Below are 144,179 nucleotides of genomic sequence, written 5' to 3'. Positions count from 1 at the left end.
CCAGAATTCTTCACTTGACAGGAATATTCAGTTTATTTTAGAATCCTTAATAACTACAGAAAATTTCCCCCACTCCCCAAAAAAGCCTTTACTACCACTCTTGTCCCCAAGTCCTGTTGCCACATCTACCATAATTACCAATCCCCAGAGGCAGATTTTGAAGCCATCTATCTGGAACAGGCACAGCTGAAAGGAGTGGGAGGAGAGCAGTGACTCAGCACTACAGACTATAGTGCAATTTGCTTTCTTCTTATTTCCACTTCAACGTTAAAAATCTAGCCAGAAAGGTTAAAATGAGGCACATGGCAAGAGTCAGGGCAAAAGTCAGAACTGTAAAGAAAATGAATGATTTTTTTGTTTACTTATTTTGCTAGGGTTTTTCTTTTGCAAAACATTGGGAAAGGATAGGACTATAAAAGCCTACCTTTTAGGTGAACCTATTAATAAGGGCCAGGTAGTTGCTAGGAATAAATTAGGGAAATCCTGTGATAGCTTTTATCAACATGTTGAAGAGTTATATTTTAATTACTTCTTTGTTTTTAGTACAAAAAAGCTGGTGTTAGGCATCAAATTTGGAAGAGGAAAGAAATAGTACACTAATGTAATTCATGGTCAGATGATACAAAGCCAAAAGAAGTTGCAAATCTGAGTGAAGATAGAAAAATTACAATAGGCTATAGAGAGGCTAGAAGCATCGGCAAAAACAGCATAAAGGGATTCAGTGTGGGGAAAACAGTAGCTCAAATAGAACAATAGAGGCAAGTGATCCAGAACATTGAAATTCAATGGAAAGCAAAAATATGGAAAGCAATTGCTCTGTAAAAAAGGAAATGTTGTTACTGGGCAGTAATTAGATATGGGTTTGAATTGCAAATAAATCAGCCAAACCAAAAAAAAAAAAAGGACAAGTGCAACATCAGGGTGTGTATGTCAAAGTGCAACATGAGCACAGACAGTGGTTCTTAAGAAACTGTGTTTGGGTTGACTCTTCCTTTCTGAATGTCACACTAGCAAAGGAAAAAAAAATTCTAACAAGTCATTAACTTCTCTGAGTCTTTTGTGAGGAACTTCAGATTTGTTTTATCTTTTATCCTCTGAAGCCTTACAATCAGTGAGGGACTATTCCACTCGGATTTGAAAAATGGTCTTGCCCAAATTGAGTCCAATAGAGGCAAATTTGTTGGACCACCCCAAGGCCTGACTCTCCCCATCCACGTGCAAGCACCAAGCGTTCTTCCAGGTACCTCTGTTATTAAATAGCCTCTCTGCTGACATCCCCATACAAACCATTACTGCGTTTTTTTCTGTCTTGAAGAAATACACTAGTCTCAAACCAGTCATCTGCATGTTAAGCTGTATTTAGAACAAATCATTTTAAAGCAAAACAACAACAAAAACAACAAAAGAGCCATGCTGATTTTTTTCTAGATTTTTAACAAAATGTTTGATGTTGTAGAGATTTCCAAACAATTAATGTGAAATTGGGGATTGTTGTTCCCATGATTTATTTACCATCTATAGAGAACTCAGCTGTGGTGCTGCTGCTATTGCTACTTTTCCCTCTGCATTTAGAGTTGAAAACTAGTAAGCTCTTTGTTGGGGTATGATTTCATTGAATTAAAGTGTGCTGGAACTGCAAGGTTCAAGCTATAGCAGCATGAAACAGCATGTGCAGAAGAGGCTGGCTTGGGGTCTTTTTTGCTTCTTTCTCTCCCTAATACATTGCGTAACCTTGGGAAGGCCTGAAAAGTTATGTTTTTAAACACGACTTGCTTTTCTGGTAAGGAAGGTAGTGCTGTTCCCACATCAAGCAGAGGTGAATCACCTGTATCCAAGGGCTGTTGCTTAGGGCCTCTGTTCTCCCTGCCTGTTGAATACTCCCCACTTGCAGTTAAATAACTCATCCTCCAAAGACATTTCCTCTTGTAGGCTTCATGCCCCCCTCTAGTAAAACCTCAGTAGTGAACTGGTGACATGCTCCATTTGTGTCTAAAAAGTGTAAACCAAAGAAAGGAAGTAAAGTACCCAATTTTCTTTGGAGCACTGTGGGCTTGCTCTCAAAAAGGTGAATTTTTGCAGAGGAAGAAAATGTCCAGGTTGCAGCAGATGCAAGGAATAACTTGCAGGATGCCCTGAATTTTTGTTCTGAATACCTTAATAGAAAAAGAGTTGTGCCATCAACAATGCATTTAAAATGAGCTTTGGTAGTGGGGAACATTTTCATGTTTCAATCTTAGCTGAATTGATGTAATTTTGCTCCAGTAAACCCATCTCAGTGGTGGAGGGAGGGAGGGAGGGAAGGTGTTTTTAGGTGTGTTGCAGACCATGCTGACCCTCCACCCTCACCTCCAGCAGATCCCCCTGGGCCACTTCAGGCAAGAAATCTTTGTCCCGGCTTAAGAGACTTCTTCGGTTACTAGTTTCCTTACAACATGATTCATCTGGAGCTGCAAATGTTGATCTGTTTTCACTGGGCTTTCTTTTTGAAAAGGCAAATCTCAGAGGGCAGGGGTAGCCGCCGGGCCCCAGCTGCTTTCTGCTTGCTCCAGCCGGAGTTAGGCCTTCCCTGTCCACATGCTTGATAAACACCTAAATTACCAGATTTAGTTCCTGCTACACTTTGCCGGTCCCTCGAGGGGAATCAGTTGACTGACTGGTTTCTCTCTATATATAGGATAGAGGGAAGTGATGCAGAGATTTGTGGCAGAACTCAGGGGGAAGAAGGATATTTTGTTTGTCTGTGCTTTCCAGAGCTAGAAAAACTTTTTTTTTTTTTTTTTTTTTTTTTTACCACTGTTACTAAGAATCCTATTTCCCCTGTCTCTTGTTTTAATACTGTAGGGCTGCTTTTAATGGCGGCAATGTAGCCAGAATTAGATCTAATAACAGCCATCGTATAGAGAATCCTAGATGCCGTGCCACATAAATAAACCAGACTGGGTATTCTACAAAATTGTAAAAATGAAATAAGGAAGGTGTGAAGTTAGGAGGTTGATTTATATGTGGAAAAATAGTGCCAAGAATATTGTTATGGGCCTGGCTCCTAGAGGCAAGATTTGTTAGCAGAAACTGTCTCTAAATATTTATGCTCAGCTAAATAATTGCTAAATAATTCCAGTTCTCAGCTGGAAATTCAGGATCAGGCCTAGCCTGAATGGGTGGCTAAGGAGGATGGTATATTGGTATTTTATACAGCAGTCCACTTACTCAATGACACTTGTAACTTTCAGAATATAATTAATCTCCTTTTATAAAGTGCTCTTCATGGTCTGTCATTGGAACACTTCTTTTAGAAGTATTTCTTTAAAATAAATGAAGCACTTAAAAGCAATATATTCGGTGTTATTTATTTGGGAATTAGTGAAGAAAGTTGTGCTTTTCTGCTCTGGTTGTGTACTCTGCTTTGCATGAACTCTATTTTTGTCAGTTAACAACTTTGTGTGTGAGAGTGAGATTATGCTATTACTGTCATTATTTAGGCTTCCGCAGCTTAGGGACAAGATTTTTTTTAATGTTCTTTTACCATGTTGGCTAATACTTACTGTGCTCAAGATTAATGGTGGGCTCCCTGTAAGGAGTTTTTTATGGAGAGACTCTAGAAGAAATTACCTCTTATGAACATACAGGGAAGAGAGAGCCTCATCACTCAATGCAGCTGGGAGACAGACATCTACAGTACAATATTCTTGTATTTTCCTCATCTCAGAGCAGTGTTACAGTGATGTGGCAAAGGGGACTATTTTGAGTTTATGATCATGAAACAAAGAAACATTTTAAAGGGACCTTGTCAAGATTGGGAATTCTGTTATTAGTACAGGCCCTTCAATGGACTGGCTTTTGGTTACCTTTGTCTGCTCCCCTAGACCATCCCCTCCTCCCCACAAGACCCCTTCTGTAAATCTGTTGAAATAAACCACTGTTGGGATTTATAAAAAAAGTGATTGCAGCAAAAGGGAGAAGAATTGTTTCTGGGCAGTTAGCATAGGACTGGCAGGGCCTGGGAATGAGCAGCAGGCATCGTGGACTATTCTACACATGTGCTGTGAGATCTGAGGGCTAAGGATACCAAACGGTGTGCTCTTGACATCAATGAGTCAACAGCTTAGCATTTTCAAAAGCTCAGTCCTTATCCTCAGAGGTGAAATGGTGTTGATCTCTCTTGAAAATCAGATGCTAGGAAGAAGATATATATTTCCAAATAGAGGCTGGGGGATTTGTCCAGATTTTCGCATGCTTTGATCTGTAACTTGCTGACAGCACCAGACTTATGGACAAAACTGCCATAGGTTGCCACAGCAGGACCTTCCTCGTCTTCCTTTTTCTCAGATCCTTTTTCTAAAGCACCAGTCTGCCAGAAGCACTTTCTCTCCAAAGGAAGGAGAGAGAATTCTGCAATGCTAACAAATGACTGGTTGAAAAATGCACCCTAAAAACTTAAGACTCTTAATCTTCTGGACTCTGAGACTTTATTGGATTTATGGAAGATAAGGTATCTTTTATCACTTACATGTACAAAGCAGCACCTATCTTCTGAACCAGATATATTTTGAATATTTATGCAGAAATAACTCCTTTATGCATTTTCAAATGTTCCCGATCTAGTTTAATCAATTAAAACAACATTAAATGCATTTGAATATCTCAGCTCTTTCTCTTATCAATATAATTCTCAAATGTTTTCTTTTCAAGCCCAAGGTGATGAAAAATAGATTCATTTACTCTATTACTTCTTATAATTGTGGCTCCAAGAATTTTTTTCCCTAATTTTGAAGCCACAAGAAGACTTTATGTGGCTCTAAAACTGCTGTTGGTTTTCATACCACAATACTCAAGGGCATATCTCTCCTTCAGGCTGCTATTGTTTGCAATCTGGAGATAAAGGCACACTTGATAAAACTCTTTTAATGATGTTAATATTAATACTTTGGTGGAATACTTTATCCTCTAGTAATAGCTTTAAAGAGTTTGTTGAGATTTTGTCATCTCATACATTTTAATAGAAAATTAGGTTTGTGATTAACAAGAAAAATATATCTACCTGTTACTTTATTTTACTTACAGTGTCATATAACGGCTGCCAGTGGAATAATGTATACCTTGCACCATATGTAGCTCAGCACTCATGATGAATACTTGATGCTTCAGACAGAAAGCGAGGTGCAAACTAGTTATGAGCATTAGCATAGGCCATGCTGTTCAGTGTCAGCCCCTTGGGAAGCTCTGCACAGAGTTAACCTGCTCTGAGGGCAGGGTGTGAAGCACTTTTGTCTGAAGGAGGGAAAGCTCCCAATCTCATAGGTGACACAGCTGCTCTGATACTCCCTTTGCAGGAAGAAGATCATTTTCTTATCTGTAAGCCAGCAGCTCTGTGTAAGCTCTGGAGCTAAGCCAGAAACTCACAGTTTGTCCCTCTCTGCTCCTTTGGAAAGTTTTTATGCTCGAGGAAGAAGGGACAGTGGCTTGAGAGCACTTAACTGCAGAGCCATGTTGAGGAGGGCAGAGGAGTCCCCAGCTGTGGAGGAGTTTGTTGGCTGGAAACACTCTGATAACTGTGTGAGTTTGCAGTTGCTGAGGCTGTGGAGTGCCCCCATGGGAGGAATCTCAGGTTAGTCCCAGGGCAGGGAGATCCAATGCTGGCTTCAGATCCTGAGGAGCTTCAGCTGCAGAGCATGCAGCACAGCATGACACCTGGGTCACTGCAGTGGCATCCGCTCTCATAAAAGCCAGGATAAAGAAACAGTTTGGGGCTGCTCAGTGCTTAGGGACATGCCTTTGATGCTGCATGTCTAACAGCCATGGTGCACACTCTGCTGACTCCTTTGGCTCCCATTTCTAACCCACTTTTGCTATATTTGTCATGGCTCTCCTGAGTCTCAGCCAGATCAGCTGTCCTCTGGGCTTTAGGTTCAGGTAGTCACAGTCACATTTCACTACATTGCCTGCTTTAGAGATAGAAGTACTGATGACGTTAGCTATTGAATCTGCATCCAGTTCTCCAGCAAGTATACAAGCAGGCTAAAGTGAAGACTTCACTAAAAGGCCTTAAACCCTTGCATAAGAAGTCCTCCTATGGGCTGTAGCACCTCTCACTAACAGGGTTTCTTAAGAAATGTGGAAGCAGAGCTGTTTAAGGGAAGTCTTATCTGGATATAGTCAATGGTATCCAGTGTTATTGCTACCTAACAGAAGGGAGACAGCATTTGCCAAATAGGCTAGATTTACTTGCATGAGGGAGAGTAGGGGACCAACCTTCAGTCCCCTTGGCGGAGGGCAGTGCTGCTCTGCCCGGCATGGGGCTACATCACAGCGATGTGAGCGATATCACTATCCTTGCACGGGTCAGTTGCTTCAGATGCTATTGCATTCCCAGCTGCATAATTTATTGTGGCTGCCACGTGAGGGCTAGTGAAGACAGCCAGAATGAAGTGCTGTGCCAGTAACAGCCTTGGTAAATTAAGTAGTGATGGGCCTGAGCAGTAAGATTTTGATATGGATCTGAATTTTGAACAGCTCGAGTTCAAGGGAGCTGGGATCCTGGTTTTGGGCTCTGTCCCATTTAGAATTACAGCAAATGAACCCATCACCATTTTGAACCCAATGTTTCACACTGTGATAGTGGCTGTGGGAACACTTGATCAGCTGCTGTCAGTCAGAGCAATAAATTGGCCAGCTTTGTGTCAGCTGATGAAAATGCTGCAGGAAAAAGTGGAGGCTTTAAATGTCCTTTGGTCTTTTTACTCTCAGGCCAAAAAACAAAAGATCTTCATCGCAATATAAATAAGAATTAATTCCCTAGTTTCCCCTCTCTTTCAAGCTGGTAAAACAATCCTCTTCTTGCAATGCTCATCAGAGCTCAATTCTTTGTGTTGCAGCCAAGTATAGCAAAACCACTGCAAATCGGGGAAAATAAACATTCTCTTCTTGCTTGTCATCTGAGGTTATCTTAACCTGATTCTAGCTGAATGCCACTTTGCAGGGCCTCATTACACAGCCCAACTATTCCTTCACTTGAAGGAACTTGCCACCTCCTGAAAAACTACTCAGAAAGGAAGACATTTTCATCCCTCACATATGGAAGGATTTTAATCTTGATACTAGAGAGTGTACAGCATGAGCTTCCACCATGAATGGTGGAACCTGTTACGAGTGGTGTAATGTGTCAATGAAAGATAATCCTGCCTGGAGTTCCCTAAAAAGACGTAATGACTGTTAGGCAAACCAGTAGGTTTGACTGTGCTGGTATTCATCAAGCTCAGTCTGTACAAGTCTTTGCTTGGGCTTTGTTTGGGCTTAAGTGGTATGTTTAACCTGAGAACAAAGCTTCATTGCAAAATTCAATGTATGTTGGTTACCTTGCAGAAGCTGCAGAAACTCTGCCAGGGAGTATAGCATGAAAGGAAGTCTTCAACTTGCATTAAGAAAATATGATGTAGACTACACGGTAGCCTCCTTTTATTTAATGAGGACCTTGACTATTATTTCCCCTAAGCTTTACAATCTCAAGTATTAGCAGTGTCCTTGACCCACATTAGATGTCCTATAGTTATGTGCATGACTACTAGAAATATAAAGCTAACAAAAATGAGTGACTTTTTTGCCAAATGCCCAGTATTCATGACACTAACTTCTTCCTTTCTCTTTCTGCTGCCCTAGGATTAATTAATACTATTTTCTAGACCTCTATGGCCAGGGAAACTATTTATCAGTTCATTTATTGTTTGATTTTGTTATTCTAGACGTAATTCTTATTCCTGGGATTTTTTCTTTCTTTTCAGTTTTTCTTCCAGCATCATTTCCAGATAGTTCACATTGCCAGTGTAACCTTGCTATCAAAGATAATGGACTTTCTGAAAGACTCTTTAAGTCCCTTCTTCTATGAATAATCCTAATTGCCTAAACAGCCCATATGGCTTCCATGAGATTACTTGTTTAACTAATGGTTTCTCTCTCTTGCCTTACTGTCTCTTTCAATCCATCTGGTAATCCAAGGTTATAATTGGTCACAAATACTTTGTTAATTTGCTTTTGCAATTCAAAAAGAAAAAAAAAATAATCACTGAATAAATGGTTCTTCTTTGCTGATCTTGTAAGGCTATCACTCTTTGACAATTCAAAATTCTAATGAAAAGCTCTAGCAAAGTTTTGAAATATTTTCATCTTAGATCTTCTGATTATTATTTTTAAACTCCATTTTATCTATTATAAATCTACTGGATTTACCTAATACGTATGCATGACAGTAAGTCTGAAAATATCAGGCTACAACTATGATTTAGTAAACATGATTATGCTGAGGAGGGGGGGTATTTATGTCTTGACAGTACCATCGTGTATTGTGGTCCTTCACTGTCCTACAATGCCTTTTAAGCAGTTGCCTTTTTCCAGTCTCTGAAGAATTTTTCAAGTGTGACGAGGTGATAATCTATAATAGGATTTCTGCCTACAGAGTACTCACAGGGTTTTGAAGCTAATAACTTTAACTAAAGATATTAAGCATTCTTGAAGGAAGCATGCCCAAAGAAAGAGTAATCTCAATTCCAATGTAGAACAATAGATCACCAACTTAAAGGCTAACCGATGAGTGCAGATGTTCAGGGATCATGGCTAATTACATCAAAAGCTGGCAACCACTGGATTCTAAGTACCATATGCTGCTTCTCAAAAATAAGTGATGCTGCTCCTATCCAAGAGGCTGCCACCACTGTCAAGAAGCTAATAAAAGAGTTTGGGGTCTCAGTGGATCTGCACTGGAGCCAATGATGTAACTTTGAAGCTGTCACTTTACAGATACAGCCTAAAGTTTGTGTGCCCGAGACCTAGACAGTGGTGTTCCAGTCACAGGTGTGAGAGTTGCTGTCTGTTCCTCTTGAGAACAAAATTGCTTGCTAGTATTTGATGGGAAATTTAGTAGGGAGATAGGGTGCCTACAGTAATGGTAAAATGTTACATCATTACAAGCATTCTGCAAGTACTTCAACAGTCCACTGTTTGTTCTGTGAATCATATCATCAATAAAACCTTGGAAGAGTTTTATTTGTTTATTCCATTATGCATAAATATTTGGGATATAAATCTTCCTCCCACAGCAGCAGTGTTGAGCTCTGTACTCTTAACTGTGCCTGTCTGCAGGCAGGAGTTGCTCCTCTGTGTAGTTTGAAACAGTTGTACCTGTCCCACTGCATGGTCATGGCTGATGTTTCAGTTCAGCCCAATCTTCTCTCCTCTCCAGGGGCAAGGTTTCCCCAGGTACAAGGGTTGCTTGTCTCAGCCAAGGAGTTAGGCAGCCTGGGAGGGGGAGAATCTGAGCTGGCACATCAAGATGACAGGACAGCGTAGATATGTCCATGTTGGCTGAGTTCCCTTTTCTTTCAGTGAATCTTGGAATGCAACCCTGGAGACCTATGTAAACAGAGTCTTGTGGGTATTAGCTGTGAATCAAGGAAAATATTCTGTAGTAGTTTTATATTACATTTTTCAAGTAGCCCAGTTGCAATGATCTGTATTCTGAGAGAACATTTGTGCAAGAAAAATTGCATATTTGATATAAATCAGTAACCACTTTTATTGGTGGTTAGATGTTCTGTTTATCCATACTCACCGTTTTTGCCTCATATCAAAAACTGATCACAGAAATTAAACACCTAGCAACTGTAGTGAAAAAAATAAGGGAAAAAAGAATGAGTGCAGAGGGCTCTGAAGTTTCAGTTCCTAAACGCAAGACCTCATCTGTTTCTTTACAGTAAATGGCAACATGACCAGCAATTTGGGGAATACAGCCATTATGAAATGCAATGTCAAAGATACATTTTTTAAAAGCCCATTCTGTGCAGTTTTTATGATACATTATTTACTCTGAATTTCAAATGTGTCAGCTGTCTTATGAAGGAAACACTTTCTTTGAAATAGATCTAAATGGAGAATAAAAACCCGGGGTTTTAGCCAAGACCAGTCATTGTAGAAGTAACTATACTTCAAGTAGGAAGAGCTCTGAAAGGGCAACACAGAAAGTTACCATAATAAATACAGTCACAAAGTTTCAATGAAACATGGATTTTAGTACTTAAAGAGGCAAACCCTTTACCTGCTATAAATGATAACAACATTTTCTAGCTCATAACACCTTACACCGTGACTGCTATCAAGAAAATCTTCATTTGGAGTGAGAGATGCCTCATCAGGTGTGCTGGAGCACTTGCTACACTTGCACCTTCCTGAAATTGCTTATAACCATGACACTTACTATCCTGCTGTTTACTCACATTTAAGATTAAGAAATTATTCATTGTTTAATACAGCATGTAATGCCTCCACTAGAAAACACCTCCTCTGTGCAAACATACCATGTATTTATTATGAATGAAACTCATTAATAAGTAGTGCAATCAATATTTGAGCTCTCACAAATATCAAATGCTAGAGGTTGCCGTTTGGCTGCTATTCGTCTTAATGTCAGGATTTGGAGAACAGGTTGTACTTCAGCAGAGGTATCAATTTCCATAAGTCAGAATCAGAAGTCGTGTCACCTGTTTTGTCATCTATCTACTAAATCTTTCATCTGTCTCTTACACACATGCACACATGCTGCAGTCACTAGTTATGGCTGCAGTACTTACTGGCTTCACTTTTACAGAATTTTCCTCACCACTGTGCTTATGCCCGAGTCAGGAAGATCTTTTTCAAATTACTCCCCATTCAATTGCTTTCTACTCAAATTGGTTTCCTCATTCTTAACCAGACTCTCATTGCTGTTCACACTTCATCGTGTGCAAGGCTCTTCAATGTAGTCCAACTCCCAAAAACTTAGAAAAATTTGAAAATGTAAGTAGGACTGATCAAATTTTTCAGCATAAACCGCTTGTGTATTCTTCTGTTGACTGTTTTTCTTGCTGTTTTTCTGTTATGAACTCAGTGCATGGAGACTGCCTTGTACATCCAGACAAATCCAGATCTGATGAACAAGCAGGACTGTAATGTGAGAGGTAAATGAAGTGAGTATGCGTAAATGACTGCAAGAACTGAGAAATGATCCCACTGACTGAACTATGGGTAAAGCATGAGATTTAGCATAACTAGAGGATGAATGCCTTTAAACGAGCTCAAGCCCTCTCTGAATGTGGCTGGAGGTCTCATAGAGAAGCAGCTCTGGTGGGTCCTCAGACCGTACCCAGTCTTTGCAGGTCACTGCACAGATTTTGACCCTGGACGCACACCCTGCACCGCAGGGCGAGCAGCTCCTGTGCTGAGCAGTCCCTTACCTTCCCTGTCCTTGGTCCCTGCCTCATCCCGGCAGGGACGCTCACTGCCCTGCTCTGCCACTGCCCCCTGCAAGAGCCCAACCTCCAATGGGCTCACCACAAAGACCAAATACCTCCTCCAAAGACTTCTGATGCGCTGTTTTTTCTGGTGTAACCTTTCATGGTGAAATACTTGCCTAAATAAATAAGTTGTGCACTTTGCAGAATGCTTCCCAAGTACAGTTCTCTTTACTATGGTCAGAACGAGAAATACTGAATTCAATGCAAAATTAATTCAGCTGTTTTTCAGTGTTTCTTACATTTCTCCTGACAGGTCTTTGGACTTTGAGTCACGTCCTTTTGGGACCCTAAAAAATTCCTTTTTGTCACTTCTTAACCTTTATAAGCTCAAATTTATTTTCTTGAACAGGAAATTACACATATTCTGTTCCTTTTTTGCTCTTTATCTTTACATAAATTCTTTTTAAATGACTGTTCTACATCTCTTGTCTTTGCCTTTTTTTCTGAGAGAAGAAAACCCACACTGCACCAAACTTTATTCTACATAAAGCTGGGCTGGAGACATCCTACTATTTGTTACGCTGATCTGTTCAGATCATTTATTTTATTCAGTTTATGAGCAATGTAATACCTGAGCCATACACAGACAGACATCCAGGCATCAGGCTTCTTAGGCTCACTACAAGTAAATATATAATACAGTAAAAACTAAGCAGAGTTCATGATGCCCAACTGAACTCATTAGTTGTATGAAGACAGATACCCCAAACCATCACAGGAATATATATGCATGCAATTTAATTCTGTTACACAAATATTTTAAAATGTCACTGTGGTACTTTCTAAATTGAAATTTCAGTCTTTTATTTTGGAGCTGTTAAGCAGTAAAATACTTATGTGTTCCTCTAGGAACATAGGTACAGATTTCCTGGCTCATTTTCTGCTGTAGATCTAGGAACCTTCCCTCCTCCTTATTTTTTCACATTTTTTTTCTTTAGGTATGTAAGAAGAACATTTGCACAGCAGACCAATACAGCCTGTGTAAATCAGTGTCACTCCATCCAAACAAGCAGAGCTATACTGGTTTACACCAGCTGAGGCACCAGCTGAAGACAGTCATAAATTTTGTGGTGGCTTTTGACTTCAAAATTCCTCCTTTTTCAAGAATATGTGTGATGAGATCTCTCATGTAGACCATGGACAAGTGCACTATGCCACTTTTGAGAAGCTGTGTGGGTTTGTGTTACATCTAACTCCTAAAGGTGTTTTTAACTGTCCTTGATTGTTCTTCTACTAAGTCGGCAGTTAAGCATAGCTCTGAAGAGACAGTTTTCTTACTCTGACTCTAGTTTTCCATGCTTCTTTTTTTTGAATATTGACATCCTTAATGCATGACATGTTAATCGAATAAATACTACTTCAAGCAATGCATAACTGAACTTAATTTTTAAGGAAGAACATTCTCCTCTCTTAAGCGTCACTGAAAGCTTATACACAAAAAAAAAAGAACAGTTATCTGCTGAACTGTATCAGCGTCCTCTGATATAGCCATCTTTAAAGCACTCCTTTGGGTAATAGCACTAATTAAATCCTGCAATGCTTATTCAGTCTTCTGTCCATAAAAACTCCCACTGATGGGATCTGAGAGTCCTCTGAAAAGCGGGGCTAACTTTACTTACGTGTATAGACATGGATTCAAATGTCTAACATTACAGTCTGTTGGAAAATGTTGGCCTCCATGATCAAGGACCACAGAATAAGAAACTTCAGAGATAGATTGACAATCAAATAGGGTCTTTCTCAGCCTCCTACCAGTATAAAGATGAACAGTAAACTACAGCATATACTGCTGGGTAGGATTTATTTCTTCCAAGGAGAAAAAAAAGAAGCATTGAAATGATGGAAGAGGAAATCAATAGTGACCGATTCCACAGTATAGAAGAAAATTGTGGAACAGGAGTTCAAGGTAATGTACAATTACAAGAATAAACTATTTCAACTATTCATACATAATGCTCTGTTCCAAAACATTTGTAACTGCTCTGGAGAAAAGCTCCACGCAAAGCCATCGATACTAGAAAAAGTGGTTTGCTGAAACACTGTTTTGATAAAAAAGCGTAGAAAAATTAACTATACAGTAATGTGAGCCGGTCCTATTGTATATGGATAAGCCCTTAAAATTTTGTCACAGTTGGGTGAATGGCACATGTCAAAGTGTGATTCTTCTATTAGCTGTGGTTTGATATCTAAGGCCCTGTCCTGTCCAGATTTCTGTGACCTGAGCAGAGGGGGCTTTTTCCTTACTGAGTTAGATCTTTTTAGGAAGGGTTTTGTGATCTGCCTGGGTCTTACCAGGTTTTGGGGGGGGTGTCCTATATTCTCCATTGCTGTTTACATGCCAGGTCATTGTGAATGTGACCTTCAAAGTGTCTTGGCAACTCCACTTGACTTTGCCAGACCCTAGCACCACTGTTTTTAAAAGTCTAATGGAAACTCAGTGGGACTGTGACTCCTAAAACACAGATTTTCAAAACTGCCTGTTTATATTTTGATGATTTGGATTTCTAAGTCCTGAATGTTAAGCATCTAAATCCCTTTGGCCTTGCAAAGCTAAGAGGACTGAACAGAAATGGGGATGGTTTCTGTATAGCACTTGGAAGAATATCAGGTAGTTTATTTTTGCCTGTTCATCCAGCTGCTCAGCCATTTACCATCCTAATAAGTCTAAGTAGGCAACCTTCTGTTTCCCTAAGGAGTCTAGATTGCCTGTGGCTACGTGGATTGGTCTCTAATAGGCAAAATATCCTATACACAGAGGAGATCGTGCTGGTGCATTGACATTTGCTTGGGGAGGGGAATTTGCCATCGCTGTCCATCTCCTCAGCAGTTTTGCAGGCCATTTCTGTGCCTTCTGCAAAGGCTGTGGGTCCTGCATGTTAGACCCCGTCCACCCACAGAGAAAAGCCTCTCCCCTCTGCAGGTGTCTGGGCACTGTCCTGCCCTGAGATGGGGGAACTCTGCACCCTGACATGGGATTGGGGCTGATGCAGTGCAGGCATCGCCCTGGAAAGCTGCTTGGCATGCAGTGCGCCTGCTGTGCTTGGCAGACCAGTGTTTCATGGCTAATCAGCATGTGCTGGAGCACAGACAGTGCAGTTTAGAGTGGAACTGACCCCCAAATGTCCCTTTTTGGAAAAAAGCAAAGGTCAGATTAAAGTAAATCTCACAACTGAGGTGGCTAGGCTAGAAGCTCTCTTCAGTCTTGCTCCTGGCTCCAGGTGGCCCCTAGCATGGCAAAGGCCAGCTGGGAGACTGCCCAGAGAGAAGGGCAACACCAGCTTTGGAACCCCCTGGCAGCCGGTGCCCATGGCCATGCCACCCCTGTCCACAGCCCCTCTGGGCTAGCTAGCATAGGATAAACCACGCTCAGTCCTCAGCTGGCCACAGCTTTGTCTCTGGGGACAGCAGGCATTTATCTGATATCAGCTGTATCAGTTTGACATTAATATCTCCAGCAATTAGTGCTTTTACAAATCAGTCATGAACCACAGTTTTAAACTGATTTTAGCAAACAGAGCACACTGCCACTAGGAAATGAAAACAAGTTTTCAACAACAATATTTTAATGAATAGGAAAGAGAAACAGACTGTACCTGCTGTACCTGCTGCTGAGTACTTTCTGTAGTGTTTTACAGAAAACAAGAGTTTTGTTGCATTTTATCTTTTTTTTTTTTCTTAGTAGTAGAAGATCAATTTCCCTGGCTGGACAAACACAGGAGAGAAATTCTCAGGCTTGTAATTCCCTAGAACAGGCAGTGAGCTTGCAAAGCAATTATGGGCTTCTGTGGATTAGGATAAATAACCTCAGTGAACTACGGTGTTGCTACATACAAAACCAAAGTATATCCTACAGCAATCTCTGCTGTACTTTGGTCTAGCTTGATCCTGCCAAAGACTAACCTGATATATGACTTTCTCATACGCTTAGCAATAAGTAGACATATTTACAAAATTTCCAAACAACTAAAGAAATGCTTGCTCTTCCTCACTCTTAAGGCACAAGGAAGCTCTGTGGTGCTGCTTTTTCCTGCAAGGGTGTCCAAGGACACACTGTTTTAGCATATAGTTATGTTCTTCTGAGCACCCAGAAGCAGCTGGACCAGGGTCTGGGGGTGGCAGGAGACTGGCAAGAGCAAAGCAAGAGGACATGAAGAATTCCTTTTCCCAATTAAATGTTGGAGGAATTTTAGGAAAACAAAAAACAGTCTCAATATTTCCATGAAGATGCCAGGGTATGTGATTGACTGAAGGTCCGCTTGGATCTTAGTTGATGGGTACCCAGATGTCATATCCTTAATTGCTCTTTACCCACACATCTATTATGACATTGCTTTCATTCCCTGGCACAGGAAGAGATGAGTCAGTGTCCTCTTTCAGGCTTTTGAGGGATCTCAGTGGTAAGGGTATGATGAAGGAGTAGGTCCCATGTTTCAGTCGTCTTCAGGGGCTCCTGGCCTCCAGACAGTGGAAAAAGGAAGCAGGAGAGTTAAAGAAGGTAGCGGATAGGGAGCACCAGAGTGCTTCTTAATGTGCAGCTTTTCTCCCAGGGTCAGGCTCCAGCCTGTGGCTGGGGCTGCTGAGGGTGTGTGGGAATCCCGCTGCTGGACCAGGGTGCTTCATCTGAACCCTTGTCCACTTACCATCATTAAAGAAACCACAATCTTTTAAATGAGACATGACTTAGTCATTACTTTCTGGTTATGTTCCAAACGAGTAATCATATTTTACACAGGTTGCACACTCTTCAGGGAGAGTTTTTGATCTATACTTAGGATACTCACTATTAATAACGGACACCTTTGCAGAGGTAGGTCATAGCTCATTAACATTCTTCCCAGGACCTTCTATGTTTAGATGTTGTGTAGATAATGCTGTCTTCTGGTACAAGTGCTCAGGAATAAAACTCTAATATAATCGGCAAATTAGCTGCAGAATAATAAGCTTCATTACAGCTAGCCAGCTACTCCAGCCTTCTGCTTTTATCAATGAATTAAAAGCTCTTCATCTGCAGTTATTACTGTAACATGACACGGCAGCAATGCTGAACAGTTGAGAAGGCGATTTTGCTGCGATAAGCATGGTCCCCCACAGACTCTGTGGTTCTGTAGCATGCATCCCTAGCCATGGGATTGTTCTCCATAATCAAAGATTTCATTTAAAAATAAAACTGCATTACATCCAGTGTGCCTGTAAAGGCAGCTTTTAAAATAGGCCTCCAGTGTAGGACAGCATCAGGACATCAGTCTGAGTCTACAGGCAGACAGGAAATTATCAAGCCTAATTCAGTTGCTGCAATTCTCCATGTATTTTGTGCAGGGGACAATGAGAAAGTGCTCAGGTCCCTGCACAAAGAGTAACTGTAGTAGTTAAAGTTTAGAAAAACCCTAACTCCTCTTTGGACTTCTGGATTTCCCAGTGCCTCTTTGTGGAGTGTGGGGTCTGCACTGTTGTCAATGTCCTTTTCTGAGGTATTTGTCCTAGGTAAAGATTATAACTTTCAATCCTCCTTTCTGAGATTTAGAGGTCTTTATGCTGACACTGTCTTTCCATGATATATTTCCCATGATATTTGCTAGAATCCTATCTGGCCTTTTAGGGCTGGTATGACTAAACAACTGTATGATGAAAAACAGCTTGAAAAATATTTTGAAAAATAATTTAAAAGTAGTTGTCAGCTCAAAATCTGATTGGAAATCCCTAATAATTTCAGCAGAATTTACCCTGGGGTTATGTCTCCCAGGTACCTAACTACAACATTCCTAATTTTGAAAGGGATCTTGTCACTCCCTGGCTTTGACAATAGCCAAACCCTGTCTTTTCCAGGTGGAAAGTCCTTTGAATGGTGGTCACAAGACACAAGGGCACAAGGGCTTTGTGGGAGTGCTGGAAGAATAGATGTCTTGGGTGCTTGATGCCCAGGCACAAGAAACTCTATTTGAAGCAAGAAGTCTGCAGAAACTTCTACTACATTTCTCCTATAGAAAGTCCTCCTGTATTTCTCCTGCTCTGGGAAATGGTAGCAGAAATACGGCATTGTGCTGGCTCTTCTTAAGGTTGGGAACTGCTGTGAGAAATGGGAGAAGATGGTAAATCCAGAAGAAGACAAGAGGTGTTATGTTGAGGCCAGACTGCAGTCACTCTCTCCCCACTGAAACTTTTCTCAGGTGTAAAAAAAACGTAATCTCTAAGTAGTGTAGTAGCACGCTAAGCAAGCAGGCATACAAAAATCTTTTTTTGAGGAGGAATTTATCTTAAAAACCTCATTCTCCCACACTATCTCTTGTAAATCTAGTAAAAATATTTTTGTTAATCTTGTCCACCTTCTTTCTTAAACTATTCTGAAAGTGTTCCTGCATGGTACATTAGCTGAGGCACTGGAAGCAGCCTTTGTTAGCTAAGTACAACTTAATACTCCCTCCTGGCACCAATGAAGGGTTGACATGAAGGTGCGAATATCCAGCTGATGCTCTTTAGGCTGCATTACAGTTCAGAAAAAAATTGTATGTACTCATCTGTTATGAATTTTAAACTGTGAAAAAGTGGTCTCTTCAACATCTAGAAATCTTTCTTCCTTTCTGGATGTTCCTAGCCTTTAAGCTTCTTTTTTTCAAGGATAAGCATATGCACTGAGTACACCCTATGCAGCCAAGAACTTGGAAGATTTTTACAAAGACCCTAGATCTTTTTAAAATGAAAAACCTGAAAGCAATCTCAGCCTGAGTCTTGGTGGCTTTTGAATGCTTTAGACATGACTACACAGTTCAGTATCTGGAAAAGAATAGCTGCTTTTTTTTTTTTTTTTTTCCTACTGAAAATTGTATTTCTGAAATAAATGCTTTTGCTGAATTTGATTTTGTGCGTGTGAGAAAAGCATCATTTTCCAATGAAAAAGTTCAGCTCCTGTGCAAGAATGCTCAAAGAAAATGATTTTTTTTTTTTTTTTTAGTTTGTATGACTTTTTGTGCATGTATTTTGAAATACCAGTTCAAAATGAAATGCAATTTTGAATTTCTTCCAGACTTGCCATGGGAAAACAATATTTTTCTAATAAAACAATTATTTTTCCACTGATTTTTTTTTTTCATAAGAAAATGTATGGGGGTTTTGTTGTGTTTGTTTTGATCAGCTTTAATAATGATTAATATCAGACATCACTTTATACCGAGTCTTTATTGGCACATGCCACAGATAGCACATATATTAGATGTTGGCTCCAAAAATAACCGATTCAATCCAGGTAACATTAGCCTTTGCAGGTGCTGATGGAAGGTAGGACAGGAAACTCTGCTTCTCGGACAACTCAGCTGCTGATTGCCAAGGAGCTGGTGCAGGGGGAGCCTGGCATCGCCAACTAGCCAAACTTCTCCTGAGCTGAATCAGTAACACTGCTGATGTGCCAGCATTTGTGGGCTTCCAGGCTTTTGGTGGCCTTCCTGGTCACTGATACCCTGTGCTGGACAAAGGCCAGGTATTTTCATCTTGGTCAGGGCAATAGTTTTCCAAGGGACAGTCCACCCAAGAGCCAGTTAATACCTATTTTATTAACTCCTTCAAGGAATTTTTATTCAGCTCCATTGGGGCTGAGTGTTGGTTTGATTTCTGTTGCACATTCGTCTCTGTGTAAAGATGAGGCAGGACTATTTCTGCGCCAAGGAGAGGCCCATCATTGCAGGAGACAAGAGAACACACATTCTCACAGTATAATCAATCTTATAGAGCAGATGGATACAGTAATTAGAGCAAAAACAATTTTGCCAAGAATATTAACATTTCAACAGTTTATCAGAAAGGGGGTGTTGACACCGGTCAATAATTTTCTGATTATTGCAAAAACATCTTAAGTTGTTGACTATTTTGTGCAAAATAGGACAGACTAATTTTGGCCTCCTGACCTTGTTTACAGCAATGGGAGGTAGCATTGCCACCAAAATCTTTTTTAAAAAAACAAACAAACAAACATGTGTTTTTCCATGATTTGAAGGTATCGTAGACCATAAAGATGTATGGGGTTTCCAAAGAGCATATTTATTTATATTTAACTCAGTCTCATGATACTTGGGTGCATGTTGCAAAAAATTAAACAACTGTTGCCAACAGCTAGCACAAGTCAAGCCTACCCATTCCTCCCCCTCCTCCCATGTGTGGATGAGATAAACATCATGTCTACAAGCCCTAAAGAAAGAATAATAATAAAAAAGAATTTAGAAGAATCCAAGTCCATCAAAGTTTAAAACACTCCCTTCACTGGGGAGGAAATAGCTTCTATTTGGTTTCTACTAGCTGAGTGAAAAACTGGCAAATCTTTGTGAGATATGGGAGGAAATATTGGAATAAAATGAGTATAGATGAGGGGTGGGACATTTTACTGCCATTAGTGTATATTTCAGTCATCTATTTGGTTTTTATGCCCTTTTTTCCCTCCTTTCTTTATTGTTTCTTCCATTTTTTCAGTATCAAGGCAATCCTCCCTGTTCATGTGTTTTCTCCCCTGTGCTGCTCCTCACTTGTTGCTGATGCTGTTCTCCTAGTGCACTTTCAGTGGTGGGCCATTAACACATGGTTACACAGCCCCAGTGGACTGGATCATTACGCTGTGCTGAAGGACCCTCTCATCTGCCGGCTGGAAGGGATCCCTCCGTGGGGCAGCAAAGTGCCTTGATATAACTGCTGATTACACAGCTGCATGTGAATGTTTGAGAGAAGTCAGCACAAATCCCCTGAAACAATTTCCTGTCCCTACAGGCTGCCCTATAGCTCATATCTGGGTATTGTGAAAGGACTGGGATATGGATATGAATCCATTTTGTGCCTTGCTTTCCCTTCATGAATCACACAAGCTGGGCTCTGGCAGAGCCCAGGAAGAAGAAATCAGCAGAAGGAGGGAATTTCTTTGATGTCGGGAATGCCCTCCAGCTTACCTGCCAGACTCCAGTGCTGAAGAAGTGGATAAAAGACCACATGGCCAAGCAGAAAACTGCAGTTACAGCTGCTCATCGTGTGTTGCATACAACATACTAGGAGTGGTAACATTTTCAGCTATAACTTCATAGCCCTAAACTATGGTGGTACAGATGGTTTTATACTGATGAGCTGTGCTTGCAGCTAAACCAAAGAGGTGTGAGGTAGTATGGCCTTAAATCAAATATTTTAGCCCCAGTCTCAGTGCTGAGTGAATATAAGGCCAATTTCTACCTTAAGTCAGAGCAACACAAAGACTGTTTCAAGTTTTGTTTGGTGGCCCATGACCTCTGTGGGGTCACAGAAGAACCAAGGGCTCAAGTGGCTGAGCTAATGTGTTGGCCACACACTGGTTTTTTTCCCAAACACAATCTTATCCTTGGGAAGTGAGGTGAAGAGGTACAGTCCAGTGGCCATGAGTACATATTGGAAAGGGTGAAGGTCAGTATCAAATTGCTTGATCCTCCTCAGTAGAATAACTATTTATGACATGTGGCATGTTTGCTCCTTTGTTTTGATTCTTGACGTTATTCCAATGCGTTTGGTGAAGCCATGCCCCAAGGCAGCCAGTGAAGTTCAGTCATAGACCCTTGATCAGCACATAAGTTGGAAGCCAGGAGCTGCAGGATCCTGAGTCTGAGACTGCTCCAGGTGTCTTTAGGTTGTAGAAATATCTGCCCCAATGCCTCTTTAACAATAAGCTGAGGTGTGAAAATTGAGAGGCAGAAAGAGCTTTCCTGTAGTGCCTTCTGCCTCTTACTCATTTGCTGGCTAGGTGCAAGGTAGAGCTGCCCCAGGCTAATCTATATCACGACCACACTGGGTGGGAGATGGCTGTGGCGTTTCACCTCCTTTCTTGCAGCAACAGTGAATTAAGCTTTTATACCATGATGTCTAGAAAAGAAAGTAGTTTTTCCCTTTGCCCTAGCAAAGTGGCCAGAGACCATCAGGAGAGTGGCTCAGCAGCTGCAGTAGAAAAGGGGCAGCTGCTACTCAGAACTCTTGCAGCTGCTCCATGCTGGACCCGGTGGGTTAAAAGTCTGGACTTAAATGTCCTTGTGAGAATAACTGTCCCATCTACTCGCTGTCTGGCAGCGGTTGTGATCAACAGCTGACATATTGATTAAACAGGGGAGACAATGGGTAAGCAGATAGACTTCTAATTGCAAAAATAAGAACAAGCAAAATTGAAGCTAAATCACTGGAAATCTGCCCCTTTGAATCTTTAAAGGTCATGAGTGTGGATCAAAGATCAAGTAGTGCCGAAAGGGGCAGGGGAATAAATGCCCTGAAGGGCCAGAAACAGCCTGAGCTTTGGCCTTCAAAGTTTGTGCAAAGCATCTCCCAAAAGGAGGTGGGAAGGAGGAGGGCAATCTGAAGCCAAGCCCTAGGGCAGACAGTGGCAGATGCTGCACGCTGGAGCAGTGCTCCATGGGACACGATGCCAGCCCGAGGGTCTGCCTGCACAGGAATGATACATTGGATTAGGCTATTCACCCTGGCTTCAGGAATGAGCTGTATCAAACGTGAAATGCAATCACATTGCTTTGATCTGCTTTCCCACGGTGCTTTTTTTGTCCAACAGCGTGCTTGCAAGCAGTGTCGAGCTCATGTGCTATGCGGTGCCCTGGGGAGGTACCCCCGGCTGCAGTGACCCTCCCTCTGTTTGTGGCTCCAGAGGGTGTGTTGCAGAAAGCCCAGTGACAACTGGAGGAGACCTGGGATCAAACCAGTACATTCCTGTGATTCTTCTCCCAGCCATCCCATAATGCACTCTAAAAAGCTTGGGAGTGATGTTCCATGAGGGATGATGCAAATATTTTTTCTTCTCTCTTTTTTCTTATCATCCTGGAAGCCCTCACTTATCTTTCTCTAGTGTGAACCTTTCCAGTGGGCTTTTGAAGAAGAGAAAGGAACAGGTCAGCTAAACCTGAATGAAAGTGGGATGTGCACAAGGGAGGTTGAAAGAAAGGTGGTACCACATGATAAAAAATGGCCCAGTTTTGTAGAAGAAGAGAGTCAAAGGAGCCTTACTTTACTCTTGCTGCAGTTAGAGCATAACTGTGAATAGTGACTGCACTGGTACCATGGCAATGACCAAAATGATTTGGGTATAAATTTTTATGCTGGCATGTGTGGGAGGGAATGTTTAGTAAATATAAGGTGACCTACTCCTCAATGGAATTATTCAGATCTGTTGTTTTCAAATCTGGTTATGAACAAGATAGGGAATGAAGTACATAAACTGCATTTAGCAGACCTGACCAAGAGCACAGTGCAAATTTCAGTCCACTCAAATTCATCTCACTTATAACTATGGAGAACTGAAAGCAACCATGTCCCTGTCTGGATGCTGGACAATGTCCACATGGATACCATCACTGGGTCACAGAAAAAACCAGTACAGTGCAATCTTCACATATTGTCCGGCACTACAGAGTGAAAAGCAGTCCTTGGCCTCTTTAAAAGAAGGTCAGATTAACCCTTTGCTTTCACAAAGTCTTTGCACTTTTTCTTAAGCCATTTGTACTTTTGGTATGAAGGGGTGTGTATAGTAGTGAGTTCAGCAGTTAAATGTGCAAAAAACTTCTCCCTTTTGCTGTTTTTTTAATCCTGCTAGTTGATAATTTCAAATATTGTCTCTAGTTGTGTTACAAGAAATTTTGAATTTTCTTTCTGTATTCACCTTCCATGCACCACTTAAGATTTTGCAGGTATTTGCTAAAGGTTTTGCAGGTATTTGCTAAAGAAGCAAGCTGCCACTACCTTTTTGAAGCCTTCTCTATTTAATCTTTCCTCTGAAACAACTCCATTACTGTGTTCACTCTTTCTGCTTTTTTGCAGGACATTCAGTATGTGAACCACAAAGTGCTCCTCACTTAGTTTTTCCTGGTGGCTAACTCAGATCTCCTTCAATAGTCTTGCAATTCTCTAGTCATCTCTAGGCATGACTGCCCCCAATAAGTTTTTATCTAGATATTTCTTCTCACCTTTCCTCCTTTTCTGTCTCCTTCAGTCTCTCAGCTGATATTAAATCCTTATTAGGCTGGGGATACAGCATTTTGCCTACTAAGGCAAGCCAACAACAACACCTGTACTTATTTCACAGTCCAAGCTGTCACACTGATAATGATAAAGAATCATTTTTCCTGCACTTGTGAAAGGACATCCTCGTTTACCTTTCCCTGCAGTGGTTTGCTCTAAGGTAAGTTGCTTTCTAAATTGCTTTCCCCAGGTGAAAACATTGACTGCAGATGAAAGGCTGTGTTTAGGTTGATGATGGAAGAGTAAAGAAGAGTTAAGCCACTTTGGGGGATGCTACATGCAGGGGAGTCCCCTCAAGATGGGGTAAGAAGGGATACACAGCTGAAGGCTAGTTATCAGGATGGTGTCCTGCTTTAATGTGAATGTGGAAGGGCAACAACATCTGTAAGGTTGGTCCTGCAACGACTGTTCTATTGTGTAATGCAAATAACAAAACAGAGTGCTCTCTGCTTTAAATTCCATTCTGGGAGAAAGTCCCCTGTAAAGTTAATAGGACTCTGCATGAATTTTTCTGGCCCCAACAATTTCAAATTATGGCAACTGATGCTTTAAGATGACTATAGCAGTACAAAATCTCTCTCTGAAGCCTCTTGGGGCAATTTACTTGCTCCAGAACTTCAGAACTGTGTGTGCTTATATAATTCTGTGCACCCACAGAGGTCATGTTTTTTCTATTCTCTTGCACTGTGATAAACATTTGGACCATACAACGCATCTGACTTTTTTTTAACTCCTGTGGAACATCTGGTCTGAGGAGGAGCAGTGCTGTAGCAGGCAGCTCAGAAAAGTAGGTTTGAGGCTGCAAACATACTGGTTGTGGTTGGATGTGAGCCTGGAGGAAAATGAGAGGGTTTATAGCCTGGACTTTCTTTAGCACATTGTGTAGGTAAGCAAGTAATCTGGAAAGAGAATCCTAACAGCATCTGCCATGGTAGCTGTCAGTCTGCAGCTGACCAAAAGAATCCTGCGTGTCCTACACACAGGGATAGTACCAGAGGACAAACTGTTAGGGGACCGCTTTGGCCATGGACAGCTGAGGAGGCTTTTGTTTTGCCCTAGATATTGCCTGCCAAGGCAAATCCCATGATTGGAGACCATTGTACATTTCAGGTCAGGAACATTTTCCATGGAGTCTTGGCAGTACCTCGAAGTATTTCCAGGTATCGCTGTAGCACAGCTTGCAAAAATAGCCCATTCCTCCATACAAGGGTACCTATTGTGTCTTTACTGATGCTCCCATCTTTCTCTGGCACCTTCCTCTTTCCTCTTCCTACTCCCCTCTGGGATGCATGTCCCCTTGCCCCCTCTACTCCATCAGCTCAGAAACTACTTGCCTGCTGGTGGGTTTGCTCCAGTTGTCACTCTCTTTCCAATGCAAGTGGCCTCTTCTAGCAGCTCTGCAGGGTTCACAGTGTGATTGGTAACGATAAAGGGTAGGTGACATCAGGTACATACACCCCTTACTGCCTAATAGTAAACTGTGGCACACATACCTGAGTGCTGGCAAGTAACCAGGAGAGGTGACATCTGGGCAAGATGACCCAGAGCAGGAAGGGCGTCCAGGCCAGGCCAACGCAAAACAATGCAGCGTGGTGTAGTGGGAGGGCTGCCAGCAGCAGAGTTGGTGGGAAGGCTCCCGTATGAACCTGAGAGCAAACAAACTCGCTGCCAAGTAGTGCTACTCCTGCTCCAAGGAGGATCACTTATTGCAGTTTGAAATATTAGCTCATTTGTTGTAGTAAGAGACTGTGTGGACGCAAGGCACTGTGAGGAGACCAAACTAAAATTACATCTGTGGGCAAAAAAAGGCCAGGGAGTATATTTATATTCCTACTTTGCTATGGGACTGTTACTCAAACCACAATATAAATCATTATGTAAAATCAAAATACCTTTGGTCTCTGCAATGTACCTGACATCAAAGCACAAGTTCAATAAGTTAAGCAGAATTGCTAATACTTGATGCTCAAGTAGATTTTCTGCAGTATCTAATTTATACTGCTCTTAACATATTGGGTATTTGCTTTGGCAAATGAACTTAGCGATGATGGTGCTTTCCCAGCACACAACTGAAGTACTGACTTGGTAAATCACTGAATCAAAGTCACTGGTTTGGTGGAACCTTCCCTTCTTTCTCCATTTGCTGCACCTTCCCAACCTAAAGAAAAAATTAAGCAGAATAATTTACTTTAAAACCTGGACATTTTTTTCTGCTTCATCTGACCAATTTAAAGGAGCTATACAAAACACAAATCTAAAATCCTGCATTGTAGGGTAGGGAGTCTTTTAATGATAAGCAACCTTATATGTATGGCTGGGGCTTGAGACTGTCCCTAAGCCATGGAATTCTTGGAATCTGGGGCCTGTTTGGTTTTCTTTCACGCTTGAAAAGCACACACTGGGGACTCTAGCATATACACATAAATCTTGTCAGTTAAATATAGATCAACGGGAATCAGCTGGGAGTAAAAATACTCCACTTTTTATGGTAAACACCATAAAACATAGTAAATACTTAACTTCAGTTTTATAGCAAAAACTAAGTCCTGTTATCCCCACCCAGTATTCAGTTCCCTCCTTTTTAGGCATTTGGCTTTCTTTGCAGCTTAAATTTTATTCCTATTTCCCTAAGTATATATGAAATACTCATTTCATACACTCTCAGTAAAGTCTTACTCAGTGAGTTTTACTAACAACTTCCCAACTAATAGTGTTCTGTAATAGTGTTTTGATGTCTCAATTTGTGTTCTTCATTACAGAAGTCCAGTCTGATTTCTTAATCTTTGCAGAAATAGAAAGGGGTTTTTTTTGTAGGATTATGCCAGGTGGTGACAGGTGGTGAGAAAAAGGAACAGGAAAGGACATAAAGTAATTTTCTAGGTAGTCTAACCAGTCCATGAGTCAAGGTGGCATATGCTTGTAGTACCTTAACTCCTAACAGGATAAATTTCTCACATCCACATAAAGCTGGGCTCCTTAATACCTGTATCACCTTTGAAAACGCTGCTAAGGATTTAACAAAAATGCTTTAGGTCACTTAGGCCAAGTTAAAAGACTGTACTCGCAGCCCACCCTCTGGGACACAAAAATGCACTGATTCAAAACTGTGTGCAGGTAATATGCGACTATAGAGGTTGAGCTACTTGGAAGATAACCTCAGCTATGCTGGGCGAAAGAAAAACGGAGATAATGGAAAAGAAACAGCTATAATAACCATCTGCGAGCTCACATGGCCTCTACTTCAGCACCCATAAAACTTAAAAGGATAAAAGAAAAGGAAATTGCTTTCAAAATAGCAAAGACAATTTTATAAACATTTCTTCTTATCCTTTTATAGGGTGTTGGACTTGTTGCCCTGTTTCTGGTATTAGGTGTGCTGCATGTATTAGCTTTCAGCGTGAAGAGAGGTATAATCCAGGGAAGTCTTTCCTTCACTTTCCCTTCTACACTGCACATGCACGCATATTAGGTTAAAAGTGCATTTTTAATTTTTTTTTTTTTTCATAAGCAGCCCTATTGTAATGGTCGCTTTGCACTTCAGCCAGCCCAAGGGTGCCAGTGGTATTGTCCTGCACATCAAGCCAGCTTGCATTGCCTGGGCTACATTTCATCCTGTCCCATGGCTGTGAACAGGGATCTGTCCTAGCTCCCAGCAGCTGTGTGGCTGTACAAAGCAATGAACCCATTTGAAATAAGTGAAGAAATCCAATGGTGACCACAGGGACTTCCCTGGACTAGGCTTATGTTTTGCCATTTTGCGAGCAGCATAGCTTTGGGCTATCAATAGCTTTATAGCTACTACCAGAGCCTTAAGTGAGGGCATAGATTGACTGTCCTTCTCTTGGAATGCAATGCCAAATTACACATCCGTGTCCTTCCTAAGGCTTGTTTCCCTCCCAGAGCGGTACTAAGGCTCTTTTCTTTTAATTGGACTGGCTCCCAAACCCAAATCATGGTGCAGCCCCAACACAGTCCTGGAAGCAGCCAAGAGGTGCCACAGCTGGGACCTGCTCAAGGAACCCCCAAGGGTGCTGTGGCACCTCCGGCACTTTTAAAGATGTGGAGTGAAAACAATGCTTTGCTGCCTAGTATGTATCTTCTTAAAGAACTTAATGGAGCTATAAGGAGAAATTTGCTGCAACCTAAGAGCCATTTGTGCTTTTGAAACTTGTCTAGAGTTTTGCAAACTTTTGGTCATTTTAGAAGAGCTCTATTCAAGCCCTAATTGCACAGGGTGTAAATTGTTTCTCTCCTAGGAAAAGAGAACAACGGTGTGTACTTCACACCTTTCAGCTGTGGACTTCTCTCTAGCCTAGACATGAGCCTTGCACAAATTCAGAGCTCACGAATTGTTATGGCTTTATCAAGGACCTTATTAGTGATCATTAAAAATAATCTTGCTTAGAAGGGGACTTCTATGTGCAAAGCCCATCTTTCCTATTTACTTTGTGACTATTAATGTTTTTTTTAATGTTTACACATTAGTGCAAGGAATAGTGTTAGCATAATTCTAGTGTAAAATAAAATCAGCTGTATCCATTATAAGTGCATTACTGCCAGGAACTGTAAGTATGTTTATGCCTGATAGCCTTTTGACTCAATAATATCCTGCTATCTCTGTTGGGCAGGCAAGTTTTTAAACCAAGAAAAGACAGGTTATGATTTTCATAACCAAACTGTGCTTCTCTTTGAAGTATGTTATCTAAATTCAAATTTTAAGAAGGTCATTAAAAAATTCTGCCTGTGATTTTAAAGGAGAACAATTGAAATGTCATCTTCAAAGTGGTGGCAAGAAGGTACAATGTGCACTAAGAACAAGTTCTTCCTCCCAGATATACACATACGCAGACAAACCCTGCCATATCATACCATACAAACAATTTTAATTGTGTAGTTACAGTCAATAACCACTCCTAGTCAGAACATTTCTGCATAAAGAAAATTGTGATACACTTATAAAAACAGCCAGCTGTAACAAAATAACTGGTGTTTTCATAGCAATAAACTCATAAAAAAGAAATACACCTTTATACAGAAAATTTATACAGCTGTAGCTTTAAAATTGATTGTAAACCAAAGGAAGACACATTGCAAACATCAATTATTTTCACATTAATTGCATAAGTTTCTAAGGTGATCTATTAGTTTTATTTACCTAAGCTTATTTGCATGATAGTAAAAATTGCATACAACAATAAGAGTGAAGCTTATAGTATGAATTGCTTGGATAACATAGAGCACTTTTTATAGGCAACTGTGTAAAGCACATTTTCTCTATTTAAAACTTTTAAGACACTTTGTTTTACTGCCCATCAAAATACATTTATAAATAGAAAAAAAAAATCAGTATGGTAACAAGAGAAGCAATATTACATTTAACGGAAACTTCCAAAAAAATTAATTACAACATGATGCTGCAGGATCTACAAATAAATAATGAGGACTAAATTGTGTTTCACATTTTCTTTTTCATTTTCTTTAAAACCATGTAACAATGAGAATGGAAAAAAAAAATACAGTGACCTTTATTTCCAAAAGAAAACAAATCTGAATTACGGCAGTGCCATATAATACAAGGCATTTGTTGGCATATGTTATCTTTAAACTGCATTCCACAGTCTATAGTTCTTTTGTAACATACAATAGAACAAGAGTAACAAACTCTTTTTATTTTATTTTTTTAAATAAATGTGAGTTTCCAAAGATCAAGTGTGGAGTGCTACAGTAATAATTAAAAACCAAGAACAAAACAAAAACGAAAAACAGTAAATCACAAAAGTTGTAATGCTTGTCTGAAGGCTCCAGAATCAAAATCACTGGTATCATGCTTATTGGGTACACTCACAGTGTATCCAGTGAACACAAATTAATATCAAACAATCCTCAACGCTTCATCTGTTGCTGCGAAGCAGTTTGTAAAACAGAGTAAAACATCTAGTGCAGTCTGCATTATCCTTTTTTTCAACTTTTGTGCAAGTTTTGGAAGATTCATTGGCCAAACAATGAATAATAAAGGTTTTTGACAGAACGCAAGATGGAATTTTCATTTCATTAGTAAATACCAGCGGCACTGTTGAAAGAAAATAATACTTTTAGATCAGTCTTTCAATTCAGCATTAATCTCTGTGTTCCCTTCTACCGATAACTCTTCTTCTAGTTTAACTGAAAAAAGCGTGTTTGCATTTTTGTCTTGGATGCTGTCTTCTAAATCCTTGAGCAACTCTTCCTCCTTGTACTCTGCAACATCCACCTCCAAACCAGAATTGTCCTTCAGCTTCCCATGGTGCTTGAGATAATATCGCTGGTTCTGAAAGAACTTGATAATGGTGTACTTGGGCAGGTCAAGCTGAGCGGAGAGAGTCTGGATTGCTTCTTCATCTGGATACAGGCCTACATCTTGTATGAAACTCTGTAGGATCCCTAGGGCTTCAACAGAAATCTTTGTTCGTGGTCGGGGTTTCTGACGATTTTCATCCTCAGATTCAGCTGGTGATGCTACTGTCGGTTGCCTTGGGGGTAGTCTGGGACCTGGTTGCTGTTGCTGTTGCTGCTGTTGTTGTTGCTGTTGCTGCTGCTGCTGCTGCTGCTGCAAGACAAAGCACAGCATTTTTTTTGTACACGTATTCTTGCTCACTTTTTGTGTTACCAAAAAATCCGGGGAGGGGGGTGGAAATTGCAATGCTATAAACAAAGGCTTAGTAAGTTTAAAGAACAAAAAGGAAAAAAAAAAAAAAAAAGCAAAAAAAGCCCATTACTGCTGAACCAGAATTAAAATACGAGTTAGTAAGTCTCTGCATACCTTGCACATGTCTGTTGTGTGTGAGCAGAGATGCGGGATAAAGGGACGGTGGGATATGGACAGACAGGTGGAGGGAACACTCTGGCTTTGTCTGACTGAAAGCGCCAATGACGTGACATCGGTGCGGTTCAGCTGACAAATTTTAATGAACATGCTCCACGAGTCAAGTGCAGACGAGACAAAATGCTAAGTAGGTGACATAGTATAGGATTAACTTGACCAGCTTAGCCAGAACTGTAGCAAGGGCAAAGTGAGAAAAGTGCCAGATGAGGGCAAACACACAGGAGCTCTGCCAGCAGCAGCAGCTGCTGCCCAAAACCAAGGGCTGCAAATCTCTAGCAACAGCTAGACTAAGGGACTGGGGGGATCAGAGAGGAGGAGAGCATTTTAGCTAAGTGAGGAAATATCCCAGTGCTGATCTGACCTTAGCATGCACTAAAGTATCGTCACACTTGCAAATGTTACGACAGAATATGTTAGCTGGAAGCGCCTAATGTCACACTGTCAAACCCAGCCTCAGCAAGGACAAAGAGATCTGGAGGTAGGAAATCTGTATTTCCCCTTCTGGCTCCGACATCTCTTGTCTGTGGTCTTGGAGAGGGTCTGTCTTGCCTGTGTTCAAGTATCCCAACGTATACACAGGGAACAAACATATTTACCTGCTTCTGTGTTTGTGCTGGGGATTATTTAGTTAATATTTATAACGCACTAAGATGCAAAGCTCCAAATAAGTTGCACTATTATTATTAGAAGGGAACATGCTGCATTCCAAAAACTCAGGCAATGAAAATGAGCCAGTATGCACATCAGAAGAATAAGATAAAGCAAATCATGATGTAAATAATTAACAAGAGCTTAAAATGAAGTTTTGCAAGCATGGATTCAGAAACATTCTTAAAAGGTGAGGCACTGAGCCCTTGGGACAGAAATGTTTTTCTCATCTACCACCGGAGTACAGTACACTGTAAGATAATGTTTAAAATCAAAAGTAAATTTATCAGCTACTGTTTTTGTTGACAATTCTTTCACTTCACAGCACAGGAAGCACTGGTTAGTAAGATATTTTGGATCAGCAAATTTCTTGTCATATGGTACAAACCACCAGTTATTATTAAAAAACAACAGCAGCAAAACAAGCAGTTGCTATCACTACATTTCATTTCCCTTTGCAAGACTCTCTTTGACAATTTTTTTGTGTGTTGGTAGTGGTTTCCAAGCTTCCAGTTGCAGCTCACTTGCAGACCCCAAGCAACACAAAATACTGTACGAATACTATAAACATTGGAGGAATTACAATTCTGTCCACTTTGCAGCGCCACTCGTGGTTGTGGAGACTTCGCATAGGTCTCAACACCTGGTTTAAAAGCCACTACTTTAAGTGATCTTCGTATTGTAAGATCTGACACAAATTCTCATGGAATTAGGGTTCTTGCCTCATCCTTGTTCACATGCTTTCATGTTTTATGGTCTGTGAGCAGTCCCATTCAAGGCTTCAATCCCAAAGAGATTCAAGACTACTCGCAGCACATTAAATTCTTACAAGACAGGAGGCTTTATATATACAGTTTGAAAACTTGTGTCTTGGATACATATTTATGCATCTACAGAAATTACCATGTAGAAGAGCAGAGACAAAACTCAGGCCTGATCTCCCAATCCTCACTCTTACAAGTCATATTAAGAGATTACAATGCAACTGCTTATGTGAATAATATTCGCAAAATCAATCACACAACTTTTATCAACAAGGCAAGAAAATCTAAGTAAGTGGAATAGTGGTTGAATGTTTATACTGTGCATAAGCTTCTCCTTTTATCCCCTTAAGAAGCAATTTTATTAAAAACAATGTACATTTTCAAACAAGTGCTGTTTTATTACTTAATATAGATCTTTCTCTCTCTTTTTGCTAAATCAAACAGCAAGTTTCCAGGCTTTCACAATTATTTTAGTAGTTGATATCCTAAGGGATTGTCTTATTCAGTTTGCTTTATCTTTAATATACACCCGTGTTGTTTCTGGCTGTGAGATATCTCTATCCTTCCTAGCGTTGTAAATATTTTTCTGTATAGGTAATACAAATGATACACCGGTATTTCAGCTGAGGTTGGGAAAGCACAGGGTAATATCTGCCCTTTAAGAGGGAGCAGTTAAAAGGCTGACCTCAGGTCTTTCGTGAGAAGGGATTAAAGAGTCCCCAGCTCCGAGAGACAGCAGTCCGCACTGCCGACCTGGGCTACAATATTTAGCGAAACAGCCAGCCACGTTCCCGGCTCGTGGTGCCCATGTGAGCAAAGGGTGGGCGCAGCCCCCAGAGGAGGGGGCACCGCCGGGGCTGCCCTAGCGTGGAGGCCGGCTGTCTCCAAGCCCCGTGGCGTGGGTCCTGCATCCCCTCCTCTCTCTCCCTGACACGGTGCCCTTGTGCCAGCTCACCTGCGGAGCAGCACCCAGCCAAGGTCCAGCGGTCAGCAGGCCTGGTAAGAAAGCGCCTCTATGCTCTCCTTTCCCAAGGGTGGTGGGAGAGGGGCTCTGAAGGAAAAACAAACAAACATTGACTCACCCCAGACTTGACTGGGGTTAAAGTGGGATGAGGAATCCCCTTCCCTTCGCTCCTACCCAGGGTGAGCCACCACTGTTGAGGGTTCGAGCTCAGCTTTTGAGCAGCAGCGCAACAATGTCCTCCCACTTTGCTGGTAAGGTGTTTGACAATCGATGCCAAACACCTCTGCCTTTGGGTCCTGACACCTGTCTAGCCAGGGACAGCCAGCACGGAGGCTCGCCCTGCCCAGCACGCAGGCGCCGCTGTGCCACCGCGTCCACACACGTTTGTGAAAAACCACCGAACCGAAACAAAAACCATGGGTGGTCGCATGCTCTCCTTTGAACTCTGGTGGCAGACAGCAGCGTGCTCTTATCTCGTACCAGGAGACCTGCATTTAGCCTGGCCGGGAGGAAAGAAACACTAATTTCCTTTGCTCCGTTTAAAGCTTTATTTACTTAGCGCTCTGCGGGATTGGCCAAGGTAAACTAACCTGAATCTGTTCTGCTGGCACATGGATAATGTGGGAAGGCCTGTCACCATGGTGATGAACTGCATTGCTTTCTTGTTCATAAATGGCATCGCGTTCAGGCTGAGGAAGACTGAGGAACCTTCGGATCATGGAGAGATTCTCCCAGAGGGTCCTGTTCTCTGGTGAGGGATCTTCTTTCCAACGTAACAGCTCACAGAGCCACCCCTTGAAGATAACACCAGCAAAACATTAGTTTTTTTCCTCACTTCACGAGGGTGAAATGTGTACTTTAGAGGTGCTGTATTCTCTCACACTCTCCCCTGGTAGGAAAGGGCTTTCACTTAAAGCAAACACCGATACACCAAGAGGCTGCCTCACTATTTCAGACACTCGCCAAGCTTCAGCGTTCTGGAAAGCACCTTCCCCTTGGTCCCATACCACAGTGCTATTGTTTGTTTGCTTAGAAACAAACCGCTTGATGAAGGCAGAATCCCTTACACGCTCCCCTCTGCAGGACAGGGGTTTCACCGATGCCAGTATATTCTTTCTGCTGCCTATTTTCTTTTATGCATGGCTACACCCATCCGAGAGCATCCACACCGTGTTTCAGGAGCTGGTAGATTGTCTGCTGAGCAATTTTTAAAATCCTGGTACTACCACTGAAAACAAGCAAGCACTTCAAATATCTGCCCTGAATATAGGGCTGCCTAATGTAAATCACAGCAGTTAGAGGAGCTCCCTAACGTCCTTTCAAAAGACAGGAATCCTTTGACTAGACACAGTCAAGTAATATCTTCTTCCTATCTGTTACAAGTAGAGGTGCCTCTGCAGGTGAACTTATTTCAAGTGACAGATGATTATCTGTTTCAGGTTTTTTCTCATAGACCCAGTTTTACGTACACTATTAGGACTTGAGGGGGAGCAAGATATACTCAAGCTTCTGATACACCCTTTAGACCATTTTCACATCACAGCACAGCAAGTTGCCTAAGAGCTTACCTGCTCTAAATCAGATGTGGTTTTGGGACACATACTACAAAGCTGGCTACAGAATCCCTGCAAGAACTGCAGCGGTTGCTAATTTGCTTCTAAAAGAGACATACAAGTTCATCTTGAAAATTTAACAATTGTTTCTTTATGTCTTCTTAATTGGGATTTTTTTCTTAATTGTGCATTGGTAGTTTTAAAAGAAAAGTGTAAATGCTCTAGCTAGGACAATGTGCATCACCAGAAATTTTCTGGTATATTAAAATTTAGAAACAAAATATTACATGTATAAAACATGCATGCTTCATTTCTTTTAGCTTCAAGAATCTGTTTTCAAAACTAGGTCCATGCAATTTTATTTCTTAATGCTGTAGGAAAGATAATGTGACGTTTTATCGAATCAACAAATAATATAAATGTACAAAAGCTTTTAGATCCTTTTTATATGTACTGGTAGTTGAAAAATGGTTTATCCAGACTAGTTTACTACTAGATACAATAGATACATAGATACAATATAGATATGTGTTTTCCTGAAGACATTCATATCTTTAGCAAACAGTTAATAAATGCAGTGTAAAAATATTGCCACGACAGGAAGAAGTGAAAGTAAACAAATAATCTTAATGCATTCATATTGTATACGAAAATATTTAGTGAGGTGTGTATAAAAATTTGAAGTATATTCTCTTGGATATAAGTGGAAAACCGAACAAATGACACAGGAGAAAAAGCCCCCGAGAAACAGATAATCAAAATGAAAAATGTTAGAGAGATGGTGGTAGCAGAGCTGAGAAAGCAAAAATTTAAATGGGGCCAAAATCTGCCAGGTACTCACTAGGTGTGCTAGGGAGAGAGGAGAGAGGGAGGAGAGCGGTGGCAGCAGAAGCAGCCCCCAGCACCCTGGGGATGGAGCGCACCCCATTCCCTGACCACTAAGGCTGGATGCTGGGTATTGCCCAAGGTTTAACAAGCTGACTGGGAAATGTGGCCAAATGCCTTCGTATAGAGCACATAACATACAGCCTGTCCCAGCTGGAATCGTATGGCATGTTTTTAAAACAGTAGGAAGGGTCTGTGGATTCTCCCTCCCCATCGTAAGGCACCCTGCAATGTGTTAGCACGTTAATGTATGAACTCTCCCTGCCCCTAACAAAATGAACATGTTGCTCGCAGTTCTCTGCCCACCTTGCTTCCACGGGGATACGTGCTGGATTATGCTCAACAGCAGTATTAGTTTTCAGCAGTGAGTTAAAAGAGGTGCAATCAAAAAGCGTAGGTAGTGTGTTGGGATGGAGGAGAGAAGAAGATGAAGTGAAACAAATCTAGATCTTCTAATTGAAATGCAGTTATAAAATTTTTAATTAAAGCAAAAAAATCCAGCCTGCCCCAAAGCATAAAAATTGTCCTTTGGTTGTCTGGAGTCTCCATTGCTTCACATTGAAACTGTTGGTCCTCTTTCTAACAGTGGTGAAACAGAGAGCAGAGCTGACTATCATCTGCAGTTTGGTGAAAGTAAAAAAAAGACAAGACAACCTGTCCCCTCCCATGACACCTCTCTAAGGTATACAGACAGACTGGAAAAGAAATTGCACCATGCATTTAGAAGTTGCACATATTTTGTCTGGTGACCATGTGAATCACAGATTTTTTTTTTTTTTTAAAAAAGGCAGTAGAAATTCTTTTTAAATGTCCAGTAGTAAAAATAATTCCTAAGCAATCACATTTTACACTCATATTTCACAACAGTTTTTGTTAACAAATTCCTTCTCCCCTTACTGTTATTTCTGTTTCTATATTTACTAGATCAGACCTTACTGTTATTAATTACTGATGGCTAAACATTGTATTTCCAGTATTTTTCTATCAACTTTTGCACTGAAATAATAATTCTAATTCCTTATCTAAAAATTATTTGATGAATTGTAACCTGAAGCATGTCTCTGCTAGGCTTTCAGGGAAGCAGCGATTTTGAGATACTGAAATCAGATGCTTCTGACACAGTACACACAATAGACTGCTATTCTACCATAATGTCTCTTTCCCACTGGATTCATCACATTTTTAAAGAAGTAGACATACTCTGATGAAATGTATGATGGGCAACATGGAAACAACCAACTGAATTCTTCTCAAATTATAAGGATAGAAACAATTTTTTGGTCTTCATGGTTTATTTCTGAAAACATTTATGGAAATTGATCCCACAAATATTCTCAGAAGATGTAGTAACTGGGCAGTAGGAGAGGCTGTAGGAGTTTACTTGCTTAAGAGACTAAAAACTTGATACCAATATGCTTTCTTTTGGTTCAAAACAAATAAACAAAACCGTAAGCATTTGTTTAGTTTCAAGTTCAGAATTCCGTACATGACATAACGCTCATTCATAAAAGTCAGCTAAATCAGAATGTATGAAATGCTTTTTGTGAATTTTAGGAAAAATAATCATACAGACTTTTCTAATGGTGAATTTAAATTTGTAAGTTTTTTTTCCACTTGATCTAAATAAGTATGAACTGCTGTAGTCAATGCAGTTGAATTACAAGTGAACGTAACGAGGCTGATTTTTTTCCCTTTCTACTCATATAACTCTACACCAATTTCTGTCTAGTTCAAACAATTTATTCTGAAGGAGGGCTTGGGCCATTAGGTCTTTTCTGTCTTTATAGTCTTACCGGAAGTAGAAAGGACCACAAAATAATAATGGCATATTTATAACTCAGATTAGATCACAACCAGTTTATACAGCATATATAGTACATCGTTTAAAAAACAGCCTTAAAATAATTAAGCTGATATATCTATGCAGCAAGGCAAACCCCCCAAAACTCTGCACTGACATTGGAAACAACCTTGATTTTAAAACAGAGTAAATTTGCCAGGCAACATTACACTGAATATAAAGAGAGTACAAAGCAAAATATAAACATTAGCCACATGTAAATATGTTTGGAGAACTTTCAGGATGTTACTACTTTTCAAACTGACAAAGTTTAATTTGACACCTTCTGTTCTAAAACCTTTGTTTCTATTCAAAATCACGCCTTTAGCTGCTATCAATCACTATGCTCTCCCTATTACTTAAAATACTGGCATGGGCCCTGGATAAGCTGAAAATGCCATGCAGATGAATTCTGAGATAATATGTTCAAACCTGTTATATACAACACAAATCCTGTAAAGTTATGTATTGTAAACCTACATTTATTGGGAACTAAAAGTCTTAAATCCATCTGCTACAAAGAAAATACTGTTATGCACTTTCAAGTAACCAAGTACCATCTGCAAAGGTCTTGCTACAGTAAGCAAGAAAATGGTGAAAAAAAAAAAGATGCTAAACCTAAGATATTTAAAATAAATAAGAGTCTTCTGTCTGGTTTTCTGATAGGGATTTAGTAAAGAAACATAAGACATTAGAGGAAAAAAACCTGTGAAAGCCGAACTGCCAAACTATTGCAGAAAAAGCGCAAAGAGGATAACTGCCAAACATTAGACTCTGCAAGACCCATGAGCATGCTTATTTTAAAGAAAGCATCTATGCATTTTATCTGTGTATCCAAATGCTATTTTATTCAGTCTGACCCGTGCTGTGTTTAAATAAAATCTTCTGCTCTCTCACATAGAGTGTCTAACAAAATATTCTTGCATTCTGATATCTTTCTTACTAAAAGAAAAACAAATTATAATTGAAATCAGCACTTAATACCAACCTTAACTAGATCAAAGAGGGTTGCATTATGATCATGAAAGATCTTTTCTGGGCAAAGCTTTCCAAATCAGCAACAAACACATCTAGTCTGGGAAGAAAGGGCTTCAAGGTGGAGCAACTGAACTCTTTTGTTTGGTGAATTTGTTATAGTGATAATAGTTTGCCAAACGCTGAGTATTTCTTACAGAATAACTAACAAAGACTCCAACATTTTTTAGAAGAGCTGTAATTTGAATCTAAGAAGGCAAAACATTTTAGAGTATCAGGGCTAAGATATGAACAGTTTTTCTTCGCTATAGTATATCTAAGATTATTTTGTATCATTCTCTGGGGCATATAGTATAATAAAAATATATGGTGTTAAAAGAAATCAGTCTAAATAGGGAGGTATTTGATACAAACATTTTAGCAGAAAGTGTGAATTGCATTTCAGCATCTACTGTGAACAAAGACTAAGTACATAATCCATTAAACAGTACTTCTAACTCAAAAAAAATGAGTATTGTAGACTAAAGTAGGCATTTTGAATGAGCACATTTTCAGCAACTAACTATAAAGCTAGCAATTTATCATTCAGCAAATAATTTTCTACTTTTAAAAGAATCTGTAAGTGTTACTTATGCTAATGAAGACTGTTTTTAATCTGCCCACAAACATGCTAATAGAGGGCAATTTTTTTTTATTTACAATGCTGAAGGCACTCCAATTTATAGAACACAGATATGAAATTACACTTGGTAAAATGGGCTCTTAATTGTCTAAGCAACCCAAATCCTTCACCTTTAACACAAAAGCTTACAGACAAAACAAAGGAAAAGAACTCATGGACTAAACTTTAAATATTGACTTTTTCCCCTTCAAGAGCCATCCAACTTGCTTTACAAATCTCATTTTTGTTCCAAATGGCTGCGTTCATCATAGACGTTTCCCCTTCTTTTCAAAACAGAATCCACGTATAGAAAATAAGAGAAAAGGCCGACATCACCACTACAGTATATGCATATAGTCTTAGTCTTTAGTATTAAACTTGTAAGCTGCTCATTGCACAGAAAGGTTGCTTTTGGAAAAGTCATAATACTTTGAATGAGATACATAATGGTAGCAAAGGAGTACTGAAAGCATTTTAAATTATTTACTAGGTTAAAAGGGTGAAATGGTACTTTAAATACATCAAATTTCATCATCTGGGCCATTTTTTGGTGGCAAAGTGGTATTGATCTTTCCAAATGCTTAAAATTAACTATTTCCAGAAGGTCATTATTTGATTAAAGGCATTAAAGTTGAGGGCAAGAAATGATGCACTTTGTCTTCTTTCCCATTCAAATAATCATGTAATTTAATCAGAACTATCCCTTCATGTCCTGTAATAAAAATGTTTGTCTTAAGATATTGTTCTTTACCTAACATATTAACCTTTAAATGTTATGAAGTTCTTAAGAATAATCTCTGCTTAGAGAAGATTCTTCCATAATGCAATGAAAGGATCTCCAGCATTTAAATTGATAAGGCCAAATTTCCCTTACACATTGATTGGAAAATGCATTAAACCCTTCAGCTGAGATTTCTCAGTGTTCAACAGGATCGAAAATTCAGAAAGTTCTGAATCAGTAAGCTCATGCATATGTCATTGAGAAGCAAAATAAACAAATGTTACTTCAGCACAAACAAATACGACAAATAAGTAACAATGGACACTGCTTTAAATTATCTGGGAAATGCTGTTTGCGTTACAATTGTATTATCCAGAAAAATATAGCAGGGAACACCCACTGCAGGGTAAGAACAGAGCATTTAATTCAAAATTCATTTTCAGGCTGAGATTACTTAAATCTGACTTCTTTTTGGGTGAAATACCTGTGGGTTCAGACATGGGAACAAACCTAGATGATGAGAGCCGTCCTTTTTAGCCTTAAATGTTCTTCTGGAATTTCCTGACTGCAGGAAAATTTATTCTGACTGCAGATTTATCTTTCCTAAAATACATAAATTGTCCTTATTACCTCCTATGCAAAGCTGAATAGACCAAAATGCTTCACAGAACTGAAGTCTGCTAAAAGAAAGGCCACTGGATATTTTTATAAAATTTTAGGAATAAATAATATAAATAAATAAAATAATAATAAATAATAATCTACCAGATTTAGTGGGTTTTGATACTGAGCAACACATTTGTTAGCGAAAATCTTTTCAGTTTAGCTTACATTTTCAAGTAATTTTAAGCTCTGACTTCTGTGAGGCACATACTTTCGAGAAATTTTAAAAACTGCTGTGAATGTTCACTACTTTGGGATTTCCCTATTTTTCTCAAAAAACTGTGTATCTTTAATTCAAGAAGCAAAAGCTGGTTTTCAGCCTGTTCCAGAAGATGAGGAAAGATACCAGAATACGAATGTCTCTTCTGGAGATGTGGCCTAAAGTGATAGTAAATGTTCCCAGAAAGATGGTTGCCTTAGTATTTTATTTACACTAATCAGCCTTAAGTTTCAGGCTTTGCCTTTGAGCATTCCCCTAAATCAGAGAAAGTTTGAAACCTAAAGCTGTCCTTTATCTCCAGATATTTCTGGTTTATCTATTTTACTGGCTTTCATTACTAGAACATTGAAAGGAGAAGCCAGATGTGAATTTTAAGTAAATCTGTATCTGCCATCATAATAGATGAGATTTAGCAAAACAAACAAACTGAAAACCCCACAACCTCATAGGGCTTTTCAGAAGAAAGGTAAACTTCACTAGCAGGAACAATTTTTTTTGAAGAATACTGGAACAGATTATGACATTTCCTTAAATTTCTTATCCAACCTATTATTCAGCTACACCACCTGTCCGGATGCTACTGCCACCTCTTCTCCAGGTTGTGAAAAACAAATGACCAGTTATTAGTGGTACTGATAGTATTTCACCACAGTTTTTTTGTGATATCTGAGGGGAAAAGGATTCCTAATGTCTGTTCTTCCCTCTGCCTTTTCTCCTCTCTGGCTGAAGCACTTAAGAATTAAATACATATTTCTATTCTTGTAAACATCCAAACAAAGAAATAGGAGAAAGAAACTTGCCAAAGCAACTTCTAAAATTCAATGACGAGCAGCAAACAAGAACAGAAACAAAATGACCTGGAGAGTTGTGGCCCTGTTCCCAGTCTCGTCTGTTGTATTAACCGCTCCTTCTACCTGGAGCCAGGGTGAGCAGCTAAGAGCCACTGCTACCAAAAAACTCATCGGATTAAGGTCTGAGGCTATATCAAAACCGGTGGGTAAGTTCCCTGTGTATGAGCACTTAAGAGGTACTACCAGCTCATGGAAAGAAACAACCTAACATGTAACTCTAAAACTGACTGAAAACATAAGTATGATCACTTTTTAGTTGAGTACAGAGGGAACTGAATAATACTAAGTGCAGGGCTTCTCCCAAGTCTGGCTTCCCTGCTCTCAGCCTTCTCCACCTTTCCTTTCCCTTGTTCAAATGTATCTTTTTCACAGTGCCTAGCAATGATAGATAGCCACAAACTCTAATCAAAAACATAATATGTATGCCTTTGAAAATCTTACATAAAATGCAACTACATTCATATGTAAAAAGAAGGGGAAAAAAAGTAATAGATGCAAACAGTGGGTGAAGCTTTATTCTGCCTTCCTCTACTCCAGATCCTTCCTCTTTCACACACACAATTCCATTGGCATTGTAACTGCAAGATACACATGACAAAAATGGACTTAACAATAAAAAAAAAAAATCTAAACAAGAAAAAACAACTGCTAATTATTAAATAAGTCAGTCTTAGTCTGGTACATTACTTTTTATAGTACTGGCATATAAAATGGGTCAGTGGGTTTCACAGAGGGTGACTGGTAATATATGGCCCTTTATCTTTTATTTAAGTAGAGAGAAGTACTGATTTCACTGCAATACCAATGCTTCCCTTGAAAGTAAATATAACCCTAAATTCAACCACGACCCTTAATAGCCCATATTTATTTATTCTTAAACATGCAATCAATTTTTGTATGGCAGCTATATCTGCAGTTTAGCTAGAGAAGAGTCTTTAGTAGAAAGAGCCGAGCAATTTTAAAAAATCTTTTTTACCAATTTACAAGTGAACAGCAAATGTTTATTATTACATTGCTTACAGAGATTTAACATTTGCTTTGGGGAAAAGACCTCCAGTAAAAAGGCCATAGGGCCAAAGTGTCACTTCCGTAATTACTTATACGTGTGTATATCATGTTGTTAGATTTATTTTTTTAAAAAAGATTATAATTTCCCAGAAGGAGTAATTTAAATCCATGGCTTCTTGTCATATGTTTTTTCTTTCCAGAATTCATTTTGGATCAGGGGAAGATCTACCACACACTGAGGAATCACAGGCTCATAGATATTTGGACTTCATTGTAAATTCAGTTCAGCTGACAAGATGTTCCAACAAGCGACATCATTCCAAAACACACATGGCTCAAACCCGTTCTCAGACATCCCTCCACATTTTTAAGGCCTAACTAAATGTTTTGATATAGATTTGAATTAGACATTTAAATATTCTGAGAAAATTTCTTTTAACTTGTCTCTTGCAGTTCATCTGGCTTCCGTGGCTTTCAGCTTCGTAGTGAAGAACACTTAATGCTCTGATAATGCCAAGGGTGAGGGGAGTCTTAAGGAAATTGAAAAGAAACATTTCCCTAACTGTCCTCCAGATTTTGTTAACCACAACACAGTCAGAAAATAATGCCCATTCCATCAATAGTTTAAAAAAATCTTTAAAATCCACACCTGTGAAAGACAGACACCTCCCAGCAAATGAGAAGGAAACAGACAGAAGCATCTATCTCACCCATGTTAAAATAAAGGCAGTGAAGCCCTTAGAAAGCTAAAATACCCCTACTTGTAGCATGGTTGCTTGGGGCATAGACTTAAAAGAATAGGAAAGCTGAATCAAAAGGGAAGCTGGAGAGATCGAGTTTCTCCCTCCTGGGTGGGAAGCAACACAGGAGTGTTTTCAGCTAGTTTGCCATCAGGATGAGGACAAGAACAGCCACAAGGGAAAAGCTCCTAGAGAGAGCAGTGCTTAGCGTTAGACTTTTCTTCAGAGGCCAAGAAAAGTGCCAACCAAGCTGAGCCTCAGCCCGAGCCGTATTTCCAGGCAGCAGCTTCAGCAGCAGCTTCTGCCCTTAAATCAGGTGCTGCATGGAGCAGGCACACTTTTTCCTGCCCTGATCACTCTATCCTGTCCCCCTTCCCCAGGTAAAAAGAATCAATACCTTTAGTTAGACTTTCTCCTCATATTAAATAAGAGTAGCAAATGATTTCTCGGAGGTGAAGCAAACTGGCTGCCCTAAAGCAAAAATAAAAAGAATCGCATTCAAGCCCTTCTTAGCTTTTTTTAAAAGTTAACTGGTTTTATATAAACAGTGGAAAGTTCCTATATCTGTAGAGCTTTCTCCTGCATGTTACATATACTAGAGATGCTAAGCACCAGGCTCAGCAAAATACCTGTCACCTAAATAAACCCACAGACATAACTGATACGTGTGCAAATCTTGCTCAGTTGGGGTCCAAAACTTCAGGGAATTCTGCTAAGTCCAAACCCAGTCCAAACATCTTTACTTTACAAAGATCCTGAAAACTATTTTCATATGCTTCTCAAATGTCATCCTGAAGTAAGGGAACATGACACTGCACAGGAATAAAAATGAGATGATCACAGAATAACAATGTGTTTTCAGACCAAATCTGGCAGAATTGGAATTAGATAAATATTTGCAAATTGGAATTTTTCCCCACTTAACTAGCTGCGTGCTTGCCCTAGCCTATTCATTATATGCCAACAGTCTGGGGTGATTCGTAACCAAAAATCTGAAGTTTGACTTAGAGGTTAAATGTGAAGAAAATTTAAAAATGGACACAATGAAACATTGTTAGGAACAGTGAAATTAAAAATTAACTAGAACAAAAAATTGTCTCCTTTCTCACCTTGCTCCTAGAAATCTTGTAACATTCTTTCAGGTGTTATGTGTTTTGAATTTAACAAATAGGGAGAAAACACACACCTATTAGTTCTCCTTCCTTTGACCAACAACCCTTCACCTGAATTGTAATCAGTCCCTCCTTTAACAAACTGCTGCTTGGACCGTTACTGTATATTTCTGTTTGCATAAGATGCCTTTATTCTTTGCAGTAACGTGTTTAGCAGCTTTCGGTTTTTCAGGAGGAATTTTACCCTGTCATTTCCTGTTTAGTGACGGGTTAAGCTCTCTTTTGTTTTCTGCGCTATTTGGTACCCTGCTTCCCCCACTGTCAGGAACCACGGGCTGCTTGCTAACTCCTCAGCCTCCTCCTCAGCTCTGGCACTACAGCTTTGTTTTCATTTCCATACGTCATTAACTCTCGTACAGCTCACTCAGACTTTTCTCCTTCTTTTTTTTAAATAGTGCTTTAGTTTCTTCATGTTAAAACACCAACATACTGAATCTTCAAAAGCCTCCCGAATCAGTGATCTGCCCACAGCAGGCATGAGCAACCTGGAAATCAAGAACATGGCTCTTTTCCCAGCTAAATCCGTGTCGCCACACAGAGAAAGGAACGATGTTTTACCCATGAAGTTGGCAGCACTGGCGACCAGACCTCGGATCCCCAGCACCCAGCGAAGCCCAAGGGCATGGGGTGCCCATGCTGTGCCCCACGCACAAGCCAGTGCTTGTGCAAAGCAACTGGGGGTGGGGGGATGCACTTGGGGTGGGATGTCCTCGGTGCAGCTCTGGCACACAGGGGACAGCAGTAGGACAGAAGAAAGGGACAGATGGAGCAAGGGTGGATGGTGATGGTATGTATGGAAGGGGAACAGGGTGGGAACAAGTCAGAGGAAGGCTAAGAGGAGAGCTGTAACGAGAGGAATTAGTGAAGGCAGCAAGAGGAAAACAAAACAGAAGGTGAGGATACAGAAAGCGGGAAGAGAGATTAAGAAAATCCATCCTGCCAGAAGCAGCACCTCTTGTCAGGCAGACAGCAGGTGCTGCCTGGGGAAGAGCTGATTCATGCATCTGGAGTGTAGGAACCGAAACACCTCTACCTAAGAAAGAAAAACTAAAAATAAAAGATTCAAAGGAGGTGGGAGAGGGTGCCATGCTTTTTTTTCTTTTGGTGATCCAGTGCTTCCTGACTGCATGACATTTTTTGAATAGTTTTGAGAAGAAACTAGAGCTGGATTTCTGGACCCTTGCAAGAATCCTGACAGTTCATTTCAGCATTATCTCTTCCAATGCGAGGCCTTCCTGCCCTCCTCACCTTACTCCTTTTTTGAGTTTCATTTTTGAGACATCTGCAGCCATAGCACCTCCAGGGCTTCGGCTGCACCTCCAAGACAAGATTTCCCCTTTGTTCGGGGTCAGCACGGACCCTGGGGGAGTCAGTAACAGAGGTGGCACTGCCATGCTGTGAGGGACACTGATAGCACATCCACCCTGACCTACTCGGCTCAGCTCTGGGGGACTAGTAACTGATGGCCAAGTAGTATGAGCATGGGTCTTTAACCCTCTCTTCAACAGTCTGGGGGCAATCTCTGCAGCCAAATTTTCTACTACAAACTGTGCCTTCAGTGGCTTTCAAAAACCATACTGCTCACCTTCTTCTGACTGACTCTTTGCACACTGACTCTTAGCTCCCTGTCTCCTGCACTTTCGATATTTCCACTGCATCACAGATCACTGGCAATGGATAAAACAATCTCTTACTAAAGCTACCTTTTTTTAAATGTCCCCTGGAAGGCTTATTACAGATTAGATTTGATGAATCTCTATCAGATGCACTGCACCACTCCTCTTGCCTGACAATACCTGCCACAGCTTTTTGGGAATCTGCTCAGTTGCATTCTGCACACTTACAGTTTTTTCCCTTGCTGTAAGAATTGTTTTAGAACCTTAGAATTACAACTGTCTATCAAAATTGCATTAATTTTTTTCTCTGTGTAGGAAAAGTAGCCAACAATGATCTACTAAAGAGTAGATGGTTTCAAAAAAACCGCCTTACTAAGTGTTGAAGGCTGTTTAATTAGGGAAAGGTGAACAATTTAACTGAAAAAATGGATTTCTAAAAAAAGCAAAGCAATTTACAGACAACATTTATTTTCCTAAAAACTAAACATAATCTGTTTTCTTAAGAAATACTAGAATGTTTTAATAAAATTTAAAAAAAAAATCCATTTCCTGTTTTCCAAAATTCTAGACACTTTGATGATTCTTTTTTAAAAAGAACCTTTTCCCCAAAGGAAGAGCTAGAGGGAAGAGTTAGCAAAGAGACAAAATTCATGGTGAAAAACTTTGGCAGAAAATTTTATTTCTGCTAAATTTAGGTAGCAGTGAAGACTACATTTTTGGTTAGAAGCTCTTCTTAAAGCGAGGTGTTTGCTGGCACGTTATTTTGAAAAACAGCACAGTAGGATGACTTCTTTAATAAGTGGGCATAAAACCCAGTGATTAGAAAGTCTGAGTGAGAGACAAAACACCCGTGCGATATCTGATTTCTTTGCCAAAGCAAGGAAGGTCACGGAGAAATAATCTCCAAAGACAGCAGTATCTCTTTCTCCCTATATGTTTACTCTTTTATTTCACTCCTTTACAGTGAAAGGCAGACCTTAACACGCGCACACACACATGCACACACAAAAGGAAACAACAACCAAAGAGGAGGGGAAAAAAAAAAAAGGAGCCTGAAATTTTAGTTACACCACATGTGGTTTTCATTTGTGAAAAATGAACAAGCTGTTTGTGGTTAAACTGTCTAATCTGCTGTTATCAATCTAGCGCTGCATTCAAGATTTACAGGATACATCAGCTTCTGTGCCACATTAGCTGTAAAAGGGAGAGGGGGTGGGAGGAAAAAGGAGGAGGAGAGAGTTTATCCTGAGGAATAATATTTCCAATGCAGCCACACTCACACTACATCTGGTTGTGCTGGTAGCGGCAGTTAAATTGAAATATTTCACAGCGTGTGTCAGAAACATGCAGAATGGTAATTATGACAGATCTGATTAAGCCTGAGTGCCACTAGCTCCCTGGCCAGCTCCGGTTGTGCAGGTGTGACCTTGTGCGTGCCTGCGTGTGTAAATAAAATTAATTACAAGCGAGAGGGCGAAGGCTTCAGTGACATCACAAAGCGGAGAAACTCCCAAGGGGGAGACCTAATGGAATATTTTCCCTCAGTCTAATAATACAGTTCATATTGACTTGAGGTAATTAGTGGGATCATTAAAGCAGTTTTCCCGGCGTATTTGGCTGCCTGATCAGATTAGTGAAAATGTTCTTCAGAACAAGCCCTGTGTGGTCTGCCAGAGAAGGAGGAAATAAAAAGCAACAAAGCATATTTTGGAATGATAAGCAGCACTGGACTTTTTGCACGGCATTTTGCAGGGCCGGTCTCGGGAGCCTGGGTGCCTGACTCTCCTGACTGATTCAATCTTTCATCCCAGGCGCATGTGCTCCTGCTGCGCATCATCTAAGACTTTTTAATTTTTGTTCTTTTATCCTTCAAAACTACACTGTCCCTATCCCTTGCAGCTTAAAAAAATCAGATAAAACCCTTGTGGAAGTGCTAGCCTTAGAAGAACTACATTAAGATAACTGGGGGAAGGAAGAAGAATAAATACGTGATCAGCTCCCCCACACCTCTCCCCAAAAAGCTAACAGAAGATTGAAGGCACCCATTTGAGAATTAGTAACATTTTCATTTCCTAACAGGCTTACCCCAGTAAAAAAAAAGAAAAAAAAAGAAAAAAGTTTAACTACGATATAAAGTCTTCCACGGTAACAGAACACAGAGCCCTAATCAAGAAATGGACCATTTGTTTAAAAACAGTCTATTGAGCATGCTCTACCTTGCAAATGGAATATGCCAAGCTCTGTCACAGATGGCAAGCTTTGACAGTTCCCATCCGTAGCGTCGATACTCGACAGTTCAGCACAAGATCAGTGACATTCTGTCTCATTAGAGCCACGCTAATTATCACAGCTAGTTTCAGGGGAAACCATGTGTTGCAATGGTCAATTTGAAGGAGTCTGTGCATCAACAAACTGGTAATAAGGATCAGACACCTTATTATATGACAGCATGCTGCCTATGATCTGATTTACTGAATCAGAGGTACTGAGGCAACACTGAAGCCTGATGGGTTATGGAATCGCGTGTACACAATGCGGATCTGAGATAGGCTTTAAAAATAAAAGGGAGCTATATAGAAACAATACAAATAAAAAATTTTAAATGGTGAAGTTATAATGAGGACTTTTTTCATTTGTCATTAAGACATGCAGAGATGTTCAAGATCTTGTCAGCCAGTTTTATCTTTAATCAAATCATATAAGATAAATAATTCAAAATGAAAACTGTAAAATTATGGATTATGCTAAATTATAATTCATTCCATACTCTGATTTTTCAGTTTCAATAACATGTACCAAACATTCCTTATGTTGTGCCGTCTTGCTGCTTTAACAGAATTTTATATTTTGTAAAGAGCTTTCTCTACTTGGCTCTCTTTTTTCATTTGTACATTTAATGACTTAAACTTGTACTTCTCCTAGCTGCTCCCACACATTCGTGCTCCTTCCACCAGACAAAAATCATCCAACCAAGAACCCCCCTTTGCTGTTTTTGGCCACCTGCAGGGCCGCATCCTGCCAGGCACTGAGTGGTTCCAGCCCCAGCACCTCCCAGGGACGCACTGCAGGCTGAGGCCATGAGAGCATTAAGCATCAACTCCCGACCAACGCAGGGGCAGGTGTGCACCGCATCCCTCCAGGGAAGCTCTCCTTAGGGCTCAAACATACAGCGTTTCCTGAAGCTGCTACCAGTTCTTTAAACGGCCTCTGTGCAGATTGTAAGCAGCATTTGAACAGCTCACACTGCCACCCGCCTGGCTGGGAGCCTCTAGCCGGAGCAGATTTGACCCCACGTGTAAAGCATGCTCAGGAAGCACACTTTTTCATCGGTGTGTCAACAAATCCAGCCTTTGCCTTACATGTTGAAAGGGCTGCCTGGCCCCAAGGAGTTGTTTGAAGAGGTCAATATAATCCTCTTACCGGTTAAGTATTTTCCATTCTGTACCTTCTCCTTTGGCTTGAACTATTACAGGTTTTAATGCAATTTTTTTCCCCTCTATGAAGATTTCTGTGGGCAATTGCATACTGACATGAACCACCTCAGAGATTTTAAGGCAGTTTCTTATCAGTGCATCTTTGTTGATTCAAGAAGTTGTTGCCTACTTTTTACTAGCAGGAACCCAAGACTCACTGAAGTCAACCTACTCCACCAAGGTCATACCAATAATGTGGGATACGGCCAGGATCAATGCCTGCCCTTCTCCAGGCCTACCCAGACTGAGTGATACACAAGTTAACTGAGCTCAATTTTTCTATCCCCTTTCTGAGAAAGAATTAAAAAAAAAATTCCTAAAGAAATTTCCTGAGGCTTTAACCTTTATTTCTGCAAAAAGATGTTGTAAAACAAATTAAGACATGGGGCAGAGGAAAGACCTGGAGTGCTTTAAGCATTCATTTTGTTCCCACAATAGAAACCCAGAAATCTCCTTCTCTCATGACTCTGCAACACGATATTTTGTGAAAGAAACAAATCAGCTTCTATCTGCCAAGTTTCACAGTTTCACTGAATGACATGCCACTTTATGGGGCAATTCTTGATCGTGCGCAGAAGCCCATCTTGCCTTCTCCGTTCACACTCTTCCTCTCCCATCCCCACTAACACCCGATCCTGCCTGACTCCTGCTGCTCATGGCACCTCTTCAACTGCCAGAGCAATCACCCCGGGTAGCAGCGGGCGGAGGAAAATACAGAAAGAAAATTAAATAAAAAGAAAAATAGAGGCTGTTGGGTGGTGTACTTCTGCAGCTAATATTTTCCAACTAGTGTATCTTGCCTCCCCATGAGGGCGAGGGGGTTTATTTTCAGGTGGACCTGTGAAACAATGGCAGACCTCAGAGCGCATTTTGTTTCCACCTCGCGTCTCCCTGTGCAGTATCCCTCCCTGCTCCACAGAGAATCCATTGTACGCAGAGGGAGTGAGAAAGAAGGTTTTTAAGCCAAGATTTAAACCCAGGAAGTGACTCAGCTGCTCCTCTGAGGGAGACAAAGGAGGGTGAGGACTTGACAGAGATGTGGGGTGACGGGCAGAGGACTGTGCCCCCTCCTGCTCCCCAGGCTGGACCCTACCAGGGCAGCCAGAGGTGCAGCACCCTGAGGAAACAGCTTTGGAAATAATTTCAGTATCCCCCTCTTAAAGCCACATTGTTACCAGAGGGTTACTCTTGGTGATAAAAAGGTTTCTTTTCCCCCCGCTGGAAAATAGTTGAATAGATTGTTCTATATCTGCGGTAATGGCATGTTACATCTTCGTGCCAGATCCACAATACCGTGCTTGTTCAGTGTGGGAAGCTGTTTAAAAATGACTTTCCTATTAGAGTATATAGCGTAGTCTCTAGATGGAAAAAGCCAGATCAAAGATACAGCATTTATAAAACTGCTGGTTAAAAAGATAAAAGTGAGATAACAGACATCAATTTTTCACTATAAATCTCTGGGTTTACTACAACATTAAAATTTCCAGTAAAAGCAGGGTTTTATATACCTGAACTCTAATGGCCTATTCTGAAAATATTTATGTCAGGAAAAGCATGGTATTTGCATGCCAAAAGCAATTTTAGTGCCAATGTTTAGCATTCCCTTCCCATTTAACTCCTTCCCATCTACTCAAGAGTGTCAGATGCTCTGCCTAATGCCTACCTGGTGTATCTCCCCACGCAACCTTTCAGAGGAGGATGCTCCAGGTGCATACTAAGCAAAAAAGTCAAACACTTCTAATAAAATACCACTGCACAAAATGATGGTTTAGGATGGAGTCTGTAGGATGGTCTGAAACAGTGATTTTACCTCCATGCTTTGCATGCGAAACTTCTCATTTCCAAGGGGCTAACTGCCTAACCAAAGTGAAAGACAGGGACAGAAGGACAGGAAATTGGGCAACACAATGCAACAGCTCAGAAGTAACGTGTCAAAACCCTCTGTAATTAGATGAGGTTTCTGGAGGTATGGGTAGTACTCCATTAGTTTTATTCTAAAATTAAAATCAGAGCATGATTCTGTGAGAGCCAAGTGTCTTGCCTTCAACATAGAGGCACTTTTATTTGGTGAGAAGGGAGGGCATTCAGCACCTACCTGGCCATCCACAGCAATCAGCTGGATTGATGCTGCAGAAAAGTACTGATCTTACCTATTTATTCTACTATAAACTCATTTAGGTATAATAATGCAGGCTAGCAGCCTTATATTGTAGTGCATGGGACTCAGAGGTATGGAAATTTATATTACTTCAGTTTTTGCAAACTGCAATTTCCTAAATTTAAGAAATGTTAGGAACGCAAGCTGATTTTCAGCAAAGTTTTGCTTTCTTCCCTGCTTCATACTAGCATGTGCAGCCCATAGCTTTTCAGGATAAGCCATTAACATAAATGTAACTTCTCAAAACACAGCAAACAGACAGAAACACTACAAGTCTCTACTTGCCTTATCTCTCGGGGCTCTGAGGTTTGGGGGGGTTTTGTTTGTTTGTTTGTCTGTTTTTATGGAATAAAATTAGATTTCAGCATCTGTCACCATCAAGAAAAAAACCTCATCCCTGGCTCCCACATGAAAACATTGTAACCAATGCACAGTTACTGAACCATGATGCCTTAATGATCATTACACAAATCAACTTTTTTTTGTTTGAAATAACGAAATTAAGAATGTGCTTTCATAATTACTTGAATCAGACTGTCAGGTTATAAATTTAATAAAACTCCAATATGATTAAATTGTAAAAGTAACGTGTACCACACAAATTTATATATGTGTGGATTCTTTTCATTTTGTCTTAATCAGGTGTGCTGATTAAATTTTAGTAAACAATTTTGTTAGTATTGCCGTTCTACCACTGAAAAACAACCTGGAAGCAGACACAAACCACTTGGTAAACCTTTCTGTCTCCCTTTGGCATGTATTTTTCTAAAGCTCTCTTTTCAACATAAACTAGAAAAAAAAATATGTAGGCCTATTAGGCAGACAACTTGCAATAAAAACTTAAGATTTTAAATACTGACATTAGGTGTTTTGCCAATTACAGTTCTAAAACTCCCCAAAGATGTGATGTATTCAAGCAATTTGAATTATAATAGCTTCCTTAGCTCCTCAGCATAACCATAGTAACTTTTAAAGCATATATTTTGAATTTAACAGAATTTGAACTTATTCTGCAGATAATATATCAATCCTTAAAAACACAGAAACTTAAAAAATATCCAGAATGCATACATTCCTGTGCAGGAAAAGAATTCAATATTTGAAGGAATCTTCTAGCTAGGTCCCCAAACTTGTTCAAACCCATGTGCCAGATAGTCCCTTTTCTTTGGAAAAGCCAACAAGCCACCAGCAAAGCACACCATGAAACTACAAGTACGCAAATCATCACTCACCTAAGGCAGAGCACAATCTCACTGATATCACTGCAATCTCTTCCTGCTCCCGTCACCCCTTCCTTGCCCTGCGCTATGACCTCTGCCGCACCAAGCCCCTGTTGCCACCTGGTGAGTTGAGCATCAGGCCCATACGCAGCCCTCCTTCAGTCAGGTAACTCTTGCCAAAGGCACTAACACAGTGCAAGGGAAGATGCTTGTTTTTTACCTCTGCACTACCTAAGTAGAAACTTCTGTAGCGCGTCATTTAATAGCTCTTCTGTACAAAGTGCTCTAGTCAGCAGAACGTTATCTGCAGTCTCCTTGCTCAGGCAAGCCCAGACACCTTGCAGATGCTGGCTGCTCAGACACCCAATCTAATGTTGACCCAAATAGCTTCCTTAAAAAACAAATAAAAATTAAAAAGGCCCTCCAGCAAACAACTATCTCTGTCCACTGGCAGAGCTGTTTCAGGTCACATACTGTTTTATACAATAACCCCAGACTACACTCAGGAGTTAATCAAGTTTTTACATCTAAAATAAGGTAAGAGCAGCAATGTTCAATTCTAGTGATTTTAAAAACAAAACTGTTAACCAACGCATTATTTTCTAATATGTGTCCTCCAGACTTTTCACTATAACTGGAAGTGATTATCCCAGGATTTCCAGTTCTGAGCAGGAAACCAATATCCCCAAATTAAAAAAAAAGAAAAAACAAAACAACAATGGACCTCTCTCAAGAGAGGTTCTCTTAAATAATATGTTTGATCAAGCCTCTTTTTGTGCAAGGGTGACTTCTTTGCCCCAATAAATATTTCTCTGTACCGTTGACAAGCAGAATTTTCTACAGATACCTCCTTTAATATACATGGCTTTGCTACATATCTAAATCTTATTGATTGGCTGACCAGTCAACTGGTTAGAGAAGACATCCAGTTTACCTAACAAGTTCCTTCTGTGAAGCAGCTTTCTAACACAAATGGCACTTTGGCTGACTACAGACCTGAAAGTTTGCTTAACATGTAAATTACCATTCCATTGCTTAAACTGGGGAAAAAAATAATCTCTGAGAATACAGGCATAATCTCCACTATAAAAGGGAAAAGAACTACGTTTTTGGTGTTGTTTGTTTTCTGTTGTTTTAGTAGCAAAAGTCTGTATAAGAATCTAAATTTTATACCAATATTCTAAAAAAACTGCACTGCATCCTCTGGAAACTTGTGCTTCATTTTGATTACCTGTCCCTTTTAAAGTCAGCATTGGAAGAGCTGCCCTGCCTAGAAATTTTAAGACTATGCACTTAAATAAATATACTATCACATAAATTAGATCAGATCAAAATTATGCGGACTGATAGATTGGCTTCATACCTTAGTTTTGTGGAGAACTGCAATGGAAAGGGGAAGGTGTAGAAAACGGACAGTTCTCTCACCCCAAGTCTTGACATGTATATAAAGACATCTGAGGAGCACACAGGTTGGAAGCTGCTGTAACATTCTATCATAATTAGAAACATTTCAAGAGCCTTGTAATTTCCAATCAAAATTACAGTAATTTCCGATATACAAGCCATGATTCATGACAGAATTTTTACATTCCATGGGAGATTATAGTGGCCTGATGTATGACACACTGAGTACAGCACTAACATAAACAATTCAGTTTAATGTTTAAACAGCACTTGGTGTTTAGAATCCCACAATAAAAGAAACATATTATTGTAGAAATTATCACTTTGACAGTGATTGAAGGGTAGGCAGGCATGTGGCCTATAAAGCTATAATTTTTACAGTCCACAGCTTGAGTTTAATCATTTTGATATAACATTTTCAAAATATCGCTTTAAATGCTCCTTACAGCATATAACTTAAGAGACAACATCCTTTCTACACAATGAAATGGAGTAAACTCCAAAACATGAACAATGCAGAAGTCAAAAGTTAAAGACTGTTAAAAAGAAAACCAGCACTAAAATGCTGACAGCCCAAGAAACATCGGTCTAACTGATCATCATCAGCTTTCCCTGGAAGCAATTTTAGAAAAGTAAAGGAATAGTGACTAAGTGGACTTAACATTTACTCTAACATGAAAATGCAACACTGCAAGCACTGGTGCCTTTACCATTTCTTTCAAGCATTGGTATAATGTAGTTGCAGTCTTTCCCATTTTTCTATATATTTTTCCTTTACTTACTTCTTGAGTACATTCTCACTTAAATCAATGCTTTTTGCATACTCCAGTCATCTTTCTCAGAAGACATGTCACTTATGATAATCACACCCAACAAGTGCTTGCTGATTTCCCTCTTTTGCCACTAAACTTGACAGAAGTTCTTCAGTAGAAGAAAACAGAAAAGGAAACTACAAAACAAAGGCTTAAAACTGAATATGCAATATATAAGTATGCACACACACATAGGTAACCAAGCAGTCATTGTATTCCACAAAGATCATACATGTTTTCTCAGATGTAACTTGTATAACTGCAATTTGTTGGTTGGGTTTTTTACCGTTGTTTTTGACATGGAGAGTGCTGCCCCATTTCCTTTGCACAGCCTCACCAGTGGGTCTGACTAAATATTTTAGCAAAAACCAGAACCTCATCATTCCTTATTACAGCACATGTCATTGCAAAATACCAAAGCCTCGAGATTAATTCAGCAGCAACACATAGAGCTCGCCCACAGCTTCTGCCACATCCACACCAGCTAAGAACTGATGAACCTGATGCTTTCTGAGCCATGCAAGACCCACGGGCGTGCAGCGAAGGCATTTCGCTGGCAGGGAAGAGGTGGGGGGATGCATCTCAGGAAGCCGCTTCTGGTCAGGGGTAACCAGAGGTTACCTTTGGACTCAGCAAGGAGCTCCATGTTGTGGTACTGGGCTGGTGTGCTAACCCAGCTGCTTATTTTAACTCACACAGAAACAGATCAAAATCGGGGCAGGAGGAAATAATCACACAGAACAGGGAGGCTGTTGCGCCCTGGGAGCTTTACCTGGCTTTTGGTTGCCGCAACCTTTGCAAACAGTGCTTGAGACACCTTAGCTCTCTTCATTTCCTGCTGAATCTCATCGTAAATGGAAGCATTAATGTTCATGGAATTATTTTCTGTTTTTCCATTCCTCTCTGTAGCAATAGTAGCAGTTTTGACCTAGAAAATATATTTTATGAGACATTTTTCATTATGAAAAAGTTATTTTCTTCTCTTTCCCTCCCCAAGTAGTTCCCCTTTCCATTTTATTCGTTTTATTCAATCTTGCTCTGATATTCTTTCAGCTTTTCAGAGACTTAACATTATAAGTTATCTGTGGTTCAGGCAACTGGGAAACAAGAAAATTCAGCATATTGTAACAAGTGAGAGCATGTGAAATAAGAGTTATTATTAACTGACCACTATGAATTTTAATGTCATAAAACAAATTAGGTGGAAACCTGTCAAACAGTCTTGTAGAGACTTGTGAATCCTTACATGATTTCTTTGCCCCACACAAATTAAGTGAAAATTGTAAGTGCAGCATAAAAAAAATCTCTAATGAAATAAAAACCTGACAGATATATCTTGATTCATGCCTTATGTGCAGTGCACTCAAATGCATGATAATGTAGAAAAGTTGTGGCTTTAGATTTAAGTTTTTAAAATATTATCTTATCAGTTTAATTCTTAATCTGTTTTTAAGAAAGTGATAGTTTAGAATAATGCATATTTTAAACACTCATTCATGAAGTCAAGATAGGGCTTTCTTAAAACTATTCATTCTAATTGTATTTCACTTACATACATCAAATATTTATTCTTCTTGCAGTCCAGGTTAAAAAAGAATAACATGAAAACAAGACAGAATGATTACACTACCACCGCTATGCTACATCTGCAGCATTAAGGAAAACAACAAAAAATACATCAGTAGTGACATGATGTGCAGAATACTATTCTTTCCTTCATCCTCCGGAAATGACAGAAGTGATGTTTCAACACCATGAATCATCCCACCAAGATTACAGTGCAGTTTCTGCAATATCAGTTGAGAGGTGCAAAAAATCAGCAGGTACTCAGCTTCTCCTACAATACTCTCAATAGTTAAGGATAATGTCTTTCTTTAGCAGCTACTCTTGCAATGCTTGCCCAAGATGAGTGGATCTAATGGACCACTTAATCCTAAAGTGGACCACAGGAAAGGAAAGACTGGATTTCTGCCAAGAACCCAGAAGGTGATGATGCAAAATCAAACCTTTAGACTTCGGTTCAAACCTACTGGTTCATACCGAGGTTGTTAAGAGCTGAATTAATTTAGCCATTCAGAAGTTACACATCTAGTCTAAGTTAGTCATTCAGGCTACCTCTAAATCTAATGGACAGAGCTTAGCACTTCCAGAGGGTGATTCAGCCTACTCTTAAGTACATGTCTAAACCCACACTTTCACTATCAGTTTAATCCAGTGCAAGTCAGCATCTTCCTGTGCTCTAAAGTCCCTTGAGGTTCAAAGGGAAATCATGACAACATGATAATTCATCTTCTAATCTCACTCTCTATGAGCTTTCATATGTCACTGGTCTCATGATATGAGAGTCAAAGGGTTTGGGTGAGAGATGTACTTAGGCAAATCATCAGCCCATTTTTTTCTAGAAATGTCACGCTCAATTTGTGTTAACTATCCTCCATAGTGCTTTTAAGATAAAATAATCTAGCCCAGAAACTGGGAGTGCATGCCACTTTTGCTGAGCCTTATTTGTCTATTGGGTGTTTCAGGAGCTGTGCTAACACATGCCCATTAGCTGCAAGGGGCAAAACCCCAGCAAGAACAAGGCATCTACACACACTTCCGCCTGCCTCCTTTTGGCAGGCATTAGCATTTTCTGGTGTCTGAAAACAGGAGTCCTAAATAAAAAGGGAAACGAAGAACATGGCATAAGGTTTATCCCATGATTTGCTTTCATCTGAAAGCAACCGGCAGCTTGAGGCGTTTCCTTTTCTGCAGTCTGACATTTTACAGGTGACACTGCAGTAGACAATGGCCAAGCCTGGGCCAACGGCTGCTTGGAAACATTTGAGGCACCTCGCAGTGGGCAGCATAGGGAGCAGCACCACAAACCTCCCTTCCACCCACCGCAGAGCACGAAATGCATGCCTCACACTGGGCAAATCAGCATGGGGCTGCAAGAGCAGGTGCATCTCCTGAACACCATACAGTGAAATTGTTTGAAAATTACAAAATCAGTGGCAATTTTATAACCTTTAGATGAAAAGGACTCGCTAAAAGATAACTGACAACCAATGGGGATGTTAAACATACCACTGGAGACAGCCTTCTCTGCTTGCATGTAAAAATCAGGCTAAGCTAAATTAGAAAATGAAAAAGAGATGGCTTTGTCAACACACCTTCTTGGACCTCTGGTTTAAAATTTGGCAAAGTTATTTTAGTCCTTCCCAAAGAAATAATTTCTAACTTGAAACTAATCTTTGAGGGTCCTGACAGGAAGATGAGGAAATGAAGGTATTCAGCTAGCATACACAAGTCCACGGTACCTTTTGGGAAGGAAACACTTTGCTCTTGTGGTCCTGATCGAAATATGTCTCTCTTCTGTAAGCACACTGCCTTTCTGATTGCTACTCAGCTTCAAAAGACAGCTTCACATTGAGGCAGTACTTCACAGACCACTTAACTGAGCTGTGGACACTCAGATCATCAAAAATCAAGACTCACACATCACGTTGGAGACATAATTTAAACTGCGCATCTTGGTACAAACTTTTCAATGCCCAATTTAATACAGATATGCATTTAACACAGGGGAATTACTGAAAATCCTCATTCTGGTTGGCAAATCACATCTATCTTTATACAGGTACAACAAACTTAACAGCATCTAATATGTCACTGAAGTTAAAATAAACCAACAAAACTCTATTGTCTTCTGTTGATATTGAATTAGGAAGTGAACAACAGAAAACACTACTATCTGCATCAAAAAGCCATATTAGCCCAAAGAGCTTCAGGAGAATAAAAGTCTTAAAGTTATAAAATTATAAGTTTGAGAATTATCGAGGGTTGTTGTTCACAGCCATACCCTCTCCCTCTACAATTTACATCATCGGCCAAGTACAAAAATTCTTCCCCACCTCTTAATAATTTCTCTTCAAAGATCAGGTATAGACTGTGGCTGGATTGGATGGACCATTGGTCTGCTCTGGTCTGATGAATTCCATGCAATAATGCTAATTAACCTCTTGGAGAATATCCATACATAAAACTGTTTCATAATTTATACATAGCAAGCATCTAGGCTGTTGTGTTGAATTTAGAATTGAGTTCAAGACAGAGGCTGTTTGAAGCTGGGTTGAAAAAACACCCTCCTCCTCAAAAAAACCCAACAGAAAACAAAAAAGCCCTCAACAGTGCAACTTCAGGACTTGGGAGAGGAGGTGGAAAAAGTATTCATTTTGGAGAGAAAAACAAAACAAAACATAATCTCTCATCTCATCCACACTTAAGCACAACCTCCCACCCCACCCACGCCTACAGCCACATTTTCTGGTTAGGAAAGAAACCATAGATCAGCTAAATTTTTTTTTGACACTAACCAAATTTTGCAAACACTAACTGAACAGGGGAGCATTATTTTACAAATGTAACACACTGTGAATCAGAAATTCATTTGGCCATTTTCTTATCACCAACCAATTAGTCTTTTAAAAATACTTGGAAAAAAAATAACACATCCATCCCCTCTTGGCCTGCCTAGATAGATCTTCTTATCAAATAAGATTGATTACAGTAACAAGAAGTTCTGGATTAATTCAATTTTCCTAAACAAAGGAGAGGTTGTTATAGAAGGAATAACCAATCTGAAGAGGTTTTCACAAACATGGAAGCTCATTTCTTCCCCATCAAAACTGAAACACAAAAATCTTTTATAACACATTCTCATAAGTACTGTTTTAGCTTGGGAACAAAAATCTTCTTTAATCCTGGTTTAGCTTTTAATATTACATCGTACATTAAAATTCATAAAGTAGTTCATTCCAGGCAAAACAAACTACTTTTCAGTTCTGCTCTGCAAATAGCACAGGAGGTACAATAAATGCTGTTGCTTTCAGAACAGCTTTTATCAGGACAAGGTTTACTACTCCATTATTACAGTGGCGCCTGGAAGTGCAGTTATAGTTAAGTGTCAGGGTTTCCATTAACTCTCCTCCATGGTGGTTTTTGCGGGGAGGGGGTGAGAGGGTTGCATTTATTATTTTGTTCATTTTTACTTTCATTAAAATGCAATTTGGCACAAAGACTATCAACCTAAATCTCAAATTTTGCAGACTTAAAAATAAAAATGGTGCTGGTGGTGACGTATGGCATGTGCATGTGTTTGAATGCCAGGGCTCCACCGGGAGCTGGTGTTATCCAGAGGTCCTGGCAATGGAGGTTCACTGGTCCTCAAACACCAGCAAAGTAGTGTCCTCCTCAAGACCAGTCTTTCAGGAGTGGCATCCTATCTCTGGGACCCAAGCTGAAATTGCTTAACATGAAGGAACTTTAATTTATCTGTAGTCAGAGGGAGGCCAGGATTATATTTATGAAAATGAAGGTTTTTGTCAATTGAGTACCCAGAACCATGACTCATGCAAGATTTGTGGATACTTCTTAAAACATTGCCTTGTTAAAATTCTATTCTGCTCTTGACGTTACAGGTACTCTGTTTTCACACAGGGTGATGATAGGCCCCAAGAGTTAGCAGAAATTTTCTTTGGAGAATATGAACGGTAAGAAAGATTTCTTCCTCAGCTCTGCTGAAATGGAGATTACTTGTCCTGAGAAGGAAGTGTTTATAACTGCAGGATGGCTAACAAGCTTTAACCAGAATATTTTTGAAAATAAAATCTGTGACTTGGTCACCTGTCTTCATCGTCCCCCCAGGTTGTACTAAGGAGGAGGGAGTCCTCTTCCCCCCAAACACCAAACTGCCCTGATGAGAGGAAGAAGCCATCCCTAGCAGCTGCCTGGGGAACTCCATCCACCCTGAACATAGCTCCACAGTCAACTCCCTCTGAAGTATCTCCACATCCTCTCATTCCCACAGAAAGTGTAACAGACCCATCCTCCGAACTTCACTTAGGGATACCCAGAAAGAATCTCTGTAGGGTAATCTGCAAGATGAAGGTGTTGAAGAGGGGAAAAAAAATAATAAAAGAAATAGACCAAAAAAAGGACCTTTTTTTCTTCCTTCTAGGTTGGAGAGGTTGAACTATGTCTCCATGCAGTACCTACCTGATGGAGATGCTAACCTCTATAAACTCCACTGCCCCAGGAAAGAGCCTGCCAGACAGGCATCTGCCCCAGGAGGTGGCAAGATGAACAATGTCCAAGTGAAAAATCCTTGTGTACGCCGTTTCCTCGCGCTTAGTCCGCCAGTGTGGAAGATAGTAGCAGACTTTTACAACTTGACCAGCTTAGAGGGCTACACACGTATCCCAAAAGCTCATGCATTAGAGGCTAATGATTTCAATTAAAAAAAGAAAAAGTAATATTTTGCTTTTTTAAGTCAGAGAGAAAGGGAGAAGTAAGGGGGACAAAGAGCTTCTTAAAGGATTTCAAAAAAGAATTGGAAACAATCCAGATACATTAGCTCAAGTAGCAACTAGTAAGAATGCTGTAAAAATGAGATAAATTCAACACAGTTCCTACTAACTCAGGCACCAGGGTTTATGCTTGGTGAGTTTCTACTATCCTATCAGACCTCCAAGGTCACGCTTTCTGTTTTTGCATGCAACAGTATGCAAAATTCACACAGAACAAGCTCAGCTGCTAAATGGTTAAGTCTGCTCTACTGTCTGGCCACCAGTTGGCAACACAAAAATGCAAAATAGATCCCTTTCAGGATGTTTATTTTCACATCCTTCCGAAACTGATAACTTGCAATTGCAAAATAAACCTTCATGTGTGGCATATTAGCTCCCATTTTTCATGGTTTCATAGTTTAATTGTTTCAAATGTTACACTGGTCTAAAGATTTAATATTAAATATGTTGGCTCTTGCGTAAATTCTGTTGTCAGGATAAACGGTCTGTTTTGCCTTTCAATGGTTATCCAAGAAGCTCACAGCTAAACTGGAAAAATATGCTGTATTCCTGTACAGTGAACTTTAAATAATTGCTTATAATAAATCTAGTAGTAAGGACACTAGTAGTTTTATTTCCTTAGTATCAAATATTCAATAAACTGTGGATGTTTGGGGGATATCAGAGTAGTAGTTTGCATTAATAATTTTGCAGTATCCTGACTATAATTTATTTCTGCTACGATTTGTAAAGTTATACTTGCCAGTTCAAGAACTAGAATAATTTCGTTATTATTTCTAGCATTAAGTATTGTACTTATGTGACCAACATGGATATTTCAATTTTCAGACTTAGGGCTCTGAACACTTAGTAGCAGGTAGACAGTGTTACACCTGTTTATAGGTGGGTAATTCTGGCAACACATAAAAAGGTCGCACAGAACCAACTCAGAGGTTTCTACATCCTTAGTCCATCCACTAGGTAAAGCGCATATGTTTTGCTGAATGACAGAGAACAACATAACCACTAGAAAAATAACTGTTTTGTTCTGCAGACCTCAAGTATTAGTCTATATGGTTTCCCTGTTAACCTGTTTTCCTTTTGAAAAGGATCAAAACAAAACCGTATGCTGTTTCCACTTTGAACTGTCGCAATTAGGTTAACTATACTCCTGACTCCCACTAAAAAAATGAAATGTAATTATGAACAAGAGCACAATAGAGACAGATAGATCCCCCCATTCCAACCCCTAAATTTGGACTTACAGTATGTTTTGTCAGTTAAGAAAACCCCTAAGTCTCACTTTCTTTCTGGCTGCAAGGGATTTATACAGTTTAAAGTGTGAATTAAAACCAATACAAGGACTACCTCTGGCTTGACATCCTTCTGGAAGGTCCTGTAATTAACTCTGTTCTTTAGCTGTGAAATTGCCCAAGACCACTTGAGACAGAGTGAGACATTACCTTGGCAGAAAGAGATAAGTTAAGAAGGAGGGTTAGCCTCTGCTCTGAATTACCTGGGCTGTGGGAGCAGGTACAGATATTAAAAGAAACTCAAATGTTATTTTAAACACAGTTATCTATATTTAACTATTTCCCACTAAAACATTACTATGTAAATAGATTCTCATCCTTTATCTTGAAGAGTATCTTTAGCGGATTTCGCAGACTGAACTCAGTTAATGATAACAAAAGTAGACTAATTTAGCACAGCCTGTTCTTTCTGCTAAAATTTTTTTCTCTTCTTGTGAAAAGTACTGCAGCAGGTCAAAGTGATCTTCTGTCCTCCCTCTTCCTACAATTTTGTTATTTGTTACTTTAGTGTGTCCTTAGTATCCATTAGCTGCAGGAAAAGAAGAAAAATAATCTTGAGGAATTTAAGCGTTCAGAATGGGTATGGAATATAGTCATAGGCACCAGTCTAAGCCTGGTTAGAAAAAAATCTGCTCTGTGTTTATATATCCAACCATCACAAAATTCCTACAATCCCAAAGCCTTGCTTTGTATAGCAAATCTGGACTGTGTATACAACATGATTCCCACATATCTGCAGATCGGTTTGTTTTGTCTTTGCATAGGTATGGACCCTGAGCCACAGCAATGCAGAGTATTTCAGAAAACATACAGGTTTTTTGAGTGTTTCATTCACAACTACGTTTCTTCTTTGTGGAAATCCTGTGCATTCCTATGGCTCACATCTGTAATTTTCATGTACTCTAAAACCAGCATCAGAGTTTCCTTGGTAGACACAAGGACTACATAATTGAATTTCTGGATCCCACTCTATCAGATAATTTTATAATTTGGGGAGAATTAAACCTATAGTCCCACTAGATTTTACACAAATCAATAGGAGTTTCATTTGAACAAATACTAAATGAAGCTTTAATGAACATATCCAAATCTTTCAGAGCAATGCATATAGCAAGTCTGTTGTGTTATCCAGTTGTCAGTAGCTTGACCTGGTGAAAGTGTGCCCAGCATTTTGGGATGGAGTCTTCTCTCCCTCATCCCTTTAGTTTTACCTGTTCGTTTTCTGGAAGATAATTTCTAAGGCAATACGATGTAGTCATACTTCTGCTTTCATTCCCAGTCAGTTCAGTGGTCCAAATCCTTCAAAATCCCTATTTGAACCTCTAACATTAAAAACAACACCTGAGAATTATAGGAAAAAAAAGACAGCTAAAAGCCAGCATCTTCCAGGCCCAGAAAAGCTCGTATCTCAATAAAACGAGCAGAAAACACTGTAGGGACCATAATGGATAGAATTCATCTTAAAACTAGAAAATAGATAGTAATAAACCGCTACTATCATCCATTATATTTCTTAAATTTAATTTGTGATATGCACTACAAACAACGATTCTACGAGTGTTTAAAAATGCAACAGTAAAAGCTTTCTTCTTTTTAAGCAAGGTATCACCCAGCAGGACGGTGAGAAAACACAATGAGCAAATCTCAAAGAGAGAGAGAGTGGTTTACTTGTGGAGGCCGGCTAGGCGGTGTGCTTATGAGAGGTGCGGGGCCCATTGCAGAGGCTGCATTCAAGCTCCTTTCCCTTTCATCCTGGTAAATTCGATCTCGTTCGGCTTCTGGCAGCTGCAAGAAGTTCTGCATAGCCCGAAGGTTTACCAGTAAGGACTGTGAGGCAGTCTTGGGATCCTCTTCCTTTCGGAGGATTTCTGAGAGCAAGCCCTGTAGGGAAGGAATAAAAAAATACACTGGAGAGTTAGCCTAGGTGAGTGCCTGTAAAACTGTGCTCTGCAACACCACTGCTTATCAGTCCTCTTTCTTCTTTCCACTGGGCTGAGAACGAGAGCATCAAATGCACTATTCACTCCACATAGGAATATATTAATGGCTTTTTAGGTAGCAGAGAAGAGAGCCTCAATTGTACCCTTAATTTTATTAAGCATCTGTTTTACATAGAACATAAACTGAATCTGCCTAATAGGTCTCCTTCCTTTTACTGGCTTAACTTGCCATGAAATCTTTCACAGTCGACAGACAATCACAAGACATTAAGAATAAGTGAAATACAGATACAGGCATGACACCGGGGTGTTCTCAGGCTTCCCAGACAAAACACATAGCCAACCTAAAAAAATAGGTCTCCACATTTCTAGCAACTTAAACAGCTCTTTGAAAGGAAGTGATATTTCACAACTAATCTGAGACAATAAACTTGCAACGTTCCTGAAGTACTGCTGAACTGACTCAGGTCCATAGTTTTTATAAGTCAGTATTTTCTTTTGAGAGTTGCATATTGGAGTTTAACAACAAGTGAGGAAACTCACTGTTGGATCCCAGTCCATCGCCTGGGTTATTTATTTAAGCACCTGCTGTGCAAGTCCCATTTCCTAAATCCATTTACCATTATTGTCCTCTGACTGCTTTCAGAGTCCAGCCACGACAGATAAAATGAGCACTGGGGAATCAGAGGAAAACCGCATACAGGGTGTCCGTAGCAGTGAGCCAGAGATGGGCAGGCTGCAGGCAATAGCATGCCGCCAGCGGCTTGTAGAGATCACACCAGGTTTCCTATGTAATCATTTCATCTCAGATCTCAGCAATGGAGCAGGTCTGGTGGTCTGGGACACCTCATTACTCTAAAAGATGAAATATTTATGAACCCGTGAGTGCAACAACTTTAATGTCAACAGGTTCTTGAAAACTCCCCCCTGCCAAATTCTCCTTTTAAGTATGTCAGGCATACAAAATGCTCTACTGTCTTGAAGTAACAAGGTGATGATAAGAAAACTAACTTTAGCAAAAGCAAATGTGAACTTCTTTTTAGAATAAATGCTGTTGCCATGCTGGGACAAGGAGAGGGTTCATATGAGAGGCTTTTATTGCTAGTATAACAAGGGAACACGGATGTGATTTTAAAGAAATAACACAACCCAATGTTTCTTTTCCTAAAGAACTGTTGTAGGTTATTTGGGATAATGAAAGGGTGAACGTAGGGTGGGAGGCAGGCAATAAAAAAACTAAAACTAAGAGAGGCAATCCTGACTGAAGACGTCCTTTCCTAGGGGAGTGCAACAGAAAGCTACAGCCCAAGCATCAGCCTCCTCTGTAGGGAAGTCTGATGCTCACAGCACCTATGGAAGTTGTCACCTCTCTCAGAGGCAAAAACTCCTTATGAGTGTGCTGCTGCAAAGCCACTGCACTCAAGCAGCTGTGCTTAGGTAAGGTCAGAGCCCACCCAGTGTGGCTCTGAGCTCTGCATTTGCCCCGTCACCCCTCCATCTCTCAGGGGCGATGAGGACAGAGGTGCTACCCACTACCCTGGGGCCAGTGCGGACCTCATGGCCCTGACTGTGCTTGCACATATAAGAGGGAAATGGGATGGAAAACACAAAAAGTGTTTTCCAAAGCACTAAACTTGAAAAATAATATGGAGGAGGATTAAAAAAATAAATAAATAATCCCGGGGGATACTTTCTTACCACTATTCTTCATCCCTCCTCTTTTCTGGTATCCAGGCAGAAACTACTCAGAAGGTAAATAAATGAGTTACAGACAAAAGTGGCATTTGGATGGAGTATAAGTTTTAAATTTTTTCTTAATGATTAGTCTAAGAATAAATTTATTTATTAATAAATATGGAAATTAAATTCTTGTCTACCATTTTTTTCTAATTCTGGGTACTCAAACCCACCGTTACTATTGCTTGTCAGCGGTAGGGTTACACAACCCATCCTCCACAGGAGGCAAAAAATTATTCTGTGCCGCTGAAGACAAGGCAAAGCTGTCTGCAGATGCATGATGGAGGTGTAAACACATGTGATTTCTGACTGTTACTGTGCTTAAAACAGCCACACCAGGATTAAAAAGAAGAAAGAAAAACTAAACTCAAGTGGACTGATCATCTGCAGGAGAGGAGACTCCTTACTAACAGCCAGCCTACTGTCAGCCACAGGAAATGTCCTTGAAAAATACTTTAGCCCATCACAGAAAATATTTGCTCATATGAGCCTTTGCCACAAAGTGCGCAGCTAAAAAAAGCAGAAAAGGCTGTTTTTCTTGTATAACTTTTCCCGCCTCAGTGAAATATGTAAACAAAGAAAATTGGGGTTTGTATTCTTCCTGTGTTCGTCAGTATAACCATTGCTGCAGGACACCTCTTGGTGATTAGAAATGCCATTAAGTATTCATTCCCCTCTCCTTCCCCCATCACTGCCATGACTCTTTACATGAGCTGGGAGCAGAGCAGAGGACACAGATGCAGAGAGAGGAGGGGAAATGAGAGATCGGGGAGAAGACAAGGAGAAGGTGTTTGCTTCTAGGAGCTTTGAACCTAAAGGTCAGAATATGTGAGGAAATAACATGAAAAATAAGGTGTAGTACCAGGTGCAGGCAAAGTGTTACAATACAGTTTGCCTGCTTCAAATATTACTTCACTGCTACTGCTTCAATTTTCTTAGCACAAAACTTCAGCTAAAGATTGTTAGACAAGATGTAAAATGGGAAAATCCTAGAAAGAAAACATCAGCTCTCATATCCTGCCCCAAGCTGATGGGCAGAGATTTACTGTTCTTTTTACCAGGCTTGAACTGGTTTGCCAAGATACAAGTCCTGGTGTAATCTCCTGATATTGTACCTCAGGTTGCATAAAAGTTAAATGCTGTTTTGCACACAGATTACAAACACAGGCTCAGAGTCTTCCTCACTGTTCCTCCCTTCTATTATTTTCACACTGGAAATGTATTTGCTTAAAATGTTACTAGGTCCCACTGAAAAAAGAAAGTTTACATGTCATCACAAGTATAATTATTAATTGCACAAAAATGTTCAATAAATATTATCAGGGCTTTCAATAGCTAATTATGAATTCTTTAAAAATGGATATAAATGAAAGTGTCTGCCAATATGAACAAAAACACTGCCTGTCTGGCCCCCAGTTTGTCTCCTCTTTGAACGTAATCACTGATTCAAACAGATTTTATCAGCCTGATAGAACTTCAAAGCTCCCAGAAGAAAAATGCAATTTGCCCAAACCTCCCCAAAACAAGCAGAACATCCCTGAGTGCTATCCCTTTCCATTGCAGGGTGCTCCCATCCCATGTCCAGGTGGAAGATTATTTGCAAGCTCCACCCACAAGCCTGGATCCCTGCCAAGTAAGTTACAACCAGACACATTTATCTATGTCGCTTAGTAGCAAGAGGAGAGCTGTCATGATAGTGTAATAGCACCTTTTTACCTTTTATTCAATAGTGATATGGATAGTGTGCTTTTTCTTAAATTACACTACGAAGAATTATATGAATACAGTGGCAATTTCTGTTATACTTAAGCAGGCAAATTTCTCTCTACCACATAATTTACAGAACTCAAATTCAATAAAACATTACATGATGGTCCATTACTGTTATCAATTTTGAATAATCCATCTTCATTTTTCATTTTACTGGAAAATAAAGTGTGCCAAAGACAAAGTGGAAGAAAGAAAAAGTGCCTCAGAAGGTGGTTTGTGTAAACTTAGATTTTGTTTTAAAATTACACAGAGCCGTTTACTGCATCCAAGTGTTCTCCCTCGAAATAGCAATTGCCCAGAATTAGCATGAGCACAGTCCTAAATACACAGAATTTTTCACGTATGAGAAAAGGCATTATATATGAACGAAAGGCAATGTATCCTGGCAGCTAATATTTTAAACAAGCATGGGGGTGAAGTAGAAAGGAGGGGGAGAGAAAAGGTATCTGACAGAAACACTGCGAAGTACTCAGGAACCTTGAGATGAAAAACTGTCACTGGTGGGAAGAAGAAAAATTACAATAGTCAGACATGGCAAAAGCGGCAAAAAGCACTCCCCCTCCTTTCGCGAAGATGGAGCTGAGAGGTCACCTCCGTACAGCAGCACCCAAGTTCATGCAGCAAATGTTATGGTTGAAAGCGTACACAAACAGAGACAGGCAGCCCCAAGTTACAGTTCCAACCACAACCATGACTAACACAATTCCTTGCTCGCGCAGTACGTCTGCGCCACTCCACCATGCACCAGGTTAAGCTACGTCTTCAAGTCAAATGTCAGACTTGCTTGTGGGAACCCAAGCTTTCCATTTCCTGACTCATGTTTACATTTACAAACTCACATCAGAAATGGTAGAGGAGTCTGTTTATTTGTTTAGGGCTCCAAAGGTGGTTCAGCCAAACAAATGCCGATGCTCCACTCCAGCTCTCTCAAGAAGAACAAAACAAAGTAGGGAACCTCCCAGTTTAAGCGCAAATTTGCAGGGGCAGGCTGAGCCTCTCTGCTGACGGGAGGCCGTGGCAGAGGCTGGCACAGGGCACTGCACTTTGTGGGGCTGCCCCGGTGTATCGGCGCCGTCACCCCATGGGCTGCTCGGTGCCACCCAGGCCAGCGAGCTGATGACAAATGCCATTTTCTGGCCAGCAAAGTGCAGGAAAATATTGAACACGCTCTTTCAAGAGAGCGGAGGTGTCTGCACAGTGCACTGTCATCAGCTGGAAAAAATACTATGTTTATTAATTCGGTTAAATGGCAACTGAAACATAAGCAGCTCAATTTACCAAAATTACCCTAGCAAACAGAGAGACCGGAAGAAACATTGGTAGCCATGCTTGAGGTGAAACTCAGAACTGCTAGCACAAATCCTGACTCAACAAACTTTTCCATGGTGCACTACAAAGAAGTGCTAAACGGGATTCAGTCTGTTTCTTTGCAGCCAGTGAGCTGGAATTGCAACTGCTAAAGGACAAATAAAACTTCAGACACCACTGCACTCTGAAGCCTTCCTAGAAGGACCACTGTGAAATTTCTCATGGGAAGAGGTGTTCCACCCCCTGAAACCACTTCTTCTCCCTACAGCAACTGTTTGATTGTGCCTGTATAGATGTTAATTTTCATTCAAGTTATAGCTATCTGGACTCCTCTTTGATTAAACCTTGCAAGGTACATTCCTGGGAACTACGCATTTTTGAAACTACCATTTTGAAGTTAAGAGTAGGGGAGGATTTATCCAAGAAGATATTAAGGACACCCTTTCAATTTTCTGAGGTTGCTGGCTGAGGGCTTTTTTCTGCCTTATAAATAGATGATAATTAAAAAAAAGACACCCACCCTAGTTTTCAGAAGTAATTTTACCAAATTGTTTCCTTTGAGCTGGGAGGAGGTAGAAATACTTCTAGTCAACTTTTTTGCTCCCAAATTAAAAGTTCTTGAAAATTAGGGCCAAGTGTGGAATTACCACACTAAGCTGGTAGAACCCACCTTCCCATCCCAAACCACCACCAAATTCTGTATTCATATTGCAGAGTACAAGTCTGTAAAACAAGAGGTGCCAACATCTTCAGCCAACTCCACCGAAGTCCATTTTTATTGCCAAAACATTAATCTAAAGTTTATAGTTCACTTCCTTCCTTAACTTTTATGCTGAAAGCAAATCTCTCCCCTCATCTGAAACCGTATCTCAACATGAGGGTTTTTTTGCACAGAACTCCTAACCGATTTCAGTGAGATCTTCTGCCTTTAGAAACTGATGGCATGATATGGTCCCTGGACAAGGCTCAAATACGCTTATGACAGTTTCAGAAATGTCAGTGGTAAGCCTGAGTTAGCTTTTTATCTCAGAAAACAGTAGAGGAATTTAAACAAGCATTTTCACTTGCTCTAGCCAAAAAAACAAACAAAAAAAAAGACAAAAGATATTACATCAATATTAGAAAATAACTTCTAAATAGCATCACTTATTAAAGTGCTGCCCTAATTTTAGTTGAACATGATGTATCCTTGAATAAGCTGTGATGAATTCCAAAGTACAGCGAATAGAACGAATTTAAATGTTTTCATATAATAATCACATATATCTTCACCTATGTTTATACTCGGACATTAGCTGCTACTTGGGGTAAAATGAACAATTTTCAGTTCTGCAAAGGTGAAATGTGCCTAACAACAAACTCCTCTGGATTTCAGTGGGGCTTCCCTTCATATGAAAAGTATGCTGAGATATTTCTTGGCAATGCTGAGGCTAATATCATCTAGGCTCCTAGTATTTTTCCCTTCTGTTACCTATGTATGCCACAATACATAACAAATACTACCAAACCTTACGCAGCTAACTGCAAATACTAATTTGATTAGCTAACAGAGCTTGTAGGATACAGGGATACTACTGTGTGTTCTTTCAAATAGTTTTGTTTGAAAATTGCCAGAATATATTACATATATATTTCGTATCTCTTCATGGGATTTGTTTTCAACGTTCATTTTGGGGTTTCCTCCCAGTTTTGGGTCACTGAACACACTTCACCAAGCTGGTTAACCACAATGTCTGTGGAAGAATTGAACTTTAAACAAATATTTAATAACAGTTGTAGTAAGAAAAATATACAGTAATCAGGAATCAGTATTTGCACTAGAAATCGGGTTCTACAGTTGCATTCATCACATCTCAAGAGCATCTTCTCATACCATGTCACATAAATTCAATGCTCAGTCAGAACCAATCATCACGGTATTTCAGGTAACAAATACCACTCTGGCACAAATGATAGATCAAAAGCTGTATGCAAAACCTGCTGACAAAAACTGAACAAATTTGGAGGAGGAAGAAAGTTGACAGAAAACAAGCCATTTCTAGGTAAGTCTGAGAAAGAAGTATATATATAATAAACTATTTATTTTCTGAATTATTTGCTTGGCTTTTTGTCCAGATAAGATGGCAACTGCAAGCCACTGTAACTTGAAGCTGCTATTATTATTTCAATACTTCATAGTATCAATAATTAAAATATTAAACACTGTATTAAACAAAACTCTATGTCAGTTACTTGTAAATATAACAACTGACACTGCCTGGACCTAACTTACATAGGTAATCCTTGCATGAGTTCATGTATCCCATGAAATTCTGTATGAAATACCCAGAACTTGAAAACCTCCACTGCTGTTAAGAGGAAAGAGACACACACATACAGAGCTCTACAGAGAATTCACACCATGACTGTACTTTCTTTTAGCTAAAGGAGGATGTAAAAATTTTTAAGACAATAATAATTCAGAACAATTACAAATGACATGCTGACTCAAACCTGGTACCAATGTATTTGAAACAAATTTTTATTCTCCAAGATATGCAGGGAGAAACATCAACATTTCAAGAGAAGCCCAAATTATGGTTTTTTTTACTACATTCTACAATGGACAAATGTTCCTTAAGTTGGAATGTAGAATCCAAAGCAAATTCACCTATGTCTTTTTAAAGTATTTCCTATTTTAAAAATTCTTATTTTATTTTCTGTTAAAACAGACTTCTACAATTTTGAGATCTTATTATTTGCATTGGATATACTGACATTTCTTCCATAATTTCTGCTTGATTAAATTCCATGCAACATGGCATTAAGTTAAATTCATAGAGCAGAATAAATTATAACAGGGTTAGCTTCTAAAACAGGTGTAAAAAATAACACATTTTAGTGTTACTTATCAGCTTTGCTAGGGCTAGCTTTTTCTGCATTGAAGAGCTAAGTATATGTTCTGATGTGGACACTGGCAATCTCAGCAACTACTGTTTTTGCAACAAACTACAAAAATATATGAAAAGAGTAGATGATCTAAAAATAAAGCTTTTATTTTTTTTAATCTTTTCAGAAGCCTGAAAAGATGTTATTAAGACTTTTGCTAGAAAATAATAAAAATAAATGCAAACAAGAATAAAAGACCATCTCCAGTACACCTGTGAAAGAAGACAAGCTGTTCAGTGCATGCATGTGGTCAGTACGGGTATACCTTTGCAACACAAAAGGCAATTTGTTGGGTGACTCTGTGAATGGTTCTGCATAGAGCTGTTCATTTCCTTTCTAGGAAAGATTCAGCTATGCATAAACCATCACAATGGGAGAGGAACCAAGGTGTCTGTAAGAATAGTGGGTATTTCCACAAACCCATCACTGAAGATTTCTGTACTGTATCAACACGGACACCGGTCCTACAAGGAAGTGTAGTTCCTTCACAGGAGCTAAGTGACAAGGCAGAAATGAGGAGAGAGACTTAAAAGGTGGTAAATACTAAATAACAGAGAGAGAAAGAAGAGACCCTTACAATTTTAAAAAAATTAGAAAAAAGACGACTGACCTGAGTTCGGTTAAAAGCCACACGTGCAAATACTGCCTGTGAGATTCCTGCTCGTTTCAGTTCATCACGGACCCACTGGTAGATTTCGGAAGACACCTCTGTGTTTGTTGAGACCTGCTGCTCCAACGGCTTGTTCATGGATCTACTGACAGGAGGAGGGTGGTTCAAGTACTGTTGGTTTAAGGACTGCTGGGCTAGAAGTCTGTTCACTGCATACTGCTGGTTCAGCAACTGGGCCATTACCAGCTGCTGATTTACCAGCTGAGGGCTAATGGGAGTAGATACAAGTCCAGGGTGCAGGTTTGGAAGCGGGGTCCGAACTGACGGTTGACTACCATGAGAAAGCTGAACAGGGGATGGAGGCTGTTCGGCTGTGTTCCCTGGGACCGGCTGCTGACCGAAGTTGACATGGTTGGCACCTTGCTGGGATAGTTCAGAAAGGCTATCCATCTCAACTATGGTGGAAAAGAAACATTGAAAAAGCCAACATAAGACTGAAAATCACAAACTTCATGCTCCTTGCAAGACATGCTAATAAAAATAAACAAATATAAAATGGTGCATTCAGGTTCAAGCTTACTGTACTCTTCAGCTTAGATCAGCAGGCCCATAGTATCACTGTTGTGGCTACTTGCCTTCAAAATTTACCTACAAATAATGCTGTAGTGAGTACTTTTTTAAAAAAAAATCCAGCAAACTGCCCATCATCATCACTGGGCCCTTGGAGGAACCAGCAGAACATCAGAGGCAAAACCACATGCTGGAAACCACGTATGGCAAAGTAGTAACTTCCTGAGAGTTTTGCAAAGGCGAGTGTGTGGCTGCAGAGCGCACCCTTGCAGTGATGGATGCAGGGGACTTCAGACAAGGCAGTAAGCAACTAGAGAGGGGGCAAAGACAACTGATGGGAAACCACTCTGCGCTGTAGAAGATGCAGGTGAAACGCTAAGTGCATCTGCGCCAAGGGTAAGGGGGGCTGTTATGAGAATGCACAACCCAACCAGAGAGAGAGAGAAGTCCCTGGTGACTGGTTTTGTTCCTCCCGTGGTGTCCCCACCATGACATCTGCAGTTCTCAGCCACTGGAAATCTGTAACAAGCAGGGTGGGGTGTGGACCTCCCCATGCTCTGCTAATTTCTAGATGCTGCATCAATTGTATGGGACTGCTAGGAACTAGTATAATTTATGTAAATTACACAGATGGGCTGCTTTATCTTGCAACCATGTATGCATGGTTTTTTCAGTGACTTGCAACATGGTTGAATTTTTTTCTTGTATTAACTCATCTGCCTTGACACACCCTCCTTTTTAATTAACAACACAGTTTTTTAAACTACAAGAGTTCTTCCAGCTCCCCTCTTGTGCATGATAAGGCAATATAAAATAACTCTAGGCTGATGTAAAGGAATCTCCTTTTTATCAATGTACGTCACTTTTTCATTTTAAACAATCTTAGTTCTAGAGCTTTAGCAATGCTGGTCTGGAAACAGCCTTAAGAAAATACGCTTTATTTAAAAACCATAACTCCAGTATCTTCACAAAAGCGTTGTAACAATTTTCTTCTTATACTAGTAAAGCATATTGTTTTAAAAAAGGCAGTATCTGAGCTTTTCATAGTAATTATCTTCACTAACAGTCATTCAGTACAAGACCACCCCTTCCTCCACAGGAATGAGGGCTGGAAGAAGAAATTGGCACCTGGATGCCAACCCGGAGCCCTGCCATCCTCCTCTGTCCTACCATGGGCAGAAATTTAAAAAATAAAAAGCAAGCCAGTTGTTCTGCAGAGAGGTCTGGTGTCCACAGCCTGGATCAGTCCCCCAGTAGAGCACCCACTGCTCCTCACCTGTGTGGCTCTGGAGGAAGTGCTGACTCTCCCCCCAGCATTAGGTTACACAGGAATAAACACACACACACGCATATGCACTGGCTTCACTGTCCCTGGATGAATAAACTGTGAACCTGTCTTGGCAGGTCATGCAAGGAAAATTTTGCAGGAACACTGCCACAATGGAGGTGGGAGAGGCTGCTGTAGAAAGGTCACCCTCCCATGCAGGTGCTCTGCTGCCTCACACATGGACCACCTGAAACCAAGCAAAGTCTTACCACCGACTTCGGTGGTCTCAGAAGATGGGTTCGGTGTTGCGTAGAAGATGCAGAATAGATAAAGGAAAGAAGCTGCCTTTTTTCACTAGCGGAAAGTAGAGATCAACCCAAGTGGGCCATTCACTTGGAATAGTAATTCAAGCAATTATCACAGAAGTGATGCATTGTCTTCATTACAGCCTTAAGCTATAAAAGGCAAGGAACCCGTTTTGGTAGATGAATGATTTTGCTTCAAATACTGAAAGCTAAATCAAGCTCAAAATTCAATCCAAATTGAGGTCCGGCTTCATTCTGTTGAAAACTATGTAGAAATTTTCTGACATAAAGTGTTCAAAATTACATTAACAGGTTTAAGAAATAGTTTTGAAAAGGGACAATACAGAAGGGTAAAAGCTATTACAGAATTAATATGTCCCACTGATAGATCTTCTTCTCCATTAATTTACTTGTGCTTACTACAACAAACAAACAATTGTCACAACTATTTCTTAACAGGAATTGAAATCAGGGTCCCAAAGTTAGAGAAAGATATGAATTTATAAAATTATAGCATTCTTATTGTAAGGCAGTAATAGTTATAGAAGCCTGTTTCTTTAAATATACATTAGCCGGAGCAAGAAAAAAATACATACATTAAAAAAATCAGTCCTTCACAGTTCCAGGAACAGGTTTTTTAAACAATTATTCTGGGCGGTAGAAGATCTCTAGATTTGCAGAATGACAGCTTTACATCTCTGGCAACCCAAGTCAGTTTGGCTGTTTCAATAGCAAATATTTATTTAAATGAATTCTTTCAGTATATACGTACTTTCTACATCTACTCATCAAAAGCTTCCTAAACTTATCGTGAAGGGACCTGGCTTCTTATATGACTGTGACAGACCTCAGCGTGACATATAATGGTATGTATCCACCATCACAGCAAATTTTTTTTTTTTTTTTTGCTTACCCATCATATCTTTTGCCTTCTTGAAATGTTTATACCACCTTCCAAATTCCTGACATTTTGCTGCTGAGACATTTGCATAGTAAGTGCTGTTCACAATGGAAGAAATCATACTCTGTGTGAAAAGGGGAGAAGAAAAAAAAACTGTAATACAGAGCAGTACAAATCAAAGCACAAATTATTTCAATTGTTGAAACCACTATATTTTTAGAGTTTGAGAACCATATCGCATTTTTAATCCTATTGTCCAAAGCCTTTTAAAAAAGTCATTAATTGAGCATAAGAGCAAACCAAGGTATATTGTAAATGGGAGCAAAAAAAGAAGATGTACTACAGGAAGAACAAAGTTATTGACCAAGAAACATCAGGCTATGGGATGGGCTCTGGACGAAGATGCTAATCTTGAAAGCGCATTTTGTTCGTACTGTTTCTGCTTTTAAATTTGATTGACCCTTTGTGTACCCACAGAAGTTTACAGGCATACAAATCCTACACTGAGTCTAAAAATGCAAGCAATGCCCCGTTACCCATGCCCATTCCCAGGGCAGACCCCAGAAAATTATAAGATGAAAGTTTACCTGAATGACCTATTAGTAGGATAAAATAAAGGGGTATATTGTAGAATAAAATATGTATGTAACAACCCAAAATGAACCCAGACTTGCTTTTCCTAAACAGGGTATTTTAAGTGATTCGCAGAACAGGCTTATGAAAAGCTCTTATTGTCATGTCTAATTCTGTAACTGAATATTAGCTGTAAAATAGACCAAAGGATGATAGAGATGATTTTTTTCTCAAAGGTTCTCGAGATATCAGATAGCTACAGTGAGAAATTTACCTTCTGCTCGGTTTTGACCAATTTTAAAATAGTGGAATTTACAATGCATAAAACTTTCAGTTCCAGTACATTCTTTTACAAAATCAATTAAGACTAAGCCTTGCAAAATGAGATAATGCTCCAACTTGAAAATTATGCTCAGTATATGATGTATGAACAACAAAATTAGCAAATGTAATTTCAATAGACTGAACTTTGCCACCCTTTAGATTTCTATGTGGAAAGTAGTTACTTTTAGTTTAACTACAGGAATTGTCCAGCATATTGAGAAAACAATTGACAGTCAAGAAGACAAAGCCCTGATTATTTTGTTTCTTTGCTATTCAGCATGTAGCACTTAGCTATATTTGTGCTTTCGTAAAATCGATGTACAGCATCAACCCTTTGTTACACAAACTGCAATAACCACTGGAAAAAAGAGTTTGAAGTAGAAATGCAATAAATATTACTATAAATCGTCTTTTATAAGGCTAGTTCAGCTTCTCAGTAAAAGTACCTTGATTACTGATCTTAGTGAAGTTCATTATAACCATTTTCTAACATATTACTCAGTAACAAGCTATTTGTGGAGGCTCAGAACTGCTAGAGTGAGGCAGTATTATTTTTGCCAAATGTGGATATCCTCTACTCACCAGGCAGCTATTTTAATGTTTATCTGAATCACCAAAATTCTTACCATTCCTTGATATTAATCTGGCATTTCTGAAATTAGCTAGAAGCCTTTTGTCAGTGGTAGAAAAGGAGAATGAAATCTTAATAGACTACTGCAACTCTAGCCTGAATGACCTGAACCAAGCTCAGCTGAACCCAATTTCAATTTCCAATATTGTAGCAGTATCATTAATGTCTAATACTTACAAAATTATTGTTTAAGCTCTTTTACAGATTAAACCATTTTAAACATGGGCACATGATACATAATGCATGATTTAAAAAGTCCTTCGGATCTGAACTGGTAAATTATATGAACAGACAGTTACTGTACATGCAAAACCTGCAGATCTGCATGTGCAAAATGGGGAACTGCACATGTAATGGGCCACCATCCCGTATCAGCTTGTGCATATTTTGTGGATGTCATTTAAATTTCAAGGTGGTTTTCTCTTACTTCACTTTGCCCCTTTCAGATATCTTCTCCTGCCCAAATAACTTTAGTAAGTATGAAAACATGTATATTAATAATAATTTTAGTAAACTACCTATTATTGATGAAGACGTTTGTCTAGGATTTCCTAGACCTCACTCCCATGTCATTTTACAAAGAAGATATGTCAATGACATGGCGGTTTGTGACATGCCCTGCTTCTTCAGGAATAAATTTAATGCAGTTACTTTATTTTATAACCAAATAGGGGACTGGTCTGTTTAAATAACACTGCTAGGAATTTTAGCTTCTTTGACACAATGTGAATTCCAGGCTGTGGTGGCTAATATTGGGATTTTACTCCAGCTCTTCAAAGTAAATAAAAAAACCCCACAGATATTATCAACACATTTTAAAATGAAAATTATCCTGCTTTTTCTTTGAGAACACTTCATGCAAACATTCAAGTGATATTACCTGCGCTAAGAATCCTCATCAGGAGGAATCAATGATTTATTTACTAATTCACTGAAGGCAAAATTTTACAAGCCAGATAAAATATTACTACCTTGTTAACTCAGAAAATAACTCGACAACATTGAATTTCATTGTTTCTATGCTTTATTTATTGTCATCAAACCTGCAGTCACATCAGTGCAGAGAGATGCACTTTGCTATAGAAATTTCTATATAATTCCTATTGCTGTAGAATTACTGTATGTTTCAATGGCAATCTACATATATGAATGCCCACCATGCTTAGGGCCTAAAACTGAAGATTAACCCTATGAGTTAGTGGTCTTTAGAGATCCATGATCTAGACTGGAAGCATATTGAAGTTTTTCTTATTTCCTGGGTCATTACACGTGAGGAGCTTCCCATGTCTCAGCTTATATTTAGCAATAATCAAAATGAAAATTATTGTATTTGAAACACATCATATTCAGGTACTACTGTACATAGGCATTCCTTATCTGTGAGGCACAGAGGCAGATGCTTTCCATGTACAAGGATGATAAATATAAATATATCATACAAATATTCAAATGCATCACATTCATCAATCATAACCTGATTTCTTTTTCACATGTTGCAAAGAAAACTGACAGAACGCAAAAACTAGTCACAGATCCACAGTCTTAACGTATCTCCCAGAAGTTTGTCCCTGAAAGTAAGTTGCGAGACCTCAAGATTGCAAATTTCCCTCCTTCCCCTCTCTTCATCACCCCCCCTCTCCCCACAACCACATCACTTGCAGTCCTGTTCTGAGAATCAGGAGATCTCATCTGAAATGGTGCCACCTTCACAGAAATCCCACTATTCTGGAATGATACCATCTGCTGCAGCCCAAGTGCTCTTTTTTTAGCCAAATAAGTTAATTATAATTAGGCATCCAACAACTGTGTGGAGGTAGGGGTAGAATTTGTTCTGAAGTTCAGCTGAGGTTCACCCAGTGTTGTTTGAACCAAAGCCCATTCCCTCGGGAAGATTAAATAACAGAGATTTGAAAACCAGACACTGTCATTTCTCAAAGAAGTTGGGGAACTCCCTGGGGAAATATCTAAAAATCTCAACGAGAACTCTTTTCATATGCCCATCAAATAGAACCCGGTAAAGCAGTAGCATCAGACACCTTTTGTACTGTGCCAGAATCTAATGCAAGGTGCATCCTGTCCTGCAAGACATGGGAAGGACCCAAGCCTTTCGTGCCGGCTGGTTGCTGCAGCCACCGCTGCAGGTGCTACAAGGGAGGCATTTCTGAGTCATTGCCTCTAACACGGCTCTCCAACCAGGTGAAGTATTGTTCGAGCATCGCTAAAAGTATACTGTTGTCCTTTTTGCAAAACAACAAAAACAATGTTAATCAGGTTAATTCAATCATCTAAACCAAAACTGTTCATGCTTTTCTGCCAAATCAACCAACCACAGCAAAATCTGTTATCAGTGATTGCTCAGCTTCCAGTCAAAAAAGCTTTTAACCCCCACAGTCCCAAAACTTCCCCTAAATAACCTTAAAATTATTTTTATATGGGCAGAATGAGATTGTTTTCATGCCTCATGAAGGGGTAGTTGGGCTGCAGTATTTACACAGAACAAATACATGCTAACAGACTTAGGAGAGAGCAACAGACACAGCAGCTTCCTAAAACAACTCAGCTGAATTAGATATCGGGGATTCCTTTGCAAATGAAACATATTTCTCTCAAAAGGAGCATTGTAACCAAAACTTATTTAGGCCTTCCAGGTTGTTTAACCAGGAAAAAAAAATCCGAGCTTTTTTGCAACTCATTCATCGGTGTTTAAAGCTTCAAGCCTGCTCAGTGGAAGGGGCAAGGGCTGCAACAACTTATTTACACAATTATCTAAATACGATTAAACAGCTGATGGACAAATATTAAACTGGAAAATGTATAGTCATTTCAGCTTAATGTAATCCTCTTTCTGTAAACACCCAAGATGATTTTTTTTCAACCAGAACAGTCCTGACATCTCATAAGCCTAAGGGTGAATAGCAAGAGATTGTTTTTGATAGTTATAAATATTCAAAAGACATGCAGACCATCTGCTTTCATAATACAGGTAAAGCAAGACTGAAATGGTGACTGCTGTATAAAAATGGTTCTTTTAACAAAGTCTTCCTCTCCTCGAAAACTATAAAGACAGATGTCAAAAACTGTTTACACAGGGTAATCAGGAGCGTGCAAAATGTAATATTCCTTTTACACACAGTGCTTGCTAAAGAGATTTTTTTTTTCTTTTTCTTCCCATCTGTGTGTTGCAACACATTTCTACAAGTTAAAAACATTTTTTCAAACAGAGATCTCATGAATACCCAAAAACATGCTATCTGGTTTCTGAATGCTAATTAATTTCAACTAAGGAATCTGATTTTTTTTCTGTAGGAAGGAATGCATGCTTTTGAAATTGAGTACTTCAACAATAACAGGCACTGAAAACAGAACACCCCACAAGTTTAATTTTGCACTAGTTTGACACTGGCTATTTTCACAACTGTTTTACATTCAAACCCGCATCTGCTAAATCTGGCTATAAGACAGACAGCAACTATTCTCCCGCTTCTCAAATGAGATTTTATTTATGTTTCACTATTTATCAAGTTTTTCAGTATAAAGCCTTGTAACAACATAATGGTTTTGTCAAGTGGTAAGTAGAAGATACCTCATCTTCCAAGCAGAATATGAACAGTGCTGCCCATAAACCCTACAGTCAATTTTCAGAGCTGAAACACTAATCTTGACAGTAACCTTTTAATGTATTATATTAATGGCACAGAGGCGTTAAGCACCTTTTTTATAATTCTCAATAAAATGAACATTTACTGAACAATCTGTCAAACTACTGGCTCCATTTTTTAAAGCCAAACTTTTAAGGCTCTATTCTATTTTCTCTTTCATAAATCCTCCACTTCACATCCCTAGACACCAGCAGGGTAGCATGTTCCAATGCTGCAACCCTAACATGCCTTTTTGAAAAAAAAAAAAAAAAAAAAAAGAGAGAGAAAAAGAGAAAAGCTACGAGCCTTTGTCCCTAGATCTAGTTTGAATAGTGATAAAGTTGCAGAACAAGACAGAACTTAAAGATTTGGGGGGGGAGGATCTTTGCATAAAGGACAGAGGAACTTTGTTTCCCCGATCCTAGCCACTATCAGTGGCTTTTGTTCATGTGGAAATCACAAGCATCAGTTTTAATACAAGCCAAACTCTTAGGAGCGCTTATTTCTCAGGAGGCTCTACGTTAACATTTTTCAAATGAGAAGGGAACATTCAAGCCCCAACCGGATAACACAAGATTATCCCCAAATCAAAAGATTTAGCCTGCCTGAGCCTACGCTAGCCCATATACTGCAAAAATCCAACCAGGGCAAAATGTTGTTCCTCATGTTCTGGTATGGCAGAGAATTATCATCTGCCACTCCAAATAAAAGCAGACCAAATATATCCAGCCACTAGCTGGTTTTTGGACAAGGAATCATGAAATGGACAGTTTAATTGTGTATGAAGAATTATGTTAAATTCCTTGGTCCATTACCTTGAACTATAGCAAGTAATGCAATGGAATTTGTTGCCATATGCCCTATAAACACATAGGGTAAGGGAAAAACCCACAGATGGACAGAGAAGAAAAAAACTTTTGTTTGTGCCTTTGGCATTGCACTTGGATGGCTATCTGACCTCCATACTGTTGCCAGGGTCAGAAGAAGTAAGGATCTGCATGGCAAATATTGGTCATATAAGTTAAAACTGCCTAAAGGCAGATTTAAAACGATGGCACAAGCTTTTCTTCCAATACGTGAGCATGTCATTCCTCCTTTCCCCTATGCTTGTAAAGCCTAAATTATCTCCTCCTCCTTTTCTGCCTTATGTTGTCTTTAAGTATTATAAATGTACATACTAACATAAATATAAAACTACATTGAATGTAGAGGGAAGATCTAAACCAAAAAGAATCCCAATCATATATACATATATTTATATATGTATAGAGATATACCCCCACACGAGAAGATTTTGAAAATCAGAAATGAGGATTCAGCATCTGAAGGAACTAATCCTTGCACTATTTTTACCATTTTGTAATGTAAATGCCCAGTTGCTGCATGACAGAGCAGCATTCTCCCATGTTTTCTGAGCATCTCCCACTGATGGATATAAATAAAGCTCAAATAAAAAGCTGCTTCCCAAGACACTAGTCTTATATCTACAAAGGTTAAAAGCTTAAAAGAGAGAAAGATAGGTAGGTGGGAAATGTTAATTCAGATTTGAAGAACTTCATAACTGCTTTACAAGCTTTATGGCATAGTGCCTTAGACTTAAAAAAAAAGAAAGAAAAATAAGCCACAACCTCAACCTATAAAAGATAAGGAGGCATAGCACATTTTTGTCTTCATTGTCAGATGTCCAACGTGAATCTTTTTAAGAATCCTGATTTTTATGGCACACCATTCATAAATGGCAGGTACTTAGTAGTAAAAGTCCTGGCTAAATCTTTCCTAAAATCAACCTGGATAAAATATAAAATGCAAAATAATCAGTATTTAATAAGTTAATTCTTGATTTACTTCATGGAATGTAAATGGTCCCATATTTTGAGGGATGAATTATTACACTCTAAGATTTTGACTCTGCAAGTGCCTTTGCCAGAAGAGCTCTGAAACCTGAGAGCTCCATGGGTAAGGAAAGCACTATCCATTTTAGCCAGGAACCTGCTTGAAAAAGCTGTTATAAAGTAACTGGATTGCTTTAAACTGCTCTTTTAGCTTGAATGAGGAATGCATGCTTTCAAGGGCTCTTCCCATTGCTCCTACTTTGGTGACCACAAAGAGACCTCAAGGCACACAGGCAGAATTTCTGCTGGATGATGCCAAACCCAGAAGCTGTGATCCAACTGGGGCTGGACTTCAAAGTCCACAGGACCAGAGCTAAGCTACTCCAGGGTAAGTTCCACCCCTCCTTCCCAATCCTGTAACGTGGAGACAGGGTCCTTAGTCCCTCTCCAGGCTGCTGCTGTTCCTACTCTAGGCAATGCGCTACGTGAAGCCTGCACACCTACACTCACCTCTTCTCCTCAGGAGACTAGGAACAAGACTAGAGGAAGCTGGAGCCCAGGAGGACAATCCAGATCACACGCAATGGATGTGGACGGGGCAAACCAGCATTTCTTGTACAGGAATAAGGTTGGGGTAGGTGGGGCCTTGGAGATCTCACAGACTGATCTGGTGAAAATCCAGAGTAAGAAACACCTTCAGCCTTCCTCTCAGGTGGATTGCTTTTATTTCCAACCGTGTTCCAGCCAGGTCAGAGTGCTTCTGCCTTGTTTCCTATCTGGAAATGCTAATCCTAATGCACGTGCTTCCAAATGCTAACTTAATGCAAATACTTTCTGTGACAGGGGACATTTTAGATCTATTAATGCATTAAATTCAGCTTTGGGCACACAAAACTTTTCCACAAAAATGAAGTATATACATTGTCCTGATAGAGATGTTGATAATTGTTCTATCTTCAACCAGCTGCAATGGTTGTTTTCACTACAGTTTTTTTAAAAGGCTCTTCAAAATTGCTTAGCATTATCCACTACGTTAAGGAAGATTTCCTTGCTGGGAAATAGGACACGATTTTCACCAAGTCTTTTCTCGGATTCCACTGTTCTGCTAGGCAAAGCATCAGATGTCTGGCATGAAGTTGAGCCCTAAGGCACAATGTCCAGACAAGAAGTCATCAGACTCAGTAGCACTAACAGTTGTCTTGCTGAATTTCTCTTGGTGTTTAGGATAAGCCTTTTCTTTGATCTCTTTCCCTTTCCCTACACGAATTTTTGCTGCTTTTTAAAGCCAAAAGGGACCATTTTGAGCATCTATACGGACTCTACATAAAAAGAGACCCTAGAAGTTCATCTAGCAATTTCTGAATTCAGCCAAGTTACCTGTGGCTGAGCTAGAACAAACATCTGATATTGATCTGAAGACTTCTTGTGCTGGATCTTTCACCACATCCCATGGTAATCTCTTTCACTAGATATGTACCTTTTTTTTTTAAAATGTATGACTAGCTTTTAGTTTGAACTTCATTGATTTCCGCTCCTAGGCAGTACATTGCTCAAGCCTCTGATTGCTTGCTTAAATACCCCTCTAGTGCCAAATGTAACATCCCTTGCCTATCCTTTGTTTAAATGGTTAAGTGTCAGATTTATTGTTTCAGTCCATGTGCCTCTTTACGAGCTGCCTGTACATCTGATTATTCTTAATCATACAGACCCAAACTCTATGAGGGTATTTATGCTGCTAAAAGCACATGAACAAACTACTTTCTGTCCTGAGAAAAATATAAAAATTTGTCAGGAGAAAAATGAGTTATAGTATGAAATTTGCTATGGAGTCTTAACTTCTGCTAAGTAAAATCATATGAAGGTGACATTTTAAGCAGCTATGTTAGCCAAGATACTAGTTTCGCCTGTGTTGCTGCCTTTCACTGACAAGAGTTTGTGAAAAGTATAGATGCTCTGAAGAATTCATAAAAAGATGCAAGATTCAATGAAGGTATCTCAAAAGAGAAATGTTCCAGCTAGCTTTCCGTATGGAATATGCACATGCACTTTGAGGGTCTATTTATTCAAAAATTTTTCTTAGTTACCCCTTATATTAAAATACATAAATTAAAAAAAAAAAAAAGTAGCTAGATTAGGTTTTAGCACACAAAGCTCCTCCTTACAAAAAGTACAGAATAAGGAACGCAGCTTTAAGAGCCTGTGGATGTACTAGCTGGCAAGTATATTTTGGTGGGATTTTTTACGCTATATGTACACATATATGTGTTTATATACACACACACAACCACTCCTCAATTCTGAGAGAGTCTAGATATACTGATTCAAATACAAACACACTAGGTAAACTTAGGAAGCAGAAATCTCCATCTCTAGAAAGGCCATTAACACTAGTATCCTTTGCATGTGCCTCAGTTTTTCATCATCACAAAACCCATCCTCCTCCATGACAGTTTACTAAGAAGTATTAAATCCTTTGGAAAGGTGGCACAGCCAGGCACAGGTTATGCTTTAAGCACGCTTCCCACCTCTTCTGGCACAAGCTTACAAAAGAAATGCAACTCTCAGTGTAGGAAATCTTAGTACTTAAAAAATAAAATAAAAATAATTAAGAGACAGGTGTATAAGAGGAGAACCTTTCAACTGTTCCCACCCCTGGGGAATGGAACTTTTCCCTTTGGAGTAGTGTATTCCATGGCTTGGAGTGAGGCATGTCTGAGGTTGCTGCTGTCCTGAAAAACCTGTCCTCTCATCACTGCTGCAAGGCACCAGGGGAATCTGATATTATTTGTGCTGTTCTTAAAGAAGTGTCCAAGGAAAGAGAGACAAAGCTCATCCTCCCCTTAGGTTTTCCTACCATGTTTCTTGGAAATAAAAATGAAGATCCTAATTATTAATTAAAAAAGGAAAAAAAAGTGGGGGGGAGAGAGCAAGCTTTGAGAGTTTTGCTTAGGGTCTGGTTTGAGAAATGCTTGTCTTTTCTCCTAAGTTATGATTAGAGTGAAGACATGCAATGAGTCTGGTCTGACAAGGTGAGAGTTGCTCATCTCTTAGCATCGCCTCTCAGTAAGTGGGTCCTGCTTTGCTTTCATTCCTGTCAGGTAAAAAATTATTACCAATTCAAGTAATTTTCTCCTGACGCATCTTTATGCCTACACCCTTGCATGCCCTAACACAGACGTACCTCAGCTTTAAATCTGCTGACAGTGACGCTACAGCACCTACAGAATTTGCTCAGCTTTTGGGTAGCTTTTATAACCACACTGATCTCTGTGCCTCCCACCACTGCTAGTAATAACTGAACCAGTCAGGGAAGGTCTCTGCAAACCAGTCACAGCAGTTATTAAGATGTAGACATACATATCTCCTCGCCCTTTAAATAGAAGGCTTAATTGGTGATGTGGATAGCAGCTTCCTAATGGACAGAAATTAAACACCATTTAATTCTTGAGCAGACACTTCCAATGCACAAGGTTTACCACACATTTGGAGCGGGAAGGGAGGGGGGGAAGGAAGGAGCCGCACACACAACTCACTCTACCTCTGACAATCACTGAGGAAAAGCAACATGAGGACCAGAATGGCATAAGTGTGGCAGGTGTGAATTGACCTGCACTGGCAAAGCTGCGAGCTGGGAAACTTGCAAATCACATGATTGTGCAATACTTGGCTCCAGTCAGTGCTATCATGTTCTTTATTAAAATAAAAAAAAAAAAAAAAATCTTAAAGACATGTACATCAAGTTAAGGGATTAACTATCAAGTGACATTACTGAAACAGAGACAATATATTTCTTTATTGTTAATGAAATTCAGTTAAAAGTGAAGGAAGTGATAAAGAAAGTACTGTTTTGTAATGTATTTTACATAAGAACGTAATATAGAAAGGGAAGTGCAATTAAATCTTAATGTGGACTTTTTTATTTTTAGTTTATCATCTGGTTTACATTTTGAGCCCCTGTGCAGCAGTAAATTATGCTGGCATTTCTTAGGGAATAACTGCCATGTTAATTTAGTTTAATAAAATAACTGACAGGAAAAGGGGAAAAGAAGCAAGAAGAGACAGTACACCCACCCCTCCCCCCCACCCCCCCCTTGCACTCCTTATCTTTAGCTAAGTATTCAAATGCTTTCTATATGAATTGTCCGTGGTCCAACTCCAGCACCATGTAATAATACAATACATTACAACACAGTACAATACAATCTTGGGTTTCTGTAGCGCCCTTCATGCAAGCATCCCAGGGTGCTTTACAATCATTATGAGTTAAAATTAAAACTGAAGCACATACAATTCCTAATAGAATCATTTTAAAAATGCTAAACAGAACAAATAACTTTTAAGTCTAGATTTAAAAGTCCCAACTGCCAGAGCTTTCCTTACTTCAATTGGCAATGAGTTCCAAAGCTAGGGAGCAAAGCGACTAAAGGCTCTCTCATGTTATGTTAAAGGATCTCTCATGTTGTTTATACTTGTGCAGTACTCTACAGCCAACAATTTGCCAATAAGAAGAAAAAAAAAAAAGACTTATTTGCAATCTTGCTTAAGAGAACACTGGAGGAGTGGCTTGTTAACCCTCTAATAAAGTTATGGAAAAAAATAAATAAATCAGGGTTCGCACTTGGCCAGGACTGCGTTAAGAAGTATGCAAGAAACATGAATGAATACAGAATATTGTAGCAGTGCATTAACCCACTAAATGTAAAAGGAGAAAAAAAGCGCATGGTTTTGTATATATATAAAAAGAACAACATCACTGCAAGTATTTAAAATGCAAGTTATTCTATACACTATTCTCAGGACCACTGAGTGAAAACAGAAATCAAGTAGAGCTCAGTTCTACACACGTGCACATTGTAGAAGAAAAACATACCAGAAGAAAATGTGGTGTGTTCCTTTTTTATTGTGTCACTTCCCTAAAACTTGAAGTCCATATGATGTAGATAATCGTTCACATGACACAGTTCTCAAAATCGCTGAGATACAATACCAAGTGGTTAGCACACAAAGTGAGGAGCACGGTCCCAAAAGTGTTATTCCCTTAAAAAGCATGAATTTTGTACTCTGTTCACAGGAGAGCCTGGCGGAAGACATCTGCTTGTATCTCCATACAGCTGACTTTGGGGGTGTAAAAAAAAAAAAAAAATCAGCACTAGCACCATCTCTCTATTGGACTCCTCTTTTTCAGAAGCAGAAACACAAGATCTCTTGACAGCACAGATACTAGGTGACATGCTGACAGCTTACAGAGTCTGCTGAAGTCAAAAACTGCATTTATCTGAGAAACAAGGTAAATTCCTGTCCTCCCCACGGTAAGCCCGGGCCCCACAACTGTTTTGGAAAGGGACTTTTGACATCCTCACTATAGTTAATTCTAATGAAGAGGCAGAAAAAAAAGCTATATATTTTCTCCTTTAATAGGGCACTGCCCAGATAAAACAGTTGTAGACTGACATGGCTTTAACACTGAGAGCGTTTAGATGCATCTAAAGAAATTCAATCAGTGATCAAAAGATCAAGCAATTGGAAGGTTGAGTATCCTGCAAATGATCTCACACGGCTCTACCATCATGTGTATTTTATCTTCCCCATCCTGTCAGCAATAGGCTCTGTACTGCCTGTTCTATCTGAATGACTAAAAATCATGGGCACAAGTTTTAATAGTTAATTGAAAATGGTTTAAAAATCCAGATACTACGTCAGCTTGAAGAGACATCAGAGTGAATGATCTTGAGCAACTGAGGGGTGGGTTGAAAGGCCCTGCCTGCCAAAACCTGAGCCTAGGCCCTCAAGGATTTACTTCCCTGAAATAATTAATGACATCTTTAAAATCTAAAAGTACAGTAAATTCTAAAGTAGAAAAAGGAGCTGCATTCCTTACTCAGGTAATTATTGGGGGAGGGGAGGAGGAGGAAGAGGGGGAGAGAAGAAGAGAAGAGAATCACAAGCAACAAAGAAATCCAAGGACCTGATCTCAGGTCTAGGCAGGTAAAATTGAAAGGGGAGGGCAAAAAACACTTTTCAGTTTTGTAGAGCATGAATTAAAAATTGCTCATAAAAAGTGTGTATTTTGGCAACTCTTAATAGCTCATTCCTTCCTTATTTACTGGTCTGGAAATTTTAATTTTAGCAAATGCAACTCTTTTTGGTTGGGATTTTGGAGAGGTTGGGGTGTCAGAACAGCAGCAAGGAAATGTGAGAGGATTTCTATTATGCTGCTTATTTGCTATGACGGCCAGGTGCCTTCAGATCAGGTGAACTGAGAAACACTGATGTTCCAAGGAAGCTTTCTGTCTGGCATTTCTGCCAGATCATATAAAGTCTGCACGTTGTCTGCATAAAACAGCATGCACATTCACGGCAGGATATCTTAACAAAAAGGAAAGTATATGATCTATATTGTGCCCATGTCGGATGCAGACAATCATGCACTACACTACGGACGTTTGATCAAAATGCAGTCAGGATAGCTATATTTATCACAAGTGCAAAACTATTCAGACTTTGGTATCATACCAGCACTTGCTCCATGTGCGCATACGTTTCACAGAATGCAAGTGTATATCCCTCAAACTGAAAAAATGCCATTCCCTCATCATCAAGAGCAAAATTATGTAAAAGACATTACAGGCATGAGGGGAGGGGGCACACACAGATATCTTTAAAAAAATTTTAAAATAGTAATGCAATCTCTGTAAATGACTATGTCCATAGTATCACAGCCTCTGGATATATTCCATGAAAATATTGCATGTCCCCTACAAAATATTTTAAAAAATAATAAACCATGAGATATGAGATCAGGCCTGGAATTTCTCATCTATAATGCAGTGACTATTGGCTGTCCTTAGAGTCAGGCTAGATACAAGCAGTTTCAAAGGATGAGCAATGGGGAAGAAAAAAAAATTTAAAAGAAAAAAAAAAAAGAGACCTTCAAATTTCAGGATACTATGAGGGAAGAGAAAGAATACCTTGCTTCAGATGTGCTTTCACAGTGGTATGATAAAATGCTTGTTTGTGAATACTAACAACAATTATTTAGAAAATCTTTTTGTAGAAAAAACATCGGGTGAGATAATACCAGTAGAAAAGTCAATGTCATTTGATCACTGCCATATTTTCAAAGTGCCCAGGTACTAATTAATCTCTACAATCTCTGCATTTGGTAGGTGACTTCTTATCTTCCTTTCATGGAAAAGGTTACAGGAACTCAAGATAAAGGGTACATCTAAATGTTCAAAAGCACACACTGAATTTGTTCCAGAATTATTAAAAGAATTTTCAGCCTTTTCTTGGGCCAATTGCCCATGTTGCTCTCCTCTTCCTCCTAAGAGCTTATCTAACTATATATATACAGAGACAGAGAGACAATAATTCAATAGGGACAAAACAAAAAACCCCAACTTATTAATATCAGTATAAATACAGTCTGTAGTATTTCAGTTATTTTAACTGTGGAAGTAATAAGAGACTTCTGCAGTAAAAACCAAAACAGAGCAAAACTGTGAAAATTAAGTATGAAGATGCTAGGACTAAGGGTGAGTAGAGAGATGGAAGGACTAACATTAAACAAATACACGCAACAGGCCTGCCTGCCTGATCACTTTAGCGCAGATCCCAACAGACTGAGGTAGAGCTTCTGTGCAAAGGGTTGGAAATAAGAATTGATGGTAGAACAACTTCTTTACAACCCTTTGGAGACCAAAGAGCCAAAACAGGAGGGAAATGAGATCCAGGCCACTCGCGAGATACACGAATTTAATGGAATGCACAAGATGGCCCAAAATTGAGCCCTAGATTAAATTCCAAGTTGCCTTCTCCATCAAAAGAGGTCTGGAGAGGAAGCAGAAATTAAGCGAGCCGTGCTTATCGAACGCACGAAGTCTTTCACCCGGCATCTGCATATGCTGCTAGTCTCTAGCAATAAAATCTGCAAACCTGAGGTAAAGCATGAAAATACACACTGCAGCGCATAATTCAGAACAGGCTTAGCTTTTCCATGTGAAATCTGCAGCATCCTTGCCTGCTTGATACCAAGAATTTGAGACTAAACCTCTGCACGGATGCTTGCAATTCCACAGCAATTCAGAGCCATGCATTTGCTCCGGTCTGTCCCAAGCACTCCAAGTCATGTCAACGGGGATTCCCTGTGATGCGGGCTTGTATATTGAGTAATAAATTTGGCCTTCAGGGGTGGCCACAGCAGTCACAGAGCGAGACAATTACAGTAGCTTCAAAAGAGACCATGTATTCAACTCTCCTAATGAGAGCAAGAGTCACAGTGGTATTTTACCGAGGAAGGCATGAAGAGTTCATACCTGTATGCCCCAAGGTTTTAGTTGGACAAGAAAGCAAACAGCAAAAAAAATAAAAAGAAAAAAAAAAAGAAAATCCACTAAGCAGATGATGCTGTTAAGTTTTCAAGACTCTGTAACTAAAACAAACCAGATCTCAAAGTTTGTTTGCTCACATATTTTCAAGCTATTAAGTATATCTGCACTATAAAAACAGTTTGCTTAGGTTTTTTTGCAGCACACAGGATATCAGTATTCTGAATAAATGTGAGAGATTTTTTAATACAGAAAATGCATGATTAATTAAGAAAATACAGTCAATTCTAAGTGAGGATGATGATTCTTAGTTTTCCATGCTTAGATAGGGCTTTGGAGATGCCACACATTGAGCACAGCAACTTAAATACTTTACAACAAATTACTCCATACCTACACAACATAGAGTACTGCTAATGACAGTGACAGAAAACGATAACTACTCTCGTTTCCACTTTGAGTCATTTTTCTGTGGTTAATAAATTATATCCATAACAGTGTTAATAAGTTATGGTACGGTGTCACTGCATTAGTTTGCATTTGTGATGAAGCACTTCATATGGCATTACCTATGCCCGTTGGAAGTACATAACTGCAGAGACCACTTCTCTGCTCCCAGAATTATCTCCCATGCTGGCATTTTGATGGACCCTCTAAGGAAACATTGGTTGCCGACCTCTGCCTTGCTCCCACTTCTTACCTCTGTTGCAGCAGCACGCCACTGCGGGGCAATTCACAAACTTTAATACATTTAATAAAACACAGACACTCTTAAATCAGAGTCCCTTCCATAGAAGTGATATACAATGAGTTATTAGTTAGGCAAATACAGGAAGCATTCAATTTAGTCATGTGAAAAGAACACCGTCAGATCAATGTGTCCTCCCTCGAGCTCCCGGAGGGAAATAGGAAGATTTAGACTGACTGATGGGCTCTCAACCAACCGCTGTAACAGCTTGCTTTTTCGAAAGTTAAGAATAAATAAATGTATTTTAAGCTTAACATGATTTGGTCTTTACAGAAGAACAAAAAGCAGAGCTGTTTAAAATCTTGCAACTCAACTACTGCAGTGCTGGTGAAGACAGAGATGACAAAAGTAATAAGCATGCTTTTAACAACAAAAAGAAGCTCACCACTTTAAGTATATTCTTCTACAAATAAAGAAGTGCAAAACAGTAAACAAAGAACCCCAAATCCGAGTTACATAATCCGGGGTTTAGGTCATCTCAAGCACTAGCTTCAAGAGCTGTTATTAGGCAAGGTGTTTTTTGTCCATTAAAATTATTATATAAAAATTCAGTATAGTTTAAAAACAACTTTGTAAAAGACTGTAATTATTGAATTGTCTCCAGTACCATGATACTGCCTCTAGTGAAGCATTCCTTTTAAAAACTTTTTTTCTGCTTTATCATTGCATCACCTCTATATATACAGAAGCTGCTATGTGAAACACGATGTCCAAATAGAAATGAAGTATTCCATCTCAATAGAATTTACTTGCTTTCCATCAGGATTAAGTAAAAACCAGCACTATTAGATTAAAATGGAGAAAAATCTCAAATTATCTGCAGCCTCCATAAACCAGCAGTGCAAAAGCTCACATGTTTTTATAGTAGGTATGTACAAGATAACTTTGCAGACGTATTACTGGAATGGTTTGCAACCAGTAAAGATAATTTTGATTATTTCCACTTCAAAACTTCCTGTATTGGAGCCACATCACTGAAAACTATCTAACCATAGGGGAAAAAAATAAGTGATGGGAAAACAGCCTGCTAATACATCCACTGGAAAGACAGACAAAGAGAGTAATCCTCTATAGATTAATTGAAGTCTTTTGGAGACAAAGACTCCAATATTCTGAGCAAGAGAAATAAAATCCTCATAAAAATACCTTGACTTCCTTAATTTCCTTTTTCCCCTCCTTACCACAACTAGCATCACTTGTTTGTATACTGAATTTGTCTCCACTGCACCGCAACAAAATACATTTTAAAATTTAAAAGGTAAAAATAAAGACGAAGTTCCCACCACAGCATCATTGGACACGGTACTGCGTAGAAAAATAAGTTGCACCTTCACAGTAATTTGACAAAAGAATGACAAAAAGAAAGGCAAAAAAGAACAATACAACTAAGGTTTGAGGAAAGCAACAGTTTGGTATTTAGCAATGCATACATTGAGATTTCATTTTTGTTTAGGTATATTTTGATTAGAACTAATAAATGACTGATTTTCCTTTGGTTGTTTGCAACAACAACACATCATCCAAAGAGCTTTATTCTTTATTCCCTTCTCATACAGCATGCCAAAGACTGTCTCATTTTATGAATTAGCATTTAAAACTACTGTAGGTTATCTAACAAGCATTCAGATTCAATAGTACTTTTGACAGCAATAAGTAAAGAGCCTTTTAACATCTTGAACACATGTGCTTGAAAAAAGTAGTTGCATCAAAGCAGTTCAAAGACTGAAGACAAAAACCAGTTAAAATCCAGTTTGCCGTGAGACAATTTTAGTGTGGTGTAAACAACCTTTCACGACTCCCCATGGGAAACGTTGTAAGACTATGTTCAAAATGAATCAGGCATATTTATAAAGATCATGAAGTGGTCAAACGAATTTGCATTTTTGGCAGATTCACTCCATGGGTACTACTTGCTACAGTCTCTAGAAATCTCAAATCTCACATCAGCGTTGCCTATAGTGCTTTTATTATTTATTACATGTTATGCTAAGTACCTGTGAAAGGGGACATTCCTTGGCCAATGAACTCTGGTTCATATCCTTCAGTAAGTCCTTCAGAGCATTTCTTACTGTTGTGTGAGACCATTGTTCAGGAGGCAAGTCTTCTAGTTTAGGGCAACTATTTGAAACACAGATTAGAAAAGGGATTATTACAAGATTGCATCCTGCTGCAGAACATTCCTTTAAGACAGACAGATTTCATTTCGCGCATCAAGCAGATGCATCTGGAGATTGCTCTCGGTCTCCTGATTGTTCCGATTAGTTAATTACTTTATACAACACATCTGCTGTATTGATGCATGAATTATACATCAGCTGCATGTGGCGACTATTTTTTCATGTTACTTCTACCTTCCTGCTCTGATGCGCTTGGTAAAACAATTTAAGGTGTAATGCTTTCTCACGACTGATCATGAAAAGCATTAATATATTAACTGTTTTTTTCTTTTTTGTTACTGTGAAATTTAAGAACCTAGACAGCAACAATAAGTGTGAGCAAGTCATTCTTTTACAAAATGCACACAGATGGTATTGTTCATGATATGCAAAAATATTTTTCTCTTAAGTAAACTTTATGTAAAATGCCTTCTTGTAATGCATCATTTAATTGACTAAAATGCAATATAGTTTTAATGAGATATCCAAAGAAAATCTATGTATCAGAGCCATAAAAGTTTTCTGCAATAGTATACTGTAAGTTAAAGAAGAATTAGAATAAGTAAAAAGGAATTTAGATAAGCCTTTGTACTTTGAGCACACAGCAGAGTGGGAATTAAATACAAGCAATATTAACAGTAAGAGCAGACAAGTAACAGTTCACGTCTCAGAACTGGTATGCAACTTACCTGTGTAACTGGATTTTCAGTGTGACCACATGATACACATCTTGCAGCATGTCTGCTACTGTAGCATCAGGGGCATCTGTCACATAGGAGAGTGGAACTGGATTCCACTTCCCAACCTGGATAAGCCCTGTGGGATTTTTATTTTTTGAGTGGCCAAGAAGGGCAGGAAAAATTTAAAAAAAAAAAAAAAAGTAATTTATCGGTTAATTCCTAGGGGCAAAAGAAATATCTGATTTTAACAAGATCACCACCTTTGTTTCTAGCCTCTTAAATCTGGTACAACAAAAGAACACCCCCCCCAAAAAAAACCACCCACCCACATGCCACTTTATCTATATTATGAAATTATACAAATGCATTACAGTAGAGATTTTTTATATGTATAGAAGTGTATTTTCCTAAGTTCCCATGAATTCAATACAACATGATATAATAGTTAGCATTCCTCTTAACAAATTAGAAAGGATTTCGCAATGCAAGGACTGAGTACAAAAAAACAAAACCAAAAAAAAAATACTTTGCAGTCTATAAAACCATCAGGAACAAAATAAAAGAAACAGAGCTGGATATTCAGTCATAAATGCAAGTTGACTCTCAACAGTCCATCTGCTCAAATATGCTTTACACTTCCTTGTGGATCCTCAGTGGAGCAGATTATTAAGGTCAATAAGCATACTAATGATTCAGTTGAAGTCTTTTTTTTTCTTTAAACAAACAAAAAAAAAAGACTCTACCTCCACATTCCCCACGAACAAAACGTGCACTAACTAAACAAAAATACATTAAGGAAAAAAAAAATACAGAGACAGAATCTGCAAGAAGTTTAAGAAGTAAAACCTGCATCACATTCCTGAAAGAAATCCTGCCCCTCCCCCAAGACCCCAAAAACATAATTCATCATACAATTTTGTAATCTTATTTACCTTTTGCTTGGGCAGCAGAGCTGTGAGAATATCCAAGTGATAGCAATGCCATTTCAATCAGTTGGTTGAAAAGCATATCCTTCCTCACCAACACAAATTCTGCATGCTCCTCCTTAGAATCATACTCAATGGCATTTTCATAATGTTCCACTACACAGAAAACTGGAAGCATACTTCCTATTAAAAAAAATTAAATTTAATGTATTAAACTTGAGCTACAGTACAGTAGGTGGGTCTATACAGCGTTATGTAAATAAAACCTGTATGAACAGGCAGAGGAGGCATCAAGAATCATCACAAATATTTGATAAACATATTTCCTGAGTCCTTTCCCCTCACCCTCCCCAAAAAAAGAGAAAGTTCTACAAAACATACATCTATCTGAAAAGCAGAAATGCAAATTTATCTTGCTTGATCAGATACAGATTAAAGAATTACCTTCTATAGAAATAACAAGGTTGACTGAAGAGAAGTTGATTCTCTCTGTCCTGCCTGATTTGTTGTGAGTAGCAGGCAGCATGAGAACCTAAATACATACTGCAGATGTCTTCACTGTAAGCCATTTTAGTACCAGCTACATAATTTTGTTCGTTAACGTTAAAACTTTCTTAGTCCTGCCAAAAATATGTAATTGCCTTCAACATCAACAACAAATCACCTTGTGTGTTATACATTCACTCTAAAAAGAGTACACAAGGAAACAAGGCAAAAGTTAACACTAATTCGTGCTTCATTCACTGAGTGCACTTGAGCACTACTTTCACTCGCATCTTTAAGAAACAAATCATGATTTCAATGCCGTTTTAAGAAGTGTACCTGCAGTTCGGGCTTTTTTTTTGTTGCCTCCCGCACTTTACATTCCACATTTCTGGTATTCATTGCTATTTTGGTATGCCTGAAAGTAATTACTAATTTCCAGTTTTGTAGCATCATACGACAAACCGTTCCCTACGCTGCACAGCATATTAAGCAAATAACCTTTTTCCCTTCCTTTTGCCTTTTAAATTTTTTTTTTTCCTCCCTTTTGACAACAGACAGAGAAGTAACAAATGACCCAAGCTGTTTTAGGGACAAAGTCTCTCCCAGCAATCAGATTCCTAGGCTTTGTGAAAATCCCTCCTGGTCTCCCAGACGGACATGGATGACATGATGACCTCGGACCTGCAGTTTTAGGCCCCGGTCCCATCCCGCTGTCTCCAGCAGCACAGGTTAGGATCTCTTAATGACAGAAATCAAAAGGGTTAAAAGCAGATGTACAGAACTGTCTTATGGCAGCCTGCCAGAGGGGTATCATCTTTAGCATAAATGATGACAAGGGTTATTTTAACAGGGCACCCAGGAACTCCAATTAGTCCTACAATGTTAATGCCTCTATAACCACTGCCCTCTAGACTTATGGAAACCTCCTAACCTGCTAAGGTGCACCAGACATGCTGTAAACTAAAAAGAAGATTTACTCTTGACAATACATAAACGCTTTAAGACCGCGTCTGTTGATTTGTGCTGTAACATATAGCAAGAAATCACGATAAAAAAGATACCTCTTAAGCACGTATATTTAAACTACATCTGTTCACCAGAGAGTCAATCTCTGGCAAACAAACCCCTTCAGGCTCGCTTGGAAAAGCTCACAAACTCACTCCAGTTTGCCCAATAGGCTCAGCATGAAAGACAAGACTAAAACCTTGCCAATATTTATGTAGTGCAGGAAGGAGCTTTTTTTTTTTTTTGTCTTTTTTTTTTTTTTTTTTAAATCTAAGTGAGATTGGTCAGGAAGGGAGAGAAGACCAAAGCAAAAGCAGTACATGCAAATTGGCAATTTCTTCATTGGTTTTAATTAAGCTGTGGAGAGCTTTCTAAAACACACACATGCTTCATCTGCAAAAAGGTGGTGGTTTGTTTTTTTTTTTCCCTTCTAGGCTCTCTCAATTGATGTTTGACCTACTACTGTCTGATTCAGAATAAGGGCTCAAAATTCTTAAGTAGTTTCACCATTAATACTTGAAGATAAAAGGTAAACAAAGCTTCACTTTAACTAACTGTGCAGATACACTCAAAACCAGCTAAAGTGTATTTGTTTTTCCCCTTATCAATTCCTGCAAATTAAGCTATGATCAGACATAAAACTAGCAAAGCACAGGTACTTCGCTGCATATCAACATGCTTTTTGCCAGGTACATGGTCTCGTGAGTTGCAGCATTCTGGAAAATGTGGTACTTTAAACAACACGGGAGAACCTCCTAGACAAATTCTGATGTACAATGTAGATTATCAGAGGTGGATCCTGGTAGTGCGACACAGGTATCATCTGACTACAAATCAAGCCACTAAATCTTTTAGCAAACTGTCACTAGTGTCCTTCTGTTAATGTGAAAAATGTTATACAGGAGAGCACAATCTCAGCTGGCTGATCACTCCTGCTAGTACTTGGCAAGACCTCCAAGTGCAGCAACTTCATAACCTTCTAGTATTAAAGGGGAGAGCATTGGTCAGTGCTCGCTGCTAAAAATACAGCATGATTTAAACCTGAAGGCAGTGTTAGAGTTTTTGCTGAAGGTTTACGAGTCTGTGTAAACAGCACGTCTGCCATAAGGAGCAGTGAAGTCTGTAGAATCCTTGTCTAAAACTGTCCTGGCATTGAAGTTTGCTGTGCAAATATCACATAATACCAGAGACAGCTGAAATCTCCTATTTAGGAATTTATGGAACTTATATGTTTGCAGGCGTCAGAAAGTCCTTTTTATATAGCCCCACTGCTTCACTGTACAATATTAATGCACTCTGCTTGAAAAGCCGTAATAAATTATATTTTTAATGCTCTTACCCTGGCTTTCTTAAGATGCATACATTCTTGGCAAACAATCAATAAATAGGGTAATCATGAGCAGAGGCCAAAGAATTTGCTGAAGTGCTGTTTTTCCATTTTTAATAGATAAAGATCTAACAATACGGACTGCTGTGTCTGTTCATTTCAGGATCAATATATTCTTTGTTTTCGCCAAACCGAGGAAAAAATAAATGATTGTACGATAAATGTTATGCATCAGACACAATGAAATTCCTCTGTCTTCTAACTTTGTGCGTTTAATAGTCTTGGTTGCATTTTGCACTTTGCTTAGCAAATGCAAGAAAAATCTGGATTATAAACATACACCGACTATACTAAGAAAAGTAGAGGCTGTTTTAAAACAAGTGCCTAACTACATGCAGCATATTTTGATTTAAATTAGCAAGCCTGCAGGACATGGTCAAAAAGACTTACACATTTTGATAAACAAAATTTATAGATTAGTGTCCATTAAATGTATTTTCAATGCAAACAAAAGCCATCCATATACAAACATCAATGATTCTAAATGTGCCTTTTCCTTGTGTAAATGTCTAATTACAGCAAACCAGCCACTGAAAAATATGACACCCAAGTTGTTCATTGTTCAATAATGAATTGTACTTAAGAAAATAAACTGCGAAGATTGACATCATAAATGACTTTTCCAATGTGATACCTAAAGATTTACACTCTCTCCTTTAAACCAACTTGCAACTGTTATGGAAATACTGCTGCCCTTCCAAGCTTGGACCATCATTAAGAGGAAAGGCGAGAATTTGTTTTGGGGGTTCGGTATTTACTCTTAACATATTTTTGCGTTTCTTAGCCCAACACTTACTCAAAGAATTAATGCATTATATTACTTCTAATTCAATGTAGGAATTTGTTTTAATCAGGGCAGCTAGCCTTTACCTTAACAAAAATCAGACTCCACCCTGTAAAGCAAGATGCTCCACCCAAGCATGAAGCTTACATTTCCCAAATGTGATTTATATCAGAGTTGGGAATATATAGTATTTTAGAATGGAGATTTATTCCTGAAATATAAATGAAGTAGAATCTGCAAAAGTATGCTTCCCCCCCCAAATATTATAAATGATATTTCTCTAATGCAGAATTATCAAAAGTGTTACCTTTTCTAATATTAGTTTTCATCAGGTGTCCAGAGTGTTTTAAAGGCACTCCTTGCATTTTAGTTCCTGTACTTCCAAGTCTTCCTCTTCCTAATGGGCTCCCATTCTGTTCCAAGCGCGCAATTTTGGCTGGTGGACCCTTCGGATCGCTTACATTGTTAGACATTTCTGAATGTTCTTTCCCCTGAGTTGCCTCGTTCAAATGATCCATACTCAGTCCCGCCTCTAAAGATCACCTGCCATGATTCAAAAAAAAAATATATATGTTGTACACGTGTGCGCATATGTATACGTACACAGCCTGCACATGTACAGAGAGAGATATATATGTATCATAAGCTCAGAAAGAAGAATAAATAACTATTTTAACTGGAAATAAGATGCCTTTTTAAAAAGAAACAAACTTATTCTCAAAAAATGACCTCATACCCCAGTTTACAGAGAGACAGCATCATAATCTGGTGGAATTATTTTTTAAAAGCCAACTAGAGTACCCCTTTAATAAAAAATCTTCAGAGATATTCTACTAAATCTGAGAGAGGCTAAGACTCATATAAATGATGATGATTGTCAAGGTATGTGCTCCAACACAGCTATTGTTACAAATCTCACAGAAAGGTTTGTTATTAATCCCGGGTGGTTTTATTGTGTTAGGAGAGAGAGAGACAGAGAAAGAAAAAAGAGTCTAGTGAAACACTTCTCAATCTACTTGATTAAAAAAATGGATACACAACAATAGAAGGATTGTTAAAACTTTAGTTGAGGGAGCAACAGATTTATTAGAGATATAGAATATTGTCCATTTACAATTCCTCCCCCCCTAAAAATAAAAGTTAGGAGAGAATTTAACATTTAACTTCAGAAAGCAGTGGCGGGAGATGGTTGCTTTTGAGTTTCCTAACCAATATTATACAAAGAGTTTATCAACTTCTGCAAAGTTCAAAATATGCATATGAAATTTTTCAGATGTGAAGCTTCAAGCATTAAATGGAGTAGTTTAGTGAATTAAGAAAAATAACTGAGAAGGTAGCATCTCACAAAACATAATGCTGGGAAAAATATCCACAATTTCTACAGTACTTTTGAAGCCCTTAAAGATATTAAAAAAGAAAAACCTGAGTGATGCTAAGTTACATGCTGGCACAGCTATTTGAAACCAAAAAGCAGAAGTAATTTCAATAGCAAATTAAGAAAAGGTATACGTTAATATGCTTCTATTTCTCATTTTATAAACTTTTGAAACCTCTATCTATGAACAGCAATTCCAGTTAAATCACTAAAAATCTCCCAAGCCTAGAACATGACGGAGTAAGTTTTGAGGATTTTTGTCACTCATTAGATTCTGTTTTGCCAACTATATTAAAAAAAACAACAAAACAGTTGCTGAGAACAGAGACATCTTTCTGGTTATGATTTCATTCATCAATACTGTCGTGATTGTTAGGTATTTTACCCTACCTTTCTCTGACTGAGAAAGGTGTGACTACACTGACAATTATGTTATATACATAATATAATCACTAAGGACAGGTGACTAGACATTAATTTATGAACTAGAATTTACATTAGCAAGTACAAATACTAATACTGGGGAAGTCGTATTTAGAAAGACTGGTGTGAATCTGATAATTGCTACTTTCTTTCAGTTGCCTAGTAATTCAATACATTTTCTGCACATTTCATAGCAAAGCTATTAAAGCCTGAACATCTTGGGATTTTTTTATATACTTCTATGTCATTGGTATATATGCCAATGACAATTCCGTAAACTATTTTTTTTTGTTTGAACACCATGCTGCTTTTCCTGATATGGTGAAGAAAGGGGTAATATATTAATCTGAACGTTTACAAGCAACCTCAAGAATGCCACTGAATAGCTGAAGTTCAGAAAATCGTTATTTTTCCTTATGCTGTAAAGTGACAGGCTAAGGTTTACCATTCATCTTGATCCCATCTGGTTTAGGTCGTGTGTCTCATTAACAGTAAACGTGCCTATTTTAGCCACTTTTTGAAAAGATTTTTTCTTTTTTTACTGTGTTAACTGCAGCCTAAGCAAAGAATTACAGACTCAAACCGTTAACATCTTCTGATGTTTCTGACGATGCTAACATACTATAGGGCTGCTTTTCTGAGAACGGTCTCTCTCAAGAATAAGACGATTAACAAAAAGAAAAAAAAAAGGGGGGGGGGGGGTAAAACAAACCAAAAAAAAGCCTTGAACAAGAAAATCCTTGTCACTTCTGGCAACTTCAGAAGTACTCTAAGGCACTGAGGTTCTTTGCTACAAAAAGTATCTAGTCATCGTGAGTCAGAATCGCACTACATCATGTACAGTGAATAAAAGTGATAGATCGCAGTTTAGTTAATACACTGACTACAACCAAAACACCAAATGGGTCATTTTCGCTTGGCCTGAGAATACCCACCCATCGGCATCCTTTCACCGCTTAGTCATCTTGTAAAAAGCCTTATGTTACAAAGCAAAATTACATGCACATAAAACACCTAATTTACTCATTTAAACTCCGTGCCCAAGGCTAAAGTTCACTGAAACCTCAGTTTGGAATAGTGATGAGCAACAACCAGCGTGGCCTGCCCAGGGAGAGGGTTGCAGGGAAGAACTATCATCTCCGCCGGTTCCAGGCCAAGAGTTTCCCCGGGTTTCGCATTTAGGCATCTTTCACAACTACAAGTTTTCATCACAGGCATTGAGAGAAGAGCACAATTTCAAGGCACAGTTTCCCAGAGACAGCGTACACGTACGGGCACACCGCGCAATTTCTGAATGAGAGTCGGTGCGGTATCTCCTTTTGTCGCGATGTAACGCCGCCGGTATTATATTATTTCTTCCTCTCCTCCTGAATCAGCCCCCTCCCCATGCCTTTCCCCTCCTCTTCCCTCCCTCCCCCATAAAAACCCATAATCACATTTGAGAGAGGCTCCGCACTTATCCGTTCCATATGGCTCTCACAATCCAGGCCAAGCTTTCCCTGTGACCTTTTAAAGAGACAAAGAAGCAAAGTACTTATCTAGAAACAGAAACACTGCAGTTTTCTGAGTGAAATTAGCAAAACCGACCCGAAACTCACCACTTCAAAACTTGACAGCATATAAATAACAAAAACAAAGGAGGTTTCCTTTGCAGCCCGAGCTCTTGAAGAGGAAGAAGTTCAAGACTGATGTTTTCTAGGTCCCCCCCTTTTTGGAGGGGGGGAGAGGGGGGGCAGCAGACCTGAGGACTACTTCCCCTAATATTCTCTTATTTTTTCTTTTTTTCTTGTTGCTATTTTCCTCTAGGCGGGGAGGGGCAAAAATAGATAGCGAGAAACAGAGTAGCCATGAGCAAAAATGGCAATGGACAAAAAATACAGATTAAATATCTTTTGAGAGAGCCAGTTTTCGAGGTTTAGCAACGGAAGAAGGAGCTGAAGATCAAATTGATCAGACAAGTGTAACGCTCAAAACGAGGAATTCATAATAATAATAAAAAATAAAGTAGCAGGTTTAAATTGAGGTGGAGGGTGACTTAAGTCTAGCTATCCTTTCAAAAATAAAACCAATGCGTACAGCAGCAAGTGAGAAAGGGGGTTATTAAAAAAAAAAAAAAGCAAAGAAAAAAAAAAGGCAGCTTTTCTATCCAGTGTGAAGAGCAGAAAGTCTACTTCTAGGTTGTCACTTACACTATTATTCTCCAATAGGCACCCAGAGGAGCAGCACACACAGAAGGAGCCCGCTCCCCTCCCCCTCCGCAAAAATACACACCGTAACAGCCCCCAAACTTTCTGCGGAAACCTCAGCCCCAGAGATCGCTACTGGAGATTAAAAAAAAAAAAAAAAAAAAAAAAAAAAAGTGTAGACAAAATTGCAGGAAAAGGCACTAAAATGCCACTTTTAATCTCGCCTTTGCGGTCCGGGGAGGGGAAAAAAAAAAAAAAAAAGGCAGAGGACCTGTCTCCTCTCATTTACCGGGGGCTGTTGTGCGAGTGAAGGGGGGAGAGGGAGCGAGAGAGGAGGGGAGAGAGAAGAACAGAGGGGAGGAAGGAAACACACACAACAAGGCACACCACCACCACTACAAAAAGTGACGAGGTTTCACTCCCTCCGAGTCCAAAACCGGGAGAAATTATAATTGGAAAAAAAAAAAAAAAAAAATCCCTATTAAAAAAAAATAAAAAGAAAAAAAAACACAACAAAAAACTGGTTCTGCTTCTGTAAAGGAATAAAAAAAAAAAAAAAATCTGGGAACTCCGAGAAGAGTTACTCGCAAGAAGGGGTAAAAAATATAAAATAGAAAGGTTGCAAAAAGCCAACAACAACAAAAACCAAGCCAGCAAAAAACCCAATAATAATTGAAAAATAATAATAATGGCAGGCTTTGTTTTTTTGTCTCTTTTTTTTTTTTTTTTAATTCTCGTTTCCCCTGGCTGGCTGAGTATGGTTGTTATTTAGGCCGGTTTGGTGGTTGTTGCTGGATGTTACACGGATATATGTATGTGTGTGTGTATGTGTGTGTGTCCCCGGACGGAGCTGCCTTGCTCTGCTCTCTCTCCCCCCCCTCCTCTCGCTCGCTCTCCCTCTCTCTCTGTTTCTGTCCCCATTAAATTATTAGTTGACTCATCACTACTCCTCCTCCTGCTGCTGCCGCCGCCGTCCCCTGCTCAGAGCCTCCTCTCCGCTACCGCTCGCTGCCGCTGCTGCCGCTGCCGCTGCTTCTTCTTCCTCCTCCTCATTTTAATACAAAATAACACCGAGGCCACCGGCTTTTTTTTTTTTTTTTTTTTTTTTTTTTTTTTTTTTTTTTTTTACAGCCCGAGACGGGAGGAGGACGCAGCCTCCCTGCTGCTGCCCGGAGCCCTTCCCCGGCGGCCCCGGATCATCCGACGCGTCCTGGGAGAGAGAGAGAAAGTGGCAGAGGAGGAGGAGGAGGAGGAGGAGAAGGAGGAGGTGGTGAAGGAGAGAGGCGTGGGGGAGGGGAGGCCGGCAGCGGAGGGGGGGTGGGGGGGGGTCGGGAGAGGAGAGGTGGCAAAGGGGGACCGCAGTGAGGAGCGGGGAGGGGGCGCGGGCCGGGCCGGGGGGGCGGCCGCCGCCGCCGGCGGTAGGTGATGGCGGGGGGGCCGGGGGAAGAGGGCGTGCGGCTTCCGGGCGCGCACGAATTTGCAGGCAGCTGGGTGCGGGTGAGGCGGCCCTGCCTGCGCCGCGCACAATGCCCGCCGCGCCGCCCCGCGCAGCCAGCGCCCGCCGCGCGCCCCCTGCGCGCACGCACGCACGTGGCAGATGGGGGCCTGCGGCGGAGGGGGCGAGCCGGCGGGAGCGGGGGGAACACGGCGCACGGGGGGGCGAGGAGGAGGAGGAGGAGGGCGAGGAGGAGGGGCGGGGGTGAAGGCTGAACAATATCCTGCCGGCGCCGCCGAGCGCGCCGCGCCAGCGCAGCCCCCGCCCCTCCGCGCGGAGGCTGCGCGGGCCGGGTCGCGCCGCGACGGGCAGGTGCACGGCGGCGGCGGCATCGGTGGTGGTGGCGGCGGCATAGGTGGTGGCGGCAGCGCGCTGCGATGCCGGAGCTTCCGCGCCCTGGAGGGGCGGGGAGGGGGGCGGCCGGGACGCTGGGCCCCGCGCACCCGCGAGTGGGGGCGCGGCGCGGGGGCAGCCCCCGGGGGATCCGGCAGGCCCCGTGGGGACGGAGGAGTGTCGTCGTCGCCTCGCCTCCCCCCCCCCCCCCCCCCCTCCCCCCAACAGAGGTGAAAGAAAAGCACCAGGCACATATTTAAAAAGCGGCGAAGGTTGGGGTGAACCAGTCCCCCTTCGGCGGAGGGCGTCTGCCACGCGACAGGCCCCCGCCGGCGTTGGCAAGGGCCAGGCGGTGGCCGCCGTGGCGAGTCCAACCGTCCAACGGCGGAGCCCAGGTAAGCGCAGCGCATCGCCCCGCGCTCCGGGCAGTAAAACACCGCAGCCCCGCCGCGGTGCGGGACGGCGCAAAACTTGTCCCCGAAGCGCGTCTGCAGAGCGGGCCCCAACGCCACCCGTGAAAAGTGAAAACTAAAAGGTGGGAACGTATTGACAAATAACTGCGAGACAGACATAACTTTTTCCCATCATGCACTTGGGGGAAAAAGTAGCCCAACTAGACAAACTTGAAAGCAACAAGTTTGTACAAGCTACGAGATAAGAGAAAAATTAAACTTCTTTATTGATAAAATGCATAGTGTTTGAATATACTATGTCTAAAAGGAAAGTTGCATCATGAACTAAAGAAAACATGAATTACTGCACAGGCAGATAGATATAGCTAAAATGCTTAGGGTAGTAACTTTTCAAAAAAAAAACCAACCAACAAAAAACCCCCATACCAAACTGCACATACAAACTTGAAGCAGCAGCAAAAGTAGGCAAGTGGGGAGGGTAATACCAGTTCTGTAATACGCAAAATAGCATGGCCTCTGAACAAAGAAAAGGCGAATCAATAAATCTATGAAGAGCAAAATTACCACTACACATATATTACTTAGTATAGAAGATAAGGAATGCATCAAGACTAGGTAAGGAAACAAGCTGACGTTTACCGAAATAAGAACAAACAGCATACAGGGCATGCAGGAAAAAGAAAATGGTAATAGGGTGAAATATATGAAATATTTATCATATTCAGCAATGCACAAAATAGATTATAATCTCAGAAGCAAAGAAATGCAATGCTTGAAAATGAATACGCTGTTACATAATACTATTATTCAAAGCGGAGTAAGTGGAGGTGGCATACAGAGGAAACATGAAAAGTTGTACATATGTTGCGTGTCCTGAAAAAGGTTACTAAGATTGTTACCGAGAGTGCTGAAAAGGAAAAAAAAACCAAGAAATATGTTTCACAAAGAAAAACAAGGGAAAATGTAGATGACATCTTCCATAACATATGATCAAGGGATAACTGTCTAGCAGGTTGTTTATTTAGAAACCAATCTTTTTCCAGGAAGATAGATTGAGTATTTTTCAGCCCCTCTAAAAAAGAAAAAAAGAATTATTTCCCAATACATTTGAATACTTGGAGGAAAAACAGTGTTAGCTAGTTGAATTCAAACTTTGCGGGCACAATGGAAGATACCAACATTGTATCATTTTCCATCCTTTTCAGTAAACTTGATACAGTAAACTTGAGCAGTGAGCAAGACTGACCACTAAAAAAGAAAATCGTGAAGGATGAGAGAGTTTCAGCTGGCAGTATGCTGCCTGCAGTATGATGGAGGAAAAGGACACTGAAGATAATTTGAGAGACACAGATCTGATTAGAATAGAGCAGATGATTTGGAACAAGATTTAGGACTAAAACACCTTATAAAAATGATTACCAGACAGGACAGTAACAAAAAAAACCCCACACCACCACCACCACCAAAAAAAAAAAGATTAAAATCTGTTCTAAACTTTTGCTTTGGTGTTTACAAACCATTCCCTTCATGGTCAAACAAACCTTAAAATGTTCACATTAAAACAAAGTGATTAATCTAAAAAGCAGAGACAGTGAATTAAAGGAGCAGGGAGATAACAATCTGATAATACAGGAGCACAGAAGGCCTAATAATGATATTATTATGCACACTAACCAAACACTGACAAACAAATATTCTGTTAATTATATAATCATGCATATGCTTCCTATGCTTGAGATAAACGATTATGGAAAGTAACTCTCTTCTTGAAACTGCATATATGTACTAAACCTTATAAACTCCCTACAACATGGATTAATCTAATTTCCGTACATCACTTATGCCTGGTAAAGTATTTACTGCAGACTTGGAAGGCTGAGAGCGTGGAACCTTTGCTTTGACTAGAAAGCACGAATTACTGAAGGCTGCTACATCTTGACATATAGACAGCGATCAGGTATCTCATCAATACCAAACTACTTGGAATAAATTCAAGATACGGATATCTGATTTTCATTTGACCTATTCCAATTTGCACTTCACTGTGTCAACTTTGATATTAAAATGTTCCCCTAGAATAAAGATATTTATAATAAAAACATATAAAGAACAGAAGATGAATAGATATTGTCATGGATACATATGCAGGCAATCATTTAAACATGCAGCAATAGTAACATCACATTTTTCATAGCTTCTAGTCAACATACAGCAGACAAATATATGCTTAATAAAGCTTATTAATCCTTAATAAAGTTGTTGCACTGTGTTTATGATATATAAATGCATTTTGCACTAGGTTGTGCTGAAATACGACAAATACTTTAAAAGTTGGACTGCATTTTTTCAACCCCACAGTGAATTAACTCTTGAGCGGCAGTCTCAGTAGCTGCAAAACAAAACAAGTTCTCCAGTGTGGCAGGCTGCCTCAGTGCCTTCTAAGGTCTCTATTCCAATCTTCTCTTGTTCAGAATAAATTAGGAAATACGGGTCCAAATCTTGAGGCTTGGCTCTTGTGCAACGCAAACCGAAATGACCTGGCAGCAGAGCAAAACCAGCGTAGCTGTGTATTCTCTTTTATCAGATTTCTTTGGGGAGATCAGGCTGATTGGGTTTTATACATACGTACTTCTGACAATTCTGCGGCCATTTGGGTAATTCATAAGCACCAGACTATGCTGGAGGTGATGCAGAGCTGTGCAGCGGCAGCGGGACTGCCGGGAAACTCACTTCGGTGGGGATTTGAATGTATTTCCCCTGCTGCAAGGGGTGATGCGTGCACATCTATGGCTAACACTAACTGCTGGACAGCAAGGCAATGAAAATACTGATCCATGGCTGTCTGAAGGTAAAAACATCGATGGCCAAAAGGCGGATGGCTCCCCAGTAGGCTTGTGCCTAATTGCTGCAAGGGTTAGACAGAAGTGTGGGTTAAGGGGAAGGATGCGCCCATTGTCCTCTCCCACATCTATATCTGTGCAAGCCTCGGCACAGTCACCACTGCGGCACGGACACAGTCCCGCAGCCCTGCAAGTTTTGCACCTCTGATTGAAGTTGTTTTTCAGTCTCCTCAGACTGACTTCCCCTCCGTTTTGCCCTGAACAACAATAGTTGCCTGACACTGCTCAAACACTTTAACCAACCTGACTGCGGCAACCTCAATTTACATACGACCCAAGAATCTGATGCACACCGATGTGAATCACAGCACTCTGCGACATCCCCCACGCTGAACTCAAAAGTTACATACCAACCTAGATTTTTTTGACTGCAACCTGCCCCAGCCTGGATAGGATGCCTGTCAAAAAGCAAAAGTGCTATGAAATGAAATTCATAGCACTGAAAGGCATCGCACACAAGCTGTCGTCCCCTCTCACATTTTGCATGAGCAATTTCTGCTCGTTTGTGTTCTCTCACACACGATGTCCTGAAACAGTTACGTAAAATGAATATTTAACTTACGATAGTCAGCTGTATTGAACTGCACTTAATTGCTTATTAAGTGAAGTAAATTATCCTTACCATATTCGTCAGAGGTGAAAAATCTACATACATGGCTACATGTAGTGCATTCATTAGTTTACAGACCCCAAATCCCTTGGAAAGTATCAGATATCTACACAGTGTCCCATGGTGCAGCATTCTGTAGTTGGATGTCTCAGCTAGCTTGCAGATATGTAAAATCATATACAAACAGACATCTCCCTATTGATTGCCTCTGTGACGAGGCTCGTTTACTCCTGCAAACATTTTCTGCAGTGTTTCAGTCACGGAATCTTTTTTTAAAAACAGAGTTGAATAAGAATATGCAAAATGTGGTTTTGGATAAAACAAGTTACTTTTAGGCAAACTACTGCACCATTTTGCATAAGTCCCTTTCATAGCTGTATGTCTATTTTGACTAAGATGCTTGTACAACTGAAGTAAATACATATATTTGCTGATGTGGCCCCAACAGTCATTTCAATTCACCCCTTGGTGCCAAGTAAGTCACAGAGAGGCAAAATGCAGGAAGAAAATTACGGAGTAAAACCCATCAAAACTGTTTGGCATGCTGAAGTGAAGGGTGAACATGACTGCTAACGATTTCACCTCTGGTAGCCATGAGAAATCCTAGCTGGTTGAAATTGTAATAGACAGGTGTCCACTTTCCCATAAAATAGCACAGCAATGAATATATCACATAAGTCTTGCTCTGTGGTTGCACAGTCTCTGCCTGCTATGTGGACAAGCTGAGTTTACTTCCTAAGTGTATCAGCATTGCAACTTCCACAAACACTATCTGTATGTTATTTAAAATAAGCCAATATTTCTTATGACTATGGATTTCAGAAATACTTCAAATAAAAAGCTTCAACTTAAAAAAAAAGCATTTTGTGGACCATATCCTCTTCCATCCATAACAGTAGACGAGATCCTTGATGAGTCATGCTCATAATTTCCATGTGGCAGCTACAGCCAACTACTGCCACAAAAAAGAACAAACAAACAAAAAAATGCAATAGACCTTTATATAATAATATTTAATGCAACTGGGCAGCTGGAAGAACAGAGGAAATCTGGCATCTTAGGATCAGCCAAGTTACCTATGTCATAAGTGTATGTTCAGCAGGTCACTAATTTCACAGCCTTCTCCCAGAGGTATAATTTTTAGGCCTATCGTGTGAAGATGTTTAATGTGGGACATGGGGAGATGAAAAAAGTGTGGTTCCTGTTAAAACCCTGATCATCACAGTGCTAGATAACTTCTAGGCATGAGACGGGCATATAATTGTTACCTAAAAGAAGAGTCAATTTATAAGCCATTATTTTAGGGATGTGTCTGAATAGAAGCTCTATTAATTTAATAGTATGTAAACCACAATCACCAGACATATAAATCTGTAGTTTCAGTTATTTTTACTTGTTAAAAGCAAAGTTACACCAAGTTATCTCCAAAGTGGTTTGCAACATTCTTGACTGATTCCGCTTCTCTTCCCTTTCCTGACTCCTTTTCCATCACGTCCAACCACTGCATTTCTTTCCCAAACAAAAAAAGGGATGCTTTTAAGAATACCAAGTCTGATCCAACAATTTTGGGTGATGATGAATTTCACAGAGCCCAAGCAAAGCTGCACATTATGGCAGAAAACAGTGCAGTTAGCACTACAGAGGATTATTCAAGCATTATTAGCTAGAGTTTAGATGCTCATGATATCGAGCTCATTGACTTGTTACATAGGAATACTTCATCGACAGGACAATCATCTTTTTCTTTGACCTGATAGTATGAACAAAATCTACTGATAAAAATTGAAAACATGGAAGAGTTTAAGTCTAAGGAAATGGTTAGAACTGATTGATGACTTGAACTATGTCAAACTTTCATTATGAAACCCAAAACCACATGAAATGTCCTGTTTCCAGTTTCATTGTTAACTCAGAACTCTGCCCAGGTTCTGCTACACTTTTTCTAAGGTTCAAAACCTTTTAAGTAAAACTGTGCATCTAATTACGGCCAAACTTGACAGGAGTCAATATTCATTGTACATAAAATACATGCAAAATGTGTGGTTTTGGTGTAAAACAAATTGAAAGTTAGTGGTTTTGGCCGAATTCGCTTTTTCTTCTAGGGCTCCTTCCAATCTCAAACTCAGGTGATTCCACAATAACAAAGACTAAATGAATGAGTTTTTCACAGTTCTTTTCAGGAACAATTAGCTGTTAATATTCACAGTTCTTTTAAGGAACAAGGTACCTGTTAATATTCAGGCACTAACATAAAAAAGGTTTAGCATATGCAGTGTCACTAAGATAAAGGTCATTTATACATGTGTTAGAGTGCCTAGTTTAAATGCAAACAACATAAGGCAAAAATAAAGTCACTTCAAAATGTTGCTCCAAGTACCCTGTAAATGTTCAAAATACTTGTCCTGATTTGAAAAGCAGAAAAAAAAGAAGAGGAAATTAACAAAAATGTATTTGAGTATTTAATGTATTTATTTGCTAAAACGACTACATTTCTAGATTTCCTGCTTGATGGCTACAATGGAAACAAACTGAGATGGAGAGCAGCAGTTTGGAACCCACTAGAACACAGTATTTTTATGGCAAAATGAAGTTAATATTTATGATAGATCATTTATACTTCATGCGAGCACTAGAAGGAAATGCCTGAATAAGGATGTAAAGATTAGTTGCTGCATTAAAACCAAAATCTGAGGAAAAATTTTGTATTTTATGTTGACATAAGAACAGCTGAGTAAGAAGAAACTGAGGCATGCACGCAAAGTTTCCTAGCACAGCTTCAGCTGTGACAGAAGAAATAACATTTGAAAATAATTATTTTCACAGCATCCATGTTCATTTCCTTAGGAACTCTTCTATATAATTTGCTTCTGGCAGGTTATACCACAAACTCTTTCCTATATTAGATTTTTTTCTTCACAAATGTTGGTAAGATGCTCACGAGAAATTTTGAAATATTCTGCTCATGAAAAAGATGCGGTCTGTTCGCTCAAGTAATTTTTCTTTTATAGGTATACAGATGGAAAATCTCTCTGCACCACATCTGAAAATGTGCTGCTTCAAAGGTGGGTGGAGCCAGGTAAAGAAATGCTCCACATTATTGCAGTCATAGAAAAGTAATGTCCAAATCAACTTACCCCCGTGTTTCTGAAACACGGGACACCTTCAAATACAGGAATCCCTCAATACACTGCCATGAATGAACTACACAAAAAAACCTGTCATCTCACATCTAAGCTCATGCTTAAACCTTTTTTAGATATTTTTGTGTAAAAAGAGAAAGAAAACATATTTAGCTCTTCTTTTACTTAATACCAACTGGTTATTGCTGTGGGCATACCACTTTTTTTTGCTTGATTTAGGTCTGTGAAAATCTTTCCATGACCAAAAGAAATCATTATGCCCAGTCCATACTGAACTTTTTAATAAAAAGCTGTAAAGCAATCTGCTTCATTGTCAAATGATTGAAAGAAATTTAATTAATGCCTTTGGAGGGAACGCCTATATAAGTATCACAATCACAAGAATGTGCGTATACGCATATATGAATACATATGCACAGCCACAGTCTACCCTGTTGCTTTAATGTCATAACACTATAGGCCATGAGCAGCTGAAGGCAGAAGTGAACTCATACAATTTAAAATACCATGTTGACACAATTTTAAGATTAAATGACATTGTGTAATTTATTAGAAGATTAAATGCTGGCTTCATCACAGGACAATTTAGCCCTAGAAGAGGAAGGCAGTATAGAAATGCTAGCAGACAAACAAATTAAAAATAGTAAGTTACAAACAGGGGGAAATGAGTTTATGCCACGCTGACAAAACCAGAAAGAAACAAAAAAACCCAAACCCAAAAAGCAAAAAACACAAAGATGCATGAAAAGCAGTATGCTATGTTAGATGTTTATCTATACATAAGAGACAGGTGTCACAAAAACAAAACAAAAAAATCACGAAGCTAAAGAGAAACTTTAACTCACCAGTTTCCATCTGTTATATCTGAATTCATGCATAATTGATTATCCATGACTGGTAAGTTCTTTTTTTTCACTAGCCTAACACAGTTTTCTAAACATTATGTGTTAAATCACCACCAAAGTAAAGGGTGTTTGAGAAACCGTAAGGGCAGAATAAAAATTTTTTAATGAAAAATAACATGTCAGTTAATAATAGAGCTGACCTATGTTTAAGAGAGAAATTTTAATCATGTGCATATTAAATATTAATAACCTATTCTGTTATTGTTATAATAAGGTTAAGTAAGCTTCTCCATGCTTAAGGAAAGAGAAAAAGTAGGAATATGTAACAGTGAAAAAAAGCGCTGAGAAGCAGAGACATAAGGAAAATGTGTCAACAATAAACAAGAGGAAATGAGAAAGAAGGAAAAGATGAAGGTGGAAACTAATCTCTATGTGTCATTATGACTGCCAGAGTACTGGCAAAGAAGCAGCATCCTTTTATTTCAATTTTAATCATTTCTGAATTTTAATACCCTGCTCCTTTTGTAATTCTCCTGGCATTCCCTATATGCATCCATCCCAGCCAAAACACCAGTGTAAATTAAATGGCACGCAACCACACCACTGATGTAGTTCTCCCAGTAGAACCAATTGAGTGACCAAAAAGCAGAGAAGGTATGACTACTTTGTGTCCCTGCAGACCACTGGCCAATTAAGTGCCTTAATGTTCTTCAATTCCTTTAATTTTGAAAAGAAGGGCAGTGGTTAGGTAACCCAGCAATATAGAGCCATTAAAAAAAAATAAAGCAAGCCAGTAGTAATACAATAATCAGTGACCATCAGGGCCTGGAAAAATGAGTTTGCTCTCACTGGCACTAAGGAGCATCACATGATTATTTAATTACAGCTCTAATTTTTGTCTCGTGGATGGCAACATATCAACAATTAATAGGGCAAATAGAGGAGACTGCATTTTTAAAGAGACAGAACCCATATGAAATACTGCTTGAAAATGCAATTTATCAGACAGTAAAATGCTTCTCAAGGCATATCTGTCATCATGCCACACATAAAAAGATTCTACTGGTTCAATTTTCTTGCATGGTATCTGTAAAATTCTGGAATGCTTAGAAAATAATAACTACACCTATGAGTATCCTAATTGTCATTTTAAGTGGCAATGCAGAAGTCAGTTTCTCGTAGGACATGCAGTCCAAAGAAAGTGGTGGAATCACAAGTTTCAAATATAAAAATATTATACAATTATTACATCCTTTATCTTAAAAAGATTATAACAAAACTCTTCAGGAATGGCCAAAAGGATTATGGTATTCAGCGAGTCAAGTGAAGGAAAAAAGGAAGAAAAAGAAAATCAATAAAATACAGTCAATGGGACAGAGATTGATTTTGATTGATTGATTTTACTGTGAGATTTTCTTACAAAGCATAATGAAACTAGGGGCTCAACACCAATATAGTACCATTCCTGCACAGTACTGCTAGTTAAGAAGCAAAAAACAAAACCTGAAAGAGGACATACATATGATCGATTGAAAAGCTCTACTCTAAAACGGCTGGATGCGGTTCCCATTGTGCCTCGTCCTGCAATGACCGCAGCACAAACCACGGGGAACTGTGGGAAGTTCAGTATGTGGAGGAGCACTTTTCACAAGCTGCACAGTTATAGGAATCTGCAAATGTATCAAAAGAAAACCTCTAATTTTTTGCACCTGATCTTTCTTGCAAATGTACTCACTTTTCCACAGCAATGTGTGGACCAAGTTACGATCCCATAAATTTACATTATCCAGAACATGTTTCAGACAATATTCAATATCTGACATGGGAAAGGCAAGCTCCAAATTTCCTCTAAACATTAAGCTGTACATGTGAAAAACCTACCAAACTACTCTTAGGGTTTTTTTTTAAACTTACTTCTTGATTTACAACTTAAACATGCTTTTTCATTTGGTGTTCTAAAATCTGTCCTTTGAACAAGCAAAGAAACACTGAGTTTGGGCCCTTGCACAGAAAAAAAATCCTGCTAAACAACAGTTCAAGTATTATTGCAAAAAGAAGTGAAACCACAGAAGAAATACTATTGCAACAAATGCCCCATTCCTCATGAAAATTGTGTAAAATTAAGTTATTTTCATTGAAGACATGAACATTCTGGATTGGAGATCTTAATCTATAATCTTAAAAAGAAAGCTGGCAAGCAAGAGCTTGTATGTAAAAGTATATATCATTCTTTTTATGCACTGGTTACTATACAGATAACATGTCTCACAAAGACTGTAATTAAATGTCTAGTGCAGAAGTAACACTAAAAAGCATACAGTATTATTATATTACAATGAATCCTTAGAAGTTAAAACTGTCATTTTTTAAGTTTTAAGATGCCTTTAATTATTCTTGAGACTATTTACATTTATCAAGGAAGCCCACCTATGACGAAAAGCATTAATGTTTTAATATCTTTCTAATATGGCTCTCCACAAAAATACTGATTTAATATTTGATTATAAACATTTTAAAATGCACTCGGCAATTTCTCTCCACTTCATTTTTTGCCTTTGGTCCTTCTGTGAGTTTGCATGCACGCACACTCTCTCACACTCTTTCTCCCCTCCTCTCTTTCTGTCTTTTATTTAATGTATTAGAATTGGGAATATGGGGTGTGTATGATGTTTAGAATTTTTCTCCCGTTCATTGAAAATGTTTTTAATTACCTGGCTGCTACAAACAGACATATATTCTAAATGCAGTTAGTGAAAAGAAATACCTTTGTTGTACCTTTGCATACGGGTTTGAGTTCACAGCAGCAATTCTTTGCACTTGTGCTGTACAACGTTTTGCACTCTAGGACTGATTTACAAATATAAAGAATTAATTAATCCTTCAGTGTTCTATGAAACGTATATATTACTAATTTTATAGCTGGGTAAATAAGCTAGGGGCATATTAAGGCCGCATCTTTAGAGGGTGTGCTGCAGCTTCCTTTTCTTTCATATGAAGTTGTGACCGATGAGCATTTTCAAAATCAGGGTTACGGCATTGAGGATTGCAAACATGGCATGGTCAGTTATTTACCCAAGATCACACATTTTTGTCAGGGCTGAAACCAGAACCAGGACTCCAGACCCCAGAAAAGATTATGAGACAATCCTACAGGTACACATGATTCATGTGCATCACCACTTCTAGTGAGCAGCAAGTGGAATGACACACAAATGATTGCTGCTGGCCAAATAAATCCTGTCAGAGCAGGATCCTGGGAAGATGAGATGCACTTGAGGTTTAAAGCACCTCCCTCATCTCCTCAGGTCATATCATGTCATAATGTGCCAAGGGAAAGAGATAGAGCAGACAGTCGCTGGGAGTTATGCAAGGCCAACACAGCTGATAGACGTGGCCCATCCTGATGTTCTGCGCCCAGGTGCAGCTGGGGTGACTGAGGTCCATCTGCAGGCGAGCAGACTCCTGCCTATCTAAACTGCAGTTCACAATGGAAAAGCACGAGGTGGCGAGAGCTAACTCTTGTGAACCTACAGCTGTGGAGACGTGTTTCCAACAAAGCTTTACAACAGCTCAGAGAGAGGAGCTAGTCTATGCTCTGGTGAAAGGAAGCCTTCTTACAGCCCTTCCTAATGCCGGCATACACAAATGCACACAGCGTCACAGGAAAATTGACCTCCAAAGAGATCGCCGTGTATTGGTATTCTAAATAAAATAGCTAAAAGGTCACCTTGACATAAAAGCTAAGTGTTAGCGTGTCCCTCAGCCCATCTGAACACTTGATCCCCCACAAGAACTGTGAAAACGAAGGTCCACCAATCTCTGCAATGATACACCAGTGTGCATGGGAGGAAAGTCAGGCCCAGCAAGTTTAAAAGGAGATATTTACAATTCAGATGGTGCCTGAGGTATGTTACTATGCTCTACTACTCTACTCTACTATTACTATGCCATTCCTACTAAACTGCACCAGATTACACAAATTAAAAGTAGATTACAGCTGGTACAGGGCACGAGGACCAGATCAGAACATATAAACAAGACCAGTACTGGCAAATCTCTTTAAAACTAATCTATATCAAGATTTATACCGACTGAGAGCAATGCAGTGCAGAAACCATTAGAAAGCTGACATCTGCAAAGCAACAAAACGGATATCAATTAAGTAATGAAGTGTTGGTGATAACTGTGGTAAGCTTACATGCCGCAGGATGGCAAATGGTCGAAAACACCTACATTTTTGAAGGGAACATTACAGTGTATCCTTTTTGAAGTAACAGTTACAAGTTGTGGTTGGGGCTGTTGATAGTTCATGATACCACTCACGTGGGAACTGACATACAAGCCAACTTAATGTTAAATACTATAATTTCAGAATCTGAGGAAAAAATGGACCTCTCAAGTAGAGGTTATTAATGGAATCCTCTGACAGAGAATTTAAGGAAGCTTTCTGCAAACTGTGGGTTATTCTGACTGTGGTTATCTTCAGTTGAAATGCCAGCTATTTGGACACATTAGTACAAAATTAAAAGTAACATCAATAGGGTTTTCTGACATGGACTTCATAAAGTTGCAAAATTTCAGTATAACAAGCAGTAAAAACTGTAAGTTACTCTTTAACCATCAAACTGTTTTACTTTTTTTTTTTTTTTTTTTTAGAATCAGTAGCAACTTTGTGACAACTAAAGTTTAAAAAATGCACTTGATTGCATAGTGACAGATTTGCAGAACATTTTTCATCACACACACATATGTGCTTTCAGTTATTAATAAAATGCTTCTGCCCTTAATCTGCCATTGCCTGAATATACAATTTCAGTGACTTGGATAGACAAATACTGTTAAGGAATTCTGTTTTCCCTGTTTGAGATGCAATTCAAATACACCAAGTAAAACCGAATACTATGTCTTTAAAAACTGGCTTCTGCATGCCACGGAAAGGATCACCGAATCACTTTTCTATTAAGTTCCTCTTGGAGTGGAATGATAACAAAACTTTCTCTTCTTCCTCACCCCCCCTTCCTTTTTTCCTCGTTTTAAACAAGGAAGAGCCAGCTGCCCTGGATAACACCACAGGTAGATATTAAAATGGAGACAGCCATTATTTAGTGGCGACAGGAATATAAATACATGCACTAACCTATAAACTGGTGTTTACTTCAGGAAAGTAAGTCATATTTTTCCCCTGATTGCCGTGCTGTCAGTTTAATGCAGCGTAAATAAACAGTAGGTGCATGATAGCTTTAAGTAGAAAGTGTTCATTCCACAAGAGGAGCAGATTACTGAAGCCTGATGCCTATAATGGCAAAAGCAGAACTTCCATTTTACCTGAAAATATAGCCTCCTGTGCTAAGAGACTTGTGGCTTTTCTATTAAATTAATTTGTCAGAATTCTATGAAAAACATTATGTACTCAAAGAACTTTACCAAAAACATTCATTTTTGCAGCCCTCAACTTGAACCATTTGAAAAAACAAAAGCCAATCACTCCCCTGTAATTTCATCATCCCATCGCTCTAAATGAAAGCTTTATATAATCAACCTAATATAACAGAAAATAAAATGATATATAGAATTGCCTATACTTTGAGTTATTTTGTTCTTATAAATATATTCCCTGACTGAAAGTAAAAAAATTCCCCTTTGGAAAAAGCAATGATTTCTGAGAAGATTGTATATACACTCTACATCTATTAACATAAATTATAAGAAAGTAAAATGTTCCAGATGTGTTTAAACTGTTGTAGAAGGAAAGTTTGTGGCTTCATTGGATGTATATTAAATATATCTAGAGAGAGCAATGGCAGTTATATACAAGAAGGCAATAAAATGCTTCAGTAGTATCTATGTTAAAATAGAGTAGTTCCTAGAAATATTCTAAAACATTTCAGAAGTCATATTTCCTCCCATTTTAACTCAGAAATCTACTTTTATTACAATTTTTCTATATATTGTGAACTATTTTATTAATAAAATAATCTCCTTGATTTTTTTTTTTCCCAAATCCAGCTGGAAACCTTAAGAAGGACTTCAAATTTATCTGACAATCCTTAGATTAAAAATTAGGTGACAATAAAAAGGTGACAATACTTTCAAAAATTGAGTAGTTGATACAATTAAAAAATTTGGGTGTGTTTTTTTTTTTTTTTTTCTGAGAACACCAGACTTCAGCTGATCACCTTCTAAACAGCAGTCACACACATTTAAACCCCTCTCTACCCCAAAGCTGAAATGTGGGATGAAATAGTGCTTATTCATGACTTTCCTACTCTGAAGAGGCTTCTGTGCTGAAGGGGTGGATGTGCCCGCGTTTCCGGCAGGACTGAGCGTGGCAGTGCCCGTGGGATGCTGGCAGGGCTGCAGGCAGGGCTGGCGCTGCCTGCCCTGCCTTGGGCAGCACAGCAACAGAGGGCAGGTGCTCATCAGCTGACCCGCTGGGCCTACGCTGCAAACCAGAAAGGTGCCCTGCTCGCCTACAAGCTCGGGTTATCATGGCAGACCCTCTCTGCTTCTCATTCTGCCCAAGCACTACGTCCCATTAGCAAGTTACAGATCGACTCTGGTCTGCTTTACAGTGCTTTCTCAGGAGTGCGCAGCAGGAGGTTAGGATTCACGCGTATCGCTAAAATAACAGGAGAGGAGAAACGGCGAGAGTTACTTTCCTATTTAAAGTATAAAGAACAGAGAATATAAAAAGGAAACGGACAGTTTTTCAAAGTGTACGCACAAAAAGCATTCCATTTAAATATTTTTTGTTCCAGTAAACTCTTTTGCATACAAAGGACTTATTTATTACATATTTGAACTTGTGGGAAAAAGGGAAGGAATGCACTGATTCCTGAAATAACTCTAGAGTCTTTTTGGAGACTTCACTCTTCTGTGCTCTTGTTCTACTCAGAACAGTTTTATTCCAGGGACGGAGGAATTCCTTGGGCTCAGTTGTTTCTTTCCCACTAGCTGTTTGTATTCAAGAGTGGGCATACATAGCATACTAGCCAGTGATTTTAATTTCTCTTCTATTGCCTTATTATGTGTGTGCGCTGTTTAGATGCACGCTTGTACGTGAACACGTTGCATTTGCTGCCTGCTCGTTTTGTTACCTACACTACGTTATTGCACATTTCTGTGTAACCATTGCTTCGACTTGAAAAGCGAGGTAAGTATCAGTAACAATCTCAAACAGAAAATGAATTAGAAAATGGGTGTGTGTATAAATGTGTTAAAGAACATATAGCAATACGGGACTGAGAAGAACACTCTCCAATTCTACAAATAGTGCTGCAAAGCAATTAGAAGATACAAATTGCAGAAAACATCCTGCATTCATGTCTACACTCTACGGTTACTGTTTCAAGTTCTTTTTGAATAGTGCGCCTGATTTGACACATTTCTATCTGGTGATTGTGTTAAATGCTTGAAGAGATAGTGAAATATTCAAGCATTCCTTGTGCTAACTACAGCTGAAATTTTACACTTATTGTAACCTTTTCTAACAATGTGAGAAAAACAGAGTAAATATATTAAATTTGTTTCACAACAGATGCTTAGGTTGTTAATATTTAAGATGCCTATTCATGCTATTCCTGTCTGCACATTTGTCAAAAATGTAAGCTTGAATGCTAATGTTTGCCAGCAGACTACAGCAGACAAATATACGAATGCACTGTACCAAAATAATATAAAGTAGAAATAAGGCATGGCTGCTAACTCCCACCCAAGTAGCATGGACCAGAATGAAAGGGCACGGCCAGATCATACACCCCGGAGTCTCTGCATCCGAATTTGTGAATTATTTTCACAGCAGCGCTGCGCTGAGTTGGACCGACTAAAACCAGCGGAGAGCTTTCGTCAGTTTAAACTCATTTCAGCTCAGGAGCTGGTGCAAAGTATTTCATCAAACTTGCATTTTAGCGAAGTTTCTCTCGCAGTCAGAGAAGCCTGGAGACTGGCGGAGGGAAACTCCGGCCCGGGCAGGTGCCTGTCGGGAGCGCTCCCCCGGGCAGCGAGCGGAGACGGCGACAAAAGGACGACGGGTCGAGCAAAACCTCGGGTGGCGGGTTTGGAGACGGAGCGGAAAAATCAAACCCCAAATCCTGGAGCACAGAAGCGAGTTCCTGGCGCTGCTCCCCGTGACAGCGGCAGCGCCGGGTCGTGCCGCGGGCGGGCGGGGGGTGGGGGTGGGGGGGACACACGACGTGCCACCCACCGCCACGGGCGCGCCCCCGGCGGGGCGAGCCGCCGCCGCCGCTCGGCCGCCCGCGCAACCCCCGCGCCCCGCGGAAGCGCCACCCCACGACGGGCCCCCCCTTTCCGCGCCCCCCACGCCCGCTCCGACCCGCCGCCTCGCCCCGCGCCCCCCGCCGTCGGAGGTGCCGCCGCCCCGCGCCCGCCGCTGCCGGGAGGCGCGCGGGGCCGGGGAAGAAGTTTGCCAAACTTTTAGTTTTTTGCGGTTTTTTTTTTTTTTTTCCCCTCTGCCCCCACCCCGCACCCCCGCCTGCTCCCCCCGATCGGTGGCGGGTGAGGCGGCGGCGGGCAGGGGAGCGGAGCGGAGCGGGGCCGGCGGCGCGGCGGCAGGTGTGAGCTCGGGGCCGGCCGGGAGGCTCCGGCAGCGGCAGCGCCAAGCGGAGCTCCCCCGCCTCGCCCCGCGCCTCCCCCCGCCCGCTCACCCGCCCGCCCGCCCGGGTCGGCACCGCCGGCCGCGGTCAGTCACCGCGGCGGGTGCCCCCGGCACGGCCCCGTCCCCCCCGTCCCCGAGGAGCGACGCCGAAGGAGCGGGACCGACTCACTCATGGGAGCGCGGCGGGCGAGGCCGGCGACACCTCCGGCTTCCGAGGCGCCGGCGAAGTTAATTGCACTGAAGTTCAAGTTGTCTTTTCACCCATCAGGAGTGGGCGTTTAAAGGAAGGAGAGCGAGGAGGAGGAGGGGGAGGGGGAGGGGGGAGAGTCTCTCTCGCTCTCGCTCGCTCTCGCACACACACGCGTGCACGCGCGCACACACACACACACACACACACGCACACAGACACACACGCACACAGACACACACGCACACACGCACCCGCCCGCTCGGCTCCGCTCCCGAGCTGCCTCAGCAAGGAGGAGCCCGGACGGAAAACACCAGGGCAGCGAGGTACCGGCGTGGGGCAGCCCTGCCTCTGTCTGTCCGCCTGTCTGTCCGTGTGTGCATGCGTCTGCTCTGTGTGTGTGTGTGTGTGTGTGTGCGCGCCCCCCCCCGCCTGCCGCCGCGCGCGGCCCCTTCGGGCGGGGAGGTGCGCGCTGCCCCCGGGGAGGGGGCGGCGGTGCCGTCGGGGCAGCGCGGCGGCGGGAGGCCGGCGGCGGCCCGGGGGGGAAGGGGGGGCTCCGCGCCCTGCGCCGCCGCCCGCTCCGCGCCTGCTGCCTCCTGCCTGCGCGGCGGCGGGGGGCTGCGGGGGGGACACACACACCGAGCGGCGGCTGCGTGTGTGTGTGTGTGTGTGTTGTATGTGTGCGTGTGTGCGCGGCGTCCCCTCCCTCCGCCCGCTCTCGGCCCCGCGTGGCGGTGGGGCCGACTTGGTGGAAGTGCCGGGGGCAGGGAGGTGTCCATCCCCGCCGGCCCCCCTGCCCTGCGAGGGGGGCCAGAACCCTCCTCCGCCCCCGCGGGGCATTGGCCGGGCACCGCGCCCCCGGCCTCCTCCCCGCTCCCCCGCTCTCCCCCTTCCCTCCATCCTTCCCCCGCTCCTTTATCCCCGCACCTGCCCCCGCGTCCCCTGCCCGCCCCCCGCCGCTACTCCCTGCGCCCCAGCGGCGGCCGCCTCGGGCAGGCAGCGGCCCCCTCGGGCAGGCAGCGCCCCACGGCCACCAGCCATCCCGGGCAGAAGCGCCGCGACCGCGCCGGCGGCCCCGGCGGGACGGGGCTGCCGGGGGTGAGGGGCGGCATCCCGGGGGGGGGGCCGGGTCCCGGCGCGGGCAGCCCCGCTCCTCCCGGCCGGCGTTTCACCTGGCACCACGTGCTCCCCCGCAACGCTGTTTGAGAATTGCCTTTATTCGTGTAACTTCTCCTTGGGGAGGGACTTGTTCTCTCTTCTTTTGTTTTTTTGAAGACCTTCTTGCCCATCTTCACTGATGCGGGATTTGGAAGCGGAGTTCCTGGAGAGTGAACCTGGCAATGAGTGCGGGTTTCCCTGCAAGCTGAGGCTGTTGCTTATTCCCTAGGAGACTGAGAGGAGAGGGGACCCTGGATGTCAGCCCGATCTCCGGTTTTCATTTGTCTTGAGTTTGAGGCAGATTTCCTCTTTCAGCTCTGGGAACTGACAGGTACAATTCCTGTAAGCACGTTGCATGTCTCAGAAACAAGACCAAGACCATGAAGTTGATAAGTCAACGCTTTTCCTGGTTGACCGGTGGTACGCCCTTCTGTTAGGTGCTATTAGAAAGTGCAACCTTGTAGCACAGTTATTGAATAATCATTAATCTGTGGAGGATACACAAGCCCAAAGGTTAATAATAGGAATAACAATTAATAATATTGACCTTGCCAGTGGGAAGAGTATTTTTGTCATAGTTATTAAAAGACACTCCTATTTCTGCTATGTACAGTTGTGTAAATTTGGACTCAGTATGTTGAGTACCAAATTACTCCAACACCAGAAATTAATTTACCCCATTATCTCCATGTTATCAGGCCTCTGACTTTTTCTCCCTTTAAAATGTATCATCCACTACTCTCTCATTTTAAATAAAAATGCTAAGTCTTTAATCAATTCTGACATTTCCACTAGAAAATAACATCAAGCTCTCTTACACAGATAAAAATTTTTTTGCCTGCAGCTGATTTGTTGTAGTGCTTTGGACCTATTCATTTCTCAGAGAGGACTTAGCCTTTTGTGGTCTTTAGGTACCACGGAGTAATAGATAGTCAGTACAAAGGGGGCATTCTCACTTTTATAGGTCCAACTATCTGCTCCCTAGAGCTGCCTCCTTGCACAGCTACTCAGACTGACTGACTGGCTAACTGGCATCCTTCTGTTGTCAAAGACCCATCATCTCCTTTATTTGTATCACGCTATTCTGACTGGCTGGTCAGTAAGTCCTAATAATAATCATGTTTCATGTCTCAGAAATCTAATAATCAAGTTACTCATTCTTATAAATTGCAGCTAAACTATTTGAGTTTGTCGCGTTATTCCACTTTAAAGGCAGGGAAACTGAAACAGGAAAATTAACACATTTGCCTGAGGCCACACATGGTTTTAAGAGGAGATCCAGGACTGGAACTGAATTTAGACCAAGCTTCCTCTTAAAGATCCTCAAGTGCACTATAGAAAATGCTTCTTTAAAAAAGAAATGTATTATAAACCTTGTTTTTCACCAATTTTGTATATTAGTCAAAATATATGCCCTTTTTTTTAGATCACATTTCCTTTTCTAAAGATAAGATTTATCCAGCTTTTTAAAAAGTGTGGTGATACCTTTCAACTACGTAGGGCAGTTTACTTTGAAAACAAGCAAAATTTAATATGACATTGTGAGCAGTAATGGGAACAGAATTACTCATTATTAGGTCGCTGTAAACAATGTTCAGCTGGATGTTACAGTGTGCTTACAGGCCAGCAAAATATAGTAAGTCTGGCATTAGTATAGATAAGGTGCTGTTGCTTACCTGGTGTTCATCAGTTTTCACCGTAGTGCTCCTTCAGTGCTTTCAGTATCAAGATATTTAGCATGGGTCTAAACATTGAAAAACATACAGGGCAACCATACACCGTGTTTGAGAGTTATGATTTATATCATTAAGCAGTGAGTTTTACCAAGTTGTGTCATTCATGTCAATGAAGCAAGACATATATTGCCTGTCCTTTAGCTGTGGCATGTCATCAAAGCTGTATTATGGTATGACTGAGCGCAGATGGCATGCCTAAAAAGCAGGTGTACAATATAACTTTCCTATTACTGACATGCAGATATTTCCTCTTCCTCAGTGTCCACCCCCAGATGCTTGCTTGCCTAACCTTCTGCAGGAACTACTGAAAGTCGTGCTCATCCTGCTTATCCCTGATGGTGGAAATTGTACAGTCAAAACCCTATACAGAATAGGCGTTCACATATATTTTTATGTATTTATGCTGACAGCTTCGTTCTGAGCTTTTTTAGAGTCCTGATTTGAGGGAAGTGGGTGCAGATCTCATTCAGATAATCATTCTCCAATACCATTAGCGTTACCTGCCAAAAATGAAAGTGGCATATGAATCACAATAAGCCACTCATTAATTTGTGGATTTAGAGCCTGCCAAGGAACACCAGGAATCCACATGATTTCAAAGTCCCATGAGTTTTAGGGACTTTGAACAATGTGTAAAAGTACATTTATCCAAAGACCATCTATTTGATGATCCATCCTATAAGGACTACAGACATAACCAATTCAAGTGAAGGACAATATTAACTGAAAATATTTCTGTTGAAATCTTTCAAGTGAGGTAGTGAAAGTGATGAATCTGCTAATTGAAACTACGTCAGAGGCCCTTCTTGAGGTGCCCCAATGATGTGGAAATATGCTTTTGTGTGAGACGAGCTATCGGATCCTCTGGGAAATACCACAGATGCTTTCCAGTTCCTCTCAGACATGTAAATATCTTTATGTTTAGACATGAGTAGAGAGGGCTGGGAAGTGAAGTAGAGCAAGGAGTGGAGTGGGGTTAAAAGCCTCCACATAGATCCAGGAACCAAATAAATACATGTGGGTTGTTTTTTTGGGTTTTTTTGTTTTGTTTTTTTGTTTTTTTTCTGTATCTGATGTTACCCAGGGCTTGAAATTAGATGTTCATTATTAAGAAGAAGCACTGCAGGAATGCGTGCATACTTGAGAGTTATGTTGACCTATGGTTGATAACGAAGGTCATCTTCTGCCTGAAATTGCAGATGATCAACAGAAGTCTCAGTAATGCTCAGATACTTACGTTGTTCCCAAATAATATGTACCTTATCAAGCATGGTTTATTTCCAGCTTGTAGTACATGGCTAATGCTATAGCAGTGACAAACACTACATGACACCTAGCACTTCTTACGATTGCTTGCTTTCTTCATGGTTTGCTTTAAGCTAAGAACATCAGAAACTGAAAAAAAGTTTAAGTCTTTTTTCCCTCTTAACATCCAAAACCAGCAGCCTAAGTTTTGTAATCTGTTTATATGGTAGTAGTTGTGAAACATAGCAAAAAATCCTGCTTACTAGCATGGTCTCGGCATAGCTGTCTCGGCAGCTTGATGAAGTGTTAAGACCTGGTTTGAGTAACTATGTTCCAACCGGTATTAGTGTTATCTGTCATAGATGGAAATGATAGTGAACAATACAGCCATGCTGGATTGGCCTTCTGTGCATATTTTAAATGCAAGTGGCCATTATCAGCTGTACCATAACCTTGTCTGATGTTTCATCTCGCTGGTGGCTCAGTGGAAGACACTCAGATGACATTTTCTGAATGTGGCTGCTGCTTTCAGCGTATTTCTGCAGTCTGTTGATTATCATACTCTTTTTGTTGGTCAGACACCAGTCTCCTGAGTTTAGGCCTATGCCACTTCGCTACCTGAATGTCTCTCCTGAAAATTTGTTCACTGAAATAGGAATCGTGTCAATAATAACAAAGTTATCTGTCCACTCCAGACTGGCTTAAGTTTCCTCCAGTCATTCATTCAAGGTTCATGTTTCCAGACCCTGATGCTACACACTGCCTCAGTTCATTCAGCTTCTCTCCAAGATGGTAACTACTCTCTGTTCCACATCTCTGTTACAGGAGATCTTTTGAATACCTAAAAAAGTAAACTGCATCCTGTAGATTTCCTCTTAAAACTTCTGCTTTATGGAAGAGAAGATCAAATTGTTGCAGGTGCATCAATGGAATCAAACTCACTTCGGTTTTTCCTGACTGCTCTCTACATTTTCTGTCAGTCTAAAATAATCATTTTTGAAAGGATTGATGAAGTTGTATTAATATTTGTGTGAACCACTTTTCCGGCACATTGTCTGTTTTTTTCTCCTTCCCCTTGGTGTCTGGTTCGTCTTGGCTGCTTTTAAAAATTCTGTTGCCTCTAGTGAGGGACTGTCAGATTAAACCAGTGAAGAGAAACCAGGTGACTGTCTACTTTTACAAATATAGGTTGTGTATAATCAGGTTTTACATCTATGCAAATTAAATCATCATATGATTCTGACTACATGCATTTTTTATCAAATATGGCATGTATTTCACAAATTATATTTAACTTATAGTCATGTTGCTATTCTGAATACCTAACTAGGAGTTACAAGGTGTGCCACTAGATTGTAGTAAATAGGCTTATGGAAACAGAAGTAAGAGGAAATCACCTTTTTTTCTTGTATTCCTGGTAAGTCCAGGGGAAGGGCTTTTCCTGCTATAGGTGATAATATATACACTTCACCATTGAGCTGTTTAGAGACACAAGTACATCTTGTTATTAGAAGTGTAGAGATTTTGTAAAGGCCTGAACAGAACATGTCCAGAATAAAGACATTTTAAAGCAATGTGTCTTTGCTCTGGAGTTTACCACATCTAGTTATTAAGGCTTTCCACTAATGTTTCTGTCATGGAGTGGAAGACATTAGTCACAATGTCAAAATAAACATTTTACTTCCGCAAAATTATATTTTCACCTCAGGAATATTGAGAGGTGAAAATAGGATTTAGCACAATTCTTCCTTCAGGGTTTATCGACAGACAGGGCAGTTTTAGTGTAAAGCCCTAAGCCTTGCAATATGATTCCCAACCATAGGTACACCATACTTGGAATAATCAATCTGTCAGCTGAGCTATGACAAGGATTATGCTGTGAAGGTAACAACTCAATGCTTTCAGTGTTAACTGTCCTCGGCAACTGCTGCTGTTTTTTTCATAAATAAAAAGATATTTTGGTGAGCACAAAGATATTGCTGTCAATACTTATGTTTCGGTCAATAAGAGGGTCTGGATGGTGTGAAATGTGGGACTTGGGTGGAATTTAAGCATGTGAACAAACAGGTGTGATTCAGAAAGCCTGTGTTAAGCAGTTGCCTAAACCTCAAAGTGCTATGTTTGCCTGTCATGATTCATGCCTTGGAGTTAGTTCCTTTTCCACCTGGGACTCCCGAGTGGCCTTTCAGAAGTGCTCATGCCAAAGTTCCTGGGACCCCAGGACCATGACATTCCTCCACCCAAGAGTCCTGGTTGGCTTGACCTCCTGGCCACTCCTGGAGCATGCCCCGGACTCCGTGACACGACTGGCTTCTTGACAAAATGCAGCAGGGTCACAGTGGTAATAATGGTACTTAGTCCCAGGATTTTTTTTTTTTTTTTTTGGAGGGGATGTTGTGTGTATTTCACAACAATTTAACATAGCAAAGACAGAAATAATCCCGAGAAAACTCAGTGTGTGCCCCAGCCCTGGGAATAACCTAAACATTAGATTATGATCTAAGGAATCTTGAATTTGTTTGTGCTCAAGGGCACTGTTTCAGCAGAAGGGTCGAGACTGCCTTTTCTGAAATAACTATCAGCCTGATGGTCAGAGTCCTCCCTGGGGTGAGAGGAGTTGTGAATTGGGGCCTTTGAGGGCAGGAGAGATGAATCCCATGATTGCATGAGTACTCTAATCACAGAGTTGTTATATAGAGGGAGATGGGAAGCCAGCTTCTCCTCCAGCTATGTTTTAATAAAACATAAGTTTTGAAGGAAAGATCACAGGAACCTATTTTCATAAAAAGAATCAGGGTGTAGATACTGAGTGGATGGAGGGATCTCTCAGACAGCCCTGGGTAGAGCCCTGTCTTTAGAGGTAACCCTCACGTAGAGCCCTGGTTTTAGAGGAAAGTAGGATTTTAGACTTGGGACAAACTTCATTTTTTACCTGGTTAATTCCACTCAGCTTATGTGAGGTCAAGGCATGCTGTGCTGACTGTTTTCCAGGCCGCCCAGGTGTGTCTCCACGTATATCACAGGAAAGTCATGTTTTAAAAACATTATTCTGGATACCTGGTAGGGGACCATGGGATGAAAAATCTGATGTTGGAGCACCAAAGATTTTGGAGCACCAGAATCCTTTATGGGATTAAACCATAAACCATATAAATCAGTATCTGTTTATTCGTACCAGTTGGTTTCATATTAACACCAATACTTAGTATCTGCTGGTAACTGTTCTCTCAGTAGATTTTCTGGTCCATTTTTATTTTGTATCACAAAGGACAGCACAGGAAATTGTTGGATTGCATATTATTTATAATGAAAATTCTCACTATAAGTGTTTCCCATTTAGAAGCTGTAATGGCTAACATGGCTAGACGCACATATTTGTTTGAGTCCTGTGGGATACAAGGTTAGACTTATATTTTTATGAATTTAATTAAATTAAAATGAAAATACATACTAAAATTTTGACCTATTTTAGGAAAGCTGTAATGATATTCAAAGATGCTTATTTCTCCTTTAAAAGTAATTTCATTTCACCTACTTGCAAACTTCCAAAATCAGAGGACAATATATTCCTCAAAAAAAAGATAACAACACAATGGCAGTCCAATGCACAGATTTCCCCTGCCACGGCGTAACTGATTGCTTTTGCCACGTATAAGATGTATGGGCACAGTTCAGACAGTCTGTCCCATGCATCTTTTCCTTCCCCAAACCTGCTTGATACAACTGAAGAGGAGGTTACAAAGCCAGCCTGGAACCCTTCCACTTGTGATCTGCATCCTACAATATGGAATATTCTAAATATCATGGGCTTTCCCTAGCTAACAAGCTGGTTATTCTGGCTATGCATGAAGATACAGATTTGGGTCTTAATTAACATCTGTAGTTTAATCAAACCATTTATGATCCTGAGAAATCTGAACTGCAGACTTTCTGGTTTTTCTGATGACAGACAAATACCATAAACCAAAAGGAACTAAAATAATGGTTTAGTACATAAAGCATTTGCACCAGCTATGGCTATGGTAACTTTTGTGGAGAACTGTGAATTCTGAAGATCATATTTTTCAGTGTCTTATGAAGATCTTAAAGATAATAGACATGAAAATAATACATCAGGGACCTCACAAAAGTTTTTGGCATTTAAGTTTAAACAGCATTCTATTTAATTTTACAGGGGCTAACTCTCCTGCAGTGACAATGCTGTGAATCTCCAGCTAGGCCCAGTGTTATTATAAAAGAAGTTGGCCTAAAAGAGAAAACCTGGAATAAATTGCCATGGAAGTGGATTGGCCTGTTTAGTCTGGTGACCTAGTGAAACAGTGCAGGACTTTATAATCTTCAGTGCAGACAGGTCTTCATTGTTGAAGGAAGCAGGAAGTGTAAAGAGGGCTGTAATTGCATATTCTTTAATAAGAAATATAATTGGTGCTTTCTCCAAACAGATCTCAGACAGATTTTAATAGTGTGCACACATTGAAAAGCCACTGAAACACACCCTTCTACCCTAATTTGTTCATATACATTGATATATTCTAATATATTTACACCCTCTAAAAATGTAGCCCATGTAGAGCATTTCTGATGTGCAGGGTTCCTTACTCTTTTTTTCCTTTTAGATTGACTGTGATATAGAGAAATATAATGGAGCGAGATTCAGTAAGAGAAAAAAAAAAGGTCCAGTAGCTGTGTTTCTTTTGATACTTCGAAGCTTCTGTCTTAAAATAAGGGCTTATCATTGCCATGATTATAGTGGTCAGTCTTTACTGCAACATCAGGGCCATGCCATCTTTTGTATTCCTTGAAATAGTTCCAGTTGTGCAGCATGTTTTAAAAAACAAAAAAACCCCACCCCAGTATTGTATTTTCTTTCAGGAAACTTCAAATTAGGAAAGTACATTTGTGAAGTAGTATAATTTTATTTGCTGAATTTGAAGGCATCACATCTTGTGTTAAACTAATATTGATATACATCTTGGTCAGTATGAGGAAAAGTGGTGTTGTGCAAAGCCTGTCGTAACTACTGAATATGAAGTTCAGCAAAAGCAGACATGAGCTTCTCCTAACACAGCTCTATCTTTGGTGGCTGAAATTCAGTTTTTCTTATTTCTTCGTCTTCTATACTCTTGTTCTAGTCATTACAAAACAAATGGTCTTCTTAACTGGCATTAGGTATATGGCTTCCCATGAACCATGGTAACTGAGGATTGAGATTTAGGAATGATTGTTTAGTTTTCATCAAACTCCCTCAGTCTGTAGATCTAAGCAAAATCATGCCATATGTTGGAAATGAGTTCGGTAGTGACTGTCCTTCAGCAGCTGTGCTAAATTTGTATCGTTCTGCAGTGCCATGGATAGTTTTTTTCAGGACAATTGAGATCACAGATATATATTAAATTATTTTTATTTCCATTATCATCTTTTAAAAGCCTTGAATTCTTCTTTCTGTGAAATGTGAAGGTATGAAAACATTAACTTTTCATCCCAGGAGACTCATGACTTCAATTTATTTGTAGAAAAGACACCAAGGATAGTGGACTTGTAAGATTTTCCATGATGACCCAACTCTAGAATAATCAGCTCAAAAATGTTGAAGGTTTCAGTCTTTGTACCCATAAAGTTCATATATTTTTTTGTTTTACTACAAAAAAAAAAAAAAGAGCTGCATTCTCTTGTAAATTTGACATGGGCTTTAGAATATAAATGTTCATCTGATAGTAACTGATGTGAGTTCATCAACTCCTTCTACATCTTCCACTAATCAGTCACCCCTTGATAAAGGCTTCCATTGCTCAGGTGACCTATGTATGAAGTATCCCACTTTAGTCCCTGAGGGGTATTCAGTATCACCTATCTGATCAAGGAAGAGTAGGACAGTCTGCAGTATCTACTGATGATATTTATAGAACTGGGGTTTAGAAAGAGATTTTATTAAAAAGAATATCTGCAGAAAGAAGAAAAGGACTATTCCTGTTTGTCATAGTTCATATGATTTGTCTTTTTTAAAACCACATGCCAAGGTAAGTTGTATCTGTGCAAGCAGGAAAATGAAATCGTGGTTTGCTGCTGCTTGGCAATATTCATGCACTGAGTCAAGTCAACAATACTGAGGTTGAGAAGAACACAAACCAAGGAGGTTGCCCATGCAAATGATACATCCTGGTTGCTTCCTCATGAACTCTTCCATGAAATCTTGCTGCACCCATCTTGATTGCATATGCTAATCCTGGCTTCTTAATTGACTCATAACAGATTTATCTGGATTTCCAACTTCCTTTTCTCTTTAGAATGTTAATTAAAAGAAAAACGATTACACTTAAGATATTCATGACAATAACAGAGTTTTCTGCTAGAGGTGTTCAGAGCCAAATTTTGCCATTATTTATATAGAACTATTTAAAATCAATGATCTTGAGTCTATTTTGTGCTAGGGACCTTTTGATACCCATATAATAAAAAATGGCCTTATCAGGAATGGAAGACAGTTCATATAGTATATTTTCTAAATTTTACCTCATACGGTAAAATTGAGAAAAAGCCCCCAGCTTTTAGAATAATATATATATAGCAAGTCAAAAGCCAGTTTGTTTGGATGAAAATGAGCTCAGAAGTGCTCATGCAGACTTGTGCGTTCTCCCTCTCTTCCCCTAAATCAGTCACTGTCACTATTACGCCTGCAGAACTAGGAAAAAGAGGGCTTCAATATCCTCTGTATGGAATATGGAGATTTTGAGTCATGTCCCTAGCATAAACAGATAATTGTCCTTTGTTATTTCTTAAGCCAGATGTAGAGCTAGTTTATTTTTACTCAGGATTTAGGAATTCTTTAAATAATAGTTGTTTTTTTGTCATATGGACAAAATGAGATTTAATTAAAGAAGGAGTAGAATGAAAATGCTCCTTCTTCTTCCTTTTTTTTTTTAAAAAAACCCTTCATTCCTATTGTGGAATTGTACAGGGCTTTTCTGTCTGTGTTTTTTGATTTTGTTTTTGTTTCTCCTTAGCAAGGCACTTTGTAGTCATACTCTTGCTTGGTACCCCACCATATTGTTGTTGGTGATTTGTTTCTTTTTTTATATTCAGTAGATTAAATCATACTATCCTATTTGGGATCTTCCCACCATTACAGCTTTTGCCACCCATAACCTTATTTTATGATCAAAGGGGAAATAAAGGGAAAGCAGTAATGTTAATAGGCTTTCCCATGCAGTCTCTCTGGGAATGGTCTTTTTATAAGTGTCTTGAACTTGACCTCTTCAGAAGGCCCAAAGGTCCAACACACATTTTTAAAGTTGCATTTAAATTTTAATATTTTTATTCTGTGAAGCCATTTAAAACCTGGCCCTCAAAACACAAAGCATAAATCTTTCAGGACAGTCATACAGTAAAATTGATGTGTGCGGAAGAGAAGTTCCGGAAAACCCCTAAAGCTCTGTTGCTTTGCTTTTCATGTTGTTTTATAGATACGTTCCCTACAACACTACCAAATAATCAAACAAAATCCAATGAATAATATTGTGATTTCATCACTCTGGCATTTGAACTTGCAAATACAATTTAGCAATGAATTAGGAGAGGAAAAGTTTTGCATTGCCCCACCCTCATTATAAAAATGTTCTTCAGAGCCAAACATTTGAGGCATTAGAAAGATTTACAGTAATAATATAAGTAGCTATAATGAACTTGGGAACAAGGGAGTCTTGTAAGAGATTCTCAGAATGAGAGAGAGGTTTTGTAAGCAATTCTATCAACACTAAATAAATATTTAGGAAGATTGTCTTCTCTTAGTGAGTCTGTATAATAACTGCAGTGCTAATAGGAAGTATATGATTTGGATATGAGAAGATACGTATCTCTGAGTCCATACAACTTGTTTGTGTGGGTGAATCTAGTTCTCATTAAAGGTACTGGTTTGACTGTCCTGATTGCTGCAGTCTTCTTTCCATGAAAATAAGACAGCTTTGTCACCAGCTGTGCAAGGTTTCCAGCCATCCCTCAGTTCATCTGAGGGCAACCTCTTCTGTCAGCAATCTCTTTTTTTGGGATGGTCAGCAAGGCAGCCAGATGTGACAGGTCAATTTGATAATACACTTCAAATAGAAAAGAGCATGTGTTAAATGACTGAACTTGACCTGTAGGTGGGGGGGTCACACCGTTGCCCATTACTGTAAGGTCAGCGTGCACTCCCCAAGCTTGGTAACACACAATAGCTGTTTAATTTTCCTTTCTTTACTTGTGCAACTTTCCTAGCTCCAATTCCTAAATCTAGATCTCTGACCATACCAGTAAACAGAGGAAACTGGGGAACAGGGAAAGGCAAGGCATAAGGGAGGCAGGCGAGAATGGCTACTGGTCACCTCTGGCACGTCTGCCCCGACACCCCCTTCAGTGTCCTGCTGCGAAGGGAGCGACTGGGATGGAGCATGACCTCTCACTCCTGACACTCACCCTGGCTTCCTGCATGCAAGGCTGAGCCAAGGATGTAGGCACAGAAACAGGGAATCCCGTTGAAATTGCTGGAAAAAAACTCTCATTAACTTAATGAGATTTGGAACATTACAAGGGAACTCCAGCTGGAACCAGATCTGAACCCGAGCACGAAGCATTCCTGAATATACTACCACAAACTTGTTTCAAGGAGAATATGTGCTCAGACATACAAATGGCTAGATTCTGATCTCGGTAACGCCAGCGTGAGTCTCTTGACTCATATAAACTGCACTCAGAGGACTAGCCCTGAAGACTATAAAATGAAGACGCACACATGCCACAGGAGACTGCGAAAGGAGGGTGGAGCTATGAAGATTTAGCCACACACCTTGCTGGAACACCTTAAGACAGGTAGACCCGGCAGCAGTTGGCTGAGACAGGACTTTCATCCTGCATAATCACTACTTTCCATAATTAAGTGCAGAGTCTGACTGGGTTCACACTTCATTGTGCTGTAGTCTAGCTATGCTTAGATCCTCAATACCAGACTTCTTGCCCAGCTCTCTAACAAAAACACTTCGCTTTCATTTCTTTAAGAAACGTAGCTGAGCTGCCATGATTGTTGGGCTTCCTGGGGGGAAGAGGACTGCCTTGTGAATATCAAAGAGATGGAGGAGAGAAGAAACAGATTCTCCTTCAGCATAATGCAATAAGGCAGCAGGCTGGGCTCAAAATAGGCAGAGGAAGTGCTGAATGACCCAAGTGATGACAGGCTTGGTGGCATTCTCCTGCATGTATAGAAGACACTTGTTTTGTCCATATGTCTCCATACTGTAGCTGAGAAACTACTGTAGTGTTCTCCTGGAGTGATATTCAGACTGCAAGTTTAGTCTGAAGGGGAAAGCCAGTCTGTTTGCATCTAGTTTATAAACTTTAGAAAAATGTCAGTAGAATAAAGATCTCTACGTTAGCTAGTCTGTATTCTTTTCCATCTGTGGAAATACCAGAAGTTCTCACTTCAATCAAAGTTAATGTGAATTTTCCTGGAATAAGAATTGGCCCTTGATAGAGCTTTGACTTGTCACCTATTTAAGAGTGTTTTCATTATTTTCTGATTACTTACCCAGCATTGCCAAATTTAACTTTTCTTTATTAAGTAATTTAATACTCAGAGCTCACAGAAAACTTAACATGTCATCCATCTCTTTCATTTTAACTGATTCAAAGCAAACTCCATTTCTTAAAGTAGATCCTCTTTTTTTTTTTTGCTTTGCACATCTGAACTTGCAGTGAGAGAGACTAATACAAACAAATAAAAACTTTCTTTTTTGAAACTTTTGAACAAGTTAAAACACATCCAAAACTCTATTTGCAGTAATTGATACTAATTAAAATGCTGAAGCTGCATTAACAAGAAATGAAAAGGAGTATTTTGGGTCTTATCTTTTGCAACGTGAATGTTTTTCATGCTCAGATTTTCATAAATGCAGAAATATTATACCTTGTATTATTTCCGTGGAAAATTCTATTGCTGTTTGGCATTTTATGGGGTGTGGTTTATAATTTTATTAACACCATCTGTTGTTTAAAAGATAATATAGAATGTTTAAAAATTACCAAAAATGCTGGTGTACACAGAATCAGGAGCAACATTTGCAGTTTGCTCTTTGCCTGGCAATTTATCTGCACATAAAGCTGATTCATATTGAAGCCAGTTGAATTTAACTCCTTATGGTTCATGTGATGCTTTAAATATCTCCACTGGACTATGCATTAAACGCTATTAGTATCATGAACACATTCTGTATCTGAAACAACCTTTGCTGCCAGATCTGCTTAAAAATGCTAAAGGGTAAGGAGGGAAATGAAAGGCCATATTACGAAAAGACTAAGGACCCTGATGATCACCTTCAAACAGAATTACATGTCTTTAAAAGGGAAAGGCGGAACAGCTAGATGAATGAGGAATGGATTTGTTTGCATGACTTATGTTTCTGCTAGAAACGCTTAGACACATCTAAAGGCAAAAAAGAGTTTTTAATTACTGAATAATCCTTTTTTCCTGAAGCTGAATGGAAACACAGCATCATGGGCAGGTGGTTTTACACATTTCACTCCACCCACATCCTGAGAGCAGAGCCAGTTAAAATACAAAGGCAGGAGAGGTCATAAATACAGGAGGTGAGGGATGCTTGAGTGAACTTGGAGAAAGATCAGTGATAAAAGACCAGGAGAGATGCCTGTGGTTGGCCTGCATCTTAGCCAGGTGGAGAGCTATTTCAGTTTTGCTTAACAGGCAAACCGTCATGGCCTTCTCTGATCTTTGTCTATTACCTAACTGCTTAAAATAAATAGCCAGTTGCATTTAGGGAGAAAGGAGAGACAAAACACTATTAGATAAGAGTTTGCCAGTCATGATTTGACTCTTCTGGATTTATGGGGCAGAGACAATTGATCTCTTTTGCTAGAGATGTACAAAAAAGAAGATTCCAGCATGATCCCACAAAATAAAATCCATAACACTTTGGCTTCCAGCTACAGATTTCCTATCTGAAGAATATGCTGAGGAGTACAAGTCCCCTGTTACCAAGGAACAGAAAAACCATGTCAAGGAAAGGCCCATCAGCCTGCTACTGGCTGCCAACACAAATATTTTGGACTGTGAAAAACTGCACTTCAAACTAAGAAGTATCCAGCTGACAGACATTTTATTTAACTCGATACCATATCTTTATCTATAAGGAAAAATGGCTTAACATGGCTATTCCAGGAGGAAAAAAAATGTTCCAGCTATTCTTGTACAGTATTCATATTCTGGGGTAAAATCTCAAACCCCAAATAAACAGACAAAAACTCCTGCATGGGTGTATACACTTTATCTTGGAATTAGGCTGATTTTTATTCTAGAATAATTATTCCACTCACAATGCAGAGTAATTATTCCCAAATAAAGTCTTTTTTTTTATTGCAATGAAGTGTCCACAGGGAGCTATCACAGAGTAGTTATCCCAGAATTGCTATGCTGCTTAACTTCCCCCGTGTAGACAAGCCTTAAGAAATCATATCCAAAAGAAGATCGAGGAGAAAAAAAAAGTGTCTGTGCATGTGTTACAGCATAAAGTGTGAGTGCTGAAAGTTATACATTGTAATGTAGATGCTGTAAACCACACATTTATCCCAGGAAGGTAGACCGTAACAGCAACAGAAAAGGCTTTTGTGGAAATGTGTAATAAGAATTCATGTCTTTTCATTTAAAAGTTACTTTCGATATTTCAGATTGAGCTTTTGTCTTTATTCAATGCAGATGCACTGTTTACTAAACAATTTTATGGTATTCCCTCTCTGGATCTGCTGGGAAGCTGTGATTAACAGTGATGTTCAGTCTTCTGGAATACAGTAGCCCTGCTACACTGCTGGGTCGTAACTCCTTAAATGAGCTGAAATGCTCAACCTTTGGTGTGTGCCTCAACAACAAATTAAACTCAAGGGCGAGAACGAGGAATGTTTTATTAGCTGAGCTGGTACACCTCCTATTATATTAATAATTTACTGAGATGCATAGTGCAGTCCACCCTCTCTCTTGCTTCAGGCTGAGTGATGTATAGTTGTAACTGTATTCATTATATTTAGGTCATGTTTTCATGCTCTTGGAACTTGTAAAAAAACCCCACAAAAAATATGTCTAAAACACAAGACTCCTGGAGTTTTTGGTCCTGGGCAGGAGTTTGACTATCCTGCCACTTTATGTCACTCTCAAGGCTTCCTTAACTCTGGGTGACCCAGACAGGCTCATCTCTTCTGACTCCTGTCACATCCTCATGAGAGTGTCCCAATCTCGTCCCTGTGGCATAATGGTGTGATGTGCCCTTGGACTTGTCCCCATTCCCACAGTTGCTGTGGTACTGCTGGCAAAGCCCTTCTAACACTTGATCCCACACGTGGGTCCCACCAATATGCAGTATGAGGCCATTTGAGCGGTTGGAGAAGGCAGGGAGGTGGAACATAGTGTTCAAGCATGAGGTAAAAAGTGCTAGTTCTGTTGGAAGGATCAAAACAGGCCGACCAGGCACCATATCTACTGGCCAAGGCCCCTTGACAAGCACCAGTGTTAACTCCATGCCTGGTGTGCAGCACCTGGCTGGTGAGAGCTGCCGCCTCCAAGCCCAGGTCCATTTCTTGTCTGCTCTGGGCACGTATCACAAGCCAAATGATGCTGCAGTGGCCTGCCAGGCAAGGAATGACCAACCCTGCACCTGTAATTTTGGGGTAGGTGGAGGAGCACCACTGTGTTTTGTTTTGCTTTTTCTTTTTTTGCCTGCAGCAGGCAGGTTGCCCATCCCAGGGCAAAGGCTGGTGGGCACTGTCTTCTGGAAGGTCACCAGGTAGCACTCCCCGGACAGGGGGAGAGCAGCTTGCTGTTTGCAAACCCACCGGCCTTCCAAATCCAAGCAACTGCGGGGGGAGAGGGAGTTCTGTAAGGTCTCTGCCAAGCCTTGCCGTGACCTTAGGTGCTGCCTCAGTGGACACGGCTCCGGCAAGGGGAGAGCCATGTGCAGTGCCATCTGGGCCCACGCTGGCGAGGTGACCCTCCCTCCGGCACTCCGGCTGCGGACACCTGTGCCTCTGTCTGCCTCCAGAGCCCCAGCCCCTGCTCCTCTCTCAGATCTCACCCCGGGAATCGCTCAGGCACCTCCCTTTGTCTCTCCTCTCTGCGGACAATAGTGACAAGCCACTGTCTGTCCACCCCAGCTAGTCCAGGGCTCAGCAACACGCACAGTCAGGATGTGGATCTCCATGGTCCCTGTACCAGGATGGTGGAGATGTCTGTGCAACCTCCTGGGACCCTCCCTCGCCCTTGCAGCCACACAGAGGGTGTAGGCACCACTGAGGACTAGCTTGTCTCCTGCCACCACAGGCTTTTATGGCTCTTCACAGCTGCCCCAGAAAACAGGGGGGAGAGTCTGCTTTAATGTGCCTTTGATTTCAGTGAGTTTGAGAGGACACCCTCAGCAAGTAGGAAAAAATAATATTCTAATAACCAGTATTTAGAATCTCTCAAATCCTGTAGGGACAATTTCCTCAATAAATGAACACTCTTACTAATTTCTTGTTTGGGGAAATGCGGAAAAAAAACACCCACCAAAAAACAGGGTTGGGAGGGGTTGTTTGTTTCAGTGAGTCTTCTAGCTCTTGTTGTGTTTTCATCTTGCTCAGCAGGACTGCTAGACCCTTCCCTTCATGTTCTGATACTTCTTCTTTGTGATCTGGATGCAAACAGTAATTTCAGAAGCGTTTGAATTTTTTAAAAAACATGTTCTGATTTTTTTCTTAAAGAATTGTCAGGAACGACTGGGCTAGAATTTGAAGGCTGGCTGATGAATTCCACGCTGGAAGGATATTATTCCTATTTTTTTGGCACTACATACTTGTTCCTATTGGTTTTAACTCTTTTCAGTCAGGAAAATAAAATATTTGTGCTGATTCTGATAATTAGCCTGTTCTTGCACACTTTCTTAACTGTGATATTACTAAGGGTAATCTTGTTACCCTTTCAAAAACCACAAGAGCATGTCAGAGTTAATGCCTTTGCAATAAATGGGGTAGTCTGTCCACAAACTGTGGAGGTATTCCCATATTGGCTTGCTCTTAGTTTATGTTTTTCACAGTTTTTCTTCCTGCAATCCTGATCGTTAACACTAGGAAAATGAGTTATGCTACAATTCAGGATAATTACTGTATTTAAACACATTTTAAGTAAGAGTAGTGCTGTTTAAATCCATGTCATCAGGTCACACACTGATGAGAATATAACTCACGTTTTTACTCTGTAATACTTGTATTGCTGTCCACTCAAACCCTTCTCTGCCGTGTCCTATATACTTCACCTTATTATGAGGAGTCTGCCTTTGGTACAGCAACTGTTGTGACTGTAATAGTAACAATGTTAATTATTTAGCCATGATTTCCCTTGTCTTGTTTTCCCTTAGCTTTATGGTTTCTCTGCCACATTTTTCCAAATCTAAAACTTGGGGGGAAAAAAAAAATCAAATAAATGCTTTTCTTTTTTCTTTTTAAAGCTTGTTTCTTTTTGTTCTGCTATAGGTAAGGGAAGTATATCATTCTGACACCTGAAGTGTCCGGGTAGTGCACAGACCTGCAAGATAATACCTGCTGTGGTTTTACCTTGCATGACTGAGGGGAAGTTCTTTTCCTTCCAGCATATTCCCGGCATTTCTGTAGGGGGATCATTTTGTGAATACAACTTCTTCTTGGGACTCATGTCCCCAACATTCATTTGCAGAGATGTGTGAAGCCATCAGCCTGACGTCTCTGGCTCTCGTTGCATCGAGGGAATTGGGGTTGGTGTATATGGAATGATCCTGGCTTCCTGAAGAGCAATATGAAGATTGCAACTGAGACTATATTACTTTTTTTTTTCTTTCAGAGAACCTTGTTGGTCTGAATCCTGTTTTGATCCTGAGATGAAACAGGCTAAGAAAACTTGGCCTGCATTTTCAAAGTGGGGAATGACTGGAGGTGGGCAGAAATCCCATGGTGATGGGCCTCACGCTATTAATGTCAGTTCTTCAGTTCTCCTTGTCACTTCATTTAAAAAATAAACAACCAACCTTAATTAAACTCCAATGTTTTTCCAAAACAGTGTGTTGCCATGTAAATCTACTGGCCCAATGACAATTACACAGGCCGCCTATGTAACATAGCTGTGCAGAGACACCACAGTCCCTATGGACTGTCAGCGACAGAGCTAAAAATGGAATTAACCCTGGCATGGCATCTCGTGTACAATAAAGTATATTTGTTTTGGTGGAATGTCTGTGACCCCCTTTATTCCTTATTACTCTTGATGCTTCACTTCCTGATACCAATGTGTATCAGAGTATAAAAATGTCTTTTTGTGCACTGGATATAAACAGAATCAATTTAAATGTGCCATTTCACTCTCACAAGCCCAACAAAAAGTCCCTTAAAGTTTAGGTTTATCAAGTGTGTGAACATTACCCGAGACCCATGGTGCTGGCATCTCTGTATGATTCATAAAGAAACGTTCTGTTTACACATCAGCATGAGCCTCAAGAAGTAGAGTTTAGATGTGGCTTGAAATATAGGACAGAAATTGAATGTAATAATGAAAAGCATTTGATTTTCCCATAAAAGTAGCAGATACAAGGTCAGCAAGTGAAACATGAATATGCGTATTACTATCAGTGCTTCAGCCAGGCTCCCAATCCAAAGCTTTTGTTCAGAGGCTTGTGACTCATCTCTAAACATTTACCAAGGTGGCAAAATTGCCACCACGGAGCTTGTACTTAAAAGAGGAGGTTTTTCTAAGCAAACATTTTATCAGAAGAATAGGTGTTTCATCTTGATATAGGAAATTTCTACTCTGAGGTAGAGTATCCTAATGCAGAACATCCATAGGACTGCAAACAACAAATACAGAAATGGACAGTTTTGCATTTAATATTTAATTTTTTTTTTTTAAACCAATCTTGGGTCAAAACAGGTTTCAAAGAAGAAAATAACCAGCTTTCAAATACTTAAGAATAATTAAAGCATAATTCTACTGTATTTTCAGGAAAAAATGTATGTGTTATAATAAATCTCAGAAATGTTATTTCACTTGGAAACACATTTGAAAGAACTTCATGTTCTCAGAAGTGCAGTCACATTAGAAGTAGTTCATTAAAATGGCTCTAACTTTTTGAAGCGTGTTAAGTCTGCAGTATCTATTCATGTGAGGTAAAATTGCAGACTGAAAAACTTGTAGATATCTGATAGTACAGAAGTTACTGTTGTTATAAATCAGTCTTTTCTGTGGTTAAATGATAGGGTGGAGAAGGGTGAGGGTGAAGCCAGTAACTATCTTTCCTCTCCATCTAATTTGAGGGAACATGAAAAGATGAATGAGAAAAGGATTTTCTTAATTTTACAGCAGCTCCATGGCTCTCTCAGTTTAGTCAGTTTTGTTTTGTTGGTTTTTTTTTAAAAAAAAAAAAAAACTTTCTGGTAAAATGGACCTCCACTGATATAAAGCAATGTGTAAGATACTGCCTTTTCAGAGCCAGCATGCTCCTACACTGAAGAAGCAGGATTTCCAAGCTGCGTCAGCTGCTGTTTGGGAACAAAATCCTGCCTCTCTCTGCTCTGCCTCCCATATGTCAGCTGCTCATGTTGTAGGACACTAATGAACACTAATGGACCTTAATGATAAGGAAGTTCTGCTCAAACCAAAGGTATACATGGGGCAGCACCACTTCTCTCCACAGCAGGACAACAATCAGAACTGATGTGCAAATGGCCACTGGCAGATGCTTGTTAAAGATCGATGACTTTTCCGTTATTTTTTTTTTACCTTTTCTCGTGTTTTTTATTCCTTTAGAATTTGTTTTTGGCAGTCTTTGGTGGCTTTCTAATTTAGATGACAAAATATAAATAGGAAATGAATCTTAATTGTAGGGCTGTATGTCCACAATCCTTGCTTTTAAAGAACAGCACATGGCCAACGTTTCTGAATATCAAAACAGTTTTATTTAGGTGTCTCTTTTTGGGAAGCTGTAAGAGCGTTATCTGATTTACCATGATCTATGAAATTGCATCCAGGAGCTGCCTAAACTTTTAATTTCTTTTTTTCTCCACCACTGTATATTTATTATTTAACTGCTACGGAGCATTTGGTCAAATAATAAGATTATATTTACATTCCAGCAGTGATATGTGGCCTCAGTCGAGGATCAGGGCTGGATGATGGTTTTTTGCAAGCTGTTTTGTTTTTGTTAAATTAATAAGAAAAAGATTATTCTGACGCAGCAAGTTTTTAATCAAAGTCTACAACAGGATATAACAAGGGGCTGAGGCAGATGAATAGGCAGTAAACATGTCAAGAGGAAGAGGAGGAGGAGGAGAAAAGCATATTTTTTCCATAAGAAATAGTAGTTTCCACTCTTTACCTGTTTAATCACTGTTTCTTCTGGGATATAGATTCCAGGAAAGATTATTTGTAAGTGAATGAGTCCTCCATCCTGCAAACACCTGTACAGGTGACTAAATCCACACATTTGCTTTAGAGGATTGAGGCTCCAGGGTTTTACACTTTTGTAACTTCAGCCTCATGTTTGATTCTGTTTTTTGATTACCTTCTTGTCTAGTGTCATAGTGATAAAATGGCAATCAGGCACTTCTGCTTTTATATTTACAGTAACTTTGAGTGATCATATGGGGACTCACACAGGAAAGCATAACTTACTTTGAACCTCCTACCCTTTCCTCATGTATGGCTTAAAATAAGTAGGCACAGTTATCAAACTCTTGTCAGGACTTGTAACTTGTCTGCAATAACAAGGTTAACCAGCAATAGCAGTCTATGCTCTGTGGTTGCATGCCAGTAAAACACTGACAAATTGAAAACTGTAATGAGAATAAACACATTATGAATATAGCAAGCACATTGACACTTTTACATTAGGAACTGCGGTCATGGTAAGTTGCCTTGTCCTAACCAACCCCTGCCTTTTGAAATAGGGCCCCATTTTAAACTTATCATGTGCTCTAAAACAGTGGCAATAAACGTGTCCCGTGTGCCATAACCCTAGGTTTTCAAGGCATGGTTTAAAATGATTTGTCTGCTTGGTGTATTCCTACTTTCCCCAGTAAACAAGATTGAAAGTTAATAACAAGAATGGTTTCATAAATGAAAACATAAATTGTCATGGAGCAGAATAGAGTTATAATTTATAGGCAATCAGAATCTTCAAGCAATAATTGTTCTATTATTTTTGTTTGGGTTTCTTTTAGTATTTTTATTTTTTTCCTGCTGATATGATTTGGCATGTCTTGATTAATAAAAGATTCACTGAAAATAATTTTCCAGCAATGAATTCTCCTAAAATGAGCTCAGTGATGTTCTGCAAATCACGTAGAGGATTCTACAGACAGAAGACTACGACTTCCTGCTTTGGTATACACCACATATACACGCGGTAAGGATGTGAAAGGGTGGGTTACTACACCAGGACTGAGAGCTATAGGTCTAATTTTGTCTCTTTGCATGTAAAAGTGGAGTGAACGGGG

At 39.9% G+C, this 144,179-nt stretch overlaps 1 protein-coding gene and 1 long non-coding RNA gene across 6 annotated transcripts; one reads left to right on the top strand and one right to left on the bottom strand.

Moving 5' to 3' along the window:
• Nucleotides 1-28,181: 28,181 nt before the first annotated feature.
• On the bottom strand, nucleotides 28,182-121,582 carry SATB1 (SATB homeobox 1). Of its 5 annotated transcripts, none has more exons than XM_074861336.1 (11): nucleotides 121,507-121,582; nucleotides 99,311-99,546; nucleotides 95,348-95,524; nucleotides 94,425-94,551; nucleotides 93,574-93,697; nucleotides 75,519-75,630; nucleotides 72,464-72,918; nucleotides 63,839-64,051; nucleotides 55,301-55,456; nucleotides 33,147-33,350; nucleotides 28,182-29,904 (listed from the first exon to the last, which is right to left on the bottom strand). In XM_074861336.1, the coding sequence occupies exons 2-11, from the start codon at nucleotides 99,519-99,521 to the stop codon at nucleotides 29,416-29,418; spliced, it is 2,268 nt and encodes a 755-aa protein (XP_074717437.1). In that variant the 5' UTR covers nucleotides 99,522-99,546; nucleotides 121,507-121,582; the 3' UTR covers nucleotides 28,182-29,415. The 5 variants fall into 5 exon arrangements, with proteins under 5 accessions (XP_074717437.1, XP_074717429.1, XP_074717451.1 ...); XM_074861328.1 differs by lacking the exon at nucleotides 121,507-121,582 and adding an exon at nucleotides 102,400-104,516; XM_074861350.1 differs by lacking the exon at nucleotides 121,507-121,582 and adding an exon at nucleotides 102,400-104,516 and having other exon boundaries at nucleotides 28,182-29,901.
• Nucleotides 121,583-121,727: 145 nt separating this feature from the next.
• LOC141953329 (uncharacterized) lies at nucleotides 121,728-140,921 on the top strand. The gene is made up of 3 exons (XR_012631902.1): nucleotides 121,728-121,850; nucleotides 122,800-123,013; nucleotides 140,536-140,921. It is a non-coding gene; the product is annotated as an uncharacterized LOC141953329 (long non-coding RNA).
• Nucleotides 140,922-144,179: the final 3,258 nt, after the last annotated feature.

The sequence above is a fragment of the Strix uralensis genome, chromosome 1, assembly GCF_047716275.1.
Source record: "Strix uralensis isolate ZFMK-TIS-50842 chromosome 1, bStrUra1, whole genome shotgun sequence".
Lineage (NCBI taxonomy): Eukaryota > Metazoa > Chordata > Aves > Strigiformes > Strigidae > Strix > Strix uralensis.
The sequence above is the reverse complement of the archived record's forward strand: the minus strand, read 5'-3'. Positions and strand labels throughout refer to the sequence as shown.

Excerpts from the sequence above, each read along its gene's own strand:
- SATB1 (XM_074861358.1), bottom strand. The coding sequence starts at position 99,521 with ATGGATCATTTGAACGAGGCAACTCAGGGGAAAGAACATTCAGAAATG. Across the intron at positions 94,552-95,347 it reads CTCTGCTGCCCAAGCAAAAG|GGCTTATCCAGGTTGGGAAG; the intron begins GTAAATAAGATT and ends AAAATCCCACAG. Across the intron at positions 55,457-63,838 it reads CGCCTAGCCGGCCTCCACAA|GTCAAAACTGCTACTATTGC; the intron begins GTAAACCACTCT and ends TATATTTTCTAG.